The sequence below is a fragment of the Poeciliopsis prolifica genome, unplaced genomic scaffold (assembly GCF_027474105.1).
Source record: "Poeciliopsis prolifica strain line A6 unplaced genomic scaffold, Auburn_PproV2 SCAFFOLD018, whole genome shotgun sequence".
Lineage (NCBI taxonomy): Eukaryota > Metazoa > Chordata > Actinopteri > Cyprinodontiformes > Poeciliidae > Poeciliopsis > Poeciliopsis prolifica.
The window spans coordinates 7,377,698-7,482,297 of record NW_026562393.1 but is presented as its reverse complement, the minus strand read 5'-3'; the positions used below and the strand labels follow the sequence as shown (position 1 = coordinate 7,482,297).

The following is a 104,600-nucleotide window of genomic DNA, read 5'->3' as shown; positions in this document are numbered from 1 at the left end:
AGGGAAGAAAGAAGGCTATTTCTAACAAATAATTACGAGATTTGTCTCAGAAATTTTCTAGAAAAAGATAGAAAACTTCCAAGTTCAGAGTCGAAAAATTTGCAACAAAAAATCTGGATGTCTGAGTTTCACAGGTTGATCGTTTGTAACTTTTGAAAAGTCAAAAATGTTTGAGTTCTCAAACTCAGAACTTTCTGTTTTTTCCTAACAAATTCTCAACCTTTCAAACGCTAAGATTTTGTCTAGACTTTCTTCAGCGAGTTTTTGACTTTTTGAAATCAGAAAATTTTAAGTTTCTCGTAGAATTCTTTTTTTCTAGCAAATCTTACAAAAATTAGAAATATGATTTGGAAAATGGACACATTTCATTATAAAACTTACAAAATGAACAAGACTGCAGGTATGTATCAGTTACATGCAACTTTTTTGAAAACAAAAAAAAAAAAAACATTACATGTTTTTACATATCCAGTCTGAAAAGTGTGGCATGCATTAATATTCATCCCTCCATTAGTTAACAGAATGTAAAGTCACCCAAGTCTGTGACTGGATTTCAGTGAAGCTCTGCAGTTTTTCTAAAGTAATAAAAACACATTGCATTTCTGTTGCAGGAGAACAAGAAGAATACCACCTGTCATGATTTGAAGTTTTTCCAAGAACTGTTCTCTAGTTTTACTCCAAATGACATTCAGCTTCACTGCAATATAGAGTATCAACTCCTGGGAGCTGAATGCAAAAGCATGCCGCACTTATCAGTTTACAGCTTGCTAAAACTCTTTTATCAAACTTATAAAGTTCCCTCCATCTCCACAGTCTGTTGTGTTGATCTATTACATTAAATCCAAATAAAATAAAGTTTGTGATTGCACTTAAAAAATGGTTTAGCTTCTTTTTAAAGTCAGAATAATTGCACATACAGCAGTACAGTTCACTCTGGGGAGTTTAATTGGAAAATAAAGCGCCTAACAAGGTAAGAAAACCTTGTTTTGTTTCAGAAGGAAGAGGAAAAAGGATTTGTCAAAAGAAACTTTGTGAAAGAGAGCAGATATTAGTGGGGAGCATCTTTGTAATGATGGAGAAGTTTTCTGGAAGACCTTTGAAGGTCAAAAGTAATTTAGATTCAGGCGATCCAGTCTGGCTTTCCTCCTAATTTCTTTGACACTGAAGAGTCGGAGGTCAGCGATAGCTACCAGGACACATTCCCCCACGAGGTTTCTCCTTTCTTTGTCTTTGATGAAGCCTCAGTGTGTGTGTGTGTGTGTGTGTGTCAGTGTTAACCAGCTGCTGAGCTCGGCTCATTACTCATACAGAAAGCAGAAGAAACAGGGGAGCTGTCCTACATCCCAGAGACGCACACGCACAGAAAAACCTGAAAATAACTCGGACCGTCACAAAGGCCAGCAGAAATGCTTTCCCAACGCTTCGCTGTGATCACTGCAGCCGAAACGAGAACGCCCGAGGGCGGAGAGGGGAGATCTGGATGTACCTCACTGCAAAAACACTTACTAAGCATTTTAGCTTTTACTGTAAATATCTCATTACACTTGAAATAAAACAAAACTAACTTCCAAGAAAGTTTACAGCAAGATTTGACTCGTTTTATGTCAATAAGTCCTTAATATTGATTAAAAAACGAGCAGTTTCACTTGCAGATTCTTTCACTTACACATTTTTTCCATGTAGGTGGAAAAAGTTCTCACAAATTGTACACAAGTTAAAGCAGAACTACTTTGACATATTTTGCTGAAGTAAAAGTGAATTGTAGCCATCAAAGTAAAAAAAAGTATTTGGTGAAAATTATACTCAAGTACTTAGTAACTGATGAAATTATCAATCATTTAATTTAAATTTTGGTATTTTAAGGACAATAATTCACAGAAGTAACAAAAAATAACAAAACCAGGCAAAATAACATTTCAAAATCAGTTTCTGTCAATAAAAAAACAAATGAAACATATATATATAAATAAGATTATTTTATGGAAAAAATCAAAACAAAGTGGTGCAACTCTGTGAAATTAAAGAACGTAACAATTTCAGAACTTTTTTCTTTTTACATGTCCAATCTGAATAGTGTGGCATGCATTAATACTCATCCCTCCTTTAGTTAGTAGTATGTAAAGCCTTTTATCAGGCTCAAAAATAAACTCACTGTCAGTTTACAGAAGACGGTGGTACAGGAAGAAGTTTGTTTCTTTAAAAAAGAAAGAAAGAATAATTTCTCTGTAGGTCAATGCTCCATTACATTCATCAAAGCTGAGTCAGGAAAGTTGTTAAAATTGAAAAAACCTTTTGATTCCTAACCTCACCTGAACCTGAGAACTTGTGAGAAAACGTGGGAAGCACAAAAAGTTGATTAACAAATCTAAAGTTGTTTTTAATTCCCACTTAAGAGATAAAATATAAAAATTATACAGGAAAATGTGCATTTAGTTCATCAAGCTGAGTCATAAGTCAGCAGAATACCTAATTATTATGCATATAATTTTATCCTTCTTAAGACAAAACCTGACATTTACTTAAATATTCATGTTTGAGGTTTAACATTTTAAATTAGAGCAGTGTAAAAACACTTTTCTCATAAAGGTACACCAATTTATTTTTATGGATTTATTTTTAGGAAAATGTGAGTTTTTAATGAATAATTTAAGGTTACACTGGATTTTATTCAGGGGTCCCAGAGTAAAGGGGGACACAAACCCCTTTCAGATCTTATTTGAAAGACTCAAAAATAAGAATTCAATAAAAATACGGATTCTTCTCTCAGTCGAGTTTCATCAACTCTGAACAAAAACTTTTATTACAATCATTGTTGACTTTTTGTTTGTTCCCTGGAAAACAAACCAGAACCAAACCTGAATCTTTAGTCTTTCTTTCCAGCAGAGTTCTTGGACAGAACCTTGAAGTCCAGCTCCTCTGGACAAGAAGCAGCTGGTTGTTCGGTCGATCGGCCATTTCAATGCAGAACCTCAATCCTCTAAATCTGCTCCAAAGATTTCCTCGTATCAACCAAAACTTTCCGTAGCCATTTATTTAAAACGTATTGGACAGTTTCTAAGGCGAGACCCAAACAAAACAAGGTTTAAATGACTAGAAAACCATAAAAATATTTGTGGTGAGCTCGTGACTGGTTGTCAATTTGAATTAGTGGTTTCCATTTAATCCAGTTCTGCCTGTTCAGTGGCTCAACTGTTTCAATTTCAGCTCATCATCCACTGAGCAATAGTGTTTGGGCTGGAAATGGTTTTCCTTCCACTTAATTTTCCATCAAATTTGCTTGCACTTCAAGAACCCAGCCGATCAGTCTGAGATTATTCCTTTTTCTCTCATCTGTAAGCCATAATCATCATCAGGAATAAACATTATTAATAAAATTAAATCATTTTCATTTTAAAGTTTAAATATTGATCATTTTGTAATTCGATTTGAAGCGGCAGTAATGCATCCTACGAAGCTAAAATTAAACGTGTGTCAAGTAAAACCATTACAGAATACATACTGGGTTCAACACCTTCAATCAAAACTGAAACACTGATTTGAAAACCGATTCCTGCAGGGGGATTGGACCAAGAGGAAGTCCGGAATGATTCAGCAGAACAGAAGAACCCAACAACTCAGCTGAGGCAAAGCAGTGCTGAAATAGTATTTTTATTAAATACTTCCAAGATCCAAGTTTGAAGAATAACAAAGCTATGATGAAGACCAACTAACACTCAGACAAACACTTTGATAGTCGGCAATTTATGGTTGTATTTCATTGTACATCGTGATCATGCAAAATAAAACAAAGCAAGAAAAATATAAATCCAGCGTTCATCTGAACGGGGGAGAGGGGAGAAGCGCAGCCCGATAATATATCATTACAACGCAGGGAAAACATCGAGGGCCTCATACCAAGCTACGGCGCCTGAATCTTTTATTTTTTTTTTTTAGCTTTTTTTCTTTTTGTAAATCTTGTTGTATATTTTCATATCACTTGTTCAACATTCTGGGCGGATGGAGTTTCAAAAGATGCAAATATCATATATTGACACTAGCTCCATCCATATTTTGTGATAGAAATGTGTAACTGAAACATGCAAATAACTAGGTGTCGCTACCCGCACGTCTCTCCTCCCAGCAGGCGCCAGATAAAACCACCGAGGGTTGATTACACCGATAAATAATTAAGTCCTGATCGATATCCCTTAAGAAGTTTTTTGTTGTCTTCTCTTCCTCTTCCCTTTTTTTATTTTCACTACATGTTTGCGAGGGAGAGTGCAGAACTCCAGCTTGGCAGATTGGCAAAACAACCAACCGACAACAGCAACATCAGTAATAATAATCATAATAATAATAATAATAAAAACTTAAAACCAGTAACACGGGAACAACAGAGAAAGGAACAAAGAGTCGTTTCAAGAGCAGAGGGGAGAGGTCAAGGGTCAGTCAATCTGTCAAATGGAGATATCAGGAGGGAGGACACCTAAAGCAGCACGACGAGGGCGGCGCCGGTCACAGCAGCGGTGCAGATATGTTACAAAGCCTAAAAACACACCGCCCGGCGTGCGTGGGTGCATATGATATGAAAAGACGGCTCACAGCATCGTGGGACCAGGAGTTAAGGACACTAGCATCTTTAAAAATAGTTTGTGGAGTGTTGCTGAGAAAGAGAGGGAGGGTTACTTCCATCTTGGCGTTTGTTTTTATTCCCTTTCTTCATAAACAGTCGTGCGGCCATGGGAGCGCCTACAGGAGAGCTTTGATTTGTTTATTTTAGAGCAATCAATACCTCAAATATTTCAGTGTTGAGAGCTACGAATAGAGGAACAAGCTTCACCTAAACTAGAGCGGGGTCACAGAGGGAAGAGGGTCCATTCCCCTAAATGCACAGGATGAGTGTCTCTTAGATACATGTACATATATTACACTTTTCTACATATATCTATACATACACTGCATTTACACAGTGATTATAAACAAACCAGGCCCTTGCAGGAAGCAGAGTAACAGATTAAAAGAGGTTAATGAGGGAGAGGCAGCGAGCAAACATGCAAAACGCAGGCGGCAGCTTTTCATGGAACGGGCCTCCTGCTCCTGCTCCTCTTCCTCCCACAACTGCATGAAGACACACGACGAAACGCGGCTAGCTTCCAATGTGCACGATAAAATCTTTACTGGAAAAAAAAAATAAAGAGCAGAAAGTTCTCAGCTGCTTTTTTTTTTTAAAAAAGGAGCCTTGATTATAGACAGCCAGAGTGAAGAAAACAAAAAAAAAGGAAAAACACGAATAATAATGGCTCCTGTTGTTCACGAGAACACAAATGGATCAGGACGCTTAAAAAACACAACGAAACACGTCGACTTCAGTTCAGACGCCCCCCTCCGCTGACGTTCTCCGATCCCACAAACAATGACGACTTCCGATCTGTCGGAAAAAACAAGAACACAAACGAAAACACAAACACGTAAAAAGACTACACTAAAGTTCTACACTTTGGTGCTTCGTGTTTTTGATAAAGTTTCTCTCGTCGTCAAGTTCTCAGAGTGAACCTGCGTATTGTTGGTTTTTTTTCTCTTTTCTTTCCCTCTTTAATTCAGTTGAGGAAAGATTTCCCTTCATGTCAACACCCAGGTAGCGAGGACAACACTTCCAACCTGGTAATCCCTAAATGTGTACAAAATCTAAGCACTCCCCCTCCGCTCCTCCCTTTTGTTTTCCCCAGATAAAGATAAATGCTTGGTTGGGTTTTGGTGGTTTCTGGTACATCTAGCCATAAATTTACACAGTATATTCATAACTCATACTCATAAACTGTCACAAGTTCAACTGTATATCCTCTCCTCCCCAGGGACATGTCGTCTCTCGCAGGCAGAAAAAAGATGGCTGCCAGGGGAGGGACAAGAGGGCAAAAGATGCACCCTCCAGTCAGGCGCCAGATGCATGCATCGTCATCTCATGGAGGGGGTCGGGGTTGGGGAGGCGGGGTTCTCGTGTTCAGCCGGCCCCCAGCAGGTCAAAGGAGGGTCGGGGTTGGTTGGTGACGTGGAGAGGGATGCGTTCTGGCCCGGCCGGGCTTCCTGGCACTATCCAATCCACGCAGAGGACGTGCCTCTGAAAACACGCTCGCTGAAAAAAACTGCCCCCCAGTAAACGCGCTCCAGAGGACCGGAGCCTCAGGACCGCTGAGGGAGAGAGGCAGAGCGTTTAGCGGTCAGATGAAAACAAAGACGGATAAGACTGACATGAAAGTGTCATTCGGTAAACAATGACACTTTTAAAGAAAAGTTGCTTTAAAAGTTATTATCTATCAAATAATGCAAAGTTAGAACTTTTATTTGGACTTTCAAAGCAATTTTTAAAGTAACTTTAAAAAGTAACATCACAAATTTACAGAATGACACTTAATTAACATTCATAAAAACTCCATATTCATGACAGGTGTTATATCACATATCACTTTAAATACAGTGTTACCAAAAAATGCTTTGTAAACATTAATAACAATGAGTGAAGCAAATGAGAAAATTATGGCGACTGCAGAGACGTCCTCAAATCTTGTATGGGGTCTAAAATGGTTTGTATGTTTTTCACACAGTAAAATTCAAGCACTTTAAGGTAATTTTCAAACTTTTTCAAAATCACAATTTGAAGATGAAAACAATACAAATTAACTAAAAGAAAAGAAAAAAAAGAGTTTAAAATTCACTATTTATAGAATTTATTTCTATGGGCTGCACCGATTGCAGTTTTCTGGCCGATCACCGATCTTTTAAAAAGCCTAACTTCCATTTTTGTCTGAAATGTTGCTCAACATATCAAGAAAGTTGCTGAATTGGCAACAATCGGGTAATTATTGTTAACTGCAAATCACCTGGTCTGCCGGATTGTCAGTCAAATCTTTCTACCGAAAAGCACAGTAGTTGATTTTTAGACCTTTGCCAAAGTTGATAAGATCGGTGGGTAAGATCGGCTTCACATGTAAAAATCGGCTGATCACAGATCTCCCAAAATGATTGGCTGGCCGATAAATCGTTGCACCCCTATTCATCACATCCAGTGATGGTTTTCTGCTTTCTACAGCAGGAACAAGGGAAACTAAAATAAAACTAAATTTAATGTTTTAATGTCTCTCTCACAATCTCGACACACCTCACTGATCCAAGAACAAAACACTAATTTAACAACAACAACAAAAATCTCCTAAATTCAATAATGTATAATTTTTAAGGCAAACTTCACTGAAGCTGCACAGTTTGTACCTGATCACTGTAGTGGTGCAGCCGGCGCTCCTGAGCAGTGGAAGTGAACGTTCAGCCACTTTCCGTCACGGCGGTGCCACACCCGGGTCTCCTCTGATTGGCTGGAACGAGGGCGGCCCGTGGAGTCCACGAACTGCGTGAGCCGGATGTAGGCGATGCAGGCGGCGTCCTCGCCGATGAGGTGGACGTGGGGGTTCAGCAGGGTGGTGTGCACGGGCTTGTTGTTCTTACTCAGCACTGGACAGATGAAACACAAATGTGATGGTGGTTCTACAGGCTGATCCAAACCTGAACTTTACATCACTTACTGGGAATAAACTAAATATTTATAGAAGAAAAATGTGATCGACAGGAAAATAATAATATATACATTGTGCAAGTCTGGAAGACACTCACAGTTTTCAAAGTAAAACTTGTGGAAGTCCATGCCTTCCACCAGGTTCCCCAAAGCTTCGGGTTCAAAAGAGGTGAGACCAGGATCGCAAATTCTCCTAAAAAAAAAAAAAGAGGTCAAAAGTCAAATAACAAAGACCCCAGCTACAATTAAAATTACCTGACACACACTCAAAATGAGCTTTCAGTGCAAAAATCTAAATAGTTGTGGTGTTTGGAATAAACTGATTACACAGGATCAGTTGATGTAATGAAATATTAAGGATTTTAGATAAATTCAACACCAAGTTTCACTGCAGTCAAAACGATTCACTCTGGTGAATAAAAATCTTGGTAAAAACACACCTCATTATGCAGGAGGTCAGAAACTCAACAGGTACTTCAAACTTAAACTGCAAGGTGTGCAGCAATAATTACTGAAAAGCACAACATTTTTATCAAATGGCACTCAAAACTATATAAATAAGACAAAAGAGGATCTGGTATCCTGTTTTCTTGTAGCAACAAATCAAAACCAAAATTATTCAGGGAGATTTAGCAGCAGTATGTCTGGAGGAGGCTTCTCGTCTACAGTGAAGCACAGCAGCGGCTCAGTGATTCTCTGGGACTGCTTTGAACGAAAAACTGCTATTATCCCAAGCAGGGAATCAGTTAACACATATTTGATAGAATATTCAATAATGTCACTGAACTCTGATCTAGAATCACACAGCATTCTGGGAAATGTAGGCAGAGGAGAGATCTTAGCTGCTCAATCGCTCACAGTCAGCTACTAAACAAAGGTTTGTAGCATCATCAACTCACTCATTCACTCACTGTCACTCACTCACTCTCCGGTTATTTAGCAACAACCTGCTGAGTTGCTGGGGCAGCAGCAGTTTCAGGTTTTGCCACTGTGCCTCAAAGCTGCATAAAAATAAATAACAACATGGAGTGAAAACCGCATAAACCGGTTTGGCAGTGTTCCAGATATTAAAAAACAAAACAAAAAACTAATCAGTAAATTTTGATACTAATATTGTGATCACTTTCAAGCCATCTTATCCATTATTAACAGCTGTTACTTTGCACATTTAGTCAATAAAGGTATCTGCAGTTGGGAAAGGATTTCCCAGCACTCACGTGTAGGCGTCAAAATCTCCATTGTTGATCGCTTCAATCAGCTGCTCCGTTATCTTGATGATCTCCTGTTTACGGGCTGCAGAAACGAGAGGAGACAGAAAACAAGTGCAGGATGATTAGAAGCCTCCTGGAGAATTGATGTCTCACGTCACCCGTCACACCAAAGCAGCAGCTTCTTCACTGCAGCTTGACCACATTATGGCGAGTTGCTCAAGTTCTCGCCTTAATGAGTGGGAGAACACGCTGCCACGTTTCTGCCTGCAAGCGGCTCAGCGGACAAGAACAGCTCGGCAGCTTTGATTCCGAGCTTCAACGAAGTTTTTGAATCCAAAAGTGTCAGAAAGAACGACGGAACTGCGCGTCCAGTGAACTACCGATAAACCTGAACTTAGCCAAGATGAGCCGACATACGAAAAGAAGCGAGCTAGCTAGCGAGCTAGCAACGGCAAGTGAGCGCCCTGTTAGCATTAGCATAGACATAAATACGTAGAGCGCTGAGAAATATGTTGACGTTGCCGCCATCTTGGATGTGGTAAAGGTTCATCCGTTCACTTTACCATGGAGGTGCATCGCCATCAAATCCAGGTGAATCAATGAAACGGCCCAAACGTTACCAACACATTAGCTACTAGCAATATTAAAGCAGTTGGTTAACGGTAAGATCATCATCTCGCGATATATCGAGTTCCTCCAAATGATACCAACACACAAGGTGAGCAACAAGGGCTCCAGAATAAAATACAATCATTTATTTCTAGTTTGGTCACAATCAGAGGCCTGGATGCAAGTGATAAACTAAACCTTCGCAAATTAAAAGATACAGCGGATTGGATGGGATGCAATGTGAGGTAAAGAGACGATGTGCTAAAAATAAAACCTCTGAACGGAGTTGACCTGAAGAGAGGTTATCTGCGTTGGTGGCACGTTGTAAATTATTTTATCAGCCTAATGGTAAATAGCTTAGATGGTTACTGAAATGTATTCCTGATTGCCTTCCTATGTAGAACTCAATGATTTTCATTGCAAGATATTTTCAGATCAACTGGACTTCAGATGAGTTGCAGCAGCAACTGAAGAGAAACAGGAAGCAGAGCTTACACTATCAAAGGGAGGAAACACTTGTTTATTGTTTTGCATGTTTACATTTCTTTGGTGGTTTAGAAAAAAAGCCTAAAACATGTTTTCACTCTTACATTAACGTCTATTTTGTGTAACTTTAAATCCATCCATTGTCTTTCCCTTAGCCCAAATCGGGTTGCTGGAGCAGCAAGTCCCAGAAGGGAACCCCTCAAGCTCATTCTAGGGGGTCTTCTGGCATTCCCAGGCTAGAAGAGATATACATCCCCTCCAGCAAGTTCTGGGTCTTCTTTTGGGTCTCATTTCAGTTGGATGTGCACAGAAAATCTCCAAAAGCAGGCGCCCAGCGGGAGGCATCCTGATCAGATGCCTGAGCCACCTTAACCAACTCTTTCGATGTGGAGAAGCAGTAGCTCTACTTTAAGCTTTCACCTAATGACCGATTTCCTCATCCCATCACTAAGGCTGAGTCCAGCCACCCTACGGAGAAAGCTATGATACATGAGTTGGATCATAAATAGAGCGTTTTGCTTTTTGGTTTGCCACAAGAGACCGAAGCCGAGCATTACAGCAGACAAAACCCTAATCTACCTTTTAAAGAAAAAAACTGGAAAACAAATGAGGGCTGAAATGATTAGGTTAGTGATGGATTGTTAACACACAGACCTGGAGTGCCCAAACTTTTTAAGACCAAGATCTACTTTTTCTGACGCCAGTCGGCTGACATCTACCTCATAACATGAAGATGTAAAAATTGTAAATGAAACTCTTGACTTATTTTATATGCAAATATCCATCATAATATTAAAGTGGTTCTCACTGAGGAAGAAACCTAATGCAGTTTCTTCCTCAGTGAGATTCTGAGACTGGGAGATTACTGGTTTCAGAAGCTGGTTGCAAACCTGAGGCCAGCAGGAATTATTTGGTTATGGTAGTTCTGAACTTTGGTTTGATGACCTCAATATTTCAGACTGACGGGATGAACCACAGATCTCTGTTAGGTTAAAGCCACATCTTGTGAAGTTTGGATATTTTTCCTCCAACAGTTTCCAGAGGAATCACCTCAAATGTTGGACTGGATTTTATTTCAATGTCATTTGTGAATACCAGCTTCTGATTTTCAACATTAAAGTTGTAAAGGTTTAAAAAGCTTGTCATTTTGGAGAAAGATTCATCAAGTCAATATTTCCACTAAATAAGAGACAAAAATAAATGGCATGTTTGATGGAGCAAACGCATTTCAGACTCTGAGCTCAAAGCAAGATGCCAGAAAACACCAAACTAATACAACTAAATAATAGACATTTAATTTAATTATCTCGGTAGAAGCCATTTGATTGTTACTCGGTGAAATATATTTGCCCTTTTATGTTTATTGTGAATGACATACTCACAGACGAGCGAGGTAATAAGTCCAAGTTTGTCGTTTATTGAACGTTCAGAAACCACAGCGGCTGTGATGGACCACAGCAGAGGTAAACAAAGGCAAAACAACGTGAACAGGCGATCAACTCAAAACCACTCGCGCTTTTTTTTACTCTCCGTCTCTCTGTGTCCACACGCGTTGCCATGGCTCCCCCGTCCCGCAGAGATTACGTTAAAAACATAACATTCAGTCCGTTACAATATCAGGTTTTCAGGCATGATATTTATGTCGTAATTATTAATAAGCGCTCCTCTGAGCACTGCGGTACAAAAAGGACGATTACTGAAATAATCATTATTTGCAGTCTTGCAGCAAATGCAAGGATATGACTAATTTCTGGTGACTGATGTAAAAATTATTTGTTTTTATAGTTTGGGGGGAAGCCTGATTAAAGAGTCTCGGAACAGAAATCCATAATACAACAAACAAAAACAAAGCAAAAGGACATGACACCAGGGGGTGTCAACACTTCACTACTGCACTTCAGAGAGGAAGCAGCGACTGAGAACAGAAGGCAGGTGTAGCTGGGTTAGGCGGTTAGAGAGGTGCTCTTACTCAGCTTAGTGTTGCTTTTAGTAGCGACAGTGCTGCCCCCTAGTGGAGCGGAGGGGATGGAGGACTGTGATTGGTCTGAGTCCGGGCAGGAGCTGTTGCCCGTGCTGTTCCATGCCATGCGCTTTACATCATGCGGTGGAACTGAAACACACAATGGATGGTGAAACATACATGTTGATGGACAGCAGGGAAGATGAAAAGCAACGTGCGCACACACTTCATGCAGTAAAATAAAAAAAAATAAATAATTGAGGGGGAAAGGTGGATGTAGGGCTGGTTTCCAATAGAACTGGTAGGAAGTAAAGCTCCAACTGAAGTTGATGAGACATTCAGATGGGTAACATGAGAATGAGATGATGGCAGGAAGCAGGCTCCATACAGCTCTAATTGAGATGTTTGTGACTACTTTACTCATAATGTTTGCACAGATGAGCGGTAGCATCAAATGCTGAAGAGATCGAAGCCATTGCTTGTTATTAGCTTCAGCTAGGCCTAAAGGGAATCGGCATGTTATAGTGAGAAGGCAGAAATGGAAAATACAACTGAGGAGTAATAGCTAGGAAAACATTTGGATGTTCGTTCAACAGCAGGAAGAAGAGCGATACAAGAAAAATGTAAGGAAAGATTCAGAGCAGAGAGGAGGAATATCACAATATTAACAGAGAAAAACATGAGGGGAGACTATGAGCACAAAGAGAAACATGAGGCTCTGCTGTGAGGGTTCCAGGAGAGTCAGATGGGCAGTGGGCCGGTTTGGGACACTCAGCTACAAGGTAAGCTGGACCTCCACCGGACAACAGGGGGACATATTCAGTGGTCACCAGGAAACACACACACATACACACACACACTTCAAGGTTCCCACAGTGGCCAATATGTACAACATATTTTTGACTATTTGCTTTGAAATAGTGAAGGTAGCCCTGCTCTTTGATACTTTTCAATAACAGGAATGCTTTAATGACAAAAACTGAAGCGTTTTAAATGAGGAACTCTTCGAAATGAACCATTTTATTTCAACTTGGTTTAGAGCTGCCCAGTGGACAACCACCGACACCCTCCACCAAGACGCAGGCCACAAAAAGGTTGATGCAAAAGAAGCTGCCTGTTCAGACTTACGCATCCAAGCATTTCATTGAAAAGTTGAGTGTAAGGAAAAAAGGGGATAGTGAAAAAGGTACGTAGGCAACAGGAATAACTGGAGCCTTAAAGGAATTGTGAGCAAAGACCATTTAAGAGCAGCAGGGTCACACTGTAGTATAACTCAGTCAAAAGGAGCCCTGATCATTTTTGTTGGTCTTATTTTGATTTTCTAATTAAATAAAATGGGTTTTCAAGAGCTGTAATCCATAATCACCAATATATATCAACATTTCATTACATCATATATATTAACATTTACATGTATTTCATCATTTTTTTGCTTCTGAAAATCTATTTTCTTACATGGTGTAGTTAAACTTTTTCAAACAAAAAAATAAATACAGCTCAGGCAAATTTAAACTACTAAAATCTAGAAAAATGTAATGCTACTTTGCATTTCGACAGACCAGCTACTCAAGAATAATTTTTAGGAAGAAAGGTTTCTAGGAGAGGAGAAAAACACGCACACAAAAATGCTTTTTTGCTAAAGGTCACCTATTGAAGTACCTTGAATATGTTATGACAGGTCTGTGGGCTTTACAAAACATGTTCATTACAGTTTACTGCATAAAATTATTCTTAGATATGAGATTTTAATAGGGCCAGTTCTGCCTATTTCCAGCCTCTTTCAGAGTGAGCTGCTTTATGGCCTCTTGTTATTTTAAATTTAAATAAGTTTCTGCTGGCCACGCCCCCAACTCAGTTTTCACTTTCCATGTGAAAATGGCTGCAATTGTACAACTATATATGTTTGAAAAGCAGAAGTCGAACCTACCACACAACCAACAAGGATGCAGCAAGTGGTTTCTGGATGATAAGTCAACAATAAAACCTTTTTCCCCCAGCAGCCATTGTTCAGCTCATACAGTGGAAAAACCAGCTGACCAAACATGCTGGGATTTTGCTTGGGTTGCTAGGCGATGGGCTGGCTTTGGCTGGGGTTGCTTGGTAACAGCGCCGTGCCCGTCGACTGTGACTTTAGAATCGGGAAGTTATTGATATTGCTCATTTTACAGACACCAAAAAATGGGTTTGGTGTTTTTTTTAAGCATTTGGGCTGATTTTAGAAACAGTTGAGACCCAAACTGGAGGACAAAAATGTGTAAAATGTAGATTTGGCAAAACAGGTGTCCTTTAATATTAATACATTATTGAAGACAACTTCACTGCATGTATGCAAGGAAAAGGAAGTTGAGGTTTTCCTGTTTTACAGAAAAAAAGGTGATAGGAGTGGGTGGGTGGATGGGGGTGGGGGGGGGGGGTGGAAACAAGTTGCAATAAACAAAAAGATAAAATTCTTTGACATCAGAATCTGACTGAGTTCAGAAAGAGAAACGTTTAAAAACCAGTGGGAACCCTATAAAAAAGTAAGGCTTGGTAGATCAGAGTGTGAGCAGAGCTCAAATATGGAAGACGCCATTGCCAGTGCTACAAGAAACCGAGGTGGGAGTGGGAGGAATGGGTGTCAGGTTCTTGCAGGGGGCACAGGGGGCAACCATAGCTTCTCTTTGCCATAGATAAACTTACTGGCAGGTGAGCTTTGAGGTGAGGGCAGAAGAGGGGGCATCTCCTCAGTGGCGCTGCTCTGACTCAGCGCCGAACTGTCCGCTAGATGTAGCCAAACACACAATAATTACAAACACACACATACGACAGGCACGCTTAGGACCGCAACACGCTTGCCGATCACTACAGTCAAATACACACACTTCACTAAAAAGGGAGAAAGAAAGAGACAGTGAATGAAAACAGGGAAAAGGGAATAAAACACTTGAGTACCTTTCCTACCTTTCATTTCCTCCTCATCGTTTGTGGCGTTGCTCTCCGTTGATCCCTGAGGACCAAGAGGAGGAACAGACAGACACTGAAACCAACGCAGGAAAGATCCGAGAGCGAGTCAACCCGGGCGGCGCCGTGTTCCCACCCAACACAACAAAATTATTACCTTGACTCCATCAGGAGGGTTGTGGACCACTGTGCTCTGAGATTCCTGTGGAGCAGAACAGAACAGTCGGTCTGAAATACTTTTGCTCTGAAATGGTGCGTCTCAACTGGGTTTGAACCGGCCCCGACTATTTTACCTCCGCAACACCTCCACAGTCTCCAAGGCATTTTTAGAGTGAAAGAAGGTTTAAGTTGGTATAGTTACAGATATCTGAATTCACTGCCAAAATATATTATCCTTCTGCTGTAGACTTGTGAAAGCATCGCCGTTACACCCCTGACTCGCCAAACTGAGGTTGTCACAGCCTCATCTCTGCGGATGCTGCATCGATCAGCAACAGGACATCTGCCATTATCGTTAAACAAAAAAAAAAAAGAAAAAAAAAGAAAAAGAGAGGTCTGGAAAGACTTCTGACTGGAGGTGGGTATTTATCATATCGTTCATCATTTATGGTGCTAATTTTTCTTCATAAGAATTTTGATTTAATTCCCATAAATCATGTTTAAAATCCCAAAACGTTGTGGTTGTTGTTGCTAACTTACTGTTTTTTCCAACTGATTGTTCAATATTACTATCAAATAAACTGAGATATATCATTAAATGCAGTTGCTGAGTACAGTTTAGTCTTACAAATCACACTTTTTTTATGCAAGCAGTGTCACAAAGAAGTGTAACAATAAGAGGCATTGCTTTTCAAGAGCAGTGTTTGTTTTTGAGGGGCTATTATTGCTCTTCCATACAGTCACAGCAACACAAGGAGTGATAAACTCACTTTTATCATGATTGTAACAGTAAGACAAAATACTGTGATCAAACTTTAAGTTCATTTTCAGATCCTTTACACAAAAACAGGAGTCTTGCATTGTAAGTGCAAACTGAAATCTGACTCTTCTAGAAAAGAGTTTTTAATCTACATTACAAAAAAAAAAAAAATGAATTTTGGGTTACGGGAAAGGGCCGACCCAGGAAGGAAGGACAACAGCAAAGGTCATACCAAGATGATGAGTTAGCTTCAACAGAGTTAGCAACCATACCATTCAGGAAACCTCAGTGTTTTATGAGGACATGAGAAGTTTCTCAGGTTAGAAAATGTAATTTTACTCCATTTTATAACTAAGAATCACTTAAATTATTAACACCACCCTCCAATTGCCAAAACATGTTTTTGCACATGGCTGAGCCACACGAAGGCAGGTGTGTTTGACTTAAGCTTGTGTTTGACAGTAATCTGACATTTGCTTCAACCACATGTGTTAGTCTGAATAAAGGTTTTAGGGTCAGACAACAACTTAGAGAACTATTTACAGCCAAAAAGTCTAGACTGTCTTCGAAACAACATCCTCAAATAAAAACCAGACTGTTTGTGTTTTTAGAAAAAAACAACTGACTTTTAGCTGCTTCCATCCACTATGTTTTACACAACGAAACACGGCTTACTGGTGACGTAAATGTAAGAGAACAATTGTAAAATTCTCTCTGAATGCTGGCAGCTTTTTAGTTTTTCTCATATGCGCTTCCAGCACTGTTGGGTTTCCATAAACTCCTTGGTATAATTCTGATTCATCAAATCTCCTTCAAATAAAAAAAAATCAAATCCACTTATACCACTTGACTCAAGTCAAAGGCAAGATTTGTTTCCTTTAGCTACAGAAACAAATCTAACGATTTTAGGCTGCAAACCTGAACACATTTGAAATGTAGAAGTGTAAATTGCATACATATAATCCAACTTGGGGTCCTGTTGCACCAGTTGTGAAGCACCTTTGAAGCAAACTACCTAATCCAAACACACCACACTGCAACACACCATTCGCTGCATGCTACAAGAGCATGATGAAGGCAGTAGAACCAGCATGTCAGTAAGAATGTTAATGAAGGAAAGAAAGCAGGTTAAAGTGAGGAAACATTCGCTAAAGACGTTCAGAGCAAAAAGAAAGATGCTGGAATAGATGGCTGAAATGGAAAAAAGGCCAAACGCATATCTAGCTGGGTCTGGGACGTTAAAGTTTACACACAGGGTCTGGAAAAACAAGAGAATAAAACGAACTGTCTGATGCTTCAACTACTAGCTGCATGATATGAGCGGTATATAGTCCAACCAACAAGCCCATGCTTTATACACAGATGCAACTGGGAAAGTAAAATATGATTGAGAAGCTGGTTTACTTACGTCATCAATTCGATTCAAAAAGTGAAACTCATTCATTATGCAAATAAATTAGAAGCAAGTTTATGTAAAGTATTTATCTCTGGCAATTTTGATGACCGGAGGCATAAAAAACAGAATATTTTGTGTTAAAATATTCAGTTCAACATAAAACCTATAAAAAGGATTTTAAAATAGAAATGTGAATTTTGAAGATTAAATAAAATTTTTTGGAAAATCTGGATTTTTTTCATCATGGTTCAAAGTGACATCACCCTGCCCAAGGCGGCCATCTTGTTTTGTGTATTCATTAGGTTTTCGAATTCAGTTTAAGAATATTGTAATGTACACTATTTACACTCAATATTTAAATAAAGCCCGTCTCACAAAATGCTTATTGAATTCGTCTGCTATTTCTCATCCTCCTCTTGACAATAACCTCAGGTGAGTTTTTCCTATCGCTCAACTTTCCAATACTATGCATCTTTTCGATGGCCTGTTCACGCCAACATGGCAACTCAAAGTGTCGCTGACTGAGGAAACTTTATGTTGGACCTAAAGGAACACCGATTCAGTTCTTCTTCACTTTTCCTTTATTTCCAAATGAAATGCATTATTTACTTTCCCCTGAAAAGACGACGTTAGGTTGCTGAGTTAGTGCCCAGTCGTTTGTCATCTTAGCTCAGCTTAGATCGATCTGCCTCAGGAATAATTTAACACAATAAAAGTTACAGTTCTTGCCCATTCTGGATATGTCTGTGTGTGGAGAAGCCCTTACTTCAGCTTCACAATTTATTAAAAAGGCTTGTTGAGTAGTTTTTAGTCACCCTCTTTATTCATATCGCAATAAATGCCACAATCATCTTGTAAATCTACTCTAGGCTTTGCAGTCCTGACACTTTTTTCTTCCACTCAGCTTTCCATTAATGTGCTTGGATTCATTGCGGTTGGAGACAGTTTATAAAGAAATGTACTTTTGTGGCTTGTTATCCTTGTTGAGAATATTGCCAACAAATATTTTGTATATTCCTATGCAATATAAAAACCAATCCACTGGTTTTCCTTATAAACTTTCCAAACTATTTTCAATAATTAATTGAGCATACTGTACTATTTAATACCGTTTTAGGATAAATTTTAATTGAAATTATTTTTTGTAAAGTGCCTTGAGATGACAATTATTGTGAATTATATTAAAAAACTGAATATTAAAATGTTCTGATAAGCTAATATTGTGGTTTTGATTTATTTTAAATACAGTCATCAAAATAAACAAAAATAAACACTTGAAATATAAAGGTAAACAAGTTTCACTGCTTAACGTGAAATAAGTGAAAGAAACCAACTCTTCAATGATATCCTAATGTATTGTGTGTAAAACTAAACGGGTGCACATGCGCTGCCTGAGATTTAAAGTAATGATTTTATAATTTTAAAGGATTCCCAAAGGTTTTAATGCACATTGATCTCAGTAACACTTGTGCACATTTAGGAGGTTTTATGGCTTCAAGTTGGCACTGCTGGGGTGATACAAAGCAACATCTCCTGGAATGTAGATGAAGGATGACAAGCATGATGATGGAGGATGAGGCGAGAAAAATAAATCGGGCAACTATGCAACAACTTGGAGGTGGAGGGGGAGAGGAGAGAGGTGGGAAGTGGCACTGCGGCGGCCTACTGTACCATCTGGGCGTTGGCTGCCATGTTGGTGTCTTTCAGGGCATTGATGGCGCTCACTATACTGTTCTTACTGTTGTTGGTAGAAGGCTGGGACGAGAACGCAAACACTCAAAGTGAAACACAAAAGCTACACAAACACACACAGATGCATTTGAATTAAAACGCCTTTTTCGGGAAAAGGGGCTAATGTTTTTCCGCGCTCCAGGGCTGTTGAGAGCTAACAGGATAAATGAGAGGGGTGAGTGCCACAGAATGGCCTCTAGATCATCCTTTTTACTGCCTCACTAACTCTCCATGCTTGTGCCACTTAACTACACACAGAAAACCCCAGGGGTAAAAAAATATAGACAGGGAGGGCAGCAGGAGAAGGAGAGAGCTGAAAGTGATGGGAGGCCGCTCGGAAAGAAGTCGACTGAAGCTGACTTAAGGTAAAAGAATAAAAGCTTTGGATCAAGAACTGGGAAAAACGAAGCAGAACTAGGATACTGAAAAGATACAAGAAATTTAGGTTCTAAACATGACGAAAGAGGAGGAAAATCAGAAAATAAGTCACATTTCAGGAGGGAATACAAAATGAGTGTTTTATACATAGTTTATTGCATTTACAACAAAGTTTGACTGCAAAATATAGTTAAAATTTCACTTTGATATTTCTCAAAGTTTTAATGGGACTGGATTGCTTTACATCATCTCTTGTTTAAGGTCTAGAACATTCAGTCTGATGAACCTTGAGCTGGACAATTCAACAAAGAAAAAAAAGATTCTATAAAACAGCATGAGATTTATGAAATCTTTACTTTTTTTTTGACAAAAAAAAAACAACAGAAAAAAAAAATGCAAAAAGGTTTTCCTCTTAAGAGATTCCAAATGGCAAAATACTACAATATTAACAAGTCAAGCATAAACTGAACTATTCTATATTGAATAAGTTATTTAAAAAGGGAATGGGAGACTTTTGAGTCTTTTCCTTGAATTCTTGCTCAAGTCTTGCCTTAATTTTTATATTTAATCTCACTTTGTGAGATGGTTGTTAGTACAATTAAAAAAATCACAAATCAACAGTTTCTGATTTGGTTGTGTGGAAAATGGTTACAATTATTTTTTGGTTTCTGAATGAGCTCAACTTACTTAAATTTTTATAAAAGGTCTAACCTGGATTTACCTACATAAAAACCCTTAAAAGCACAGTGTGCGGTATGTCATAACTTTACTTTGTTTTCAATCTTTGATTACAAAAAATAATTGAGCTTTTTTTTTTTAAATCCAAAAATTGGTTAATTTGTCCGAGTGCTCAATTGGTGCTAGTGCATAATTAGCAAAAGCTGCTGCTTGGTTATTATCACCTAAAGCAACGTAGCCAGTAAATGTCTGATCTTATGTTGTATACTATCTTTGAACACAGCAGAATAAAAGCAGGTAGAACTGAGAGAAGAGACAGAAAGGACACAGGAGACCAGACGGGCATTAAGGACGAGCTCACCTTGGCAGAATCAGACTTCTTGTTGAGTAAACTTTTGCATGCTGTGAAAATACAGAGGATGGAAAAGGGGAGGGGAAAAAACAGTTAAAAAGTTTCATTTGAGGTGATAACATCCACCCAGTTTTTAGCTTCTGTTGAGATCTCGATCTCCAGTTTTTGTATCTACGAAACCCTATTAGGCCTCCCTTTGTGACCGAGTAAGGCTAGATGTTTCCAGAGAATAACATGCATTTAATGGACCTGTGGTGCAATTTTCCCTCAGCTGAACAGGTTGCTACGCTCTGCAAAAAACCCATTCACATCTTAATCCATTCACTGCTATCTGGGGGATGAAAGAGAAACCTGAGAGCAAAGTAAACTTCCTACATCCATTTCCTGTCTGAGAGAAGACCCCTGCAGATCGAGGAGAGGCTGATGGTCAGACTCAAACCGCCGGCAGGACTCTCTGTGACGAGCTAGGTTAATGTAAATCATTGATTTCCTTTAAAGGCTCTGACCAGTTTCCTCCATGGCTGCTTCCTTTTCACTTGTTTTGCTACCTACACATACACAGTTTTCAAAACTCTTATCTTGTGTTTCTTACCTTCAAACAAGAAATGGGAGAAGGGAAGGGGAGGGTTCAAGGGAGGGTTGTAACAGATGGCTTAGAATTACACTACAAGAGAGATTAGAGATAAGGAGCATAGCATTTACAGCAGCAAACAGTTTCAAGTGACAACTCATGCTCCTCGATCTTGGCTGATAGGCTACTTTTCATCTTGAGATCTGACCATGCAGCATCCAAAGAGGAAAAATGAAGAAAAGTTTTCATTCCACAACCGGGGACAGAAGAGCTGACTTGTTGACTTGCTGACATGTTCCTTATTTAATCTTGGAGTTAAAAAAATATGTCAACTGTTTTCCATCTGCAGTGAAAAGTAGTGTTGGTACTACTTTGCAGTGATCATTCACTTTCTAAACATTTGTCATGCTACAACAACAAACTTCAAAGTTTTTTATAACATTATGCTGTACATAAACACAAAGTAGTGCATCTTAATGTGAAAAGAAAGTTTTTCATGGTTTCGCTTCCATAAGATCAGTTTTGTGGACTGTGCAACTAATGGTCTACGTTCACCCAGCAGGTCTTTATGACCAATTATAGTTTTTGCAGAAATCCAATGTTTGCATGGTCGCTCATACTATTAATTAAACCCAAATGGGACTCGTGTATGAACGGATTACGTCCCCAAAGTCAACCGCATGTGCAGAAGAGGAACGTTGACGTCACACAGTAGGACAATACATGGAGTCGTCAACGGATTGATTTTAAAGTTTATTCAGTAATGGAAGTCAATATCTGCACTTCAAACAAGACCAAAAATACTTGGTAAGGTTTTTGTACTGTACTTACTTCAGTATCTTCAGTAAGATTTTAATACAGGAGAAAGATTTTTTTTTAAATGTCAACATCTGATAGATACATATTTTTCTTCTTTTTCACAATGATGCACCACTTTGTGTTTTGTCTGTCAGATAAAAACCATAAAGTTTGTAGCTGTAATTTGACCAAATGCGACTTTCATAAGGCACTGTGCGAAGGTCTAGTGCTGCCTTGTTCGTTTGCTTCCCAAGTATGGCCTCCCCTCCAAATTATGAAGGATCACGAGTTACACAAGACAGCACAGATGAAGTCAAGATGACCGACCACAGGAAGCCTGCACCACTCGAACAAAGTGCCGAATAGTGAGCAGCAGGGGAGACTGCATTAGGAAGCATCAGAAGGAGGCATCTCCAGAGAACATTTTATAGGATTTCACCACACAGGACACCCACATGCAAAAGGTAGCAAAGCAAAACAACTCCAGAGACAATAGAGATGCTTAGAAGATGCAGATATGCCAGTTTTTACATTTAATGTCGTTGTAGGGTAACATCGTGAGCAAACTGCAAAGCCCCGCTTTGGCCAGACTTAAATAAGTGCGGGAAAGCGTTTACAGTCAAGAAGGCTTGGATTTTGCAGTAATGAGTGGCATAATACGGAGCCCCCTCAGTGATGTGGGGGATTTATTTTTCTTTTGCGTTACCTCTCAAATAAAAACATTAAAAGAGATTCTTTTTAAAAAAGACAAATTTTGAGTTTTTTCACAGGATGATATCGCTATCTGACGGTTTTGGTTGTTTCTGTTAGTCTGAATGGCTAATAAAGAGCCATTTTCATGTGCAGTCCCATCTACACCGACAAATATTAAAAGATAAATAAAAGTTAAAGGTGACCGCCATTATGTTTCCTTGAGCAGGTTAGCCTAGCTCTATGGGTTATAAGAACATGTTCATCACGTTTTTTTGCAGGAAATCATCCATAAATAATTAGATTTTATTCTGGTCTGCCTTTATTGAGCTCCTTTCAGAGTGAGACATTTTAGAGCCTCTTGTCAATTTAAATACAAATAAGCCGCTGCTGGCCGCACCCCCAACTCAACGTTTACACTTGCACATGAATATAGCAGCAAACAGATGAGCAATTATGCAACTATACATACTGGAAAAGCAACAGTGGAGCTTCCTGTGCAACTAACAACAATGCAGAAAGTTTCTTTATGGATGGTAAGTCAACAACAAAGCACTTATTGTACAATGCTGTTGTATAATGCTGTTCAATGGCTGCACTTCCAGCAGCCATTGTACAGCACATACAGCGGTAAAACGAGCTGACCAAATGTGCTGGAGCTCAGTTGGGGTTGCTAAGTAACAGTGCAGTGCTTGTTGAATTTGACTTAATTGGCGTTTGTTTTAAATTTCTCATTTTTTAGACACTAAAAAATATTAACATTGATTAAAAAAAAGGCTGTGTGGTTTTTTTAACCACTTGTTTTTAGAAGCAGCTGAGACCCAAATGGATGTATAAAAATCTGCAAAATGTGAATTTTGCATAAAAAAATGCATAAACATGTTTTGACTTAGAACCTTTATGGGTCTAGATAGGTACAATTAAATTGACACCGTATATAAAATAGACCAATTTATTGCAACGAAATTCAATGCTTTTGCAAGGTAACGCAAAAAATAAATACATAAATGAATAAATCACCCCTGCATACTCTACAGGGCTCCGCACCATAAAAGGGCAAAAACAAAAACATATTCAGATGATTTTGAAAGGAGAGGAGATAAGGAGTCGAGTCTAAAGTGACGTTGCCACACATGATATTAATAAACTTATAAACAGGCACCTTGGTCCAGTGTCAGCGAGGAAGCCCGCATTGGAGGGCACCACAAACACCCCAAAAGCTCAGCTCAAACAATCACACATCCGAACAGAAAAACCCAACTTCCGTTTACACACCCACACTGCAGAGTAAAGAAGATTCTCCTGTCAAAAGCTGACAGAGGATCTACTTTGCTCTACATTGCCTTATTCTCATGAATATATCCATGGAGCCACCATTGGAATCGCCGACCTTTGCCATCCGTCTCCACTCAGGCAGAAGAAGAAGAGAGACCTATTTCAGCACTTTCAAGGGGTGAAGTTTTGCTCAAAAGTACTGAAACAGGCCTCAAGAGGGAGAGATGAGCTTTAAGACTGCTTCCTTTTCCAGAGGTTGATCAGGAAGGCTGAATAGTTTCTAGAGTCTCCATCAAAGCCTCTCTCCCCTCAACACCTGCCCCTTTCGTCCATTTCTCCAGAACCAGGTCTGACGATGGCAGCACGCCAACCCAGCTCTTGCCAACCCCCTGCAGTTCGGGGTTCCCGCCCCCAGGACACAAGCCCCTCCTCATCCTGCTTCCCAGCCTTCCCAGATCGAGCTGGTGAGGATCGCAGGGGTGTGTGGACTTAATCTAGTGAATGAAATGGCTGTGGTTGAGTGGTGGTGAGATGTGAACTCTGCAGTGCAAACTAAAGTAGGCTGATTACTACTAACGTTCATAATGGCATGAGGAAAATCGGATGTCTCTGCCATATAGAGCAAAAACAAATCAATGAAACCCTGAGTGAGCAAAACTTGCGTAAGTATGCATGCAGTCATGTGCAAATGCTAATGATGAAGCTGGCAGACGCTGCATGCAGGAATATGGGGGATGGCAATGAGGGCCAACCTGCGCTATGGATCCCACCCCCCAAAAAAGGCTGTGTGTGTAGAGAGGAAGTGGATGGGCGTGTCTCTGGGACGTACCTTCCTGAGCCAGTGAGGCCGTGGAGGAGGCGGCAGCAGCAGAGTTGGTATGCTGCCGGCCCACTATTGGACAAAAATGCTACAGTTGGGAGGAGCTGTGCAAAATAGGCGGCTCTTTTCTCACTATTTCCAGTCTGGGTCTAGAAAACCACAGCGGTGTGCTGGCTTCAGCCCAAATGGAGGAGCATCTCAGAGTTATCTCCAAAGGCTATTAAAATGATTAATTGCACAAATAAATTATATTTCAAGTTGTGATAATTATGGATTGCATCTAAAGCTCGTCGCAATAAGCAATAAATCAATTAATCGCATGATAACTTAAAGAGTTTGATCATTTCCATTCCGATGATTAATAGTTTTTGAATGAAAATTTTGTTTGTAGCAGATAATGCATTTTATTTATGATTTCAGTTGTGTGTGGTTTTTATTTCCATTTTACTTATTGTTCCAGTGTTAAGTGTCCTTCACACAATTAAAAGTGCATTTATTACGCCATTATCAATACGTCACTTGAAAATGGACTCAGAACAACAATGTTTTTGTTTATTGCAATCATTTCTGGTTATTCTGACAGGCCTACTGGCATCAAGTTCAGTTTTTCAGTAATTACAAATAAAAACAAGAAATATCATCAGACTGAAATGTTTAGTCATGTACTATGCATGATATCCATTAAATATTTTTGCAGGAAAAACAATAATTCCTGTATCAACGCAGTGAAGCATCGATGAGATCAGCATTTTTTTTAATCATTTATGAATCTGAGATTGTTTCAGCTGCTTTGCTGGTTTCTGTGTTTCATCTTCCTCTTGATAATTTTCCATATTCAGACAAGTTTTGTCTATTCACTGCTGAAGTAGTCCTCTCCATTTCTGGTTCAAAAATATTTATTTTGTGTCTTAATCTAATTTACTGACTCGCTGAATTTGGGATGGTTTTACTTTTCAATGACAATCAGTTTGAAATATATCCCTGGTGTTCAATAAATTTCTAGTTTTGTTTTTTAAACATAAATCAGCTTATCAATGACCTTCAACTTCTCTGAGATGCACCTCGACACTTTATTGAAGTGGGTTGAAGCAAATATGTGCACCCGGTGTGGACTCCTGGATCCAGGGCTGAAATCACTAACCATCGACTGACCAGTTAATTGAAAACTGAGAGCAGGGCCTCAGCAAAAACAAGTCACTCTTGGCAAAAACAAAACAAAAAAAACAATCTTAATTGTCACTCGTTTCTACCAACATGCTTCCCCAAATCATCAAAAGCTTCTAAAAAAATAAATAAATAAAAGAATAAAAACAAAATAAAAATAAATAAAAAGTCTTTTTCTTCTTTTAAACATGCAAACGCTCCATGGGCAGCAGAAGAGAGAGAGACGCACACAGACAGATAAACAGGGAGAAATACATTAACTTGGACAAAGACAGAACTTAGACTCACATACAATCTGATACATGACAATCTAAAAAAACATATCAGCTCTCAAAGATTTATCACGACTACTGAAACACACAGGAACATCACGTTTCAGATCAGTTTAACGTTTTAAGCGTCCAAACTGTTCTGCACACACAAAAGCATATTGTTATTTTAAGGATGAGTGGGTGAGTGTGTGTGTGTGTGTGTGTGTGTGTGTGTGTGTGTGTGTGTGTGTGGTGTGTGTGGTGGGGGGTTAAAAGAGGTGCAGAGGACTCTATCCACTCTCCTTCCTCCTCTCCCTCTGCATGTTCTGCGTGGGAGGCAGAGGGCGAAGGGCACACCCACCTGAGAAGTTTCTGGACACCAGCATGGTGGTGAGAATGGCTCCCTGGAGGAGAAGACGAAGGAGGAGAAGACGTGAGAAGAGACAAGGAGAGAGAACAGAACTTTTTGTTTGGTAGGATTTTTGCTTTTCCTTTACACCGTTTTAACTTCAGTTCAAATCAGACAAAAGGTTTCATTATTCTGCAAATTTAGCAGAAGCTAAATAGCCATACACTTTCATTTTGTCACATAAAAAACCCCACAAACTTTAATATTCTTTTTGATTTTATGTGATAAAGAACTACAGATTACCATAAAGAGCAAGGGAGTTTTTTTTAATGCTAATGCATGCCAAATAGAGTGGCATGCATTTATATTCAACCAAAAATAGTCCACTGCAACCAATTACCTTCACAAGAATCCACCTGTGTGCAATTAAAGATAAAGTTCTGAGAAGGCTTTAGAGGTTTGTTAGAGAAAACCAGAGCATAAACAGCCTCATGAAGACTGAGAAGGCAGGTCAGGAACAAAATGGTGGAGAAGCTTAAAAGTCAGGTTATGTTGTGAAACGTAATGAGAGACAGATTATGGCTCAGTTTATCATCTGAAAATGCAAAAGGGTGACCACAAAGTTTCCAATTCAGACGCCAACTAAACAAAGACCGGACAAGAACAGGAGTCGGGAGGCCTATGGTCGTGAGGGGAGCTGTGTAGTTAAACAGCTTAGAGAGGGGGAATCAGCTGACAGAATAACTGTTTGCTGTGCACGCCACAAATCTAAATGTTTTTGCCACAATCCATGTAGCGCAAACACAATCCATGTAGCGCAAACTACATGGATTGTGGGTAAATACAACCAAAACAGCCACAAGAGTCTGGCGCTAACAGGAGGAATGGTTTGCTGTTTTTTTTACCAAAGAGAAAAGAGAAATCCTAAAACCTCTAAAATCTTTTCCATTTGTTATTTACATTTTGTGCAGAAGGAAGTTGCACTCATATTTTCTTCTAAGGTTTTTGTGTCATTTTCTTCTGTAGCACTTGATGATCTGTTTGTAAAAACTATCCTTGTACTTTCACTTTGGTTGTTTTATTACTTAAAATTTTACTGAAAAATATTGAAGTCTGTGGTTGTAACGTGAAGAAAAAATTTGAAAGGGTGTGAAAACCTTTGCAAGGCACCGTTACAGGAAGTTCAGCGAGTCGTGTTACACCTTTATGTATGCAAAAGAATTTAAATGATGTGAAGAAACAGAACAGTTGGTGCTTGATTCCAATAGTTTGCATGAACGACCATGAATGCAAACTACAGCAACTATTACTAGACATCATTTAAAGTATTTCAGTGATGCTCCGCAGAAAGAAATAAAGCTGGGCTTCTTTACCTTTAAATGGGTCAGGATATCTACATATCAGTGATGATCATAAAAGTGTTATGAAAACAGGGGGGGTTTATGCTGCAGTGCAAGAAAGATGTATTTTTAGACATCCGAGATAGTGTCATAGCAACACAAAAAATACAGCATAAAAATGATGAAGAAATGCTAAAGTGAAGACATAACATAACGAATCAAGTGACAATAATAGAGTCCGACATACATATGATAGCTGAGACCCAAGTCGTTTAATATAAACAGCTTAAAACAAATAATTAGCAGGAAGTTAAATCCTAGCTTGCTCTGTGTTTAGTTGTACAGTAAATCTAAATGTAAGGACTCCTGTTGCAAGCATGGAAAAACAAAAGAAACATTAACAACATTTTTAAAAACATTAAGACATTTATAAATAGGAATCAAAAGCTATGAAGTTTTTTTTTTGCCATTTGCTGGAGAGCTTAGCTGCTATCTTTGCTTTTAAACCATCCTGCTGTGTGTTTCACTGGAGGTCCACATGTTACATCAAGTTTTATCTCCAGAAACTCTGCTTGCTTTGGATTGTTATCAGGCAGAAATATGTCTGCATATTGAGTCATTTCCTAATATTGTGTATTCACTGGCGGTGATGGCAGAATTATGAAATATCAAGAATTCCCATCTTAGAACCACATCATCACATTCTCACTCTCATACTTCTCTGGATAAGTTCAGGACTGTACTACCGGGTGGGCTATAGGTTAACATACTTAGGAGAATGTAAAATGTACATTTCTATCATATTTCAGATGCCGAAGAAGATATGTTTGACAAAAGAGAAAAGAATTGAAATTATACGGATAGCTGTATCGGGAAGCAGCCACATGGGTGCCCAAAACTTTAACAGAAAACATGAAACTTATTTGCAAGTTTCAGAAAACTGGAAATGTTGCAGATCAACCACAAAGTCCAAGACGTGCCACAATTATAAAAGTCCCACAAAGATAAAAACGGTTGTCCAATATAAAATGTTTTATTTTTTCTATGTATGGAAAATTATGGGCCACCATGTAGATTAAATGAAGCCTGATTCACATGGCAAGATTTAAAAATTGTTGGTTGACTTTCAAAACCTGAGAGGTCAAACATGATGATAAAAACAGAGACAACAGGTTTGGTCCTTCAGTGTGTGGTGTACAGCCACAAAGCACGCCACATTCAGACAGAAAATCTCCAAAAGAAAACTAACAAAAATAAACACTTGAGATCAGTTTGAGTAAACAAACATGGCCGACGAGGAAGGAGCAATGGCGATAGTTTGTAAACTATTTCTAACAGAGAAAATAAAACTGACAAAACACGTCTCGGATGTCCACTGGACAATCCATCATATTGGAGATCCCCAATATTCCTGATATCATCTTTAGATGACAATAAGATAATAATCGATGCAACAGAAGAGGAAAATCCGGTAAAAAATTAGCATAAATATCTTGTCGTGTGAATCAGGCTTTATGTACAAAAACTACCCAACACTGTGATATTATAATTAGGACTGAAATAAAGTCTAACTGTGATTGGATCCAACTATATGACTGGACTTTATTTATGTAAAGCAGAGAGATTTGAATTCAACTTGAGCCAAACTAAATCCTTTATAATTTGGCACATACTTGACCAGCATGAGATTAGCAGTGAACTGGAGATTTAATAAGCTGTACCGAGTAGTTTAAAGACAGGAAATCCTAATGGCAGACAGGAAAACCATTTTAAAATCCTATCACATTGTAATAGTAGCGAACAGAAGAATTGTTACATTGGCTGTAAAGTATGAACAGAAAAATATAGAAGAAGATTTCTACCTTGAGTTTTCGGCGAGCGTTGAATTTACGCAGACATTCAACAGTTTCTTGTCTGTGCATCATGGACGCCACTGTAGAACGGTGCTGTGAGAGAACAAAGCAATAAGATGTGAAACAAAACATGACTGGCTTTAACATGTTTCTGAATTTATATATCAGTAATGTTAATTTAGAGCAGTCTATGTGACTAGGTGATATGTGGGGAGCTTGATCACTTACGCAGACCCATGGGTGTTTCAGGGCTTGTTCAGCAGTGATTCTCTTGGCTGGATTGATGGTCAGCATCTGATTGATCAAGTTCTTCGCTTCCGGAGTGACAGTGTCCCACTCTGGAGATGGGAACTGTGGACATTTTGAACATAAATGAAGACATGGGAGGAATGTCTTTCCATGACTGAAATCCATATTCAGATTGCTATAGATTTCTATATTTCCTCAAGAAAGAGACCTGCTGGAGATTTTCTGCAGATTTCTGACCATTAAAAAAAAAAAAAAACATCTGAGCACCACTTTAGTTTGTGTTGATTTATTATAAAGTTTGTAAAAGCCATTGTTATATTGCAAGTGCAGAAGGATGAACTCTACAAAACGCTGCAGCGTGACTTGATTAAACAGCAACTAGAAGACAGGATACACCTTCCCATTCTCCTGCTTACACACAAACACACACCTCTGCAATGCGTCAGGAAAGCCCTGATAGGATCAATAGCTTTGGACCAGATCTCGATTGGACACTATTAAACATTCAAGAAGTGCTTAGCCAAACCTCTGCACTGCACCCACTGCAAATACACTCTAACACACACGCACGGAGAAAAACAAAGAGCACTTACATCGTACGCTCCAGCTTTGATCTGCTGATAAAGTTTGTGTTGATCTTCATCCCAGAAAGGAGGATATCCAACTAACAAGATATACAGAATAACACCTGGCGGAGGAAGAGGCGGGAAGAAAGATCATGTTACAAAACTGGATGAAGTGGTCGACTATAAGGAGCGTTCAGCAACAGGTGGTTCGCGCCACGACAGGATACAACAGAAAACACAGAGGAAAACTTAACTTACTTCAGCAAGTTCATTCAAAAAGCAACATTATGTTACATAGATTCATTGTAAATAAATTATTAAAAAAATAAATGATTATTCAATAATTTATTTCTGATTAGTTTTATCTTATGAGCTAAAAAAAGAAAGCTGCCTGATTAAAGAGTGGTCTATTCATTCATAATCACGGGAAGTTCTGTGGAAGGAAAAACTAAGGTATAAAAGGCTGCACAAGCTTCAAGCGCCGCCACACACGGACATATCTAGGACCGAGTGTGGATCCATGTAAATTCCTTCCTAAACAATGGATAACTGCATAAACGTGTTGCCCATTTTTCACAGAAACCACATTTATATTTTCATTTGCAGTGAGCCAATATCATCAAAATTAACAAATGTTTTTTTTGATGATACTTTAATTTCTTGACATGGATTTGTAATCCTCAGACTAACAAAAATAAAGCTGCTATATCAGAATAGAGCGATCACACCACAAAGAAAAAGGCTGGGAGATATGGCTCAAAAATAAAATCGCAGATTTTATTTATCCTTTTTAAAAAAAGGACGATTTTTAAAAAAAGAAAATTAATCAATTTCTTTTTTCCTAAAAAGAAAAATACAAATGACAAGAAATATTTTCAAAAAGGCTTTTATTTCAATCATCCTTTACTATGAGAATTTTTGTTAAATTATGAGAACTGTACAGTAATATTAGCAGAAAAAAAGTCTTATTTTAATGAGGACCAAAGCTCGGTGGTTCTATATTTCAAATAGACAATCATTTCAAAGTCTTCCTACTGATAATAATTTGATATTGTTGTGTTAAATGATTTAGTATCATTTGTGAAATTTAAACATGACTTCACAAGATGCTCAACTTTCCACATTTAATTTTTTTTTGTTTGTTTTTCTTGTTGGCGTTCTCATAAAATTACGACTTTATTCTGGTAATATTATTCAGAAACAAAAATTCAGATTTTCCAAAAACCAAACATGTGATGAATCGATCAAATTGATTTATCACCAAGCCCTTGGAAAATGTTCATAGTTAGCTAAAGCCAACAGGTGGGACTTTAAAAATGTGAGCTCAAACTCACCGCAGGCCCAAATATCCACAGGCTTGCCGTAGGGATCCTTCCTCAACACCTCCGGGGAAAGATAGCCTGGAGTTCCAGCAAACCCTGATGCAAAGAAAATTCAGAAATCGTGAATTTTTTTTCACCTGGACTGTGTGTATTTGAATAAAATTTCCAAGTGATGGTGACCTTTTTGTCTTCTTATAGAAGAACAGATGACAGAGATGGATATTAACTAGTTGAAGTCACGAGTTATGTTTTGGAGAAGTTTCAGAGCAGTAATTTTTACTTTTACTTTAGCAATATTAATATGAAGTATAGCTATTCTTACTTGAGTGAAATTTCTGAAAACTCAATGCACTAACAGTAACACAAAAATGCACCAAACAAGGACACACGCCTAGAATTTATGTAATAGTGGGATCTCCTGTTTGCACACAATCTTTGTTATTCTAATATTTTCTATCTGCTTAGCCTGATGTCCCATTTGGAGATCAAGAATATATAGTAAACACTAAATATTGTCACCTAAAGCACCTTCGTACTGTAATTATTAGTTTCATAAGTTTTATTTTTAAAAATTTTATTTGCAAGGGTTTTCTTCTGAGTAAATTCAATATGTTGTAACAATGTGTAGCATTTTTTTATTTCCATCTTTAAAATGTAAGATTTTGAACATTCCTTTATATATTTTTCTGTCAGACATTTTTAAATACAGCATAAAATCAGGTATTATGATGAGACAATCAGTACTCGGGTCGCTTTTTCATGACTTTTTTCTTACTGGACTAATTTCTTGAATGGTTACGTTTTACTTTTTACATTAAAGTTGTGCTACTCTTACTGGAGTAAAATTTTGAGGTACTTTACCCTATTCTCGTTTGGAGTCACAAGAAAATGCAGCATAATCTACTCATTTCTGCCAAACAGAGGCAGCTCAGCTGTCAGCCAAGATAATATTACCCAAGCATAAACTTCAATGTGATTTGGCTTCAGAGCAGTGGGTGTGTCCTTTGCACATTATCAGACTTATTTAGCAACAACTCAACCTATCCAACTGCCAAAACAACATTCAGGAGTTTCTGTTTAATTTCTTACCGAACCAAGCCTGCTGTTCTCCCTGCACCTCGATAGCGAGGCCAAAGTCTGCCAGCTTCACTGCAGCTCCCTTCATCTTACTGGCCAGCAACAGGTTCTCAGGCTGACACACACACACATACACACACATATGGAGAAGCAGAATGTAGGACAAGAGATGAAGATAATTGCAGACACTCATCAGAGGAGCTCTTTCTCAGAAATATTTATTTTTGATGCGTTTGACACAGATTGTGTGGGGGTGGAGAAAAGGTGTGAGAAAGCCACAGAAAGAGAGAAGAAAGGGGAAAGGATGGGTAGTTAGCAATCTTCACGACACCTTATATGGGCATGGTTTGGTAGCCATGGAAACCACTCGGGAGGCATTTGGGCAGAGCTGCACGCTGCATGCTAAACAGAGAGTGTACTTAGCGAGAGGCAGCATGTGTGGCAGCGTTTTAGAGGGCTGTAGTTTGGGCAGCGGGACATGAAGAAACGCAGGAAAAAGCCCACTCAGGATAAAAGGCTAACAAATCAGCCATGCAACGCTCGAGGGAACAGCGTTACTCTGGGACACAGGAACTGCACATCGAAGTCTGAGAATGTTTTCAGGAGCGATGCACCAATCAATCCACCAGAGATCGTATGTTTCCCTCGAAAGACTGCGTCAGTGAGACGCAGATCAAATACTGAAAAATTGGATTATATTCCTCGATTAACAAATGCGACAAAGCTCAAAACACATCGCCATTTTCAGCCTGTTAATGCAACAACCAAAATCTACTGTAATGCACATTTTCTTTACCTTATTAACAGTCAGATAAAAGTGGAACAGACAAAACACGACTTACAGACTCAAATTAGCACAGTGTGAAAATGTTCACAATGTCAGATGAAGATGAGAAATGGCAAACATTTTAAATAGGCAACCTGCAAGACGGATGGATGGACAGATGGAGACATAGAAGGATGGAAAAAGAAATGGACAGATGGATGAAAAACAAATGGATGGAGGACGAATAAATTAATGAATAGACAAACAGATGGAGGGATGGAAAACAGACTGACGGACAGATGAGAAACAGACTGATGGACGGATGAGAAACAGACTGATGGACATATGGATGAGAGAAGGACGCATGGACAGGAAACTGAGATAAAAAACAGGGATGGATAGAGAAACAATGGTTAAAAGGATGGACAAATTGGTGGATGGATGGGCGGATGTCTCCTAAACAACCAGCTGGGGGACGGATGGCACTACTCTACCTCCATGTGACCAACTGAAGCCGTTTGGTGAAACCTTTGCAACTTCTCAAAAAGTGTAAAAATCTGTAAAAATTAACATTTGAGTCTGTGAAGAAATTGTCTCTCTGACTGAGAGAAACTCTCTTAGGAAATACAAATAGAGGTTGCAGAGAAGCCGTCTTCCTGCATTGTAAGCCAATCAGAAACTGAGCCAATCAGCAATCTAGGTCAACTAAAGCCCCTCCCACGACGTTGCACGAGAGGCATGTCGTCACGCAGGTTGTCCTGGCAACTCCTGTGGCTGTGCCCTAACCTCTTTGCTCATGGCAGAACTAAAAATGCATGCATGCATGTAATCCTGCATGCATGCATTGTTTGACTCCTCGTCTTTTTCCATGCCAAAGGTGGGAGACGAACCCTTCCACGTGATCATGACTCACCATCTCTGTGCTCAGCACGGGCGCACATGCATGAGCACATACGCGCAACTCCGGTCAAGGACAGAGAGGATGACAGATGTGACAACAGATAGAGAAACAGAGGGGGAAAAAAATAAAACCGGAGGGGAACACATGAGATGAGGGGAGAGAGAAAAAAAAACAGGAATGGAAGAAAAACTGCAGAGAAAGAAACAGAAACTGAGAGCCATTTGTGTGTTGCCATGGCCACGAGCAGAGGTGTGTGTAAGAGAGTGTGTGGTCGTCTCACTCACCTTGAGGTCTCTGTGCACAATATCATGCTGGTGGATATGATTGACACTTTCCAAGATCTGACTAATGCAGTGACTACAGAGAGGGAGACAGAAAAGAGGACAAACAGGGCGAAGTGTCAGCCACTGGCCTTCATCACAAAAACATGACGTTCGCTGCACATGATTTGTCTGTCGTGTGTTTTTGCCAGAGCCTGCGGGAATTTCGTGCCACTATAAAACTGCATTTCACTGCAACATTATCTAGAAATCACGAGGAAGAGCAGCCTCATGAGAGACACTCGGGAGCGAAAGACGCATCTGCTGTGCATTTAAGGGCAGTTATGGCGTACATTTTTTGAGAAAAACGAAGGAAGTTTGCATAGATGTAGCATCAGAACTTAATTTAATTGAGACAAGTCATTATTTATTTAAATAGTTCTTCTTTCAGGATGGAAAAACAAACATCACACAGCACCCATCTCTTCCGATTTATTCACAAATGATTAAAATTGTACATCATATACATAATGTCCACTCCGCTTGATTAAACACTTTCTAAAATTTGCCATTATTTTTGTGAGATATTTGACAATTTGTTCATTTAAACTCATTTGTAATCAGATTAACATTTTCAGTCTATTTTTTTTAAAGGTTAATACAGACTAGTGCAGGGTGATGTGGAGAAAAACTGCTCAACATTTTTTTTAATGTAATGATTTAAATAATTATCACAACTGTTTCAGACCAATTTCTAAAATTGCGTTTATTTTAATATTTTCCATATAAATTGAGTAAAAGAACAAATTAAACACGAACAATGACATTTCGTTTCAAAACTAAGCTAACATCACCTAAAACAAGTAAAACGTGTTCCACTTTATCGGCGAGCAACAATGGTGTAACATTTTGAAGTACTTTTCAAAGTGAAAATACTGCATCTTTTAAAACAAGCAATTTCACACTACTAGTTGCAATCTCTTCTCCACCTTGTAAAAAAGCTGATAAGCAACATGCTGTGTCTTGATTGTGTTATTAAATTTATCAGGTTTATCGTCTTTGAACATTTTCGGTTTCTCAGTAGAATATACTAATCGTTTAATTTCCCATCACTGCCTTTATGTATTTACTCCAAAAACCAGACCTGACAAGCATTTCTCAGCAGGAACAGTGAACTGTGTCCAATTTTTCAACTATTAGACCCAAACTGCCCACCTCAGATGAAAGAAAATTGGTTAGAATGATCAGGAGATGCAGCCATGGTTGAAATACTGAAATTATTTGGATTGTCAGCCAGTCACTGTTAGGAAGCCAACCACTTTAAATTTCTATCTACGAGGCAAGGAAAGGCAACTTTATTTATACAGCAACTTTCAGCCAAGACAAAGTGCTTGTACAAGAAAGTTAAAAACAACATACAACAAAAAGATAGTAAAAAAATAATAATAATAATAATAATTCTGCTACGAGTGATCAAATATTAAAGCTGCACAAATCACAATATCAAGATCTGCAATAACACAAAAACTATTTTTGTGATAATATTAAACATCTTACCAAATGCAACATGTTGTATCATTGTTAGATGCTAAGAAACGAGTATGGCCTGCATAATGTTCCTGGAACGATGCACATTTTTGGAGGTCAATATGTGAAAAGCTCATTAAGGGCAGATGGTTAATCAGAACTGATATTCAGCAACTGCATTGCAACTCTTCATGCAACTCCATATTCGAGTACCTAGCATCAGCCTCACTCAGAAGTTTTACTGATGGATACAAAAACATTTTGCTAAAGTGCAAATATTAGTGAGGCGTATTGGAGCTTGTATATGTAATTATGACCCAGTGAAGATTAGAGAAACTTTTGCTCATCAAAGCTTAAAAAAATGTGTTTTGTCAGTAAATTATGAAATAAAGAAATAAAACAGAATGTATGATATGTATGATTAAAGGCTCAATATAAGTATGAAAGCTGTTGTCATTTTGAGTGAATGTAAACTTCTAAACAGCACTATTTTGTTCTTTTAAGCTTAAAAAACATATATTAAAGCAGAAAAAGCATTACATTAACCCAGTTTAATATACAGCAGGGTTAAGAGGCTGGTTGGATGTTAAAGAGGACATACATTTACAACAAATAGGTTAAAATTAGGACTTTCCCCAAAGATGAGCTCCAATACTCAAATACTACATACCTTGACACCGAAATAAATAAATAATGTAAGTTTGCGACCACTAAAATAGGGCTGGGACTAATGATTACTCAGGGAGTCGATTAAACTGTCGATATTTCCCCCAATTAGTCGAGAAGGAAAATTTTAAACTCAGGTCTACCTTTATTCCAGTAATTAGTCCAGGCCTTATTTGAGTATTTAATAATTTTGAATTAGACCTAGAGCTGCACAATATCTCCCCACATTATTACTGCAATACTATTTCTCAATATTCCAGAGAGAAAAGAAAGTAAGACTAATATATATCCAGTATATCTCAATAGAGATTAGCCATTTGGTTAAACAACTGGAACTGCTTGAAACTTCCTTCATATTCCATTTTAATTATTGTTGTCTTGTCTGTTTATTTTTGGATGTTTATGTTTTTAGAAATCAAGGTTTTTCTTAATCTTTGACTGGGTGACCTTACATTATTTTCCCATTATAATCAAATCAGTTAAAAATGGGCTCAAAGGGAGAATATTATAATTTATAGCGGAAATTTATTGTGCAGTAAAAAAATGTATTATCGTAATATTAGCATGTGCTATATAGAGCACACCAATACTAGTTGATAATTCAGAGTTAATATATTGTACAGATCTAATTAGAGATGAAATGTAATCAACATAGATTGGATTAGCTTTACCTTCTAATATCTCTCATTCATAGCTAATAACCAGGTTTTTCCACAGTAAAGAAGATCAAAGCAGATATTCTCTAACTGCAAAATAGACAAAAAAATTATAATAAAAATTAATTTTCCCAACTACGGTTAAAACGCTGCAGATTATTGTAATAAAGGACCAGATAAATAATAAAAATTGAGCCATTAAATCATTGTTACTGGCTTATTCTTGCCGCAATAAAAACGAGAGAAATGAGGCAGCGTGAAAGAAGGGAGAAAGCTACATCACTGCACTTGTTGGCTGGGAGGATGCATTTCCTGACAAGAATACAAGCCAACCAATTATGTGTGTGAGCACATCAAGTCACAGCGGTGCATTTAAAATGAGCTTGCGTGTGGCAATGATATCTTTTCACATGGCTACACTGTGCATTTCTGCCTGTATCTCCAAAGATATTTACATTGGGGGGGATCTTACCTGGCATCAGCCTCACTGTAGTACTCCCTGGCTACAATGTCCTCAAAAAGCTCTCCGCCTGTCACACTGAGGGGCAGGAGAAGAAAGAATTTGGAGAAAGAATGAGTCGATGAGACAGGAAGGACAGAGAAAGAAGTTGTTAGCATACACAAACAAAGCGAGGTTATGTGCATGGATGAAATGTCAGCGTGTGCGTGCACAGAATATACTCACAGGTCAAAGACGAGGTAATGAAAGCCTTCCTCTGAAATGCTGTCATGAAGTCGCACTGCAAGAGAGAGGGGAGGATGTGAGAGCAGAGAATAAAAACAGCGAGGAGATGAAACAAATAAGGTTTTCTGCAGTGTTTGGTGGTTAAATCTAGACATAAATTAAAGAGAAAGAAACTGCATAACTGAAACTCCTGAAGCACGTTTTCTTTATCTTAAGCACTCCAGAAGTTCAATCACTGAAGTGGAAATTTTGCCATCATGCAAACATGAAATGAGTTTTTCAAACTGTCTTTAACTGCATAACATGTGAAACAAAAGTAGCAGCAACCAAAGGAAATAGCTCTTGTTTTGAAACCAGCACAATGATGTGAAACCTCAACTTTACCCAAGTAAGGGCAATTTAGCACCCAACAAACATGGGTGTCATATATACTGAGCCCCCTGAGGCATTTCTTCTGCTTTCACATTTTCCTCATTCTTATGTTGCAGAGGAAACAAATCATTCAAACCGAGCTGCATCTGTGTTGGTTCTGTATGGAAAAAGTAATCATCACCCTTAATAAATTATGAACTAACTGTGATTAAACAGTCTTTGATTCACTAAAGTCAAGTAAAAGCTTAAATAGAGCCCATCTTGAAGCAGGTTACAAGATCTCAAATAACATATCCTGCTCTGATCTAAAGCAATTTGAGAATTGATTATAAATGATTATTAACATATCAATACCAAAACCACAATTTCTAAGGGGTTATGACTCTAGTGACCCACAGTGAGAAAAATTGTCCACTAACAGAGAAAAGATGTAACAATGGAAAACATTCGGGGTGGTTGGCTAACAGTTATTTAGATGAGGTAATTATTCTTTAAGAAAAGTTCTGAAGAGATCAACAGATAAATATGACAGATCATTTCTCTTCTTGTTTTAGCATTTGTAGTTGTAGTAATTAGTACTTCTATTAAATTTCTATTCATTACATCTGCTTTGTGGCACCTTAAGCACACACTAGAAAAATGAAAAGTGAACTAGACATTTAAAGTTTCATTTTTATTGGAAAGAGACTGTGTTTTCTATTTGGTAACACAAATAACCCACTTTGGTAAAGAGAACTGCATAATGCCACAGTGCTGCGGTCATGCAGCAACCTCAGCAGCCAAACTTGTCAAGTTAACTAAACAGCAGCATGGTGACAAAGCAGGACGCTGTCCGACCGATCGCCTCAACGCCTGCCGAGATGCAGCTTAGGTTCAGTGTCAGCAGACAAACAGTTATAGTTATGTAAAGTGCCTATCAGTTGTGTAATAAGATGAAGTAGGATGCCCCTGCAGCAAGAAATAAGTGTGACCGCTCTTCCCTCCTCCTCCCATCTGTTTCCTTCTCTTTGTGCTTTCGTGTCTCCATATGTCTCCTCATTTGTACCCTCCTTTGTCTAAAGTTTGAACGTAGACGACAGCGAGATATGTCAAGAAAAGGAGAGAAGAAAAGGATGAGGGGGAAAAAAATCTATAGAGACAAGACAGATAACAGGAAGATTAGGTGAGGGGTGAGCAATGCCTGGGGGGCGAGAGAGAAGTAGGACATGAGCAGAAGAGAAATAAGGAGAGCAGCGCTAAAGGTGGCATTGATTTTGTCCTTTCATTGTAGCCATCGCTATTGAACATCTCTATTAAAGCTGGACTCTGCATTATTTTTTAATCTTCAGTGCTGCTTTAAAAAGGCAATAAAAACGTCAGAAACCGAAACAATTATACAAACGTTCAGCATGCAAAAACGATTAATGGCCATCACATGGAATAAGAAAAATAAATGTTAGCATGAGCAGCAGGACTCTGGTTTAATTTGATCTCAGTGATAATCTATTCATATCTATTCAGCTAATTTCAAAGTAGCTTTTAATTTTCTAACAGTTTCACTCAGTGACAAATGATGTAAAGGAGAGGAAGCATTCACACACTCAAATATGTCAATAAAACATAACAAACGTTGACAAAATAACACAATTACTCCCCAATGGTTCTCAAATAATAGAAATACACAAGGTGGATTTAAACAAAGGCAATTACACAATCATTTTTAATAATGTGCTGCTGAATTTTTGCTTTAAATTACCATACAAATGTGTGATTTTCATGGTGAACTCAAATACTTCAACTTCCTCCAGGAGTTACTTTTTCAGAAATTCTGAATAGAAATAAATTAAAAAATCCTTGAACCCATTTTGTGTGCTTTACAAATGGTAGCTTCTGTAATTCATGGTTAGTTCAATGACCTGCTTGAGAAAAAAAAAAGAATTTGTTCCTCAAACATTTATCATGCCATCAACTTTTTTACATTTTGCCACATGATATCTAAATTCACAGTATTTATCCTAATTTTCTAAATAAATTTGAAACTCGTTTGTTCACTGGGAATGTTAGGAAAGGAGGTGATATGCTACTATGTAGAATAATTTTGCTGTAGCAATATTAGTTACTGTAAACGATGGAGGAGCTACAGAGATACACTAGTTTCAGGAGTTACAACACTAAATGTTCACTCTGCAAATCTGGTCTTCAAAACGGAAATTGAAAGTCAAAAGTTATGTTTATAGTTTTCCTCAAGGGACAGGTATGTGGATGAGCTTTGGTCAACTGAGACTAAACTTTTTGAGCAACAGCTAATCCAGTTGGCACGCCCACATTCAAAAGCAAAAAATAAATAAAGTATGAGGTAATTATTTTTCAGCAATGCAACAAGTAGCTTCACATTTCTCAGATGACGTGATGCTCCCATCATGCCCAGGGTCTATTGTAGCCGAGCTATAATATCCATCTGATGACCTGAATATACTGAATGACCAGGTTATTCCATCAATGGCTGGTTTCTTCTCAAATGGCACGCCCACATTCAAAGATGACAATACCAGGATTCATCAGGCTCAAATTATGAAACTCTGTCACCACAGAGACCAGATATTTAACCACATTGAGGGTTTTGGGATGTTTTGAAGGAGGTCAGAAGGTCAGGTAAAAAAATTTTGGGTAAAAAATTTTACCAAAAAATTGGTACAATTTTTTATTTTACCAAAATTTTGAAAAACATATTGCCACTGATGGAAAAAATATGTGACGTTGCAGAAGCTTATAGAAACAAACGCAGTGAATGCCTTAATCAAACTTGATGGCAGTCTGAAATATTAGTTTGTGACATTAATGGCGGACATGACATTTTTTGCAATGCTATATGTTAAAAGACAAGTATGCCATAAAAAAACCTGCATTCTTTACTTAACTTTTAATTTCAGTATGTTCTGTATTTGTATTTTATGTTTTTTGTAAGGACCCTCTTTCAAAGGAGATACTACATCTCAGGGGGTTATTCTCAAAATAAATCAATAAATACATTTGGAAATTCTTTATTCAAGAGTTTGAAGAAGAAAATAAAAAGAAACTTAATCCACATCTGCTTATTTGCACAGAAACTTACCAATGTTGGGGTGTTTCAAAAGACGGCAGATTCGAGCCTCTCTCTCAAGTTTCTGGTGGTCTGAGGGAAAACAAGCCAAAAAAAACAAGTTAGAACAAGATGAAAAAAAAAAAACATAAAAATGTTTAAAACAAAAGTAACCTCAGAGAAACATATAAATTTTTTTCAGTGCTAAGAAAGCAGTAGAAAGCTGATAATATCATCATTTTACATGACCATTTTGACAATTTTATGTACTTATTGAAAAGAAATATTAAAATTTTACATCACAAGAGGTGCACAGTCCTAGCCTTATGTTCTCACAATGTTAATGGAAACTGTAAACAATAAAAGGAAAGAAGAAGAAATGCTGCTCTGCTGCACAGTCGATTTTAGTTACTGCTCACAGCAGAGGGAGAGACGGATCAGAGACAAAACCACAGGCCAGAACCAAGACGACCCCATTAATCATGTGTACAGAGAATGTACAGAATGAATAATAAATAATATAATGATGTAACTGGGAAAAGCTGTTATTTATGGCGAAAAAACATGTCACCCATTAATTGTCTTCCGCAAACGCTTACCAAAGCACCCAATAAAGTGTCTAAAATCTAATTTCAAAATCTAAAAAATTAGATTTTGAAGGTCGGAAAATGGTCAGTAAACCAAGACCTTTGATTTTCACAGCTGATGGACTTGGTTCTGAGACCAAAATTGCAACATTTGTTAAGTTTCAGCTGGTGCCGTTCGCTTTCACACTGCACTGTGTCAAACGATTCAAACCCTGCTGAAAGAAACAACACAAAAACCTCTGAAGAATACATGAGAGCAACTTCCTTTTTTACAAAATGCAAACAAAAATAGAGTTAGTGGTTTTCATATTTCTGTTTGCTAACAGATCATGAGCTTTTTCTCAGACTTACACGTTTGCCTTGGTTGTATTTACCCAAAATGCCCTGCTCTATAGTTTGATTCCACATTTTGGAGCACACTCCAGTCCTACGTACACGGCAACGGTGGTGGTAGGAGTTTGCAATCGGTGGATCACCGGTTCGATTCCTGGTCTGCCGACATTCATCATTTGTGTCCCTGGCCGAGATCCTTCATGCTTTGTGCAAAAATTGCAACCTTACTTCTGTCAGATTTTCCCAGGGCAGCTGTAGATACAATCCAGTAGCTTGCCATCATCAGCTTATGAATTCAGATTTCAATTGAAGACATACAGGGAGTTATAATTAAAATTATTATTATTGTTACTACATTTGAAGCAGACTCTAGTTTACTTCAAATGAACCAAGACTTATGTTTTTCAGCGGATCAGAGTTCACTTTTTTGGCCCGTATCAGAGTTCGATTGCGCATTTTCACCTCCCAAAATGAACCGGACTTTCTAGTCAAACAAGAGTTCAATAAAAGCGGACTTTAGTGAATGCACCCTTATCCACAGCAAGTCTGAACAGTGCCCAGATTATGACCAACCTAGCTCTAATCAAATCCATATAACCTTTCCTCACCAAGGCTAAAAACTCCCACTTTGAAGCACAAACTAACCCTCAACCCAGAGTTAGCAATCTACCGGTTGGAAATCAACTGACTAAAATTGGCCTGGTAAGATCATCAGATTATTCCAGAAATCTACAACAAAATCTTTGATAAGTGTACCCTCTGCTCGTAAAATAAGCCTCTGTGTTGAAGCAGGTCTGAGCATTTGTATATCTATGTACACGTATACAGAAGGGGTTCCTATGACACCCATTAGACAAACGCTGCTGTATTTACTCCATAGGCTGGGAGGAGATCCTCACAAGAAAAACACTCACTTCATCTCCAGACCTACACCCTTGTTTGAGGATTTAACTGAATCCCACAGCACTGTGTGTTTTAAAGTTGTTGGTTTGTAAATCAGCCGACACTCCTCAACCAGCTAATCTCTATGGGATGCAGAAACCACAAAAACAAAACCCCAGTGAAGCAGGAGCTGAGGTCATGAGTCAGGTGGTGTAAGTGTGAGGAGGACGCATTATAAGTCGATGTGTGTAGATCTGCGTGTTTTATCACTGTGGTTAAGCCAACTAACTCCACACAGCTCCATGGCGATTACATGACACAGAGGCCGGCTGGCTAAGATTTGCATTCATTTCCCCAGAGCAGCAGCAACCCCTAATAAAATTCACATGTTGCAGCAAAACCATCACCCATCACTTATCTCACTGCCCCTGCAGTTTAAACACTTCTCAACTTGTTGATAAAGTGAGTTTAAAGTTGAGGACAGGAGTTCCAAGTATGATCTTCAAGAACCTTCAACTAACCTTCCTGTAGGTGTGCATTTCCCTCAACTGTGAGGAAGCGACTGAATGACAGAGACCTGAACCATCTCCTAATTACACCGGTGACGCAGGATGGAGAGATAGGCAGAGAAAGAGATAGAGGGAGGATTACGTGGAGCGTCCATTTGCTGGAAGAGGATCACAGTTTTCCTGTGCGTGCGCGTTTGTAAAACTGTCTACCACAGTGCAGTGTCACTGCAGCACTAATTCATTCAATCTTCTTATTTGTTGGTGTGTGATGAAGAAAGAGAGAAAGAGGGTGGTAAAGGAAGGCAGGAAAGAGAGGGCTGGAGGGTAATTACTGGCACTTCCTGCTGCTCTCTAATTGGCCATCTGCTTTGCCACGGGGCAGGCCCATAGCCATCTTACATTAGCTGCGGAGGATGGAGAGAACCCCACAGTCACACACATGCATATACACCCCTTTATCAGCCACACAAAGTTGACAGTTCAACTGAAGGCTCGTGAATTCAGCTCAGTCTGTTTTGGGTGAGTTTGATCCAAGCTGTTGGGACGAGGAAATGCTGTCAAAACAGCTGAGGAAACGCGATGCTAATAATGTGCCAGTCATTCAGGGACGAGGTTTGGCATTCTCTCTAAAGATAGCTGCATAGGTCCTGATTTGCCTAAACAAAAAATGAATGCATCTACATTCAATTTGTGTGCGCCAGGTTTAAGAGAGGTACTGCTTCAAGATGCCAACATTAAAGACAGAAAAAAAATCATTGCAATGCAAAATATCTCCACTCAACAAACATTTTATTCTAACTGGTGGTCTCAATTATAGCATCAAAACTGCAAATCTGTAAACACCTTAAAATGTAAATTCTACATCTCACCTCGTTACTCTTCTTGTCAGACTTGATTTCTGAGTCTTGTTACATTTGTAAACCTTGCTGAAGGCGAGTTTCACAAACCATTCTTCATCACTCCCCCCATCCACAAAGCTGACTTGCCTAAGTGAAAGTCAGGCGAAGCGGGTCTGTCACGACCTCGCCTCGCGAGTCAGTGGTGTGACAGAGGCAGGCTGAATTTTTATGCCATCAAATCATGCATTCATCAGTTTGTTCTACAAAAGACAAAGTGTCCAGTATCAGGCACATTATGTAGAATCTGTGCATCTCTGCTGATACTATTAATAAACACCAAGGATCTAATGGCTACACAAATCAGAGATGTACTCGGATACAAAGACCACTAATGAAAATTGGATAAAGAGAATTTGACAACATGAGCTGAAGATTGAAACAACTCAAAAGTAATTAGTAAGAGTGGCAACTTTATGACAAGAAACTGAGGTTGTGCGATAAAATAAATGTTCAATCTTACCCTCCCTCTCTGCCTCGGCACACAGTTGCTGCAGACAATGCAGCAAGGGCCCAGTTTCCAGTGTCACTTCAACAACTGAATTAGAGCATTCATTCTGCTCAGATGCTCACATTACACCTACGCTTTTTAGTGCCATCATATAAAAGTAACTAATGTACATCTAGGCAGGGGCCAGTTCATAATTTTCATGGTTTGATAATTTCCAATTAAAATGCTACATTTTCATGGACTACAAAAATACAAAATAACATTTTATAACAAGATATTTTTATTTAAGACAGAAAAGCCAATCCACCAATTATTTGACATGAACTCAATATATTTGGATGTGAATATTTCTAGTGGACGATTACTGAGCAAAGTGTTGCTCAGTAATCGCAACACTTTGCGCCCCTTAGTCCCAACTGATCATCGTATTAATACCAGAGCCTTACTGAGTATTGGTTACCTGGTTAATTAGCCAACTAATAGCACTGCATTAATATACAGCATCACAAATTTCACAAATAATAGTGTGTGCAGTATTGATATTGCAAAGGATTGTTAAGTTTTTGGATGGAAAACTGGAAGCAGTGTAATAGATGAGAAAAATTTGTGAATAAAAAAACTTGCCAAAATCTGAAGATTTTCTAGTATGCATACCTGTCAAGTTTTGGACTTGAGGATTCTGGAAACCGTCCCCTGTTGTTGTCGGAGCGGGGTTTTGGGGTGGGGCTGAGAGTGGGGATGTGGGGAGGGAGGTGGGTTGGGTAACATAAGTAAAAGTTGAGTAATTATGCTTAACTTTGCATAAATATTCGCTCATATCTTGCAGAAACCTAAGAATCTAATGTTTCTAATCTTTGATGTCTATTTCTTTAAATGCAAAATTAATCTACTCAAGTAAGAGTAGCAATACAAATATTAAGAAGCACAGAGCAGTAAAACTGAGCTCATAAGTGCATTTTCCCCCAAAATGTTACTCAAGTAAATGCCACTAGTACTGCCCACTTATTCACTTAGAGAACAACAAAATGAGTAGCCTATTCTCTTCAACAAGCTTAAAGTGATAATATTGGCATCATCATTTATCTAACATTATCTGCAATGAACAGCATTAATCAACTCTGTCTGTTAGCTTGAAGGGAAAAACATGCAAAGATATTTTTTCCTTGTGCTTGTTTGCTGTCATAATTCTAAGACACACCTGTGCAGCTCTGCACAGCAGCAGCGTGTCTCCGTCGCAGGTGTAAAACTGGAGCTCATCTTGCATTTAGAGGCGGCTCAAAAGAAAAACACGCCAAGACATGTCAACAGTGGATTAAACTTTTGTAACAGGGCATAATTACTCTAATATAGGAAATTTATGGGAAAATTCTAACATGGGAACACGCAGGGACAGAGGGGTAAAATATGGTAGTTTCCCGGCCAAAACGGGACACTTGACAGGTATGAGTATGTCGTTGCCCTTGTATACTCCCAGTGGTACTCCTTTACCTCCTTCCCCCACCCCTTCCTCAGATTACTGCAGTGTTTAGCAGAGCTTTGACAGACTTACCCACCAGGCCAAGCAAGAGGCCACACTCACCTCACAAGGGTGAAAAAATACTCAAATCTTCCCATGCAGAATGTTTTTCTTTGCATGTATCCGACTGTAAAGTTGTCCATCTACATAACTAAATCTACAGATTCTATCATTTATTATTACAATTCCCTTTATCATGCTTCTTTGGAGAGAGGCATCATTGAACTTTGCTTTTAAAATTCATCCTCTTCTCTAAGCAGACACACACACACACCTCCTCTTTACTTTCTGCCTCTGCAAAGAGCCCACAGCTTTCTGCTGAGCTCTTACTTTTCATGGCTGGGACATTAATACTAGAAGCTGCACTATGTGGACACTTGATGGTACGGATGGAGCAATAATAGCATTACAAACTCGCACCAAACAGACATGCACTATTAGCAACACTCTGTGCTCTCTTCGTCTCCTTCACGCAGACAAATACCATCACAGTCAACAACAGGGCAAACAGGGAGGCGCCTATGGATACTGTGGGGTCTTAGTGGTTGATGAAGATACATTGAGGATAAGTGGATTAGCCTCAATACAAACCAATCTCCCTGCCCAGAAAGACCAGAGACGGGCAATGAGGGAGAGGTGAGAAGCTAATAAGAGGAGGCAGGAAAGAACAAAGAGGCCCAGGTGTGTGTGAAAACTACGAGGAGATCTGGATCTTTAATTTGCCAGATCCGAAACAGAAGAACGCAGAGAGATATTTCATCATCATTACGAACCACAACAGATGTCAGTGAACTCCACGAGTACGTACAACACACACAGGACAACGTAAAAAGATAAATCTTCTCAGACACATGAAAATGTTTATGTCTCGTCATTTACTTTCGGATCTCGATGAGCCTGAATCGATTGATTGTACAACGGTGGTGCAATTGCATATTGGAGCAGCTACAGCAACTTATTCAATTAGCTGTTTCTAAAGACCATCAATAAACGATTAAAAAGTTGCTGATAAGACCTGACAGCCAACAGCTTAATAAAATATGTCCTCTGCTGTTAGAACTGCAGTGACTTTGCCTTTAATCCGACAGCTGCAAACTGTATGAAATCTTAATGTGGATAAAGCAGCCACTTCATTATACTATTAATCTGCATTACTTGGACACTCATAAAATAATTTAATGTAAAAGTGTTTAGATCAGGTGGATCTTAAAAATAAGCCTTTCGCAATAAGCAATTAATTAATTAATTACATGATTAATTAAAATGAGCTTGATATGTTTCATTCTGATTAATGTTTTTGTAAGAAAAATTTTGTTTACAAAGACATTATAATCCATTTTTTTTATGGTGTCAGTAGTAAGTGGTTTATATTTCTGTTTTATTTCGGATATTTAAAACATCTTCTGGTTCTACTGTTAAATGTTATTTACAAAAATTATAGTTTATTGGTCTTTGAAAGGGCAAGCTAGCATTATTATTATCAATATATCACTTAAAAGCAATGCTATAATTTATAGCAATAATTACTGGGACAATTTATTGGCCAGCAATATTTGAAATGTTGAGAAATGTTAAGTTACGGCCGACACAATCAAGAGGAAGACTGCTGACTCTACAGTTGTCCAGTAGACAGACACTCATACCCTCCATTAGGAGGATAAGCCAGAAAAGGTCACTCCTGAAGAAGCTTCACACGGTGAAGTGTACAAGCATATCAGTGGAAAGTTGAGCTGAAGGAAAACATGGAATAACAAAAATGGTGCAAAACTGGGCCACAAATAGTTATTTTAGTAATAGATTAAGCTATTGATTATTCTGACGATTAATTGGCACATTTTGCAGACTTCTAATTTAAGTCTTTTTATGCAAAAAATGCAAATAAGCATATAATTCAATTAAACATTTTATTGCCTAACAATGTAATAACAGCTTTCCTTTAGTATGTAGCAAGGAATCCTTCTGCAGCTAGAAAATGCTTATCAACCTCAACATATGAAAAGTTCAGTCATTTTCTGCTCAGTTTATCAATACAGGCTGATCTGTTGACTATTTTTTAGATTAACAAGTTAAAAATTTATAGCAAAAGGTGCTTAGTAGGAAAGAGTTTGTTTTTTGACAGAATTTGAACCAGGTGAAGCTCATATTTTGCAACCAGTTCTGGATATAAAAAAAGTTTTTCCTATGGTCTTAAATACAAAATGTTTATTTTTTTGGCTTAATTTCTGCTCATAATATACAGCATAAATTGGCCATTTTTTTTGTCTTTATACTCCTACTAACTAATCGATTGCTAAATTAGTTGTTTATTGCTTCAATAACTGATTCATCACAATTAATCTGATGTATCGTTTCAGCCCAAGTGCAAAATAACAGATGACTGCAGCCTTTAGAAAACTGTGAAGAAAAGACTGAGACTGGAGACGGTGCTTCATGAGTCAGCACACACATACAACGGATCTAAGTCTTGGCCTACAACTGTCACATTCCTTGTGTTTGCATTTCATTTGGAAACCAAATGAGTCTGGAGAAGGAGTGAAGAGGCACAGAATCCAGGTTTAAGTTTCCACAGACGGTACTAATTTGCAGAGCCATGTCATCGACTCATGTTGGTCCACTGTGCTTTACAAAGTTAAACGTCAATGCAGCCGTTTACCAGGAAATCTTAGAGCACTTCAGCCTTCTCTCTGCTGACGAGCTTTATGGAGATGCTGATTTCATTTTCCAGCAGGACTTGGCTTCAGTGCACGCTGTTAAAAGTACCAATACCTGGATTAATGAGCATGGTATCTGACCCAACAACACAGCCAAGCTGAAGGCTGCTGTAAAAGCAACCTGGGCTTACTTAACACCTCAGCAGAGCCACGGGCTGATCACCTACATGCCACGCTGTCAAGATGCCATAAAGCAAGCAAAAGGAGCCTTAATGTACTGTACTGACATTTTTTAATGTGGTCTGTTAAAAATTCCTCAGTTTTTTAATAGACTTGAAACATATTCTAATTCATGAGAAACAGATTGTTGCCGTAACAAAAACCAACATTTGAAATATATTACTTTGTGCAATGGATGATGTGTGAGTTTCACTTTTCGAATCGAATCTCTGAAATGAATAAACGATATTCAAACTTATGTAGGTGTACCTGTAAAGACACTTTCACTTTTGTTTATTTTTTTAAATGAGGAGCCATTTGTTTAACAAAACAAATTCTTAACATTTAAAGCAAACAAATCAAATCAAGCATGCACATTATTTGTGTGTGTGTGTGTTTGGGGGTATGCCATACCTCTTGCAGAAAGCTTCTTAGTGTTGATGATTTTTGCAGCATACTCCTGTCCTGATGACTTCTTTACACACCTACGCACCACTGAAAAAGCTCCCCTATGAACAAAGGGCATAAACAACCAAAGATTAGTTCCTTTTCAAACGCGCTCCCCTCTCACACTCAACAAAGTGTGACATTTGAAGCAGCGCTCCAGCCTAGTCACAGTGGTTTGTTTTTGAATGTTCCCCCTCGTTTGCTCACACAAACACTTTTTTTTTTTTTTTTTTTTTACACAGTCATTGCTATCGGGGCCTCAGAGTAGAGGAGATAAAATGATGAGATAAAGCAACAATAATATTACATTTGTTAAGATCATCTGCAATTATTTCAACGTTTTAGAAAACTAACCAGAGGGAGGGGGAAAAAAAAAACAACAACCTTAAAATCAGTTTTCAAAAGCAAACATAACACAGATATAAATATGCTCAGACACAAAAGCTTGAATGTCACTTTGGGCCAGAAAAAGATTTGCAGGTATTTTGGAAAACAATTACAGCAGCTTGTGATCAGCAGGTTTTCTAGCTTTCCTGTCATATGAAGGCAACTTTCATTATCCCTAACGACGAGCGACCCGCTGCTACTTTCTGCTGTACTCTGCTCAGACCTTCAATTATTTAACAGCAAATGAGAGGTGGCAGGTGACACAAGTACAAGTCAGTCCCTCGATAGTAATAGACTGCGACAGAGAGAAAAAAAAAAATAATATATATCTATATGTATATATATATATATATATATATATATATATATATATATATATATATATACACATACAAAATGCATTAACATAATGATCGCTGAGACAAAAGCAGAGTCAAGTCCAGGGGAGATTCAGGGCCAGCGGAGGCCAGATCCACTTTGGGCGATGTGTAGGTGTGTACACCGGCTGCACTATTGGTGCCATTGATTTATCTCAATTACAGGGGGCAGAGTGGAAATGGCAGCTGCAAATTAAGGACAGTATATCTTTATAGGAGCAATGTCCTCCTCCTCCTCTGGCTGCTGCTGTTGCTGATGATTTAGGTAAAAGAAAAGGGGAGAAACCTTACACTAGCAGCCTGATTTGCGTTTTATTGTTACAAAGTCTGTTAGCATTTAGATTTTGTGACCTGAAAAGAGTTTTGGCAACTTAAAATCCAACATTTTGCATAATCTCCTCCCACGTTGTCTGGAGATGCACCAATCAGCCAACCAGAGATCATTATAAGCAGATTATTCCAGACTGGATATGGAAAAATCTGAATCATCCCAAGTTGGAACCTGGTTTTTAAACCTGAAAGTAAGCCAGAAATTGGTATAAAGAAATTGTTTAAAGAAACTGAAAAGGAAACATTTTCAGTTTAGAATCAGGCTTAAATTTTTTAAAACGAGATTGTATAAAGAAAAACCGCAGTCCAACAATTGCCATGTGAGTCTTTAGTAATATGAATGATACTTTGTAGTTTCAAGACGTAGTAGATGAGTAGCTGTAGCACTGCAATGTCATAGAGCCAATGGGCAAAAAGTAGGTGCCGTTCACTGGTATAAGCATTGAGTCACCTGTACAATATTAATTAGGATTCTGATGAAAGACCCAAGAACTTACAGCGTCTGAAATGATTCTGTTTTGTTAATTATTTTGTTTGCATTTCAGACTAACTGATCACTAGATCAGTGGCTCTTCACTAGTAATTACTGGCAGTTTTACTCTGTCCTAAAATGCAGCAACTTTAGACTGGAAAGTACATACAACTTGGTTAGTGAGAATAACTTCCTTTTATCAGCAAACCTCTTAATAAATTTTGATTTTATCATAATTATCAATTGAAAAAAGAAATTGTATGAGAAACTGTGATTTCTCACATGACTAGCTAAAATCAACAAATACTTGAGACGACCTACTTTCGGCAATCTTACTCATTACCGCTCATGGAAGTTCAGCCAATCAGCACCAAGGAAAATAAATGGTGCTTCTGGATTGGCTACTTTGCAAACGCCAACCAACAGCATCTTAACTAGCACTGCATACCACAAACGGTGAGAAAATGTTAAGTCCACATCAACTTATATGACCAGATGAAGCATTACTGGAAAGCTCTTTCAAGACATAGCAGGCATGTAGAGCACGCCTCGCTTCGGGAACAATGGCTGCACTGCAAGTATCGAGGCAGACTGAAATAAACAAGTCATCACCAGCTTAATGTGAGTTAATGAAGGAAAAAAAACAATAATTATCAATTCTCTCTAACAAATTGTGATTATTGTATTACTAAGGATTTTTATCCCTCTTGTCTAAGGACACCAAGTAAAAAACACCAATCTATTGTCAAATTTCTCAATACTTGTCAAAAAATAAGAGTTTTCCATAATTATGGACAATATTGGTTAATTATTTCTTTTATTAGCGATAAAAATGTTTAACATGCCATTGTGCCCAAGATAAGACAGATTTTACAAAGTTGGTAATCACTCTTGAGATGTTAAGCTTTTCAGCACGCACAATTTTCCACAGTTAAACCTGATTACTGAATGTAGCACAATATCTTTAATTCTTTCCCAACACGATGTCCTTTCACTCTCATCTTGGACAAATTCATCCACAGTCTAGTTTCACAACAAGGCTTCGTGATTTGGCCACAAATGTAACATAAAGAGCCTGACAGCGCAGAAGCAGCAAATACCAGCAGTTAGTTTTTAATGGAGCATAGTTCACGCCACATTCCATTTTGCCATTCCTCGCCAACTCTGCTTTATGACGGCCTCGTTCTGAGGCTCATTGACGTAAAAATTGTGAGTTGGACGGTGTTTAAATAACAAGTGGGCATCTACGGAGGTGAAAATTGCACCAAATAAATAACTCGGTGGCTTCTTGTTACACATGAAAATTTATGCATGGCTAAAATGACTGTCAATTCACGTTACTGGCTTTATTTAATCACAGTTTTATTAGTTTTAGCAACAGAAACTGCAAACACACATTTAGCGTGAGAGGGAAGTGAACACCCATCTAACAGGCCAGGCACATTACTGAAATGTGCCTGGCCTGCAACTTAAAATACAATACACTATCAAATATGGCAGTTTAAGGCTTTTTTGCAATTCAACTTACTTTGCAGCTCTAATCTCAACATTCTCAACATTTTCTTGCAGACGAGAAAAATCATCTTACAAAAGTTCAGAATATGAACGCTAATGCTTCAAGTTTGACAAAGTCTACGTTTCAGACAAAAATCAGTTGACAGTCTGCTCACAAACTGTTCACCAGGATGGACAACACAAAACACTTGTAAAAAAAACCTGCATCAGACAAACGATTTCTAAGAAGTATGAAATGATAAGTAGGCATTTCATTTTCTTGTAGTCTATGAGCTCTAAGCTAAAGGAATATAAAGCAGGGCTTTATTTGATGAGATGGACTGCATTTGATGATCTCTAGTTAAAAATTTGATCTGGTTGAATGAATCTGGACTGGATAATTTCATACTGGTTTACAAACACACAGATTTGTGAAACCTTTTTTCTACTTGACAATCATGCAAAGTGGAATAAACAAGTCAAATCTGGAGTGAAAGAGAGTGAAAGTGGGAAAATACTTTGGGAGTGAAGCATGTCAAAACGCATCACAACAAGTCTCAATATTTCAAAAAAACAAATATTTGACGGAGTTTGGCTATATCAAGGGTCACTGCAGGTAAAAAAAGACATCCGGAGCGATCACTCTGTCATTACAGCAGCACAAAACTACCTAGACTCGCCTGGAACAGCATGACGGTCAGAAAGCTAAACAAATAACCCGAAAAGTAATTTAAGTCTTCGAGCAGGCGGTGTAAAATCCTGGGTTCTGCTCCCGCTTCTGGACCGCCGCTACGCGCTACTGGTAGCAGACAGGGCGTTTCTGCTCCACCCGGCAGTGAACTCTCACACTGAACGTCTGCTTAAAGCTGCAGCATGCAACTTAAACAAAACAGAAAAAATATATATTTTACATAAGATGTTAGCCATGTACAAACATGAGACAGATAATCTCTTGGGGAAATAATCAATCTTCACTGTTTCCTCCCTGTGTCCTGCAGAATTGCTATGCCAATCAGAACCAGCATTAATCAGCTGGCCAATCAGAACCAGTATGGAATAATTAGCCGTGCTCTCAGGACATTTTGATTTAGTAACTCAGGATTGTTTATTTTGATGCAACGTGCGTTTAACATTAAATTAATGTTTCCCCTTTTTCTTGACATTATTCATTTGTGATATTTATTTGACTCATGTATGATTTATGGTACAGAGAACTTTAATGTTAAATATTATTTTACTAATTGAAGGTTTTTCAGCCGTTGTTTTGACAGAAGAGCTGCTGTATTGTGTCTGCAAGTATTTTGCATGTTTTATGTCTAAATTAGGTGAATTTATTGCCAAATCACATAATATTATTTATAAATAATACAAAAAATTAACCGCCAATCCAGGTGATCAGTAATGATCAGTGATCGAAGCATCCCTACTAATTAGACTAATTAACACATTTCCTGTTTTTTTAACCATTTAATATCAGTATTTCAGGATATAATGGTAAGGTTAACTTAAAAAAAAAAAACCCTGAATATTTTGTTTCAAGACAAAATTTTCCTCTGTTGATATTTTAATGAGGAAAATCTGATTTTTGAACAAGAGTAATGCTGCAAATAGATTACCAGCCATTTAACAACTTAGCTGCTAATAAAAATTGTAAGTTATTCAACAAAAAAAGAACAATGTAAATGAAAGGAATCGATCTGACTGCAGAATTTCAACGTTTAAAAAATGTGAATTTAACCAACATGGATAATGTTAGAATCAAGTGAAAATCTTTATGCTCGTTCAGATAACGTAGTTTTGACATGCAACACTATGAAAACTTTGCCAACTTGGATCACTTTAGATTAATGTTGTAATTGATTCCCTCAACCATAATTATAATCAGTCTGATGTACTTTTTATGAAGTGATGCGTTTTAGTTTAGCCGAGAGTCGCAAATCTTTGTTTACATTTTGTTTTGTGGTATATAAAAAAATAAAATGTTATTCTGAAAATCAAACAATACCTCAAAAAACATGAAATTGCCAAAAATGAAAGTACAGTTCGTCAACAACAGATACTTGACAAGGAATCACTCCTGTCAAATTTAATGCATCTTGTATTAATTTTTTTTAAATAGTGACAAACAGTAATAAAGCCCCTTAAGGGTTAAAGTCCGATTAAACATTCACCAGAGGTGATAAAATGGTTCAGTATTTGGGTCACATAATTGAGTGTTACAGTCATCACAATACCGAGAAAGCAGCCCTGCCTCCTACCCGGTAAGGGGCCACAATCGCGGAGAAGCAGCTGTGCGACGGATCCGTAAGGAGAAAGCGTTTATTGACAACTGATGGTCAGCTCGGTGTCGGTCGGGGTACTGACAGTATTCGCACAACCAGCAACGAATAACTTCCTGATCTAACAATTCAGGGGTACGTAGCCAAACTCAACGTGATTATAGAAATTATTTTAGGGGGGAAACTATGAGCAGTGGCCGGCCTAGTTAGCCGCAGGTACACCGAGCTGTCAGACTGTTGCGGACCAAAGCGGGCCGGTTAAATGTCAGAGGGCTGCGGCTCCGGAGTCTCCCGGGGCCCCGCTGGCGGCTCCGGCAGACCAGAAAATACCGGCTGCCGAACACGGAAGGGCGAACAGCTGTCACTGCGCCATCCTCCGTGTGATTATCTCATCTTTAGAGGCGAAACGGGAGCGGGCTAACTCGGCTAGTTTATCAATATCAGCCATTGTAGCGCGACCGTTACTGCGGGAGATGCTAGTTCAGTTAGCCGACACCGAGCGGCTGTTTTAGCCCGCGACAATAAGCAGCCCGGCTCTAAAACACACAAACAAATCACCAAAACTCGCCCAATGCGCATTTTGTGCCAGATATCACCTGCTAAGCAGGCTAAACAGAAATAATGTTCAAGCTAGGCTGCTGCTGCTGCGGGGGTGGGGGACAAAACGACAAGCCAAACACGATGCTGCTTACTTCCCGAGCTCCTCGTACAGCTGGTACTCGTCGGTGAACCGGGTGGAAGTAGCGGTGGTCGCCATGGTTGGAGCCGCGAGAGAGACAGAGGGGTGGGGAGCCCTAGCCTTGGGCGGAGGGGGGGGGGGATTCGACGGCGGCTGGCTCTCGTACGGGGGAGGGGGGTCCGAGAGGAGGGTAGCCTAGCCTCCGATACTGGAGCACCTTTCCGACAGCCAGGCAAGACTGAAAAGAGAGGAGAGAGGCGAGCAGATACGGAAAGGGAGGGGTCGGAGGAGGAGGAGGAGTGATGATGATGTGTGTGTGTGTGTGTGTATGTGTGTGTCGTCAAAAAAAAAAAAAAAAGAAATGGGGGGGAGAAATTCTCGCGAGAATAGGCACGTGCAGCATGAGCCCAGTGCCTCCAGTTCTAATGAAGTCATTGAAAACGTGGGTGGCTGTGAAATGTTTGCTTCACTTCAGTCATTTAGATGAAACAATAAAGAAGAGGGAGTCATAATAAATTCCTCCCGAAAGGGGAAAGATGGTGCAGACGACTGGCTGTTTGGAGAGCCAGCTCTGCTCATGCATGCTCCCAGATAAACCAGAGAAGATCCCAACAGCATTTTACTGCACTGGCTGGGATACACCCAACCCCTGGGAGACACAGCTCACTGCAGCAGACACATCACATACAGACAGGTTATGAAACGAGCACGGTTGAGGGCAAAAAATACAGAAGACCAGGCTTTTCCTCACGATTGTTTTTTTACAACTTATAATGAATTAAGCTTCATGCATTTTCTCCCAACATATTCACATTATTAGGAGCACTGTTTGCACAAATAGAGCTGATCACATTTAATCCATCCTAGCTGTGGAAAGCATTGCGTAGTGAAGTTCAAACTGTTTGCTAGAATGGAAGAAAGGAAGGCAAATACAAAAAGGTAATTTGTATGTGACTGGTTGGAAGAGGAAAGCAGCAATTGTGTGGACAAGTGGCCTTTGTTGATGTCAGAGATCAGAGGACAATATGCAGACTGGTTTGCGATGATAGAAAGACAACAGTGGCACAACCAGCCACTTCTTCCAATGAAGACGTGCAAAATACCACCTTGGAAAACGCAACCGAACAAACTGAAGCAGAAAACATGAAACATATGGGCAATATGTTCACCGATTGGAAAAATGTTCACCGATCTAAATGAGTCTTGATTTTGGCTGTAAAACAAAATGCTAGAGTCAGAATTTGGACTAAAATAGAAACTTTCAGAGTTGACTAGACTGGGGATGTTCCAGGTGTGACCAACAACTGATCAACACCAGAACCACTTTGGAGCACAACATCTGTATTTTCAAAATGATTCACAAAAGACAGAAACTATTTTTTCTTGAAGGCCTTGCTATATTAAATACATATACTAGCTACATCCCCGTGGGAACAACCAATCACTAGGCAGGGTTGGGTCTGCACCTGCAGAAACCTGCCATTCGCTCCTTGGTGTTCTGTTGATCAGGAGGTGGTTCCACTGGCACCAGTCCACAAAGTCCAGAGTCCAATATCTGTACTCTGAGTCGTCCTCACCTTGTTTTCATGTTTCAATTTCAGCTGCACTAAACCCAATCCAAAGGTCTTCAGAACCCATCCGAGCACAGAATTTATGCTTACAACATAAATTCTGTGGATGTGCCACAACGTTCTCCATCTGAATCTGACCTTGTTTTACCACAATATAGATTAAATTAAACTAGACATATCTGAATCTGACTGTATGATTGGATTGAGCCAGACTCTAACCAGAGTAATTTCAATTAAATATGGGTTGAAAATGATTGTATATCACTGGATACGACCTAATGATGTTACAAGGAAACTGTGTGGAAAAGAAATATCGAAGCAACATTTCAAGACATCAACCAGGATGTTAAAGCTTGAGAGTTGTTTTCCAAATAGGTACAACTTCAAATTTGTTAAGTTCTATACACAATTACTGTTTTTGAGCAATGCTTTCATTTAAGCAGAATTAAAAATTTGTGTTTGCACAAAATTAAAATATTTTATAGAAAATCTCGGCGTACTGAAAGGGATAGTGACCTTCAGCTCGACTGCATTGTTGGGTCTGGTGTCGCTCATCTTCCAATGTCTAGACAGGCCTTTTTTCCTTCCCCTCAACTTTCTATGCACTCTGAAATATCCTCAACATTTTGTTGAGGATATTTGTGACCGTCTGCCAGACCATGCATAGTATTCTGTATTAAAAATTCCTTTCTCTTAAATAAGCTAAATTTCTAAGGAACTACATTTTGGATTTTCATTTTCACAAAATGTCAGCTTGCTTTTTGAGCTGAATTACTGAAACAAATTCACTTTTTGATGATATTTTACTTTATTGTGACGTAAAAGACCAACCCCACACAGTTTACGTGTCTATTGAATAAAGACTAAAGGTTTATCTGACTTTACCTCGTAACTGAGAGCGTGCACTTGTAGGTAAATAAGAGGGACAGGAAGGGGCAGTGGGAACATTGCGACCGCTATATCAAGTTTCCACTGACAGGCGTGTACCTATGTTTTTTTCCACAGACAGAGGGCTGTTAGCTTGGCGGCGCTAAAAGATGGTGTCACACAGATCCAGAGTGCCTCACTAAATGTTTAATGTGGCATGAGTGGGAGGCCATCAGAGGACAGGCGGGTGGGGCTGCAGGCAGCTATAGAGTTGGAGAGTTACAGTTAGAGACTTAGAGTGTGTGTGTGTGTGTGTGTGTGTGTGTGTGTGTGTGTGTGTGTGTGGTGTGTGTGTGTGTGTGTGTGTGTGTGTGTGTGTGTGTGTGTGTGTGTGTGTGTGGCTGCCTGCTCAGCACTCCAGCCCAGAGGTGGGACAGCAAACAGCTCTGACAGAGACAGAGAGAAGAGAGAGAGAGAAAAAATGAGCATAATAGTGATTTCACTTGAAAATCTTTCTGCGTGGTTGTCAGCGTGGGAACATAAAACACTGAAAAGTTCAGATATTGCGAGGCAGTATTTGCTGAATCTGTGATGAGGAGTAGCAAAAGGAGGCCAGCATGTGTGCGTGTGTGTGTGTGTGTGTGTGTGTGTGAGAGTGTGTGTGTTTGTCGGTGTGCAAGACAAATGAGCACTGCAACGCAGGCTACACTGGCCCTTTCCTGCCCTCCTTTTCCTACGTGCTAACCCTGCTGCCTCTCCTCCTCTTCCTCCTCAGCCTCCACAGGACTTATATAATTGTGAACTCCTCAGCCTTTGTTATCTCACACCGACCACACACCACTACGCCTTGCCCAGTTCAGAAGAAACACAAGAGCAGAGGAGGAAACGAGGAGTGAGAAGGATTTAATTTGAGAGAAATTATGCGATTTTTTTCCGGCAAGCGTTAGGCTTATTCTTTGTATTGCATTACTGCACCCAGACCGTGATGGTGGCACAAATATACAGCATCCATTAAATATCATAAATGCAAATTTTGTGTCATTGCACATTCTCACTTAGAGTTTATTCAAAAGATCCATGTTTACTGTTGCAATCTATAATTCTATTTTGTACCTTCTAGAATGATTTTTAATTAGTTATCCATTACTTCCTGTTTCTGGGGGTTAAATCTAAAACAAGTTGTTACCTATCTATCATATCTAGACCTCAGGTCTTCATATTCTGATCTGCTCTGCATCCCAGAACTGGAACCAATCGAGGAAAAGCAGCTTTCAGCTTTTATGCACCAAAAATCTGGAGCAAACTTCCAGAAAACTGTAAAACAGCTGAAACACGGACTTCCTTTAAATCTCGACTAAAAACCCGACTGTTTAGAGTTGAATTTGAAACGTAATCAGTTACAAATTTAACAATGGCACTTCACTTAATGTCACGTTTTGATTGTTGATTCTAAGATGCATGACTTTGTGATTTTGTGTTTGTTCTGATGTGAAGCACTTTGAAATGCCTTGCTGCTGAAATGTGCTATTCAAATACAATTTGATTGATCAAAACATGCTAAAAAGTGATGCTCTCTTGGTAAAAGGGAGTTATGCACCAACAGCAGGATTTCAAGTAAAAAAAAACAAACACATCTATTAAATAATTGTAGCTTTCTACATATCTTCAATTATATTAACCTACTGAAATAAAAATGAAGTTACTTTGAGAAACAGTAAGCAGCTTTGCCATCCTCTGCAGGCCACCAGTTGATGTTAGCTTCCCTCCTCATTCTGTAATGGAAAACCTGGCAGATACTTATGTTGCCATCACTTACTGTTCCCATGCCACTCCACATTTAAAAACAAAACACCCACTGTCTGCAAAATAGCATGAAGCAGCCTGTTCTACAACAAACTGTTGTGCTGGAAGCTCGGAGAAAAGGCACATCATTTAAACCCAGTGAGCAAAAAATGATGCTCACATATTTCTGACCTGTTTCATGAGGAGCATCTTAAAGTGCTGAAATGCTTAATTGGATTAATCATAATTACTCAAACTAATTTAAAAATGGATTAATCCTAAACTGGAAGAAAAAAACTAAAATAAAAGGCAATTTATTGAAAAATAAAACTTTTTACAGAGCAATAATCAGTCCAAAATTGTAAAAATATATTTATACATTCTGCATTTATGATGAAAATACTTTTGTCTGAAAATATAATGAACTCCTCAAGTGGCATCATGTTAGCTTCATCCAGTTCAAATTCACCAAAGGAATGCTCTGTTGTTGTATTTTAGGGAATAAAATGTTTATTTTCTAATTTAAAAATAATTTCACTCGTTGGTTTATTTTATTTTTAACACATTTCTTATATTGTACAAAAAAATTCTTTATTGGTTTCATAAAATATCTGTACAATGTGTAAAATCTTTTATCCAATTAATCAATTAATTGTCAAAATAATTGATAGATTAATCAATAAGTAAAATAATTGTTGGTGAAAAAATCTTGGGATCCTTGAAATATGACAAAATTAACTTACAAGTAGCTTTTAAACAATATATAGAACATAAGTTATAATATATGTAATAACTACAAGTTTTTACTATATTGTTAACTTAAAACAATCTTCTAAAAGTTATTTGTAAGTCATGTTTTGTCTCATTTCAAGTGCACTAAGATATTTTCACAAGAAACGAGACCAAAATACTTCATAGGATTTTGCTTATTACATTTTTTTTTCTTTTTGCAGAGCTTACATCTCATGTTTCATTTGCAACAAACTCCAAATGTGTCCAGTAAACACAAGTTTGTGAAATTAGAGTCTCGGCAGCTTTGATGCATTCAGGCCAGACTTCTTCCTTTGTTGTGACTAATGAGGATGACGACACCATCTGCTACATCATGACAACTTACAGGGCGGCCGGGGCCAACAGTTGAGTCATGACACTCCCATTCTCCGCAGCTTTGGAGCAACAATCCCACTGAATGCTGGGTGGAGGAGAGAGTGAGTGAGTAACACTGCCTCTCCTCCGTCAGCTCCTGTTGTCGTGACGCCCTGCAGCCACAAGTCTCTGACCCCTGACCCCCAGATGCTCAGTGAGTTTGTCATGGCTGAGCGACGCAGCAACTTTGTGTCAACTTGTGTGGCTGCACAGAGGCAAAAAAAAAAAAAAAAAAAAGGCAAGGCATCGCTGATTAAATGCCAGAGTGCTCAGTCAGCTCGGACAGGAATGAATAAATGATGGCCGGCTTTTCTAACGTCGCAGCAGAAATCAGACACATTCTCAGCTCCCACTCTTGATAAATGCAGAAATCCGTCTATTTATGTCAACCGCTGGCTTTTCTTTTGCACATAAACCAAAAAGAACCGTAGATCCTGTTCATAAAATCATATTTTGTACTGCTAATAAGCCAGAAGAAATCCCGTTTTCAATTTGTGACGAGGCATCTAGAAGCAGGGCCGGCCCAAGCCTTTTTGGGGCCCTAAGCAGATTTTTATTTGGAGATCCCCCCACATCAACAGGTCAACACCAGATGATTCATTCAGCTTACATTGTACTAGTGTTGCTATAGCTATTCATTTTAATCAGACAGGAGTAGCACATTTAACAAAAATCTGAATTTTGAAATGCAGAGTGATATTTAAATGTTTCAAAGTTATTTTAAATCAAACCCTGAATTTACAATGAACAAGTTAAAAAGTAGAATTTCTCCATTCCATTCGCTTACTAGCAATAAAAATATAGAAATTGTCTCCATGTGTAATCGGATTGAGTTTGTATAAAATTTTTAATAAACAAAAGAGTTTAATTTTTGTAAAACAAATTATTGTTGAACTTTTGAACTTGTCAACTCTCCCTCCCCCTCTTTCTTTTATTTTTTGCAACATTACCATCTGTTTGGCTCATTCTTTTCAGGTCTTTCCTGAAACTTTCTTTGGAAAAAATGATGATATTACAGGGAAAAATATCTTGATAAGAGAAAGATTGCAGTTTGTCACAACAGACTCAGGAAAACCAGAAGACCAAACCTTGAGTTTTGCTTCCACCTAGTGTTCAGATGTCAGAATTGCAGTGATAAAGGGTTTGGCCTCATGATTGCTGAATTAAATTTTATTTATTTAAAATTCAGTCTTAAAGGAAAATTTCACTGATTTTAAAACAGTCTTTAAGAACTAAAGGAGAAAAGAGTTACATCTTTCAAATGCAGTAATTTAAATAATTTGAGCAACTTGATGATATGGGAATCTGTAGTAAAAATGTTCTTCCTGCTTGTCAGGTTATTTTATTTTTTTTAATCCTTTCTAGTAGTGACCCTGATCTTCCTTCATTTTATACCTTCTTGTATAAAATGTGTAGAAACTCAGTTTGTTTTCATAAAACTGACGTTTTAAATTGTTCTTTAAAATAAATCTTTAGTTGTAATTTAATGTTAGGATAGCATTTTCTTCAACTAGTTGCACAAAACGCTTGTGCTTGATTATGCTCTGGGAAATGAAACACATGAACATTTTCATAAACCGTTGATTTAAGGATGAAGTCACTTAACGTTAGACAAAAAGCTGTTCTTAGACAAACATCATTGTTAAATTGGTGCTTTCCCTCCAGGGACAATGCGTGATGTTCACAATTTTCCTGGAAATTAGTTGCTCAAATAATTGCAGTTTAATCAAGACTCAATAAAGATTTTCAATTTGATAAATGCACTGATGATTCCTTTGAAATCAAAGGCAAGATGGAAATAAATAAGATTCAATTCTCAATTTTTTACCCTCGTTTTTGCTTCATTTATCATCAGGAAATAATTTTATCTGTTATTGATGAACAACAAATGATATATTTAGTTAAAATAGAGCGACACAGACAGAGCTAAATCAGTGTCTTCACTGTAAATTTTCAACAACAGTTCCTGTGAATTCACGCATTGCATAGATTTCTTTCTCTTTCTGCTTTAGGTTCACTTGGCTGAATTTGTACTTTTACTTCTGAATAAAAGTTCAGTTTCCTTCATTGGTCATACAGTAAGCAAATTGACACATTGAAGCATAGTTTACTGAACTAAATTTCGGTTTCTAGCAAACGAAAGTGCTGAGGTTTGCTCATTCTCTCCTCAGCAGTCAGTAATTCAGACGAGCTATTGTGACATTTCCTGTTTTCTTCTCTCTCGTTCACATGCAAACATTAGCGTGAGGAACAGACAGTGGCTGCTAAGCTTCTCTTCTACCCTGATATCATTACGAATTGCCTGCATTCATGTGAAGGGAAGTTTGTCAGATTGTCTTTGTGACTTTCTGGGAGAAAACGACAGAGAAAGTGTCAGGGGAGGCGAAATGTGTTAGCTGAGGACGAGAAACATGGAGCAAAAGGCTGAAGATGAAGCAGTCAAAGACTCTAGAGGTAAGGATGAGAAAAACAACTCAGAATGTCAAAACTCTTAAAAAAAACACAACTGGTTCAGGTCGACTCAGCAGTGAAAAAGTCTCCTAAAAGATTTTGATTGTTTTTTTTCAAAGCATGATGAATTTACTGAATTTGTTTGACGCTTTGAGCCGACAGACCTTTAAAGTGTCACTAAATGTTTAGAGTTTAATTATTCACTGTGTCTTTTTTTGGAATTTCCTCAGTTCAGGCTGAAATTCATCATTTCCAGCCCAGCTTCACTGCTCAAGGCGGCAGCAATGTGGTGGCTCCTTCCATCGTTGGCTCCATCGTTGGCAGCATTAACATTAATATATCAATGGACAAAGGTAGGCATACTCAAAGTCATATTAACTATACCTCAATAAAGGAGTTTAGCTGCATTAGTGTTTTAATGTTTTCTCTTAATTCTGTATTTATTTTGTTCTCCAGAATCAAATGATGTCTTCATAGAGTCTCTGAACCAAGACGCTGCAGGCAGTGGCAATGCTGAGCAGAATCGAAGTAAGCACTTCCTCTTTCTCAAAGTCAATGCAAAATGGTTGAGCAACATCCTAATAACCTTGTACCGTTTTCCTCAGATGAATTAGCCGAATGCCAACAGAAAGTGAAAGCGACTCTGAGGAGGAAGTTCAGTCATTTGCATGAAGGGATTGGAACGGATGCAAATAAGATGTCTCTCAATCAGATCTACACGGAGCTCTACATCACTGAGGGCGGATGTGGCATGGTTAACAAAGAGCACGAAGTGAGGCAGATAGAGACTGCATCGAAGAGACCTGTAACCCAGGACAAGTTAATCCACTGCAATCGTCTCTTTGAGTGTCAAGGCGAAAGGCACATAAGAACCGTGGTCACCAGGGGAGTCGCCGGTATTGGAAAAACTGTATCGGCCAATAAGTTTGCTCTCGACTGGGCAGAGGAGAAGGCAAACACAAAGATAGATTTTGTGTTTTTCCTCTCCTTTCGAGAGCTGAATTTAATGAAAAAGACTGCTTTTAGTCTGGTGGAGCTCCTCTGTGTGTTTTTCCCCGAAATAAAAGACACAGAAATCTTTAACAAGCCTGAAAGCGAAATCCTCTTCATCCTGGACGGCCTGGATGAGAGTCGGCTGTCGCTGGACTTTCAGAAAAGTGAAATATTGTCAGACGTTACAAAGCCAAGCAGAGTTTCTGTGATTCTCACCAACCTGATCAGGGGATGCCTGCTTCCCTCGGCTCTCGTTTGGATCACATCTCGACCAGTAGCTTCAGCTCAAATCCCAGTTGAGTACATCGATCTGGTCACCGAGGTGCGGGGATTCAACGACTCGCAGAAAGAAGAGTACTTCAGGAGGAAGATTACTGACCAAACCGTAGCAAATCGGGTGATTGCACACGTGAAGTCCTGCAGAAGTCTTCACATCATGTGCCACTTACCAATCTTCTGCTGGATGGCGGCGAGTGTTCTTGAGAAGAACCTGGCGGATAAAGACAGCAAAGAGACACCGAGAAGTCTCACACAGATGTACATCCAATTCTTGTCCCTCTATGTGGAGAAAATGAAGAAAAGAGTGGGAAGAAGAGACTCCACTACCGACTGTGTGAGAACTAACCTCCTTGCTTTGGGTAAACTTGCTTTCAAAGAGCTGGAGAAGGGTCACCCGATCTTCTACGAGAGTGACCTCATCATTAATGGCATCAAGGTCACAGAGGCCTCTATGTTTTCAGGCGTCTACACACAGATCTTCAACCAGGAGATGACGGTGTGTGAAGAGAAGATGTTCTGCTTTGTGCATCTGAGCATTCAAGAATTCTTTGCAGCGCTGTACGTCTACCTCACATTCCACAACGAAAACAGCAACGTTTTGGTCAAGAAGTCGTCTGTGTCACGCCGTTTAATGTCTAGAGAGTCATCAGAGATTATTCTCTACAAAGAAGCGGTAGAAAAGGCACTGCGGTGTGAAAACGGGCACTTTGACATCTTTTTGCGCTTCCTTTTGGGTCTGTCACTGGAGTCCAATCAAACGTTGCTGAAGCATCTAATGACCAGCAACAGAACTCATCAAAGAACCAGAACTGAAATCATTCAACACATAAAGGGGAGGATCAGAGACAGCCAGTGTCCGGAAAGGTGCCTCAATCTCTTTCACTGTCTGAATGAGCTGAATGACCACTCTCTTGTGGAGGAAGTTCAGGACATCTTCAGCTCGGGCATTTTGAACCAAGCCACCCTTTCACCTGCCCAGTGGGCCACACTGATCTTTATGTTGCTGACGTCAGAAGAAGAGCTCAATGTGTTTGATCTGAGTAACTACATGAGGTCAGAAGAGGGGCTCCTGAGACTAATGCCTGTTGTGAAAACAGTCCAAGTGGCAAAGTAAGTCCTGTGGTACGATCTTTTTAGTTCAGATTGAGACTTCAGTGCATGATATTGTGGTACTCAAAAGTTACAAACGCTTTAGAAATAACTATACTTTTACGTAGAATGGATAGAAAACTGCTTTGCAAGATCTTTATGATCCTGACACGAATCCCTAAGCTTCACTTGTGAACATCAGACGTGATGGTGTCCAGGCAATATGGCTGACAAAGTAAGCAAACTCAAGAGACTCCAAAAAAGATGGGAGGCTGATTGTGTATCACAGCAAAACGGGGAAAAAAAAAAACTACTTCTAAAAAAATCTATAGAGAGTGAAAAATAAGAGATTAAGCACATCTCCCTGAGGAGCGCCAGTGTTTAGTTAAGCAGATCTTAACCATAAGTTAAAAGTGAATAGAAACTTTCTGCTGAGTTAATGATCAGTTTTTCCTTAGTTCTGGATGCACAGTTGTGTCTTAAGATGGGAAAAAACGATGGGCCAAGCACAAAACCTTGAGGAATCCCAATACTTTTTTTTTCTGCATTGAACTTACTGTAAAGCCTCTGTCAGTCAAGTCACTATACATCACTATATTCATCTAGCTACAATGTTGTGAAATACAGGCAGTTTGGCACAGTTTTCACGTTTTGTTTTTTTTTCTGGTCCAGTTTGAAAGCATGCAACCTCACGGCGATGTGCTGTGAAAATCTGGCCAGTGGCATCAGCTCATCCCAACTTAGAGAGCTGGACCTGAGCAACAACAACCTGACAGACGCAGGACTGAAGCAACTCTCTGACGGGCTGAAGAGCAGCCAGCTGGAGACACTGAGGTCAAAGTCCAACCTGTCTCCTCCACAGACATGCAAGTGACACTATATGTGGGTTTAACTTTTGTCTTTGTATTTTTTTGTTTGATAAGACTAAGAAGCTGCAACCTAACAGAGAACAGCTCGGTGACTATAGCATCAGTCATCAGCTCCTCCTCCTGCCGCCTAAAAGTCCTGGATCTTACCGACAACGACTTTCAGGACGATGGAGTGAGATCGTTCTCGGTCGGACTGGGGAGTTCGTTCTGCAAACTGGAGCGGCTTCGGTAAAACATGCAATACTTCCTCAGTAAAGAAACGGCTCCCTGTTGCTGCTGTGCGGCTCATTTTGATGAAAGATAACTCTGTCAAAGTTTGTCAGGATGCAGAGTGACGGAAGAGGGCTGCACATTCCTGGCATCTGCACTGAATTCATCCCATCTGAAAGAGCTGGACTTGAGCTACAACCATCCAGGAAACTCTGGGCTGATGCTGCTTTCAGCTCTGCTGGAGGACCCACGCTGCACACTGCAGACGCTCAGGTAGGAAAGCACCAGTCTGCCAGGGTTCAAACGCTTGACGTTCGCTCTGTGCAAACATATTCATAAACTTGTAATCTATTCACATTTTCTCACTTCATGCTCATAAAGTGTTTTATGTAGAAATGTTGTATGTAAATCAATTTTATATGCTTTACAAAATTGATAATTATGTAAAGCAAACAAAATTATGCTTAAAGTATTTATGCAATTAAAGTTAAATGTCAATTAACAAGTAATTGCTGTTAATTAACAATGACTTAAGAACAATTAAAATGAATAAATGTTAATCAAGAATTGATATTGTTAACAATTATTAAATGTTAATTCCACTTAAAATTTGTTAATAATTAACTAACTTGGTTAATTAACATTGTTAACAATTGTTAATTAGAATGGAAAAAGTGCCAACTACCACCCATCTAAACTTTTTAAATCTTACTTGAGTCTTTTTATTTGTTTTGGACAGCCACTTTTACTTTAAGTTGAGTAAAAATATGTTGAAGTATCACTACTCCTACTTGAGTACAGTTTTTGGTTCCTCGACCCGCTTCGGTTCCAAACCCAACAGCACCAAGATAACATGTAGCAACCTGTTTCAGTGTGGAGCAATGCGGTGAATCCAGGATCCAACCTGGTCCGAGGAAATGTAAGTAGCCAACATTTTTATTTTATTGCTTGACTCATAGAAATTACTCATTTCCCCCCCCTTGTTTTCCTATCAGACCTTAAGAAGTTGACCCTGGACCCAAACACAGCCCACAGGGATCTTTCTCTTTCCAGTGGAAACCAGAAAGCAACACGCTGGACCACGAACTCGTATCCGGATCACCCGGACAGGTTCGACTACTGGACCCAGGTGTTGTGCACGGAGGGCCTGACCGGGCGCTGCTACTGGGAGACGGAGTGGGTCGGCAGGGTCTGCATCGGTGTTGCCTACAGACGGATGCTGAGGAAAGGAGAGGGCAATGACCCCTGGTTAGGCCGCAACGACGTCTCCTGGGGCCTGAACTGCAACAGAACCAGCTACCGGATTCTGCATGGCAGCATGAACGACGTTGTTCCAGCGACACCCAACTCCAATAAAGTAGGAGTTTACCTGGACTGGACGGCAGGGTCGCTGTCCTTCTTTAGGGTCTCCTGTGGTGACCGGACTCTCCTCCACACCTTCCACACCACCTTCACCGAGCCCGTCTACCCCGGCTTCCATCTTGGATGGGTCGACTCAACCGTTCTTTTATGCTGATCCAGAAGTTTAATCAAACGCATCGACTGCTGCCTGAGCCACGTACTGAAATGTTTGATGTCTTTTTGTTTTGTAAAGTTGAACAAAATGTGTTTCTTATATTAGAACTGAGCATTAAAAAAAACATCCTTGTTTTAAATTGTAATAAAATGTCAAAAGTTGTGTAAATATGAATTATAAACTGCAATTTTATTTTACTTTCACACAGCTGAATAATTAATCAATTATTTAAGCAATCGTGAACTAATTTAATAATCAGTTAATCGTTAATCTCAACAAGACACTCAGAGCAGTAATTAATGCAAATCTGCCAAAAATTTGTCATTTAAGAGATAAAGCTTCGTCTGTAAATGTTTGCATTTGTAGCTTCACCTGGTTCAAATAAAATAAAAAAATATTTTAGATTACCTTTTGAAATTATTAGTGTCAACTTCTTTTTACATTTTAGATGAAGCAGTTAATAAAAAATAAAAGATGCTGACAGGAATTTTCTAACTGCTGATGCATCCTTTGCCACAAATGATCAAGTTACATGAATAAAATGTTTTTTATTGACAAAAGGAATTTAATTTGCCTATTGATATCCCACATATTTTAATATTTTGTAAAAAATGTTTTATCAGAAGGTAACAATTTTTTCTAATTCAATTATCAGAATAAGAGTATAGATTAATAATAGATAAAATAGTCATTAGTTGCAGCCTTACTTCCATACTATAAGGGAAAAAAATCCCCCAAAAGAAGCAGTTTATCTACAAAATGCCAAAGTTTGTCATAAATATCTTGATGAGAACTTAGCAATGGTACTTTTTTTTTTTGCAATGTTCAAAATTATTTTTCCTTCAGTGAAAAGAAGACGATCAACATTTCCAATTTCACTTTAAACAATCATTTTATTAGCAGTCCCAGGAGGCAATGGAAAAACAAAAAGAGGAAGAAAAAAAATGGAGGAACAGAAATTAAGATTACAGTAAAGATGGCGGGTCGATCAGAACCGGTGAACATAAAGACAGAACAGAGGGCTGAACACGCACACACTGGACACAAAAATCACATCGTTAAAACAGAACAGAAAGTGATAAATGAGTTGATGCTAAAGGTCGTGTGTGTTGGCTGATCCCTCTGTTCCCCGTGAGAAATTCACCAGGACCGACCCCACACTCACACACATGCACACAGAAACATATCAAAACGCCCATCTCTCGAGTAAATCCACAATTTTTAAATCTCAGTTGATCGTGTCAAGAAAAACCACGACACCCCGGCTGCTCTGCCAGGTCTTTAAAATTGTTATTTTCTATTAATTCTGTACACATCACATATTTTATTTACACACTGAAAAGCTCAGCAGCTGCTCAGTGCGGATACGAGTGAAAGCTGGCTCCTCTGCCGTCATTCTCTGCTCGTTTCTTTCAGCCGGAGAAACTTTTCACACACCCGGCGCCTCCGATCCGGTTATAAAGTCTGCAGCGTTGCACGTCGGCACTCCTAAAGCTTCCTTCACATTTGAATCAAAAAGCAACCAAAACCTCTGAGATCAACCTGTTTGTTTTCGATGCTGCGCAGAGACAAAAAGTGATCAGAAGTGCACATCTCGTTTGCATCAGATTAATGAACCACACTTAAAACTGATTATTTACTGAGATCTTTCAGTTTAATCTGATGTTTGATTTGAATTGAAATCATTTTTGTGTCAGTTTAAATTCAGATGACGCAACAGTGGCTGATTTAAAAAAAAAAAAAAAGGCGGCTAATCTTTTCCTCACACACACACACACACACACACACACACACACACACACACACACACACACACACACACACACACACACACACACACACACACAGAGTCGGATTGGAGCAGCATGGGGGACTAAGGCCATGATTAAGGTGGATAAGAGACATCTAGAACAGCATTTATTTCGTTTTATTTTCATACATAGATGTCTATCACTGTATCGGGACTCAATCATATATAAAAAAAAAGTTCTGCTATCCGAGTCGCTCAAGCCCTCCCCAACCAAATAAAGAAAATCCTTTCAGTGCTATTAATGCAGACAGTACAACTACAGTTATCAAGCTTTCTCTTTCGTCATCAGTCTGTTGCATACATAGTTGTTCTCCTGTGTTTACGTTCTTCCTCGTCGGCTGCGCCCTGGACGTGCAGGAGCAGCAGATCTGAGGCAGAGTAAAGCTTTTCCGTCTCTCACTCACACACAAACGATCGTACAAGATCTGATCTGCGAGCCGGACCTTGGCTGACAAGACAGCAAGGAGAGTTTTATTTTGTAGGATAAAAAAAAAAAGAAAAAAGAAAAAAAAAATCATTTGCAGGGTGAAAGGTGACTGAAGGTGGGGGTGGGGGGGGGTTGGGTGGAGGAGTATCTGGAGCTCATGGGAATCTCCGGGCCCTTAGCTGAGAAGCTGGCGGATTTCCTTGTGCATGTGACACAGGAAGTCGACGTACGATGCGCCGCCGCTGGCGCTCTTATCCTCCACTAGGAAGTGCTTGAACGTCAGCTCGGCTCGGTCTTCCTGTTTTACCACCATCAGCTGAGAAAGAAAAAGGCAGGGTGAGCAGGGTATAGAGCGCCCCCTGGTGGGGTCATCGGGAACTATGCAACCGATTCAAGGCGAGATTCAAAATTTTTACTTTACTGACAACTGAAGGGAGCCGAGAGTACAGAGATAGTAGAGAGTAAAAGAGGGAGAAAAATGAAGAATGGAACAAAGAAAAAGAAAAGTACACTGTTTTCCCATCACAAATTTCTCTGTTTTTCTGGATGGCAGCCATATTGGAACTCAGAGCTGCTCTCTATTCTCAGACTTTCCAAGCTGGAATTATCTGTCATTTTAGTGTCATCTTCTTAACTTAGTGTTTTTAATCAACAAGTATGTTTTGCACCAAGCGATTACTGCGTTTGTTTTGTAGCTTTGTGTTTTTAGTGCATTTATGTCTCAAAGACTGTCTGCTCATCTTGTGCAACCATTGGATCCAAAAAGATTGAAAAGTGCTTAAATAATAACGACAATAATAACAATAAGGAGGCTTGCCTTCATGTATCGTGATCGCTGCGCTCTGAAGGAGTCGATGACTTCTCTGAGTGTTTGTGAGAACGGATTGTCCAGAACAGGCAGATTGGTCTGAAACAGAAAATATTTTACAGCACACATGGAAACAAAACTCAGGAGAAAGTCAACAAATCTCTAACATAAACGCTAATCATAAGATAAATTATTAATCTCCGACATGCTTTCTGTCTGATGAAAACAGTAAAGCTTCAAGGCGGTCCATTGTCTTTTTGAATTTTATGAAGAAATCATGATTAAAGTGTTATGGAAAACCAACTGACTGCATCAGAGAGCTATTTGCAGTCATACATGAATTAAGATCTGATCATAAATCTAATCCTCATTACAGAACTTATCGCTTTTTGGTGATTCATATCTTCTGTATTTAAAACACTTGGGGATTAGGATTAAACAGTTATGACAGCAACTGATGAAAAGATTAAGTGCATACAAGTCTGTGACTTACAGACGATTATAGAGAGATTTGAGTTTCCTATGCCTCAAAAATGCAGTTAATTTGACAGTGCACAATAATCAACATTACCACCATTTATGGCAGAGAAAATATGCAGGAATTAGCACAATAGCTTAATTTCAATCTGTATCTCAAGACAAGTAAGCAGAAAAAACAAAACACTTTACTAAATAATTCACAGGACAGAACAAAGTTCACATCGTTCTATGAGGAGTAGTTGCTTAAGACATTAAGCAACCAATGATCCAGTTTCTTTTCTAAAAATTTAATAGTTTTACCTTCTCTCTGATGGACGCCACTTTCTGGCTAAAATGTGTCTCAGTCTCCTCTGGTTTTTATTCTATTATCGCTTTTTTGAATGAAACCACTTAAACAGCGTTCGATAAAACCAAGACACCGGAGTCGGTCCCTTTCCCCTCACCATGTTCGGATCGATCTGGCTGAAGCTCGGCGTGCCGAAGATGTTGAGCAGCAGCTCCTGCTGAACGCTGGCTCCCACCCACAGGAAGAGGTGGAGCCCCGTCTCCATCAGGTAAACTCCGCCTTTAGACAGCCGCTCCTCCGAGTCCCTCACCGCCACCGGCAACGACCCGCTTTCCAACTTGATCTGGAAAAATCCAGGAGAGACGCAGGAACACGATGAGCAGGATTATTAGAGATTACTGAGGAACTGAAGCTGGATGGACAGCAAGTGGAGGTGGGCGGTAACTATTTACTCAGTCACATTTATTGAGTAACTTTTTAAACTTACTTTTAGGAGTATTTCTTAATGCTTTTTACTTTTACTTGAATAAATTTATTATGAATTATGTTCTAACTTGAGTAAAATGTTTGGATTCTCTACCCACTGTGAGTCATTTCACTGAATGAAAAAACATGTTTGAGCCAAAAATTCCCCAAAGACACACCTGTAGTTTAAAATTTTTTTTTTCAAGTTTTATATATTGAAAGTAACTGATTTGGAAAATTTTCTTTTCTCTGTCATTTTTTCTACTTATATGAATATTTTTTTTCCTTGCCTGTTTAATTCTTAAAGCTTAAATGATTGATAATTTTATGAGTAGCGTTTTCATTTCTTGGATGACTGTTTTGTAATTTACTTGAGTAAAAATATGTTGAAGTAGCGCTACTTTTACTTTAGTACAATTTTAACTATAGCATAAATAACATGCTTTCAATTTTACCAAACCATCCGTGTCTCTCCAAATCACAAAATCTTCATCTTCGCTTGTAAACAACTCCGCTAACTCCAGAGGTAGAAGAAAGCAGGGCTAGAGCGCCCTCTTGTGGTTTAATGTGAAAACAACATGTGATATGATATAATAATGTGTTAATAATTTCACACATAAGTCGCTCCGGAGTACAAGTCGCACCACCAGCAAAACTATGAAAAAAACTGTGACTTATAGTCCGGAAAATAAAGTAATTGATTATTCTAACAATAAAGGCAGATTATGCACATTTTCATTTAACCACTTTAACTTATTTTATTCAGTATGAGAAATACATAAGAAAATGCAAAATAAAGCAAAGAAACTAAAAAACTAATGAGAGGTGAAAAGGTCAGGTCTTTCTGCCCGACTTATTAATAAAGTGCTGGGCTGATCTGTTGATTGTTTTTTGGATCAACCAAATAATAATTAGATAGCAGAAGGTGATTAATATGGTTTAAAATGTGTATATTTCTGTAAAGATTTGGATTAATTGTTGATCTGAATGTTACTATCAACAAATAGCTTTTTCTGAGTTTGTCTTCTCCAGTTAGCAACTAATTGGTTCCTGAATTAGTTGCGGATTATTCCAATAATTGATTCATCGCGATTAATTAATCTCAAGAAGATCTTTGTGGGAGCGTGTCTGCGGTCTCACCACTGGCAGCAGGCGGGGGTAGAAGAAGACGTGCGTCTCTGCGACGTCCATGCAGCTGATCAGCTGCTTGAGGTAAGCCCTGTCGTCCAACGAGACGTCGGCTCCCGGCAGCAGGACGTCGCTCTTCATCACGCAGTTCAGGTAAACGGGGAGGAGCTTCATGCACTCCGGCAGGATGAGCTGGAAAAAAACCCCCAAACACATGCACATCTTTAAACAACAAAATGGTTATTAACAGATTATTAGCGAGGATGTAGAAATGTCAAACTAAAGAAGAGGATTAGAGGCGTTGATGTTCATTGAACCTGGGAAAGAACCTTCAAATTTAAATAAAACAAAAAGGAGAATGAATAGTTAATGTATTCATTTTAGTACCTGACCAGCAGATGATGGACTGGCACAGTTCTTCCTATAGCAGGCCAGAATCTGAGCGCACTGGTTGACCAGGGTGTCCCTCACAGCCTTGGTGGGATTGTTTGCAACACCCCTGAAAGCTGCAAGACACAAAAACACACAATTACCCAACCTGAGTATGATCAGCCTTTTGATTCAGAGCCTTTAGAAAGGTAAGATTAAAAATCTGCCAAGCATTCTTGGACTCACCATATTTGGCGAAGTAGTTGATGATTGTGTCGGTCTCACAGTTGCGGTAGAGATCGGCCAGCTGCGCGCAGCAGTTCACCGCCATGTTGTGGATGCGCAGGCGCCTCTGACCGCTGCAGCTGGTGTACAGAACGGCACACTGCAGGCAGACGGATAAAAAAATACATATATTACAACAACTGAGAGGTTCACCCAGCACAGCAGGATGTTCTTCCAATGTTTTAGTGCCAAAAGAACTTTGACCTTTGTCAGGTCACTGACAGCGTTTCTCCATTTTCATCAATGCAGATGCATTTCAATAACTTAGTGCATCATTGAAAAGCGAATTTATTTTAGTAATTCTATTCAAAAAACTAATATCTGACAGATATTTTTCAACCTTTGTAATCCAAAGAGTCTTTCTGTCCTCTGTCTATCTACATAAAACTTGTTTAGGGAAACAAATGGTACATAAAAAAATCATTTTATTTCAATATTTAATCTTAACAAAAGACGATGAGAGTTTCCTCTGAAACTGAATTCTGTTTTTTTTAAAGAAAAAAAAACAACATGTAATTATTTTAATTAACAGAAATAAACACTTGAAATAGTCTGTGTTATAAACCGATGTTTTACTTTTTGAAATATTGAAATAAATCCACTTTTGGGTTCACCCGGATCCATCCGCTCACCTGCATGAGCGCTCCCGTCTCCTCGCTGAGCTTGTCGTCGTGTTTGAACTCAACAGTGATGGCCTTGTCGCAGTCCAGCCCCGCCAGCTCTACATCCGTGGTGTTGTTCATGTAGAACGATCCGAAGAAATCTGTGGCCCGGATCCCTGCAGCATGACGACGATGTATCAAATTAAAACGCCGGACGCCTCTTCGTTCAGCGTGTTGAAAGTCTGGCTTGATTTAGATTTGGCGACTTACCTGTGCTCGTCCGGACCCTCATCACGGCGTCAAAACCGACTTGCTTTTGAACGTCTCGCCTCAGGTCGTTCAGGAATCGCTCTTGATCTGCCTGAGCCTGACAGGATGAGGACAAAATTTACTCTAAAGGGTTAAAAAATGCTTGTGGAGGAAATCAAACTCCAACAAAAAGCCGCCAATAAAGTTTATTTGTGAAGCACATTTCAGCAACAAATCATTTCAAAGTGCTTTGCATCATAAAAACACAAAATGAAACATTACATTTTGTCAAGTGCCATCATCAGACATCAAAATGTTGATTAATGTTTAATTTATAATGTTTCAAAAGCAACTACAAACAGGAAGGTTATTAGTATTGGTATAAGTTCAGTATTTTAAAGTCTATTTTCTGAGCTACAGGTGTGAGGATTTAAGAAATGGTTGATGTGCTCCGACTTCCTAGGTTGAGTCAGAACGTCAACGTTCTGTATCAGCAGCAGCAGAAGGGTCGTTTTTTTCTGAATATGAACAATCAGATTTTATCTGTACGTCGCTTTACAACAGTGACTACAGAGCCAAAGTGGCTTCCACTAATCAAGTAATAAAAATGGATGAAAAACAAGATAGAAAAAGTTAAAGCTTTGGTAGAAACATAAAGTCACAGTGCTACTGTGTGCTAAAAGAAATTGTTTTTCAGCTAAGCTTTAAACAAAGACAAGTTGTTGATTTTTTTCTGTAGTTTTTGGACCAGCGACAGCAAATAAGCGGCTACCACTTTGTCCTGTTTGGACAAACTGGTGATTTGAGTCATTTAGAGTATTTTCTCACCTGAAAATATGTGTATTTGTAGATGGACCCTCCAGTGGAGACAGGAACCACTCCTAACGTTGCCACATCCACATACTGATTAGGAAAGAGGAAAAGATCCACGCAGCAGCCCTGAGCGACACACTCCTTGGCCAGGTTGTTGTAGAATCCGACCTGCGGCTGAAACAGAGTCTGTGGACAAAAGCAGAGTTGGTGTGAAGCAACAGGTTTACGGCTAAAGCCCAAACTTCCTCCTGGATGTACATGCGTTTACCTTTTCCTTGTCAGTCCCGATTAGCTTCTTATCTTCTCTATTTTTTAGTTTTCCAGGAGCTTCTGCGATGGGCAGAGAGGTGTGAAACACAAACAGCTTCCCGGCACAGTCAGCCGCCTGAGAACACAACACACAACCTGTGACACTCTGACACCTCAAGAAAAAAAAAAAAATATATATATATATATGATTTAATAAGATATTTAATTGTTTAATTGCATATTTCAGAATGTTATAATATTTTAGGATTTAATTATTTTAGTGGTAAATGTAATCATTTAATGGTGTTTTTTAAATCAATTTATGATACATTTAATAATAGGATATTTACATGTGTGTTTCATAGTGTACTTATTTAATTTTGTCACCCCTAGCCCTCCATATATTTGCTGCTCTTTAGTTGAGATGACCGTTATTAATCTGCCAAAGCACACAGAAAAATGGAGGCGGTAGGAAAGTATTATCTTTGTTTGCAGGTCATAACATCGTTACTAACCGATTATATTAATTAATGTTTTCCTGCCCTGCGGTCCTGATAACAATGTGTTTACCTTTAGTGCTTCCAGTCCCGCCTGGATGACGGGTCCAAAGACCGTCTCCGTCTCTCTGGTGTCAGCAAACATCTCTGGGATCTGATCCAACAAACTGAAAAGCAGAGTTCAGCAACAAACGGCACATCAGTAAGAAAAGTGTAACACGCGCGTTAGCGTGTGTTTGTTTGCTTCGGGGTCGCCCACCTCTCGATGACTTGTCTGCTTTCGTTCACATTCACCAGGAAGCCGTCGAGCAGCGGCACAAACATGTCCGACACGTCTGACACCACCAGCATCTGGGGCTGGGCGAGGGTCGACTTCACGTTGTAGAAATGCAACACCTTGTTGTAGGTGACGAAACCAACCCGAATCACAGAATCCACCTCCGGGTTTTGCCTGGTTACAGAGAAGTGAAGCGTCTAAACAAATATCTTAGTAATAGAGTAATCTATGGATTATTCTTTCGATTAATCGAGTAATTGGATACAAAAATGATAAAATACTGGTAAGTCTAGCATAACAGCAGTGTTACTATCAAATACCAACATCAGTCCAATTGTTCATATTTGAACTTCCCTAACAATAACTTTTCTATAGTTTAGGAAATTAACCTGCAATAATAATAGCTCACTTTCTAAGTTTACCTGAAGAAAAGTTATACAAAAATATGAAATTATATTCAATTTAATAATAAAGAGGCAGGCTCAAAACTACAATTATATTTTAAAAACGTAAATACTCCAGCTTTTTGTTTATGTTTCATCTCCAGTCAATTTAATAGATGAACTCTCACCTTGTCCAGACATTTACAGCTTTTCTGTTCATGTTGGCGGCAGAATTTGGCTCCTTAGTTCGTCACAGAAACTCACCTACCAGCTCTGTACGATGCGTTCTTCCACCCGTTCTCAACAAACGGGTTTGTTACTATACTATAAGCTAGCTTTCCCCACTTACAGTGTCAGCTATAGTTACACTATAAGCATAAACTATACAGCAGCCGCCCGCAGTGTTCAGTCTATCCGCTCACCTGGATAAATATACCTGCAGCTCTTCCCCGCTGTTCGCTCTGAACACCGTCACCAGGCAGCCGCTCCGGGAGGAGAAAAGCTCCCGTTCTCCAGGCATTGCGCCAATTATATATTAAGGATTCTTATTGGTCCCCCGAAAAACTATAAAAGCCCGGCCATCATCATGACTCAATAAAATCCTCCCAGAGCGAACTTGAAAATGCTGCTAACATTTAGCTTTCATCAACAACTCAAGCAGAAGTGAGAGCGCTGGACAACACAAGTAACGACCCGGACTGAACACGGTGCGCTAAATAATAAAGTACAATTTAACGAAGCTTTGAGGCACATACATTTTCCTTGAGAAATTTTTGAGGTACTCGAATCACTCGAGGAATCGTTTCAGCCCTAGTCTAAACAAACTTTCCATTTCCGTCTGACCAGGCTTTAGTTCTGCAGCTGGACTGGGTTTGGATACCTGGGCAGAAGGTCCAGCAGACTCTTGAGCTCGTTACAGACTATGCTGACCATCCCGCTCTTCACTGCGTTGTAGGACACGTCGATGAGGAAGATGAAGGCTGGAGGCTGAGGAAGCTTGTTGTTCTGTTGAAGACAAACAGCTTTAAAAAAAATGACTGAATCATAAACATGTACTTATTCATCAGTGTTGGTACACTTTTCCTAAACTAAAAGTACTTTAAGCATTTTCATTTTCACGTTTTTCCAGCATCACACTTTGGAGACAAGAACAATACAAAAGAAACAAAAAAGGAAGCTCTAATATGACTGTTATAAATAATGTCTTGTGATAGTATTCTACATTGTGAAGCAGGGACAACGTGCACTAAAATATCACCAAATTTCATGTTTTAAAATGTCTCACGAACAAAACGCCAAATTAACAAAAAAGTCCCCCATTTTCAGTAACGTTATCTAACATATGATACACAAGCAAACTTTTATTTCAATGACACAAATCAATAAGTCACTGAACCATTAGAAATAATAAATATTCATTCCATAAAAATAAATTGTATTAAGCTAAATGACCTTGCAGCACAAATTAGATACTTAAACACAATATAGAAAACAAAGTGACAAAAATGTTTTCTAGAATGTAGCAAGTAGAAATAATTTTGGTAATTCTAACAGACCTAAAACAATAAAAGTTTTGTCTGATTTAGCTTCAGACAGTGAGAAAAAAGATGTCTCTCTTTTAATTAGGTGTATAAAAATATCTTGTTTCAACTGCAAATAATATTTTCCCAATTTAGCAAACTGCGCAGTATGAACAGGGTTTCCCTCAGTGTATTATAAGCCAGGCTTTACTTGTGCCCCAACCAGGGCCATAACCAGGATTAGCATTGCTTATTCATAATTTTTTTTTTTTTTATGTTTGCATTTTTAAGTCTTTGTAGTTTGTGTTCATTTATCTATCTTCCAATAACACATAATTATTAGAGGATATTTTGAAATGGCCTCTCAACTTTAATAATTTTTTAACTCAAAAACGACGGGCCGCTGGGTTTGAAATTGAAATTCAAGAATTCTCAAGAATTTTAAGCTACTTTACACAACGCTAAATAATTGCTGACTTTCTTGCAATCTGTGAGTTAGCAGTTACAACACATTTCAGGTGTTTTGAGAGGAGATTCATACCTTGCAATAGTCAACAGTCGCCAGGAACTCATAGGAGCCCAGCGACAGCTCCGGCCGATCGTAGCAGTCCACTCTCTTCCCGGTGTGATCCAGATGCTGGAAGTAATGTGGAGGCACTGCGGGATACGATCACAACCACAACCATGAGCTCAGCGCAGCCAGTGTCACAAAAAGACGTTTCTGAAACACGCCTACCCTCTGTGACACAGCTGCAGAAGCCACACTGGAAGCGGCGACCTCCCTCTATGAACTGCATGTACGGACACATGTAGGCCTTGCATCGGTTGCAGCGGATCGGACCGGACTCGCCGTGGTCCACCACATATGGAGGGGCCTGAGAAGACAATCAGCAACATGTTATTAATTTTCCTGAGGCGAGCATGATTCATTCACACGAGGACAAAATACAAGATTTAGTGATCATCAAAAATCCCAGACACTGTTTTTGCCCAATTATGTAATCTAAAACTAATCCAGATGGACACTGGAGCTAAAATAGTAAAAAATAAAAAACCCTCAGACTGACACGCCAACCTCTGCAGCTGTCAAACGGATTACCTCAGACAGACAGAACTAATCTTACCAAATCCAGCTGACTGCAAACTGTTACAGCGGGTGATGGAGCCACATTTTAAAACCAACATCTGACAGAGAGAGTAAAACTAAGAGAGAGGGTTGGGAGGTAGCAGGGCAGTGGGGTGACCAGGTTATCAAAAAACATTTTTCTTTCAGTGCCTTGATTAAGAACTACAGCAAGTTTGATGTTTGCTGTGTAAAGAGCCGTTTAAAATGAGATCCATGGGTTTATGCGAGACAACAACAGTATAAGACTGCATCACATAACAGTAATAAACCACGTTATGCATTTACAAAAGGCTCTTTATAGCCGTTTTTCTGATTAAAGAAGATGATAAAGCTAAGTTTGTGCTCTAGGTGAAGACTTTGAGCACTCTAGCAGCTTTTAAAATTCAGGCCACTAAATGTTGCAGAACACACATGCACTTTTGACCCTTAGTTTTTATCTCATTGTAAACAGTGAACCCAGTTCTCATGCAACACATACACAGCTCTGGAAGACTTTAAAGAGACCACTGCACTGAACACGTTGAAAACTTTTACTCAAACATGTACCTATAAAAAGTAAAATCAGAGAAACTGATCATTTTAAGTGGTCTTATTTTTTTCTAGAGCTCTATTCCTCATCAGAAACTGCTTACCTGAAAAATGGAAAGTAACCGAATTGAATCTGAAGTTGATTTCAAAGCACTCATCCTGTTTGTTCTGAACCTTTAATTTGATCTACAAGCCAGATTTTAAACCTTGTATTATGACGTTTGAGAAGCTGATGTGGAAAAAAAAGAAGGAGGGTAAAACAGGAGACGCAAACCTCATCGGGAGGCAGCGTGGCGAGGGGCTTGATGACAGCAGCCAGGGGGACCTGCGACTGCTTGGCCATGTCCGACGTACAAGGCATGTTGTAGGCCGTACAGCGGATAAACCTGGGACTGGCATTTCCTGGAACACAGAACATCTTACTGTTAATCACTGCAAAACCAAGCAATAATAATACTTATTATTATTAAAACGCTTCACTTTATGTCACTTCTGTTGGTGGGTTAAGCTGGTAAAAAGCTCTCATATCTTTTAAAAGAACAAAAACAGGGAAAACATGACATGCAATGATATTTACCTTGATCTTTGACCTGAAAGTTGGTTGTGACCAGAGGCGGTGCCTGACCTCTGACCCCTGTTGTGAATGGCTCATTGGTCTTAGCCTTGTCGTCTTCTATTACCTGGATCTAAAAACGAACAGAGAGTGTGAGAGGATTTATTTTGTGTCATCAACATGAAAGTGACACGTTTTTCCAGCTCAGACGTCATGAAATCGAAATGAAAATCGTTCAAACATCCATGCAGTAAAAGACTTTCACATGCACAATGAAAACCTTCACAGGACAGCAGAGGGATGGAACCGGTTTGTGCTCAAGCTGCTCTCAGAAAAAGGACAAGATGAGGAGGAGAAGTCAAAGGAAATCTCGAGGAAATATTTATTCTCAAAAACATGACTTTTAATGCAACAAGTCAGGGGAGGGTCAAAGGCAGCATGCAGGGCAAGAAAAGGGACTCAAGAGAAGAAGTTATTTAAAAATTTCACAATGCACACAAAAAAAGAAATGCTCTTGTGCTCCTAACAACAAAACGGGTCGACTTAAATGCAGAGAAACAGCAGAAGTTGTTTGATGTAAAAATCTAAAACAAGAAGAAAGTTTGACATTTAAGGAAAAGTATTTATGCAAGAAATAAAAATAATCATAATAAAAAGAGAGCTAAACAAATTAAAATGACACTGACAGTATTTTATGAGGCACAAATCGTCCAATCATATTAAAAAGATTCTTTAGGGTCACCATTGTAACCGGTGGTAATCTGCCTCGACTCATATTTTGCTCATTTAGGTATCAATCCAACAGTCAATGTCACAAAAGCAAGGCATCCCTTTAAATTTTGTTCAGGTTTGTTTTTGTTGCCTACAAATACATGGAGATAACTTTCAGAACAAATCAGATACCTAAATTGATCAAATTTATTTATTTTGCTTTAACTAAAAAAAAAAACTTAAAAAAATCACAGCTAGCACAGATTGAGTTAGGCTTGGACCAGTACAAAACGCTCACGGAATGATCGATACCATAATATCATTAAAAATAAAAGTAATCAATAACTAACCCAGCTAAAGAAATACAGCATTTTGATCACTGCTGTAGAGCATGTTTTCTATAGCAAACATTTATTCATGAATAGTTATTTTGATTTTGATGAGAAAAAAAATACAAACACCAGCTTTAGTGGTAGATTTCAAAAGAGCAGAATATCACGTTACTGCAATTCTGCTTCTTAAAAAGCAACACAAGTACAACAATCTGATAAAGGTTAGTTAGTAAGGCTATCAGCAGAGCAGCCAGCCTGCAGTCAGCCATTTGGGAATGAAGTCCCTTCATCCTGGCTGCCTATGAATCATGGTTCTTGTACTTTTAATCTTCATTCCTCAACCAGAACTACAACTTGGAAAGGACGACCTTACAAATATATTACAAATAAATGACAACATTTTAGATATTTGACTTTTAGGGCAATTTAAGAGATTTCAAGGTGAAACTTATTATTGTATTATAACTTATACAAAATCTAAAACAAAAAATACATGCTCAGGACTTTTTGATGCCTAAATCTGAGACAAAACTTTTTAAGATAAAATCTGAGACTTATAATGAAAGTCTAAAGACATGTAGAAATATTTAAGAGTTTTTCAAACTGGAAAATGGTTTTTAAAAATGTAAACCAGTATCTTATCCAAACATCCGGCTTGACTGAAATCTTTCAGCTCATATTCTTTCATCAGTTTTGATCTTTAGCTGCACCCTGTAGCTAAACAAAACAAAAAGAAACACATCAGTGTCAAAAAACCCACAACGGCTGCCACTGACTTTGAGGAGGTAGGAGAACCAAGAGGAGGAGGAAAGGGATTGTTGCAATCAAACATTTAGGAGAACATGAAGAAGAGGAGAGGACAGGCACACAGAAACTTACTGGGCTGGGGATAGCATCTGGATCTATTCTATGTCTTGATTTCTGCACAGCCGGCATGTCAGACGCTTGCTTTACAATCAAAGGTTTGTCCGGCAAATTGTGCAAAACAGAACAAAAATAAATGCATACAAAAAGTGAAGAGATAAAAAAAGAAAACAAAAGAAGTGTAAGAAGAAAAGCCACAGCAAGACTTAACTCGTTCAGGCAGAACTGTTAACACAGCAGTATCTGCTAAATGTTAGTCCAACTGTAGAAACATGCTAAGCATCAACATTCGTCACAAAAGCTTTAAATCATGAGAAGAGGTTAGACTTTTGAAGTTGTAGAGTATTTTTTCTAAACATCGAATAAATGTTCATTAACTGGTGACAAATTTGTTGACAATGTCTTACTAAGCTAATATATATTTTTAAATGCTGGATCTAAAATGCACAGAGTTTTCAACAAATCTGAGCAACACAAATATATCTAAATCAACAAACATTGCTCAAACAAATGACTGAAAAGTCGAGACAACCGCACATATTTCTGTTCTGTCTGAACTTTAACAAACAGTAAAAAGCGTGACTGAATAATATTTAATGTCTACAGAAAAACAATTGCATGAGAACGTCTGTGAAAGTCAAACACAATAAATGAATCATAAATTTAAAGTAGAGAAGGGGAATGACTGGAAAGGGGCAGTTTTATGCCGGATCAATGCCCAAAAATTCAGCGCTTTACGTGTATGCTTGAGCAAATTGTGCCAACAATAACACTCTTCAGTGAGGAGGTGATGAAGGAAGAACGCTGTTGCATCAGTTTAGGAACAGGAAGGCTAGCTTAGTACAGACAAGTTGGTTTGTTTAAATCATTTCAGGTTTCTACTTCTGTCACTGAAGACTTGGACATGTTGGCAGAAAAAGTTCCCAAAGTGAAACGAGTTCAGAAGGTTTTAATTGTGAAACATAAATGAAACATTTACATTCAAGCGGTTTGCTCACCGGGCTGGGAATTGCATCCGGATCAAGTCTCTTCTGTGGACCAGGAGCAGCAGTGGGAGCCGGTGCCGGGGCCCCGTAGTTTGGTTGTCCAGGATACGGACCTGCATATCCAGGCTGGGGGCTTCTGGCCTGCCCAAACGCACCTAATGCAAAAACACAAAACAGCTCAGCTTCCAGACAAACCAAACCGTTTTCGTTTGACGAAACGCTTGAGTTCCCACCATTTTGTTGAGGGGGGTATCCTGTCTGCATGCCAGGCTGAACAGGGGGCTGATGCAAGGGCCCTGGAGGCCCCTGTTGACCCGGTGGACCCTGCGGTCCTGGAGGCAGGTGGTTGCTCTGTCCCACAGACGTTGGAGGCATCTGAGCCCTGGGAGGCGGCGGTCCTGAGTGGTACGGTGACGGCTGGGCTGCAGGGGGCTGCTGTGGCTGAGACATGGGGTGGTACTGACCCGAGGCCACTGAGGTGGGGGGAGGACCAGGCGGAGGAAAAGACCCTGGTTGAGAGGAAGGCGGTGTCAGCTGAGCTGGAAAGGAGCCTTGAACCATTGGAGGTGGGCCGCCAGCAAAACCAGGTTGGCTACCAGGGAGAGGTGCTGATGACAAAGAGGGCGGAGCATCAGGGAAGGGCGGCTGCGACTGGGACACTGGCGCAGCCTGGGGGCGAGTCGGGGGACCCGAAAAAGAGGAGGGGGGGAAAGTCTGCTGGGATGGCAGAGGTGGAGCAGAAGACGTGAACTGCTGCTGGGAGGTAGGGGGACGAGACGAGTCGAACGGCTGCTGCGAAGGAGGCGGAGGGACGCCGTAGTATTGCTGAGAAGCTGCAGGAATGCCTGGAGGTGGAGGCTGGGTGGGAGCAGACGAAGCGGGAGGCGGAGCCTGGGTGTAGGAGGGTTGGGGTGGGGCAGAGTAGGTACTGATGGGGGGCTGGGAGCTGTGAGGAGGAGCTGATGGGAGGGAGACAAGGAGATGCTGGTTAGCATTAAGGCTTCAAATAATAATTATTTTAGTAAAAGATCATTCTGAACAAAAGTGAAATATTTACATTTAACCGCTTAAACCAGTTTAAATATTAGAAACACATTAAAAGATGTAAATAAATGAATAATTAAACTCCTTCAAGTAAGAAAATAAAATATTGTAAAATCACTTAGTGGTAATACTCAACATCATCACATCACATAAATCAAATCCATTTAAACGTACCATATCCTGGCCCTGCAGGGGTTGGTGGCCCGGATGTGATCTGCATCCCAGTCATCTGACTGGTGACCTGTTGCATCGTGGGTGGAGGTCCGTAGTGTTGCGAATAGGAAGGGTGTGGCCCCGTCATGTTCATATGTCCCTGGTTGTATGGCTGGGCTGCAGCAGGCCTGCAAATGCACAGAAGACATAAGTGGAGGTGGAGGCTGGCTACAAGTTCTGCTCTGATGATGGAAAATCAGAGAAGCCATGATGAAAAATACGTCACCTTAACTAAATTAACGACGACAGAGTAAAGACACCAGTTATTCGTAACTCTAATACATCAAGGAGAAAATATGCGAACTGCTCTCATTATTCTTCTATGTCAAGTAGGGCTGGGCAATAAGACGATAATATTAAAAGCAACAGACAAGTAATCAATAGCAATAGAAAATACATCAGAATGTTCGAATTCTGATCCTGAACCATACAGCATTCTGGGAGAAGAAGGCAGAGGAAAGGCTTTAGCCTCTCAGTCTTTCACACCCAGCTAAGAAAAGTTGGTGGCATCAACAAACTCTCTTCATCTTTGGTTACCTAGCAACAACCTGTTGAGTTACACAGCAACAGTTTCATGTTTGGTCACCATGATTCATAGCTACTTAAAAATGAAAAAGGTCGGTGTGAGGAAAAGTTACGTCACCAATATGGCAGTATTTTGAAAATATAAAACTAATCAATATTTACTGACGTGAAATGCTTATATTGTGATATGTTTTTCAACCATATTGCCCCAGGATGCCAACCACAGCATCTTTTTATGATAGTTTATTTCAAAAGTTCAAAATGTCTTTGCACTAGTGCTATAACTAAACACCTGCAGGTTTACATAAATCTCCTGCAGAATATCTTGAAATAAATATTGTAGCTACGGATCTATAGCTGCTCTGTGATGCTTTGATACCAACGCTGGATTTTCCTGGAGCGGTGCCAGTCAGGACATTAATATCCAAACATCATGGGATCATTTAACTAAGTAACAATACCTCATCATGCATTTCAACTTTCAAACAGTTAAAAAATAAAGAACCTGAAATACTTTTATTCTTTATTTTTGCATTTTAGGTTGTATCTGAATAAGCTAAATTATTTTCTGACATCTTTCCTAATGAGATCTTCTCATGTGTCAGTCATTGTGCATCTATTAAATGGAAGGCAGAGAAATGTGGTGCATTTGAGGAAATCGGAAAAATGGATTGCATTCAAGCACTTCCTTGCCCCAAATCTTCACTGAATGAGCAGCAAATGCAAAAAATGTGCACAGAATTATGGCAAAAATGATTGATCATAAATCTGGTTTGATTTAGAAGTAAATAAAAAACTAAATCAATATAAAAACATTACTTTTGTAAAATTTGAAGTTCATGCTGTCCAACCAAGTTGAAATGAGCCCTCAGCATGCTGCTATTTTTGTTGCAGCAGCCTTTTAAATGCGTCACGTCATGCTCACACCACAGCGGGCGTCGAGAGTTAAAAAGCCGGAGAAATTCTGATTTTGGAAGTGGGGTGACTATTGTTAACCACACATGTGCAGACTTCACCAGAAAAAAATGTCTGGTTTTCGTAGACATCATCAATCTCCCAAAATGAAGAAAGCTTATATAGATGCTGTGAAGTTGGTAATTGTAACTACTGTCAGATTTTCACGTCCCTGTCTAAATATCAAAAGTTATAAAAGTTACCTGGGTGGTGCCTGTGTCATGGGTGGGGGTCCATTCTGCATGTCCCCTTGACTGTGGCTGTACTGGTTATACTGTTGAGGGGCTGAGACAGGAGGTGGTGCAGAGGTCGGAGGACCCCGAGTCTGACCTGAAGAAAAACCCCCCAAGATCATCAACATGTACTGATAACAGCACAATGGAAAAGGACTGAACTTGTCTAAACTTTGTCACATTTGACAATGTCAAAATAATGCAAGTATATAACCTCAAAGATTAATGAACTTTAATTTCGAAAACATTTAGCACTAGAACTGGAAGTTATTTCAAATATTTAAAATAAACAAACAAAACTCCCCCCAAAAAATAATGAATACTCAAATCTCTGTAAACAAAAATGGCACATTGAGACCAAAGCTTTAGATAAATTAATCTTTTTTTTTATTAAAAGTTTCATTAAAATATTATACAAAAATAAGAATGTCTGCTTTCATAACAGAATATATAAAATTTAGGAAGCTTAAGGATTCTCATCTAGAGAACATTCAATGCAAAATGATTCATCATATAAAACATTCCTATTTGCCAAGTTATGTCAATATATGGAGTTGTAGATGATAATAAATTAAGTGCCGTTTAGGAGCCAAAATTCCCATCACTCCCGGAGAGACCTTAAAATATAATATAGTCTCTCTTAAGATTATTTTAAATTGATTTTCTAAATTATTTTGTTTAGAAAGACTTGAAAAAAGTCTCGTCTCAATTTTCCCCATTATCAATCTAAGTTAGTGCCAAAAGATAAATATGACATTGAAATAATATTCCAAGATTCTGATTTTGGGGTGAGAAGCTCAGGCTTCACTTTAAAAGTGGGTCAAACACCATTTTAGGCCAAACTAGAGTAAAAATAACCACCAGACACTTAATATTTATGAGATGTAATATGCAAGTCAAAATAAAGATCAAGCTTGTCCAATGAAAAGCAACATGAAAATAAGAACCCAAGTTAAAAAACTAAAGAGATTTAATATATACTGAATAAGAGGAGCAAAATGAGAAAAGAAAGATGTTTTAGACACAGCGGTTTTATGTTTGCAGGATGTGTGAAGTGAGAAAGAACCGAGGGGTTACCTAAGTCAAGAGGAGAGGAGAGGTCAGAGACTGGGTTGGCTGCCACAGCCTTAGAGGGAAAGCTTGTGAAAGGAGAATAACCTGAAATACAAGAAAATAGGGATAGGGAGAAAATACAGAGACACAGAGTGATGTTTGAAGGTAAATGAAGTAATGAAAGGGCAGCTTAGATATAGATTAGTTTGCACAGGTGATGAGATTTTCACATCTAAAAACCAGGAACCGTTTAAAGTTGATCATGTCTGTGCAGCTGCTGATCTGGACGCTTTTGTTCACCTTGTGGAGGAACGCCAGGCTGATAGGCTGAAGCTGGGCCGTTGTAAGGTGCATAAGGGGCAGGGTATCCTCCGTCCAGGGGGGCGTAGCCGGGCTGAGCGTAGCCAGGCTGGGGCTGGCCGTAGGGAGAGGCCATTGGAGTGTGCTGGTTTACATTCATCTTCAGTTCATCCCTAAAGCTTGATCAAACAGTGGCAGAATTACAACACTGCATCTAACGCCATCATAGCTTTTAACCTGATTATGAAGATGAGAATGAGGAAAGTGCAATGAAAGTTGGGAATCAAAAATTTGACATTTCTCCAACAAATAAATGCATCACAATGTTCACACTGCACTCTTCAGTCTGAAGGCTGCCACCAAGAATCCATGCATCAAAGTCAGCCATTTTTAGCATTAGTGAGGAGTTTTCACCCTTAGCAGGCTTTTTAACAGCAAAATGCATTTTATATTAAATGCTGAGGCAAGACTCTGGTTAGCACAGGGCTGAACGTATTTCAGCAAAGTTGCTTTATTTTATTATTTTGAACCTCTGTCTAGCAACAGAGGGGCTGAATTTGGGGAAATGCCAGATTATGTTTTTCTGAATATAAACACAAAGACTGAGGTTTTTGTATCAATCTTAGTAAAACTTGATCATCTGTCTTCTTTCAACTGAACTAGCAAACCAAAAGCCTCGTCTAAAAAATTATTTATTTGCTGTTGTGGGTTGAAGGTGTGAGAATTGTAAATAACATAAACTCTAAATGTTGCTTGTTGTTGTCTGTTTATTTTTCCTGATGATAGTATTATATCTTTAATTTTCTGAACTCAGTCTTTTAGATAATGCTTTCAGCTATCTTTATTCCAACAATTCAACTGATCTGATACCAAAGCAGATGTTTAATTACCTTGTGCAAAGCCTGGTTTCTATCAAAACTTGGAAATGGTTTTATTTCAATTTACATTGAAAAAAGAAAACAAAAACAAGCAGAAGTTGAATGTCATCATTCAGCAGAGGCACTTAGCTCTCAAGTGTTTTAATGGTGATTATATAGGCCTATTCTACATTAACATTTTACCTTTGGATAAATCTAAGGACAGAAAAACAGAACATTAAAAAAAATGTATTCAACATTTCACTATCAACATTTCATATTGTAATTTAATTACATATAAATATGACTGCTAGTAAAAAGGTCAGAAATATGTTTCTGAAGTAAGAAATATATTTTGATAACATTTCACATTAAATGATCAGATGTTTTGCCCTTAACGTGTCCAAAAAATGTTCTTTTTATAACGTTTCCAGGTTCTTTGATCACATCCAGACAATTTAAATGTCCCCGTTTCTTTCAGGTTTGAAATCATGGCAGGATGAAGTTCATGACAAAACTGAAAGACTCAAAGGCAGATTAACAATTACTGGCGCTTTCTCTCAATCAAATCTTATGAGAAACACCAGATCTTGTCTCTCTGCTCAACAACACTGACAGATCATAATGATAATTTTAGTTAGACTGTTTCAGATCAAATCCACTGCTAACAGATGTGTTCCAGCTTATCATACACTCAAGTTTCTGGATGTAGGCCTAACTTATACGACAAACATGAGTATCATCTAACAAACACGGACTAAATGAGCGGAGCCTTTGAATTATTCAACATAGAAGGAGCCACGATGAGAAATACAATCGCTATCTAGTAAGCCAGGCCCGCTAAAAAAACAATCTCCTGCTTCAACATGCCAATTAAGATACACTGGGCTAAAGTTAAACAAAAACAACTCAGATGATACTACATAAGTTCTGAACTGCCGCAAAACCCGAGAATGAGGTAGCAGTGCCGCATCAACATTAGCTGATTAGTAGCTAATAGCTGTAGCATAGTAAAATGCCACTGAAAGTTTGGAAAACAATGATTCATAGAGTCGCTACCAAGTGTGAGTAAGAAGAGTGGCAAAAGTACGAGACGTTGGTAAATAACACCAATGTTTAGCTCCTGAATACGTGAGTGCTAATTCAGCATGCTAATGTTAGCAACAGGCCAGACTGAATCATGACAGCAAAGGTGCTTGAATCAGCTGAGATCGAGTCGCCACAGCCCGCCGTGGAAAGCTAATGCTACCTCCGCTGACATATGATGCTAGCCGAAAGCGACGCTAATAACCTCCAGTTACTTCTCAGAAAGCTGCTAGCCGCGTCTCTTAGCATCAGTTAGCATAGCTTAGCATCGGCAGAGGGAGCGAAATCCGAACTCCCCATGTCAAAACCGGCCGAGGGTGTCAGACACGGAGCCGCATCACAGCAAAACCTACCTCGGTAGAGGTGTAAATAGTAAGGCGGTCCGTTGTTCGTGGCAAACGGAGAAGCCCTGTGGCCGACTGAACTCGAAGCCGTCCCGGGGTGTTGCTCACTAATCCCTTCTTGGTAGCAGAAGCGGACATTCAGCGGAACTGCTGCAAAGCTGTGCCACGTCCACATCCGGACGACGCACGACGACTTCCTCTACGTCCCCACTTCTATGGAGGACCACAAGTGGCATAATTAAAAATAAATGCGAAAATCTACATTTTCTGTTGTTCCTTCTCCTTACACATGCGAGTCACATTTTGTAAATTATGTTGTGTTTTTCCAATACGAGATAGAATATAAATATAAACTGGAACCATTGCATATATTAATTGCAGCGTTGTATCTATAATCCTGCAGTGAAAGTTTGGTTGTGTTTATTGGTTTTTGTACACTGCAGCAATAGACCTTTTTCACGGCAACCGGAAGCTGTATCTGAAAGGGCTGCGGCACTTCCTGTTTTGGTGACTGTAATTCATAACTCTGAAAATGGCTCTCCTCCGGTCCTTTTCATCGTCCTTACTTAATTTGCCAGCCCTTTCTTTCGCTGATGCGGAGGAAATCGCAGCAGCTAATTCATTCACCAACAAACGTGTGAAAGGATACAAGTTCTTCCACAAAAAATATATCCACCGCTATCAAGGTAAGTAAAGACGTAGCTTAGTGAGCTAACCAGTAGCTACAATATATGAACTACACAAACATCGTAATGAAGCTTAACTTAGTTTGCTAAATTACGTGGAATATTGGAGACAAACATAATTTAAACTTTTCAGTTATATTCTGATTACATTCTGAATGCAGTTTGTGAAAAACAGCATGCTAGGACTTAGTTATGAGATACTGGATGACGCTTGATGTTGAAACTGTGCTTTACTCCTTCATGCCTGCAGTGTCCAATATTGTGGAGGGACAGGTAGTTGTCAGAGCTAGATTCTTCAGATCCATGAAGAAAAATGAGGAACCGCATAAGCTGCAGGTTTGAAACAGTCAGAAAGCCGGTTGGCTCTTGTTCGGTAGTTCGAGTTCCTGATCATATGTGACAGATGAAAAACTTCCACGTACGGCTTCTGGACAACTCAGAGCTTTTTTCTAACATCTTCCTGTTCAGAAGGGACTATTTGTTTTCTGTTTTTGTTGCGGTTGCAACATAGTCTGTGTTTTTTCTGGTGTTGTTGAAGCTTACCTTCAAACTAGAATCTATTGTTTAAAGCTAAACATGCTATTTGTACTGATGTATATATGTGTTACTAAAACTGTTGTCTATTTTAGATATCACTGGGTGTTGGAAAAGAAAAGGCTGAATTACTGGATTATTCCTGTAGCTGTGCAGCTGGTAAAGGCTTTTGCAATCATGTAGTTGCACTTCTTTACCAGACTGCACACTCCTGCCAACTCCAGCTGCCAACTGTTCCTCCTGCACAAGTGATTTACAAAGATGGCACAGACCAAGAACACAGGTAAGAAAAAAAGAGTGGAACACATTGTCCTCTGGGATGTGATATATAAATATACTAAATTATATACATTGCATATACTGTCATACACATATGATCTTAAAATAACAGTACTATAGTTATGTACACAATTTATTCCTCCTCCTTTGATTGTGTTACACTGCCACTTACCTTCCTTTTCCAACTGTATTTTATAATCGCCATATAAAATTTGTTGTAATCTCAATATTACTTGTGTCAAATATAATTTCTCTCATAGTTTCTTTGGAATATTTCTTTTTTGTAGGCAATGAAAAAAAGTAGGCTCAACTGCTATCAATTAATTTATTTGCAAGTTGGGTAAAAATCTAAACTGTGCCAAATCAGTCCCATTATGTCCTAACAAATTGCTCACTCATCCATTTATTTGTTCTTTAGTTTGACATCTTTCTGTGTATTTCTTGTAAGGGGGAAACATCCTGAACCTGCCAGCAACATGGTGGTGCAGAAGCCCAAAACTATGAGGAAGAGATATCTGCACTCCACACTTTACAGAGCTTACACAGGTATAACGTTTGGTTTATGTTTTTACACGTATGTTTCCTTTGTCAAAATCTATTATGATTATGTCACTGATGTTTGTAGAACCACTTCCAGATCCCGACATTCTGGCATCAGGAGAAAAACTACGCCAGCTGGAGTCCCAACCACTTATCGCTCTTGTCTTAGATGGTCTTTCACGTTTGGAGCTGTAAATAGTTGTTACTCATGAAACATACATAGATGTGCAAATGTCTTTAAAAGGCAGTTGGATAATTTATAAAAAATTGTTTTCTTAACTGCAGTTGTCTTGAAACTTATGTTTTAAAATTTTTCTCCTTGTCTTAAGTATTTTTTTAAATCAATGTATGGTGTACAATTATAAAATATGAAATAGTTATGGATTTTTTTGTTTTTACTAGATATTGTAAATTGTACTTGATTTGTTTTCCTTGCTATTAAACTTCATACAAAAAGAAAGTCAAGTGTGCTGCCAAAGTGTTTTAATTGAAAGTTTTTTACAAAAGTCCAGACACCTAACTTTTTACATAGCATTACAACAATTGACATACAGAAATAATTTAGTCTGCAACACAAAATGGGCCTTGATAATTTGCCAAAACACAACAGTTGTGTCAGATTTGATTGACAGTTCCTATTAAAGTGAGAGGCACCGGGGAATCCCAGATATGGCAGGACTTTTACTCTAGCGGTTGCTCGCTCTACAATGATCCGCAGCCGAGCGATGGTCTGGGTCTCCTCTGTCTCTTCCTTGCTGAACTGACCAGGATGCCTAAATGGTGGAATGATGAGTTTGGCTCCAACTTCATGAAGGAGGTGTTGAATGAGGAAGTCTTTATCTGCCATGACTTCATCTCCCAGCTCAAGCAGAGGAAGGATTCCACTGACCTTCGTTATTTCTTTGTCGGAGATGCAGCCTGTGTACAACGCTGAAATAAATGTCGCCAACCCACAGGGAGCAACTCCAATCAGCCCTTTCAGAGTGGTGTGGTTCTTGTAGGCAGAGAACGTTTCAGACTGTAAGGTGAGGCATGATGGCGTTTTCAGAGCAACTTCTGTGCAGTCCAAGATGACACGGACATTTGGAGAAAACTTCAGAAATTTCTGAGGCATACTGGCTTTTACTTTCTCACGACTAATCCACAGGTTGATGGAAGAGGACACAATGAAGAGGTAGTTGGCCCAGGTGATGGTCACTCGGCTGACAGTAGCTATGCTGACTTGAAACATGTCAGCAATGAGCTGCTCCTTCATGCCCCCTGAATGAGTACATCAGGAACTCATCAATCAGAGGCATGCAGCAGGCAGGGCTGGCTTCAGCACATGCTTCCTCTCCAAGTTTCTGTGCTCTGGTCCAGTACACCAGGCGTGATGCAGAGGGTGCAATGGACTCCCAGCTGATCCGGAACACACATTCAGATGGAAATTTGGTGTAGAACTGTTTTACAGTTTTAGAACTGTAAAACTTTAAAACAGCAGAAACCCTGACTTCTTTTAAATCGCAATTAAAACACACCTGTTTAGAATTGTTTTTGAAATGTAATATGTAATTAAAGCTGCAAGCAGCCTCGAACGGCCCTCGCAGCCAAGCGCCGCTCCGGCCTATTGCCACCGCGGGGTACGAGCAACCGCCGCCTCACGCCAGCCACCACAGAAGCTCTCACGCAGTTTTCAGCGCCTCCGCCCGCACCGCGGAAGCTGTTGCTCAGTTTAAACTTCTCCAACTCCGGTCCAACAGAGCCTTCTTGCTCAAAAGCGTGGTTCGGATTAGCAACTCCAAAATCCAAGCAAAATGTTGAGCGTAGTCCAGTTCTGTGGCTCCAAAGAGCAGGCAAAATGTTCAGGAAAACTTCGCAGCTCCAGCTGTCGCCGGCTGACTGTTATTACGTAGCGTCGATCTGTTTTCTCATTGATGGAGTACCACTGCCTCCTGCTGGGGCAATACTGGTATTGCACTAGCAGTACCAGTATATCGCCACAAGGTGCCAGTGGTACTCCATCAACACTGACCCCAGTGTGTTCTTACTTCGCTGTGTCATAAATTTTGCTGAATGACTTTGTTTGTATTATTTCTAGCAAAAATGAATGAATGTTTGTACTTTAACCCACAAAATAAACTTATATATATATAAAAAGTTATAATAATGTATATTTAAATAATTAATAACAACATAACCTATGGGCTGCTGTTTTCTAGGGGGCGCTATAGAGAAATTAGGCCACGCCCTCCAAATATTGTGATGGATTCCTGTCGGGGAGTTGATGGGAATCCATCCTTGTGAGTTTGGAGCAGCTATGCCCAAAAATGTGGAATTGAGAGCCAAACGTATGGTGATGGCGTTACAGGTCACTTTGCCATGCCGCCACGCCCACCTGCTCCATCGTAGCTGGTCGGGATTAGAATCCTCAACACACCAACATGTCTTCTGTGTCTGGGCACAGTTTCATGTTGATGAGGTCAAAGGGGTCAGATAGCGACCATTGACAGTAAAACATTACACTTCCTGTTCTCAGGGGGCGTGGCCTAAGTGATGTCATCATTCGACCATAGGGTATTGTCGGGCAGCCGATGATGATCAATCACAGTAACTTTGGTGCCTCTGTGAATTTGTGTGTAGGAAATATAGCAGTTCATGTTTTTATGGCGTGTAGGTGAACTTTGACCCCTGCTAACCCCCCTTCAGCATTCTCAAAAACTCACCGTTTTGATAACTTTAGATGGGACATGCCTTATGAACAGACTGACCGAGTTTGAAGCCGATAAATCGAAATCCCTAGGAGGAGTTCGATCAAATACCAAGGCTGTAAATGGCAAAAATGGGGTCAAAATTTGAACTTCAATCTAAAATGGCCGACTTCCTGTGGGGTTTAGACCATGGCACCAAGAGACTTTTTTGTAAGTCCTGACATGGTACACATGTGTACAAAGTTTCGTAATTGTAGGTTAAAGCATGGCTTGGGGCTGATCATTTAAAGTTTTCTAGGGGGCGCTATAGAGAAATTAGGCCACACCCACCAAATATTATGATGGATTCCTGTCGGGGAGTTGATGGGGATCCATCCTTGTGAGTTTGGAGCAGCTGGGCCTCAAAATGTGGAATTGAGAGCCAAACGTATGGCGATGGCGTTAGAGGTCACTTCGCCACGCCGCCACGCCCACCTGCTCCATCAAAGCAGGTCGGGGTTGGAATCCTCAATACACCAACATGTCTTCTGTGTCTGGGCACAGTTTCATGTTGATGAGGTCAAAGGGGTCAGATAGTGAAAGTTCACAGTAAAACATTACACTTCCTGTTCTCAGGGGGCGTGGCCAAAGTGATGTCATCATTCGACCATAGGGTATTGTAGGACACCCGATGATGATCAATCATAGAAACTTTGGTGCCTCTGTGAGTTTCTGTGTAGGAGATATAGCAGTTTATTTTTTTACGGCGAGTAGGTGAACTTTGACCCCTGCTAACCCCCTTCAGCATACTCAAAAACTCACCGTTTTGATAACTTTAGATGGGACATGCCTTATGAACAGACTGACCGAGTTTGAAGCCGATCAATCGAAATCCCTAGGAGGAGTTCGATCAAATACGGAGGCTGTAAATGGCAAAAATGGCCTCAAAATTGGACCTTCAATCCAAAATGGCTGACTTCCTGTGACACTTGCACTATGACATTAATTGTAAATTTTGAGTATCTTGGGGAGCTCTACAAGTGTACCAAATTTCATGTCTCTAGGATAAAGTAAGTGAATAGCAAAGGGTCCTTTGAAAATTTCTAGGTGGCGCTATTGAGCCATTTCTTGTGGGATTTTTGTGATGACCTTAAAAATCAAAATTTTTAAACAGGCTTAAGGCCTCCGCCAAGTTTGGTGAGTTTTCCAATATGATAAGGCCCCCAAAAAGCCCCCCAAAGAGGTGGGAAGAAAAATAATAATAATAATTAAAGCTGCAAGCAGCCTCGAACGGCCCTCGCAGCCAAGCGCCGCTCCGGCCTATTGTCCACCGCGGGGTACGAGCAACCGCCGCCTCACGCCAGCCACCACAGAAGCTCTCACGCAGTTTTCAGCTCCTCCGCCCGCACCGCAGAAGCTGTTGCTCAGTTTCCATAAACGCTGGCCACGTGCTAACACAGAAGTTGTTGCGCAGTTTCCGCGCCCGTCCACCAGGCGGTACGCACTGATGCGTTCGGAGTCGCTCCTTGACGATGCAAAAAATGTGGTGCAGATTCATTGGTCTAGCGAGGAAATATAGCTGGCGGATTGATGTAGGACTCGCAGTGGAGTCAAAATATATTTCAATGCTGTTGTTCTTTTTAGAGGTCAACAAAGGTCATACTTTGGCGTCAGTCGGATGATCCACGTGTCATTTACAGCCGATCGTATGCACATGGCGAAGTACTACAGTTCGTCATTTTTCATCATTTTCAGCTGTGTTTCTAAAGCACTCTATTTCATTGTTGGAGTAATACTTACTCAGAGTGGCGAATTACTGAAATGGTTTGGAAGAAGTAAGAAAACGCTACATTTACTGCATGATTTAATTCAACAAAAATTATCTGAGACATTTCTATCCTTTTAGAAATTTCATGGCAACGCTCTCACAAAGTTTTCGCGCCCATCCGCCCGTGGATCTGTTTGTCATTGGTGGAGGAACACTGACACCTACTGGCGAAATACTGATATTGTTCTTCATCCTGTTTATCTGCTGTTTCATTTGTGGAGCAATACTGACCCCAAGTGGCGAATTACTGAAATGGTTTATAAACGGCAAAAATGGGATCAAAATCTGAACTTCAATCTAAAATGGGCGACTTCCTGTGGGGTTTATACCATGGCTCCAAGAGACTTTTTTGTAAGTCCTGACATGGTACACATGTGTACAAAGTTTCGTAATTGTAGGTTAAAGCATGGCTTGTGGCTGATCATTTTAAATTTTCTAGGGGGCGCTATAGAGAAATTGGGCCACACCCTACAAATATTGTGATGGATTCCTGTCGGGGAGTGGATGAAGATCCATCCTTGTGAGTTTGGAGCAGCTGCACCCAAAAATGTGGAATTGAGAGCCAAACGTATGGCGATGGCGTTACAGGACACTTCGCCACGCCGCCACGCCCACCTGCTCCATCGTAGCTGGTCGGGATTAGAATCCTCAACACACCAACATGGCTTCTGTGTCTGGGCACAGTTTCATGTTGATGAGGTCAAAGGGGTCAGATAGCGACCTTTCACAGTAAAACATTACACTTCCTGTTCTCAGGGGGCGTGGCCTAAGTGATGTCATCATTCGACCATACGGTATTGTAGGACACCCGATGATGATCAATCACAGTAACTTTGGTCCCTCTGTGAGATTCTGTGTAGGAAATATAGCAGTTTATGTTTTTATGGCGAGTAGGTGAACTTTGACCCCTGCTAACCCTCCTTCAGCATTCTCAAAAACTCACCGTTTTGATAACTTTAGATGGGACATGCCTTATGAACAGACTGACCGAGTTTGAAGCCGATCAATCGAAATCCCTAGGAGGAGTTCGATCAAATACGGAGGCTGTAAACGGCAAAAATGGGGTCAAAATCTGAACTTCAATCTAAAATGGCCGACTTCCTGTGGGGTTTAGACCATGGCTCCAAGAGACTTTTTTGTAAGTCCTGACAAGGTACACATGTGTACAACGTTTCGTAATTGTAGGTTAAAGCATGGCTTGGGGCTGATCATTTAAAGTTTTCTAGGGGCGCTAGAGAGAAATTAGGCCACGCCCACCAAATATTGTGATGGATTCCTGTCGGGGAGTGGATGAAGATCCATCCTTGTGAGGTTGGAGCAGCTGGAACAGAAACTGTGGAATTGAGAGCAAAACGTATGGCGATGGCGTTACAGGTCACTTGGCCACGCCGCCACGCCCACCTGCTCCATCATAGCTGGTCGGGGTTGGAATCCTCAATACACCAAACATGTCTTCTGTGTCTGGGCACAGTTTCATGTTGATGAGGTCAAAGGGGTCATATAGCGACCGTCCACAGTAAAACATTACACTTCCTGTTCTCATGGGGCGTGGCCTAAGTTATGTCATCATTCGACCATAGGGTGTTGTAGGAGACCCGATAATGATCAATCACAGAAACCTTGGTGCCTCTGTGAGTTTCTGTGTAGGAGATATAGCAGTTTATTTTTTTATGGCGAGTAGGTGAACTTTGACCCTGCTAACCCCCCTTCAGCATACTCAAAAACTCACCGTTTTGATAACTTTAGATGGGACATGCCTTATGAACAGACTGACCGAGTTTGAAGCCGATCAATCGAAATCCCTAGGAGGAGTTCGATCAAATACGGAGGCTGTAAATGGCAAAAATGGCCTCAAAATTGGACCTTCAATCCAAAATGGCCGACTTCCTGTGATACTTGCACTATGACATTAATTGTAAATTTTGAGCATCTTGGGGAGCTCTACAAGTGTACCAAATTTCATGTCTCTAGGATAAAGTAAGTGAATAGCAAAGGGTCCTTTGAAAATTTGTAGGTGGCGCTATTGAGCCATTTTTTATGGGATTTTTGCAATGACCTTAAAATACAAAATTTTGAAACTCCCTTTACGCGTCCGCCAAGTTTGGTGAGTTTTTGAAAATGATAAAGCCCCCAAAAAGGCCCCTCTTTAGGGGGGCAGAATAATAATAATAAGAAACAGTAGGAAAACAATAGGCCTTCGCAGCGCTTAGCTGCTCGGGCCTAATTAAAGCTGCAAGCAGCCTCGAACGGCCCTCGCAGCCAAGCGCCGCTCCGGCCTATTGCCACCGCGGGGTACTAGCAACCGGCGCCTCACGCCAGCCACCACAGAAGCTCTCACGCAGTTTTCAGCTCTTCCGCCCGCATCGCGGAAGCTGTTGCTCAGTTTCCATCAACGCTGGCCATGTGCTAACACAGAAGTTGTTGCGCAGTTTCCGCGCCCGTCCACCAGGCGGTACGCACTGATGCGTTCGGAGGCGCTCCTTGACGATGCAAAAAATGTGGTGCAGATTCATTGGTTTAGCGAGGAAATATAGCTGGCGGATTAATGTAGGACGCGCAGTGGAGTCAAAATATATTTCAATGCTGTTGTTCTCTTTAGAGGTCAACAAAGGTCATACGTATCCAATTTGTCGTCAGTCGGATGGTCCACGTGTAATTTACAGCCGATCATATGCACATGGCGAAGTACTACAGTTCGTCATTTTTCATCATTTTCAGCTGTGTTCTAAAGCACTCTATTTCATTGTTGGAGTAATTCTTACTCAGAGTGGCGAATTACTGAAATGGTTTGTAAGAAGTAAGAAAACGCTACATTTACTGCATGATTTAATTCAACAAAAATTATCTGAGACATTTCTATCCTTTTAGAAATTTCATGGCAACGCTCTCACAAAGTTTTCGCGCCCATCCGCCCATGGATCTGTTTATCATCGGTGGAGGAACACTGACACCTACTGGCGAAATACTGATATTGTCTTCATCCTGTTTATATGCTGTTTCATTTGTGGAGCAATATTGACCCCAAGTGGCGAATTACTGAAATGGTTTATAAACACTAAAAATAGGATCAAAATCTGAACTTCAATCTAAAATGGCCGACTTCCTCTGGGGTTTAGACCATGGCTCCAAGAGACTTTTTTGTAAGTCCTGACATGGTACACACGTGTACAAAGTTTCGTAATTGTAGGCTAAAGCATGGCTTGGGGCTGATCATTTAAAATTTTCTAGGGGGCGCTATAGAGAAATTAGGCCACACCCTACAAATATTGTGATGGATTCCTGTCGGGGAGTGGATGAAGATCCATCCTTGTGAGTTTGGAGCAGCTGCGCCCAAAAATGTGGAATTGAGAGCCAAACGTATGGCGATGGCGTTACAGGTCACTTCGCCACGCCGCCACGCCCTGCTGCTCCATCGAAGCTGGTCGGGGTTGGAATCCTCAACACACCAACATGTCTTCTGTGTCTGGGCACAGTTTCATGTTGATGAGGTCAAAGGGGTCAGATAGCGACCGTTCAGAGTAAAACATGACACTTCCTTTTCTCAGGGGGCGTGGCCTAAGTGATGTCATCATTCGACCATAGGGTATTTGTAGGACAACCGATGATGATCAATCACAGTAACTTTGGTGCCTCTGTGAGTTTCTGTGTAGGAAATATAGCAGTTTATGTTTTTATGGCGTGTAGGTGAACTTTGACCCCTGCTAACCCCCTTTCAGCATTCTCAAAAACTCACCGTTTTGATAACTTCAGATGGGACATGCCTTATTAACGGACTGACCGAGTTTGAAGACGATCAATCAAAATCCCTAGGAGGAGTTCGATCAAATACGGAGGCTGTAAACGGCAAAAATGGGGTCAAAATCTGAACTTCAATCTAAAATGGCCGACTTCCTGTGGGGTTTAGACAATGGCTCCAAGAGACTTTTTTGTAAGTCCTGACAAGGTACACATGTGTACAACGTTTCGTAATTGTAGGTTAAAGCATGGCTTGGGGCTGATCATTTAAAATTTCTAGGGGGCGCTATAGAGAAATTAGGCCACGGCCACCAAATATTGTGATGGATTCCTGTCGGGGAGTTGATGGCGATCCATCCTTGTGAGTTTGGAGCAGCTGGGCCCGAAAATGTGGAATTGAGAGCCAAATGTATGGCGATGGCGTTAGAGGTCACTTCGCCACGCCGCCACGCCCACCTGCTCCATCGAATCTGGTCGTGGTTGGAATCCTCAACACACCAACATGTCTTCTGTGTCTGGGCACAGTTTCATGTTGATGAGGTCAAAGGGGTCAGATAGCGACCGTCCACAGTAAAACATCACACTTCCTGTTCTCATGGGGCGTGGCCTAAGTGATGTCATCATTCGACCATAGGGTATTGTAGGAGACCCGATAATGATCAATCACAGAAACTTTGGTGCCTCTGTGAGTTTCTGTGTAGGAGATATAGCAGTTTATTTTTTTATGGCGAGTAGGTGAACTTTGACCCCTGCTAACCCCCCTTCAGCATACTCAAAAACTCACCGTTTTGATAACTTTAGATGGGACATGCCTTATGAACAGACTGACCGAGTTTCAAGCCGATTAATGGAAATCCCTAGGAGGAGTTCGATCAAATACCAAGGCTGTAAATGGCAAAAATGGGGTCAAAATCTGAACTTCAATCTAAAATGGGCGACTTCCTGTGGGGTTTAGACCATGGCTCCAAGAGACTTTTTTGTAAGTCCTGACAAGGTACACATGTGTACAACGTTTCGTAATTGTAGGTTAAAGCATGGCTTGGGGCTGATCATTTAAAGTTTTCTAGGGGGCGCTATAGAGAAATTAGGCCACGCCCACCAAATATTGTGATGGATTCCTGTCGGGGAGTTGATGGCGATCCATTCTTGTGAGTTTGGAGCAGCTGTGCCCGAAAATGTGGAATTGAGAGCCAAAAGTATGGCGATGGCGTTAGAGGTCACTTCGCCACGCCGCCACGCACACCTGCTCCATTGAATCTGGTCGGGGTTGGAATCCTCAATACACCAACATGTTTTCTGTGTCTGGGCACAGTTTCATGTTGATGAGGTCAAAGGGGTCAGATAGCGACCTTTCACAGTAAAACATTACACTTCCTGTTCTCAGGGGGCGTGGCCTAAGTGATGTCATCATTCGACCATACGGTATTGTAGGACACCCGATGATGATCAATCACAGTAACTTTGGTGCCTCTGTGAGTTTCTGTGTAGGAAATATAGCAGTTTATGTTTTTATGGCGAGTAGGTGAACTTTGACCCCTGCTAACCCTCCTTCAGCATTCTCAAAAACTCACCGTTTTGATAACTTTAGATGGGACATGCCTTATGAACAGACTGACCGAGTTTCAAGCCGATCAATCGAAATCCCTAGGAGGAGTTCGATCAAATACGGAGGCTGTAAACGGCAAAAATGGGTCAAAATCCAAACTTCAATCCAAAATGGCTGACTTCCTGTGGGGTTTAGACAATGGCTCCAAGAGACTTTTTTGTAAGTCCTGACAAGGTACACACGTGTAAAAAGTTTCGTAATTGTAGGTTAAAGCATGGCTTGGGGCTGATCATTTAAAGTGTTCTAGGGGGCGCTATAGAGAAATTAGGCCACACCCACAAAATATTGTGATGGATTCCTGTCGGGGAGTGGATGAGGATCCATCTTTGTGAAATTGGAGCAGCAGGGCCCAAAAATGTGGAATTGAGAGCCAAACGTATGGCGATGGCGTTACAGGTCACTTCGCCACGCCGCCACGCCCACCTACTCCATCGAAGCTGGTCGGGGTTGGAATCCGCAATACACCAAAATGTTTTCTGTGTCTGGGCACAGTTTCATGTTGATGAGGTCAAAGGGGTCAGATAGCGACAGTTCACAGTAAAACATGACACTTCCTGTTCTCAGGGGGCGTGGCCTAAGTGATGTCATCATTCGACCATATGGTATTGTAGGGCAGCCGATGATGATCAATCACAGTAACTTTGGTGCCTCTGTGAGTTTCTGTGTAGGAGATATAGCAGTTTATTTTTTTACGGCGAGTAGGTGAACTTTGACCCCTGCTAACCCCCTTCAGCATACTCAAAACTCACCGTTTTGATAACTTTAGATGGGACATGCCTTATGAACAGACTGACCGAGTTTGAAGCCGATCAATGGAAATCCTAGGAGGAGTTCGATCAAATACGGAGGCTGTAAATGGCAAAAATGGGCTCAAAATTGGACCTTCAATCCAAAAATGGCCGACTTCCTGTGATACTTGCACTATGACATTAATTGTAAATTTTGAGTATCTTGGGGAGCTCTACAAGTGTACCAAATTTCATGTCTCTACGATGAAGTAAGTGAATAGCAAAGGGTCCTTTGAAAATTTCTAGGTGGCGCTATTGAGCCATTTCTTGTGGAATTTTTGCGACGACTTTAAAATACGTAAATTTGAAACAGGCTTAAGGCCTCCGCCAAGTTTGGTGAGTTTTTGAATATGATAAAGCCCCCAAAAAGCCAATTCATTTGGAGGGAGAATAATAATAATAATTAAAGCTGCAAGCAGCCTCGAACGGCCCTCGCAGCCAAGCGCCGCTCCGGCCTATTGCCACCGCGGGGTACTAGCAACCGTCGCCTCACGTCAGCCACCACAGAAGCTCTCACGCAGTTTTCAGCTCCTCCGCCCGCACCGCGGAAGCTGTTGCTCAGTTTCCATCAACGCTGGCCACGTGCTAACACAGAAGTTGTTGCGCAGTTTCCGCGCCCGTCCACCAGGCGGTACGCACTGATGCGTTCGGAGGCGCTCCTTGACGATGCAAAAAATGTGGTGCAGATTCATTGGTTTGCTAGGAAATATAGCTGGCGGATTAATGTAGGACGCGCAGTGGAGTCAAAATATATTTCAATGCTGTTGTTCTCTTTAGAGGTCAACAAAGGTCATACGTATCCAATTTGGCATCAGTCGGATGATCCACGTGTCATTTACAGCCGATCATATGCACATGGCGAAGTACTACAGTTCGTCATTTT

General features: G+C 39.6%; 3 protein-coding genes across 19 annotated transcripts; 1 reads left to right on the top strand and 2 right to left on the bottom strand.

The window, feature by feature from the left end:
* Positions 1-3,629: 3,629 nt before the first annotated feature.
* Positions 3,630-56,216, bottom strand: LOC129368016 (calcium/calmodulin-dependent protein kinase type II subunit gamma). Of its 14 annotated transcripts, none has more exons than XM_055042766.1 (23): positions 55,939-56,215; positions 49,875-49,969; positions 41,450-41,509; positions 37,987-38,041; positions 37,774-37,839; positions 34,477-34,549; positions 32,538-32,640; positions 31,461-31,544; positions 30,154-30,248; positions 29,540-29,662; positions 29,321-29,404; positions 26,131-26,173; positions 24,364-24,426; positions 20,210-20,250; positions 18,733-18,816; positions 14,904-14,948; positions 14,738-14,792; positions 14,486-14,566; positions 11,816-11,956; positions 8,758-8,833; positions 7,639-7,733; positions 7,243-7,479; positions 3,630-6,165 (listed from the first exon to the last, which is right to left on the bottom strand). In XM_055042766.1, exons 1-22 carry the CDS (start codon positions 56,001-56,003, stop codon positions 7,247-7,249), a joined length of 1,860 nt encoding a protein of 619 aa, XP_054898741.1. In that variant the 5' UTR covers positions 56,004-56,215; the 3' UTR covers positions 3,630-6,165; positions 7,243-7,246. The 14 variants fall into 14 exon arrangements, with proteins under 14 accessions (XP_054898741.1, XP_054898742.1, XP_054898744.1 ...); XM_055042767.1 differs by having other exon boundaries at positions 14,747-14,792; positions 55,939-56,214; XM_055042769.1 differs by lacking the exon at positions 18,733-18,816 and having other exon boundaries at positions 55,939-56,216.
* Positions 55,139-69,088, top strand: LOC129368015 (NACHT, LRR and PYD domains-containing protein 3-like). The gene is made up of 10 exons (XM_055042765.1): positions 55,139-55,381; positions 63,534-63,745; positions 63,973-64,095; positions 64,199-64,270; positions 64,348-66,124; positions 66,776-66,937; positions 67,027-67,200; positions 67,288-67,455; positions 68,055-68,101; positions 68,178-69,088. The coding sequence occupies exons 2-10, from the start codon at positions 63,703-63,705 to the stop codon at positions 68,696-68,698; spliced, it is 3,087 nt and encodes a 1,028-aa protein (XP_054898740.1). The 5' UTR covers positions 55,139-55,381; positions 63,534-63,702; the 3' UTR covers positions 68,699-69,088.
* A 483-nt stretch (positions 69,089-69,571) lies between these two features.
* On the bottom strand, positions 69,572-91,219 carry sec24c (SEC24 homolog C, COPII coat complex component). 4 transcript variants are annotated; one of them, XM_055042907.1, is made up of 25 exons: positions 91,065-91,219; positions 88,769-88,947; positions 88,493-88,573; positions 87,386-87,512; positions 85,665-85,831; positions 84,680-85,405; positions 84,459-84,601; positions 83,476-83,544; positions 81,578-81,686; positions 81,275-81,402; positions 80,083-80,221; positions 79,888-80,003; positions 78,707-78,831; positions 77,426-77,617; positions 77,240-77,333; positions 76,689-76,805; positions 76,436-76,606; positions 75,629-75,725; positions 75,389-75,534; positions 74,718-74,856; positions 74,490-74,608; positions 74,115-74,294; positions 72,667-72,852; positions 71,753-71,842; positions 69,572-71,251 (listed from the first exon to the last, which is right to left on the bottom strand). In XM_055042907.1, exons 2-25 carry the CDS (start codon positions 88,926-88,928, stop codon positions 71,111-71,113), a joined length of 3,762 nt encoding a protein of 1,253 aa, XP_054898882.1. In that variant the 5' UTR covers positions 88,929-88,947; positions 91,065-91,219; the 3' UTR covers positions 69,572-71,110. The 4 variants fall into 4 exon arrangements, with proteins under 4 accessions (XP_054898882.1, XP_054898883.1, XP_054898884.1 ...); XM_055042908.1 differs by lacking the exon at positions 83,476-83,544; XM_055042909.1 differs by lacking the exon at positions 88,493-88,573.
* Positions 91,220-104,600: the final 13,381 nt, after the last annotated feature.

Excerpts from the sequence above, each read along its gene's own strand:
- LOC129368016 (XM_055042766.1), bottom strand. The coding sequence starts at position 56,003 with ATGGCGACCACCGCTACTTCCACCCGGTTCACCGACGAGTACCAGCTG. Across the intron at positions 26,174-29,320 it reads ACGCTCGCCGAAAACTCAAG|GGAGCCATTCTCACCACCAT; the intron begins GTAGAAATCTTC and ends CTTCTCCTCCAG. Across the intron at positions 11,957-14,485 it reads ACCTCAAAGCTCACCTGCCA|TTCCACCGCATGATGTAAAG; the intron begins GTAAGTTTATCT and ends TGTGTGTTTCAG.
- LOC129368015 (XM_055042765.1), top strand. The coding sequence starts at position 63,703 with ATGGAGCAAAAGGCTGAAGATGAAGCAGTCAAAGACTCTAGAG. Across the intron at positions 64,096-64,198 it reads TAATATATCAATGGACAAAG|AATCAAATGATGTCTTCATA; the intron begins GTAGGCATACTC and ends TTTGTTCTCCAG. Across the intron at positions 66,938-67,026 it reads AGCCAGCTGGAGACACTGAG|ACTAAGAAGCTGCAACCTAA; the intron begins GTCAAAGTCCAA and ends TTGTTTGATAAG.
- sec24c (XM_055042907.1), bottom strand. The coding sequence starts at position 88,928 with ATGAATGTAAACCAGCACACTCCAATGGCCTCTCCCTACGGCCAGCCC. Across the intron at positions 87,513-88,492 it reads CTCCTCTCCTCTTGACTTAG|GTCAGACTCGGGGTCCTCCG; the intron begins GTAACCCCTCGG and ends GTTTTTCTTCAG. Across the intron at positions 71,843-72,666 it reads GCCAGATCGATCCGAACATG|ACCAATCTGCCTGTTCTGGA; the intron begins GTGAGGGGAAAG and ends TTTCTGTTTCAG.